The 144,179-nt window shown below is 41.1% G+C and overlaps 6 protein-coding genes across 18 annotated transcripts in view; 4 read left to right on the forward strand and 2 right to left on the reverse strand.

Moving 5' to 3' along the window:
• Window positions 1–2,032: 2,032 nt before the first annotated feature.
• Window positions 2,033–46,218, forward strand: cpe (carboxypeptidase E). Its single transcript, XM_088633316.1, has 9 exons — window positions 2,033–2,448; window positions 34,836–35,032; window positions 37,915–38,082; window positions 39,059–39,176; window positions 40,739–40,921; window positions 41,195–41,334; window positions 42,195–42,294; window positions 42,834–42,952; window positions 44,660–46,218. Exons 1-9 carry the CDS (start codon window positions 2,181–2,183, stop codon window positions 44,756–44,758), a joined length of 1,392 nt encoding a protein of 463 aa, XP_088489442.1. The 5' UTR covers window positions 2,033–2,180; the 3' UTR covers window positions 44,759–46,218.
• A 1,597-nt stretch (window positions 46,219–47,815) lies between these two features.
• Window positions 47,816–52,316, reverse strand: LOC148678349 (uncharacterized). The gene is made up of 3 exons (XM_088633317.1): window positions 52,213–52,316; window positions 50,353–50,490; window positions 47,816–49,458 (listed from the first exon to the last, which is right to left on the reverse strand). Exons 1-3 carry the CDS (start codon window positions 52,255–52,257, stop codon window positions 48,598–48,600), a joined length of 1,044 nt encoding a protein of 347 aa, XP_088489443.1. The 5' UTR covers window positions 52,258–52,316; the 3' UTR covers window positions 47,816–48,597.
• A 7,557-nt stretch (window positions 52,317–59,873) lies between these two features.
• LOC148678350 (uncharacterized) lies at window positions 59,874–76,459 on the forward strand. Of its 3 annotated transcripts, XR_015938709.1 has the most exons (4): window positions 60,508–60,593; window positions 65,267–65,418; window positions 67,488–67,640; window positions 68,132–68,655. XR_015938709.1 is itself a non-coding variant. In XM_088633318.1 (2 exons), the coding sequence occupies exons 1-2, from the start codon at window positions 60,242–60,244 to the stop codon at window positions 73,401–73,403; spliced, it is 2,202 nt and encodes a 733-aa protein (XP_088489444.1). In that variant the 5' UTR covers window positions 59,874–60,241; the 3' UTR covers window positions 73,404–76,459. The 3 variants fall into 3 exon arrangements, 1 of the variants encoding a protein (XP_088489444.1); XR_015938708.1 differs by having other exon boundaries at window positions 67,488–68,655; XM_088633318.1 differs by lacking the exons at window positions 65,267–65,418; window positions 67,488–67,640; window positions 68,132–68,655 and adding an exon at window positions 71,554–76,459 and having other exon boundaries at window positions 59,874–60,593.
• A 7,447-nt stretch (window positions 76,460–83,906) lies between these two features.
• On the reverse strand, window positions 83,907–89,758 carry LOC148678351 (uncharacterized). 2 transcript variants are annotated; one of them, XM_088633321.1, is made up of 3 exons: window positions 89,665–89,758; window positions 85,505–85,570; window positions 83,907–85,118 (listed from the first exon to the last, which is right to left on the reverse strand). In XM_088633321.1, the coding sequence occupies exon 3, from the start codon at window positions 85,016–85,018 to the stop codon at window positions 84,572–84,574; it is 447 nt and encodes a 148-aa protein (XP_088489447.1). In that variant the 5' UTR covers window positions 85,019–85,118; window positions 85,505–85,570; window positions 89,665–89,758; the 3' UTR covers window positions 83,907–84,571. The 2 variants fall into 2 exon arrangements, with proteins under 2 accessions (XP_088489447.1, XP_088489446.1); XM_088633320.1 differs by lacking the exon at window positions 89,665–89,758 and having other exon boundaries at window positions 85,505–85,639.
• A 4,424-nt stretch (window positions 89,759–94,182) lies between these two features.
• dcst1 (DC-STAMP domain containing 1) lies at window positions 94,183–113,946 on the forward strand. Of its 3 annotated transcripts, none has more exons than XM_088633322.1 (16): window positions 94,183–94,339; window positions 95,474–95,599; window positions 96,564–96,638; window positions 97,286–97,414; window positions 97,574–97,737; window positions 98,483–98,654; window positions 101,170–101,313; window positions 102,108–102,229; window positions 103,864–104,021; window positions 104,474–104,573; window positions 105,993–106,088; window positions 106,386–106,512; window positions 106,841–106,957; window positions 107,788–107,930; window positions 111,141–111,260; window positions 112,358–113,946. In XM_088633322.1, exons 1-16 carry the CDS (start codon window positions 94,288–94,290, stop codon window positions 112,592–112,594), a joined length of 2,082 nt encoding a protein of 693 aa, XP_088489448.1. In that variant the 5' UTR covers window positions 94,183–94,287; the 3' UTR covers window positions 112,595–113,946. The 3 variants fall into 3 exon arrangements, with proteins under 3 accessions (XP_088489448.1, XP_088489449.1, XP_088489450.1); XM_088633323.1 differs by having other exon boundaries at window positions 97,598–97,737; XM_088633324.1 differs by lacking the exon at window positions 112,358–113,946 and adding an exon at window positions 110,374–110,436 and having other exon boundaries at window positions 111,141–111,255.
• A 3,228-nt stretch (window positions 113,947–117,174) lies between these two features.
• Window positions 117,175–144,179, forward strand: part of adam15 (ADAM metallopeptidase domain 15) — a 48,653-nt gene continuing 21,648 nt past the window's right edge. For 4 of the 8 annotated variants that reach the window (XM_088633329.1, XM_088633332.1, XM_088633331.1 and 1 more), the window contains exons 1-9: window positions 117,176–118,046; window positions 127,680–127,774; window positions 137,443–137,519; window positions 139,521–139,599; window positions 139,710–139,786; window positions 141,017–141,185; window positions 142,672–142,737; window positions 143,374–143,445; window positions 143,694–143,863. In XM_088633329.1, the coding sequence (XP_088489455.1) occupies window positions 117,806–118,046; window positions 127,680–127,774; window positions 137,443–137,519; window positions 139,521–139,599; window positions 139,710–139,786; window positions 141,017–141,185; window positions 142,672–142,737; window positions 143,374–143,445; window positions 143,694–143,863 (1,046 nt within the window). In that variant the 5' untranslated portion in view covers window positions 117,176–117,805. Of the gene's footprint in view, window positions 118,047–127,679; window positions 127,775–137,442; window positions 137,520–139,520; window positions 139,600–139,709; window positions 139,787–141,016; window positions 141,186–142,671; window positions 142,738–143,373; window positions 143,446–143,693; window positions 143,864–144,179 lie in introns of all 8 variants that reach the window. The other 4 variants (XM_088633334.1, XM_088633335.1, XM_088633328.1 and 1 more) reach the window with 3 other exon arrangements.

Below are 144,179 nucleotides of genomic sequence, written 5' to 3' on the forward strand. Positions count from 1 at the left end.
CATAACTGTTGAATTTACATTTAAGATCTTTGGTGATGGTAAATGAGGAGTTTTTATTTGTCCACTAGGGGGATATTGGAGATATTACCATTTTGGTGAGAAATACACAAACCTGTTCAACAAGCATATGAGTAAGAATTACAATGAAGTTTTAGACGTTCAAAATTGGGCCATTTCGTATTAAGGTTCTCTTAGTCTATACAATAGCGTGCCATTTTTTGTGGGCTATTTATACATTCTGTACATCTATTTTTTGTTAAACAGTTATACTGTTTTCCATTTGTTTTTCTTTGTTTTCCTTATACATTTAAACTATGCTGAACTCTCCAAAATAATGAGGAAATTTGTTACATTTACTAGGGTTCACTCATATTTGAAATTTGGGCCATTTAAAACCAGCTGTTATGCAGTTCAACCTGTGAACTGTCCTAGTATGTAAAGCTGAGAGTATTTTTTATTTAGATTCGAAAAGCAGGACACACTTCCAGTCCACTAAACAATCCGATAAAAATTCATCTTTATGTTTTTATTAAATCATGCTTTTTATTTTCATCATTAATAACATGCCTGCAAATAAAGAACTGTTGATTTCACAATGCCTGTACTTTCTACAAGTAAGATCCAGTTTTATGCTTCTTGGCTAAAGTTATTTTTTCTGCTTTGGAGAATATAATAAATGTCAGGGAAATGTCTGGACACAGGCCCCATTTACGGTTATTAGGGGAAATTAGACATAGATGTAATCTAAAACAGCATCATAACTCCTTTTCGACATTAAGATGAGAGCCAGTATATCTTGGGGCTGTGAGAGGAAACCTGAGCTCCCTAAGGAAAGGCACAAACACAGGGAGAATATACAGACTCCACACAGATAGTACCTTAGGAATTGAACCCTGGGTCCCAGCACTGCAAGGCAGCAATGCTGCCCACTAGGGCAACATGCCACCCGACAGTCAACATAATTGAGATATTTCTTAGCGGTTTCTGCTGATATTTCACTCGTAAATATGTTCAGTTCGACCATTGCAGTTTAAAATAATGTTCAGTTTGACCATTGTAGTTTAAAATATTCATTAAAAATCATTTGTAATTCACAAAATGTATGTGAGATCATTGGAAAGGAGGACATACTTTTGATAGGCACTCTACAGTACGTCTGCAAAAAAACACTTGCTTATATCAAACCCAATCAACAGTAACAGCCAGAATACACACGTTTATTTTGTGCAGTGCTCTTCGTAACAAAATATCTCAAGGTGCTTTGCTTGAAACAAGGAAGGAAGAGCATGCACCAAAATTTGACAAGATTTTTCCAATTACAATTTTGAAAATAATTGCAGCATTTACAACTAATTTGATCAACTTGATAATTTCTCTGCAACAGTTTAAATGCTGCCGGTTTAAAGCATTAAAATAGGTACTAGGGCATTGCAGGACAGTAAAAAAAAAATGCAATTAACAATCCCGCCATAGGTAAGATGCTAAATTGTTGTAGCTAAAGCTTATTTTCAAGTTTCGCGAATATAAGGATGTGTGCAGGGAGGAAGAGATTTGAAAGTTTTATTGTTTCCACCATTTCGTGTGCACAGATACCGGAACATTCTTCCTTTTTTAATAAGCGGAGCTACGTTGAAAGTGTAAATAATGCCAGACATTTTATTCTGGATATGTTCTGGATATAGTGTAGGTACAGGAACCTTGAGAAACCCCCCTCTGCGTTCACGTGACGTGTTGGAATTTTAGCTTTATGTCTCTGGACCGTATTGAAGAGGATCTACTGTATGAGAGCTTGTGAGAATTGCTTTCAGTGCTAGTTCAATACTACACTGAAGAAAAGTAAGCGGTTTATCACACCGTGTATACTTTTTTTCTTTCAATACTTTATTCCTCTAAAATTCCAATCCATACGTGTATCACATACGCAGATTACTAATATATTGTACTCCACAGAGTACATCAGTATTAGTGATCTTCTATGAAGCTCAGCCACGCCTCTGAGGGCTGTCCCAACCTTCACACAGCCTATGCGTCCACACTCTGCGGAATGCTGCTGTAGTCTGTGGAGATCAGGTACGACTGCACATCCACCCTGGGCGGTGCTGAAATAGGAAGGCTTTGTGGATGCTAGGAAATAACTGAAACCTGTTAATAAATACGAAAGGCACGGTAATATAAAAGAAATGAAGTCGTATCTGTTATTGGCGGTATGCGGAACGCTGGTCGTTCTGGCATCCGGCGAAGAAAAGAGTGGAAATGTCGATAAAAGGTTTACTGAAAAAGAGGACATTTCTTTCGAGTATCACCGTTACGAGGAGCTGAGGAAATCGCTGGTGTCGGTCTGGTTGCAGTGCCAGTCCATTAGCAGGATCTACACCATCGGCCAAAGCTTTGAAGGGAGGGAGCTGCTGGTGTTAGAATTATCTGACAACCCAGGCATTCATGAGCCTGGTAAGAAAACCTTTCATTTTCTAATAGAAGGAATGACTGCTGACTGCGGGGAAACCTTTTGTGCAAAACGTCAATTACAACCCGCTAATGCCGATGAAGATTATAATAATAACTGAACCGTTATTTAATGTATTTATTATTATTATTGTATGATTACCAGTTTGAAAATTAGACTGTCAAGACAAATGTAGTCTCAGTGCTTTTTTGTGTATTTCTTTGTGATTATTGGTTAATAAGGTGGCACAGTATCTAGCTGAAAGAAAATTATACAGCTATAAAAATAAAATAGATACACTTTAAATACTGGCAGTAAAAGACACTTAAAACAGGTATTTTTCTAAAAATATTTAAAATATATTAAGTTTGTTCATTGTATGTTTTGTTTACTGATCGGGTAATTTAAATGCATGCATATCTTTCAAAAGGATTAAGTAAGACGTCAAGATACAACCATTTTGCGGACGCATTTTAACCAATCCTGATGTGTGTACAGTTCCCCTGGGTAAACTTGCTTGATGATGCGTTTCTGTCTCCTGTGGCCTTTAAAGAAAAGTCTTTTACTACCTGAAGGATTTCTGCAACGGGAGGTTACAAGGGAGAACAGGATTATCAAAGTGTGCTTCAGTACATTTGGCACAGTCTTATCGGAAAGCAATCTAGTTGATAACCCAATCAGTATAATTGAAACGATGTTTTTTTTTTATTTGCATAAGAGTGACAGTGTAAATTCATTGTATTTTAGATGTCATTTACGTTTCTTAGGGCCAGAGAAAATAAAGTTGTTTTTTTCATTGTTAATTTTTATTGTTCTATATTGGTCAGTTTTATAGTAGTTTATTGTAGTAATGCATTTATAATGGAACAATTAATAGGTTCATTCCATGCTGAAAAGAGAAGGAAGGAATCACAACGTTTCGTCTGTGGAGCCTTCCTCGGGATGTATTTATGATAATAACGCCACAAACATGACCAACTAAACGAAGGTTGTGGTAGCACAACATTTAGTTGTATTCTGTATTAATAGGAACTAAAAATACTCTACGCAGCAACTTTAATTGTGATTTTTTTTATAGTACTAAGTCTGAATGCAGCTTTATCACAGAATAATTGATCTGTCTTACGTCAGCTGTTTAAATACTGGTGAGGGTCTTCATTCGGTTTTCTTGGCAAGACTGGCTCTTTATTGTTGATGTCTCTATTACAACTGCTCTGTGAGAATATACAAGTTTTAGTTTCAATATCTTTCCCTGTTTGATTATGATTATGATTATGATATGATTCTCATAGGAGGTGAGAGCAGTGTAACTAATGAAATTATTGATATTTCGGCACAGATAATTTTACTTGAAATAATGTCTGATTAAATACCGCATGACCTGACTATTTAATAATAACTATAATATTTTTTATTTACTTAAAAAGTCTACCTCTAGCTATTCTATACTGTTCACTCTTAAATAGACTTCTAATAAGGAATAGTCATTCCTAATGTATTATGTTTATTCCTGAAAGATACATTATATTTACTAAATTGTATTTTTAAACTACTGTTATCCATTTTTATAGTTGACAGCCCTTAATTTACAGAACTTCAAATAATACATTTACACTATTATTCATAGTACAATATTTGCATGTTTTATTGGTTTCAAAAGCATATATATTTTGAGGTTGGTGTAATTGCTGATGTGTGTATTTCTGAGTACTTAATTAGCTGTGGTATATAAGATTTCTCAAATCTGTGTTTTGAAAGGATCTTAAGATAGCTCAATAGAAATGTAACTGGTTAGAATTATTTTGTCCCCAAGTGTGAAAAATGTATTTAAACACAATTTAATGAAAGAATAATAATAAACATCCTCGTTTAATTGTCGGCTGCAAATCAACTGCTTTTTACAGTTGATTTATATACCTTAATGCTTAAAGACCTAGAGCCAGTGGTAATATGGACCACTTAAGTATTCAATTGATTCAAATCAAAGGAAAAGTATATATGATAAACTGGAGGTTATCCAGAGGTCACAATCCTAGAGGTAATTTACAGAAATTGGGAATTATGTGCTGATTCAGGGTCCTTTAGGTTATCACATTCTAGACATACTGGAGCCTGTGTAGTACGTTAACTCGTTAACTATAACCCATTAAATAAGGCATTACAGTAGAACAGTCTTGGAGAAATGAACACAAGTAACAATATTTCATTGTTAGACAGGCAGAACAGGGGTCTTAACTGAGTGATGTCAGACAGGTGGATGAATGAGGCCCTTGTGACATTCCTGACATACACGTGAGGTCATAAGTAACATCATGGTTACTGTTTTCAAGTGACCATTCTTTCACCAATGGTTAAGCACCATTAATGACGCTGAAGTTACCAAATTGTGTGAAGCTAACGTTGGGAGCCAAGAGCATAGCCACAGTCTTGTCACAGCACATATTCAGAAATTCTGTTGCAATTATATCTTACTATAAGACAGTCACCTGCAGTGAGTTCAGAAAAGTTCAGAAATCACAATAACAGTGTTTGCTAGAAAACCTCAATTTAATTGGCATAGCATAGAAAGCAAAAGGTCCATGATGGGGAATAATCTGACCTCAGAGGTAGCATGTACTGTACAGTACGTGCCGAATAGTAAAGGCTCCAGCACAGACCCCCGTGGAACATCTTACACAAGTGGGAAATCATCAGATTTAAAACTGGTCAATTTTAAAGATTGAATGTTGGTAGCCAAATAGTAGCCAAAATAGCAAAGGGCTACCAGTGATACCAGTGATATTCCTTGTAAAAAAATAGAAAGTCTAAAGCTGTCTGTAAATCCTAAAGGAGAACAATCTTAAGTGACTCAGAGTTAGAAGCCACCAGATCATTAACTACGGTACGTTAATAAGAACTGTTTTAGTACCATGCCTGTTCAATACGTTTTGAGAGAAAATGCTAATTAGTAGCTGGGCATCAAAGCCGGAATTTTGTAAAACAAGGTGTAATAACAGTAGACTCCCAGATTTCGGGGACTTATTGATGATGATAATGATAAATGAACAAAGGGCAGAGAAGCTAGCTCTTAATAGTACGATACAAATAGCATTCACAATGCCAATAGGCGGTCTCATTTTAGAGGCCAGCATAGACACATACGCAATATTAATGCAGCAAAATGAGAGAAAAAGGTGTCATATTTGTAGTTGTCATGACTACTGGAGGTGAGGTTTAAGAAATAGTCATCAATATTATCTTTTGTTGTAAAGGAGGTTCATTTATTTGTTGTTGATGTTGTTCACAAGTCTACATGAATAGTTACCCTCCTCTTTCTTCACAAATGCACTAGACATTATTTTGCCTTCATACAGTGCACTTAATTTGTGCACAAGGGGAGAAAATGATTAAAGGAATTAAGATGAGTTTTAATAGGTGGTAAACAATCAATAATGTGTTTGTAAAGTATGTCATTGTACAGATACTGTCCATTGTAAATATATTGTTATAAAGAACATATTGCAACAGAGACTTATGAAATGTGCAAGGCACATATGTAATAATAGATTTAAAGTTTACAATTTTGTAGTTGAAAATTCAGAAATGGATTCTAAATATATTTTTCCTTAAATATCGGGGGGTTTAATATCTGACACCTCAATAGTAGTTAAAGTATTTCATTTTTCACATGATTACGTTTCCTGCTACTTCTTGTTAAAGATGTTAAATTATCCTGTCATTTAGGTCATAATACTGAAAGCACAATGTTCATTAGAAATGGTGGAGAGCAGCTGTTGTACTATACACTCTCATTGTGAAGCCCAGTCCATATTAGTATGCTTTCGTATTTACCATGTTTCGTAATTCAACCTATCAGTCTTTTCTCATGAGAGAGTACAGATAAACATACAGATAAACAGATGAACACTATAATAAATAGGTTAATTTTTATCCCTTCTGACTCATTCTGACAGAGCGTTCCTGTTGCTGCCACGTGGATTTCCACCGTGATGTGGACACTAGTTGCTTAGCAACTGGTACAGTAACTGACCTAGTGGTGGCAGATATGTGCAGTGACAGGCCTGTAAAGGTGTGTGCTGTTTACTAGCTTTGAAATTAAAGGTCCATCAAAAATAGATGTTGCTATGGAGACCGATAGGATTATCACAGTGAGCCATGTTCCGTGTGGGCTTGCTAACAGGCTCAGTTGTTTGCTTGAGTCGCATTAGTGTACTGCCTTCTGCCACGTTATTTGATGAGGCCATCTGCTAGTTCTAGTGTGGCAAAAACATTCGTCACTGACAATATCAGTCAGAATTTCAAATGTACATTGTACAATCGGAAATTAAGGTTTTTGAAATTGTGCGACGTAGCTGCTGTTCCTAAATTATTAATGACTCGGAATACAATTTCGGCTTTTAATGTGGCTCAAGCATTTGTCATGGCTCTTTTCTTCTCTGATTCTCACCCATATGACAAAATCCCACTGCGATATGATCTTTCTTTTGATATATTGTTAGAAAAGATAACGATTCTCATCACTTTATAGAAAGGTTTTCTATACAATGTGGAGTTTTTTTGGAGTTTTGGGTACGACTCTTTTTACAAAAGCAAATACACAAAAGGGAAGAATCGATAAGAATATTAAAAATATTATACAGCATATACTGTATATATAAAAATATTAAAGTTACCAGGAGAATATCAGTTGAATTTTGTAATGGACAGATAGTTGCTTACAAACATTAGAGTTGTGTTGTGCTATAACCTGGTTTGGTCAAAGGTCTTCTGGAAGCTTCCCATTGGAGACCTTTGGTCTAGTGAATGTTAAGCAGAAGTCCCATTTTCTCATTTGCCTCAGTAGATATGTTAAGAATTGTTTAGAGATTCATTTCTTGGCTGAAGAGGATTTCAAGGATGACAATTTTCAAGGGGTGGAATGTTACAATTTTCAAGAAAGGGGACAAATCCCACTGTGGAAATTACAGAGGATTTTCTCAGATGTCACTTACTTTTCACTTGCGAGTTTCCAACTCGCTCACGCCACTGTCCTGTATGGCCTATATATTAGACATTCGTGAGGCAGGTTACTTTTACGCTACCAATGGTGTGTTGTTGCAGTAGTAATCCAGCAAAATCTACAAAAGGAACCACAGGTCCAGACATTCGGTGTCTGGGCCTGGCTGAGGATCCAATGGTGCGGAGCTACCATCTGCCATCTGCCTCTAAGTCAGAATCAAAATGGCGTTACTGAACTGCTCCACGGAGAAGACTGACGAGTCTTTGAGTTTGTTCTTTACAGGAGAAAATCCTTCTCCTTTGACTTCTGGTATCGTCAGTAACTCCCGGGTTCCTTGAAAAATGATAGACTGTAATAGACAATTTAATCAGATTAAGAGCAGTGCTTGTGTGGAGGCTAGACATAAGCACACATCCCTGCAAATAGGTCACGGGGTCTCTTACAAATATTCAGATTTTTTAAAGAGGCAAAAACTAGCTCTTCAGGAAGATTTTGTAATATCTTGACTATAAGGTAATCGAAAACATTTAGCTTAAGAAAATATTTATTTAAAAGGACCTCATTAGGTAACTTGATTTGCTTGTTTATGATCATATCATGGCTAGGTAAACAGGTGATAAATTGAACATTTGCATTGTGTTAAATAACATCAAATTTAATACATCAAAAGAAGATTTAAAAGTAATTTTAAGTTTTACTAGTGTGCCAGTATTGTATTTTGAGGACATTTTCTCTTTCTGTAGCTGAGCAGTGGTACAGTATCAGTTCAAGATTCAATGCTTGCTGTATGTTTTTAAATCAGTCATTTTAAGTGTGTATTTCAAAGCTTGTCCCATCTTAATGTCTTCTTCAATTATAAATACAGTTAGCAGACTGAAAAATGGCAATAATGAATTCAGGAGCTGTGACATTTGAAACAGAATAAAGTATTGTTTAAGTGTGACATTTACAGAACTGAGAAAAGAACCCATTTACATTAACATACAGTACCAAGGGTTAACGACAAGTTATGTTGTTGAATATAATGTTTGGTATCGTTGGAGAAATTGGAATACTTAGATCATATCATGGTAGCATGCTGTCATAGGCCAGGCAGCTGGTTCACTATTACATTCAAGTTCATGGCTCTTAACTTTATGATATTCAAAACATTATCAGCACCTTGCTCAATGGATCTTTCAAAATGTCAGCAATAGAACACAAAGGAAAACAGACTGTTTCCAGTTATAATGCAGCAAACTATTTTTTCTGTTGATCACAGATCTTTTACTTTCAGTTAATAATAATAATAATAATAATAATAATAATAATAGTAATAATAATAATAATGAAAGTACAAATTATGCATGTTGATTACACAATGTTTTGAGTCCAAAAAACATCCTGGTTGTAATGTAACTTTAGTATTTTAAGATATTATTTCAGTTCCTGTCTTACAAACTGAAGGATGAACAAGGAGTGCAGTGCAACAATATTGCAGTGCTATTGTTTAGACAGTTTTACTGTTTTTTAACTTGTTCTTTTTGCTTTTGAATGTCTGGTGGTCTTGCTGCCAAGTTCAAGTTCTTCAAAGTTAATGCTGCTAACTTTTGTTCACATTAAGGGGACTTCTTAGTAATTCCAGTCAAAATAATCCTACTGTTAAACAACACATTTTTCATTATTCCCAACAACACTGTAGCTCTGCAAATAACAGTACCACACACAAGCAACCAAGAGCATTACTTGCCTGCATATGTCACCAGTATTCAAATAAAAGCACATAGATAATTTATCTTGAAAGAAAAACAATAATACATGTATTTCTATAACATGATATAACTGTGTGACTAACAAATGCCAAACATATTATAGCTCTTAAGCTGAAAGGTGCTACATCTTTTTGACTTCTGTATTGCTATAGAACAGTTAAGATTCATTCTTCACAGATGGAAATAAGACAGCATTGCCTCGCAATGCAGGGGCTCTTGGTTCAGTATTGGGGGCGTCTGTATGTTCTCCCTATGCTTCCTCCAGGTGCTCTGGTTTCCTCCTGCAGTACAAAAGACATACTGTACCTACAGGTTAATTGGCTTCTGGGATAACCGGCCCTAGTGTGAGTGTGTGTGTCTATGTGTGTGCCCATGATGGACTGTCCAGGGTGTATCCTGCCTTGCGTCCTTTGCTTGCTGGGATAGGCTCAAGCTCTCCTACAACTTTTTGGTATAATACCTGAAGGTTTCTGTCAAATGCTAATCTTAAATTAAAAAAAATATTAACTACATCTGATATGTACTGAATATTAGCCTATGTATTTTATATTCAATATTTTCATATCATATGACTGTGTAACATACTGGTGCAAAGTGGTTAAATTTGTTTTTTTTCTCACCTAACTTCCCCTTCCAAAAAACAAATAGTATATACTGTAGAGTCCCACAATATAAATAACCTTAGGCAGTATTTATTTATTTCAATAAAAGGATATATTTATATGTTTTATAAGATAAAATTGAAAAAAGGCATATCTAGGTGAGGCCTTCAAAGACTAATCTTTAAGGGACTTCAAAGGCTAAGTGCTAAAGCATTTTTAGGAGCCTTTTGTTAAAGAAAACAACATTTACACAGAGCAGTCCTTTTAGTTCAGGAATAGCTCCTTTCAGCTGCAAAATACAGTAAATTATTCTCTTAACAAAAGCTGTCTTCAGTAATCCAATTTTGAATTGTTATTCACAACGTTTGTGTTTCTAGAGATTGTCATGCTAGAAACCTTGTACTCGATTCCAAAGGATGTCAGGGTCTCGGTCGCATTGGTTGCCTTTTCAATTTAGCCTGAAACAATACTTCTTTATAAATACTTTTTCGTATTTGTTTATCTTTTATATTTGCGTTGTTTTAGTTTGGGTGTATGTGCCTGACCCCTGTTGCTTGCCAGCAACGGCTTTGATTCCCCTGAGTCTACCTGAGTTGTCGATCCAACATGCTAATGGTACAAAGGGTTTGTTTTGCTGATAAGTGGAGTATACTGTACCTAGCCTGTACTGTACTGTAGGTTTAAAATTCTGGATAAAATGTTTATTCAAATTGTGTCATTCTAATTTGTTATAGTGCATATATATATATAAAAAACTGTTGTTTGTTTACAGTCTTAATGGATTCAGGCATGTCTTTGGTTTGTGCTTACAATTTGTGCGTTTTACCAGACTTGGCTTGGAAAAGAATGTGTACTACAATAGTTTTAAAGCATGGCCTAAAGCATTGCAAACCATCATGGAGGAAGTGACTGAAATATAAATACCATAATGAAATGTTATACAGTTTTTGGCATTGAGAGTTTAGAGTACTATTACTGCAGTGACTGTTCTACATAATTTCTCCTTTAACGATGCCTAAATGTGCAAAATGATGTAATATTCTGAAGGACAAACAAGAGAAAAAAACAGTCCAGTAAGTCAATAGTAAGTCTAAATCTATATTAAATATTAAATTAAATATTAAATCTAGGATGAGAGTTATTGATTTGTTTGAAGCCAGACATTTTGTGATTTATGTGGTCTTGCATTCCAGTCATTATACAGACTTTGCTTCATTTTTTGTGAACACACACCCAATAAAACCACTATATCAGGCTATAGACACTGACATGGAGTTTTCTGACTTGCTTCGAATGGCTGAGACTTGTAGAGTATATACAGTAGTTTCACTAGCAACTATGAAGTAATGAAAAGCTGACAAAACTAAACAATATAAAAAAGCAGTTAAGAATTTACCGCAGGTAAGCTTTCCTGACTCATAAATAACTTTTATCATAGTATCTCACCCTAATAAAATAAAGACCTGACTGTGAACAAGCTTCACTTTGCAGGTGTGTTTTATAAGTATAATAAAAATCATGTTAAAATCACTGGCAGAACAAAGATGCAGATCTTGCCAAAAGTGGAGTTTTTTTACCTTTCACATGATTCTGTGGTGCCCAGTGAAGAAACCGCTACACATTTTGCTAAGGGTTCCATTTCTACAGCAGGAGAGTTTCTTGTAAAATTTTGGCTTCAGAGTCCCAGGGAAGAATTGGTTTGCATTGTAGCTCACATACAGTACTAACATTTTATTTAGTCATAACATTCTATGCACACTGCTCAGTATGGGTAGTCTGACTTTCAGCTTAACTATCTTGAGACATGATATTTGTAAGAGCTTAAGATTACAAATGAAAAGGAGGAAAATTTAACTCATCTACCTTCTTTGATTGCTAGTAGCTAATTGATGCAAAGATCTCTCAGACATATTTTGAAAGAAGCCAGGGTATCAGCTTTGACAACAAGGCTTGTTCCAGACTCCCACAACCCTTTTGATCTTGTCTTTTTCCTTTTGATACGTCACATTCTTATTTTAGAAACCAAATGTTGATACAGTATGATGTTGTGGGATTCTTGCTTATGTACCTGTAAATACAGGGAACAGAAAAATTAATTCTTTCTAAAGAAGGCACAGGTGGTATTTACCATGTAGTGATTTTCTGTAATTTAAGTAATTTACTGATATGTGTGTATTCTTTTAAGCAGCATTTATAAATCTTTATTCTTTTTTTAATACAATTAGCTTTTTTCAGGATATTTGCAGAAATATTATGAATGAAGGAGAGTCGCAATAGGGTGGCATGGTGGCGCAGTGGTGAGCAATAGCACCACCAAGTGCCCTGAGTTCAAACCGGTACTGGGGTGCTATCTGTGTGGAGTTTGCATGTTCTCCCAGAGTTTGCATGGGTTTCCTCTGGGTGGTCTGGTTTCCTCCCACAGTCTAAAGACATGCTGGTAGGTTAATTGGGATCTGGGAAAACTGGCCTGGTGTGCCCTGTGATACACTGGTGTCCCATCCAGGGTGCATTCTTTACTGAAATAGACTCTGGCCCCTCCTCACACCTGAAAGGAAGTGGTTAGAAAATGGATGGATAGTCATAACAGATCTTTTAAATATGAGCTAAGGACATCTTTTCTGATATACATTCTTTTTCATGTATTCTATGTGGCAAAGCACTACTAACCACTTCCTACTTCTTTATAAAGACTTTTTGGTTTGTTTTATCTGCTGTATTTGCTTTCTCTTCAGCTTTGTCATTTTGATTTTTAATTGTGATAAGTGATTTTTACATATCTTAAAGCACGGTGATTATTTTTAAAGGTAACTATATATTATAATGATAATTTATAATGCTTGAGTTGTTTGTTTTTAAAGCAATTACATTTAAAGTGTACGCAACATGAAGTTGATTAATGTTGTAATGTGTGGAGTGATTTGTGATTTCACACTGCTTTCAAGAAGATTTTGCTTTTTATGAGCAGGTGTGCCCCTATGAGCATTAGTGACAGCAGCTACAAATAAGTCTGACAGCTTCTGACAGAAAGGTAGAAACATTCTTGGCAGCAAGTGTCTATTGTTTTTTTTTTAATTCTGAGATGCCGCAATGAACAGTGCAGAAGCCTATTAGCGCCACAGATAAAAAAATATTGTGTTTAAATGAGGTAATATAGCATTGAAATGGGACACTGCTGAGATAATTGTTTCTGGTTTTGTCTTGCATTCCCATATTTAATAACATTCATGCCTGTGCAAACCAACACAGAAATACTGTCTGTCTCTTCTCCCTTCAAATGACATGTTTCCTGCTGTTTGCTGTATAATTCCAGAGCTGAAAGCTTTTGGGGTTTTTATGCTCATATATTCAACGATCAAACAACAGTAACAAAACACCAACTGTAAGTGTAAGATTGTTAAGTCTTTGTAAAAGTATTTTGTTCAAAATTTGAAGATCAGGCAACAACCAGTCTACCTGTTTCTGCAGTTTCACATCAAGAATTAAATATGTTTATACCCTGTAAAGTCGTGTCTTTTCTGATTTACACAAAAATGGGGAAAATGACATGTTTAACCCAGGGAAGCTGTACAAATGTTGTGCACACAAACACTATCAGCCTCAACTAGGGTATTTGTCCTGTAATTTTAAAGGTTGTTAGTGGCTCTGGTTAATAAGGCAGAAACATTTTGCCTGCCAGTTTGTTTTCTCCCTGATGAAATTTCCATCCTTTGTTGTTCTAAAGAGCGTGTTCACTTGTGTTCCTGAATGACGACAGTCATTTTCTGATGCTGCAGCTAAAGACAATTAGATGTTGTAGCTCAAGTACAGCATAGATGATACTGTAGATTCTACAGTTGATAGTTGATTAATTAAGATTTAGTAATGTATCTTCCACTACCTTATTTATTGTACAGTCCATTGTATTAAGTTGTTTCAAGGATACTTAAGGAATCTCTCAGTGGTTATTCAAAATTCACAAAACAAGCACCTCAATATCGAATGAAGATATAACCTAGAAGGGTACAATATGTTTACCTGTATATTAAATAAGTTAATAATATATATTTATTTAATTTAAGTTTATAAGTCTAGCAAGATAAATATAAATTAGGTCACATTAAATAATATTTCATTAAATATAGTGAAGGATATTTTTTACTTCATATTGCCTTACAGATAACATTGTGTCTCTGTACACAGTTAAAAATAATTTTATGTTAAACAAGAAGAGCAAATGAGAGGATACTAGATAGGACTGTGGAACACAGCCAGTCTGCAGTAAACCGTTTTTTCTGAAAATTATGTGATTGACTTTTCAGCATTAGTTATATAAAGAGCATTATTCTAGAGCCCATTTTCAAATAGTTTTCAAGTAATGGAAGATCAGGTCACTTCATCTTTTATCATTCATAGTGTAGATGCACTGAAAACTGTACAAGAAGCTATACAAATATAGATAGGCCTTTACAGATAAACTGCAAGATTACTCTGATTAATGTCGTACTATTAACATTTAATATGACTCCTATAAAAAGGCTTTTCCTTAATGTTATTGTAACCATCTTGGGACTTATTTTGTAGCTGGCTGGTAGCTATTTACATGCATTAACTAGGCAGTTGTACTTGAATAAAGGATATCTTTGTGTTATATTTTTCATCTGCAAATTGAGGGCTTTCTTTCATCTGAGCCTTTCTGTTTGGTGTTACGCCACCCATCTGTTCCACAGCAGTATTATAATGGCAGAAACGATTATCCCTGTCCCTTTAGTTAGAAGCCTGTCTGCCTCTCAGTCTCAGCACATAATTGAATCTAGAAGTTCTAATTGCCTCATAACATAGGATTAATGGTCTCTTAGCTAAATGCCGCAAACATTAATATTTGTGATCTTTCAGCTAAATATCCTGAAAGAGTAGTGTAGTTTTTCCATGGGAAAATGCATTCTGTTGGCTCTATCTGGAATTACAGTGATTTTTAAATCCTGTTTATCACTATATCCTACACTGTTTTGGTGATTTCAAACCCACTGATCTAATTTGTAGACCAGAGTATTGCTTCACAGAATTAGGGAAGGTTTTCATTTGATCTTGTGGAACAGGATGATTTCTGAAAAACTGGAAAAACCAGCAGCTCCAAACAACACACTGGGGATGACTGCAGTAAAATGCTGACAATGCATTATGTTCTAAGACATGCACAGCTCTGAAAATGGTGTGATGAAGATGAAGAGATGATCACCTGAGATGAAGGTCTAGCCATGACCTTCAATTGATTTTTAAAACCGAGCCTTCTCAGTCCTGGTTTTATGTCTTTCTTGGAAATATCATAAATATCTCCTGTCATAACTGGTATGATACACTGGTTATCACAGTATATACAACTATGGTACTGCCCTTGGATTCTCCTGTCATATCTAAGTGGCAAAGCGCTGGACCTCTTAACCCAGCTGAATTTGTCTTGAGCAGGACGAAGAACCCCTTTCACAATATCTAACAATTTCTAGAGAGAGTATGAAAACCTTCTCAAAATAGTCCATATAAAATAGATCTATATAAAATAAAAAAGACTGAAGTGCAGAAATGTTTGGTGAAACAAAATAATATTTGAACACTGAACATAAGCTCATTTGAGCTTCATAAGGAAGTTACAAATTTCACCTGATGCAAAGTCTGTCGTAGTTAACTACATACAGCATATGATGCAGCTGCAAGTCTGACTTGTATTTTTATGTACGTGGTTGATATTTTCAACCAAATGAGTTGGATGGGATGACTCGTTCACTGTTGGTTTGTAACCATTCTTATGCTTTTTCAGGTATCCTAATTCGGTGAATGCATCTGTGCAAGATAAGGCTGTTATTATCTTCTTTGTAACAAAGCAAAAACATTGTTCACAATCCTGACGCTTGGGCCTTTTGACTAGCAAATTAAAATTCCAGTGCATTTCCTGTAATGTCTGTCTAGGATCTAAACAGTGTCATCTAAAACTGTTATCTCCTTGCCAGCAGCCTCTGGCCAAGGGCTAAAAATGCATTCATATATGTTAACACTTTCATAATTATTTTTTACATCAGGGAACTTTATATTTAAACACTTTGCTGCTTTAATTGATAACAAGTATACATTTTTGCCTACTTACATTTCCCAGGGCGTTTTTTTTAAGGTTCAGATAATTTAGGGTGGAATACAAAATACCATTCTTAACTTTCAGAATGTTTTTCAGAGGATTGACTTTCCTGTGTTTGATTAGCTTTATTTTAAATAATATTCTATTGGGAAAGCATTAGAACTTTTGGCAGTCATATACTGAATACCATAATTTTTTTCTTAGCTCTATTAAAATTATATTTTACATTTAATCCTGTATGCATGTTTGCACACAAGCACTTAATACTTAAACCTCCTGATCTTAAATTTAGACTTAAATTTAAATTATACAATAAAAGACAAATATTTATATTACAAGCATTTGATTTTTATAAATTGTAATATATGCAATATATATGAAGATATGCAAAAAGCATATGAATATGAAATAAAACATTTCTTATTAATAGATAAAATGTAAAATATTTAGAGGATCTTTGTGTTTGATGTCTTCACTTTTTAAGTCTCCAAAAAAGAGCAATCTAATGTTATAAAACTATATTTAAAAGTCCCCCCCCCCCACATCTTTATAATTTTTTTCAGAAAGTGAGAATAGTTTGCTGCAGAGTAAGAAATGTTTGTCAACTACCATATTAGGTTTATGACCATGAGTAAAAGATTAGTTCTGGGTGGATGCAAAAGCAAAAATAAACAAATGTCCAGTAGTTGCTTGTGCTTAATTAAAGAAAGGTGTTAGCCAGGGATGTGGCTTGCACTTTCCTGGCTTTCTACAATGAATGCTGTCTGAAATGTTTCTGGACACGAGTCGTGTTATTTTAGCTGAGGACAGGGTGTTAAGAATGTTTTTCTGCCTCTGCAAGCTTGATTATAGTAACCCCATGTTATATACAGTATGTAGTCATTATGTTTCTGTGGCAGGACCTTGAGCTTGCTAATTGAAATAAAAATGCAATGGAAAGCATATTTTTAGTAGTACATTGCCTCATGTTGTAGTCCATTGCCTTCACACCACTTACTGTTTGCTACAAACTCCACGATCTGTTAGACCCACCTGATGGAGCAATGGTGTGTAATAGAGGCTGCATCCTCTCATTAATGGAAGAGTGCCCACTGAGGACTGCATTTGTATTACTGTATGCAGGTGGCAGGTGGGTTAAATTGACTGTAGTCTAAGCTTTACAGATAGAAGAATGATCTGCTTATTAAGGGTAAAACATTTCCACCCTTAAAAATGTTTGCCCTTTGTATTGTTTCATACAGTAAATTTAAAAGCTCTTCAGGTCAGATTCTTTTCCGACCATAGAAACAACTGAGGAAAAAATTATGTGCTACAAGATAAGATGTGGAGTTGCTCTTATGTTTGTAAACATCATGACCTTTTCACTTCCCGGTGTTCAAATTCATCATTTAGATTTTAACGCATGGAGTTTATGGATTGGAAAGAATAATATCAGATACATGTTCTCTGGTGATCTGAATTTTAATGACTGCACATTATTCTTAGTCACAGCAATTCAGCAAACAAATCCTGAAAAAATGACATTCATTGCATGTTCTTCAAAACAAGACAAATGAGAAGGTTTGTTATCAGGATCTTTTTAAATAACCTGGAACTGAGTAGTGCAGGAAAAACATAAACCTTAGCTCACCTAGAGCATTGACTGAATATAAAGAAACCCAGCAGCTACTCTGCTTACTAACATAAAAACAAACTTCTCTAACTCATAGTTCAGTCGAATACTTGTTTTTCCTGGCTCTTTTTTCTCTCTGGTGCCGTGCTTAATAGAGGATCCGTTTTCTTATTAAGACAGCAATTTGTGGAGCCCCAGAAACATCTGCTTCCTGGTTTAATTCCTCATCTGGCGAATCATCTTCGCCTGACTTGTCACGTGACCTAGGATGGCAGGTTCTACCCTATAGCCTTCTGGGAAATATAATTCAAACAACACCTTCAAATCATGAGAGGTTTTGTAGGACAGACCAGCATGCCTTCTCCATCCTTTCCTTGCTCTGAACCAGGGTGTCCTGGCAACTCCTCTTCTTCAGTCTTCATTATGGGTTTCTATAGCAACTCTGCAGCTGTATCATCTCCTGGCAAAATGATTCCAGGATTATGCCATGGTGGAAGTGTACAGTCTTCCCCATCTTGTCCTCCCTTGTTATGAGGTTGTTTTGCTTGTATTCTGGCCATGGAGGGAGCCTGTTTCCTGTTCGGGAGTCTTTGGTCATGATGCCAAAGGCATTTCATTTTCATTCGCAACAGGGTACTCTTGAAATGTCTTCTCTATCAACTCTCTGGCCAAGAATTCCAGTCTGCACTCTGCTCAAGTCCACACTCTGCCCATGCTCCTCCTCACACTCTCTTGTCACATAATCTTTTGGGTTTGGGGTCTCGTGTTCCTCCATGGTGAGGCTCCAGTCCTCAGGTATTTGACTATCTTGTGGTCTTATTCCATGCAATTTGGCCACAATGTGACACGCTCAACAGCAGCTTGTAGTTGTTCCTCCTCCCAGGCCCTCATGTGCATCTCCCAGACCACCTCCGCCATGGCTTAGAGGCAGTGGAGTTAGGCAAACTGATATTTATCTGAAAATTATCTGAAAATCCTCATTTGCCTGCAGGATCAGTTTTGCATAGCCCTGAGGAAGGTGTTTCCTGCCCTCTGTCTCCAACCAAAGTATCCTTGAATTTTTCATGTTTCTTATTTTGTTTTTGTTTTTTAAAAAAACACTGGGACTGTCTGCCATTATGGTGTGCTGTTCCTGAAACCTCCTGCCACATTGTCCATGCTGTCTGTTGATGGCAGAGTGGTGTGGTCATAGAATGTTTTAAAATAGGTGGATCCTGGGAAAACAGGCGCACACAACGAAGGTGAAGTGGTACAAACAATGTGATTTTTATTTTTATGACAGGGAAAAAAACAGAACAGAAAACAAACCTTTAACGTACCCAGAGGCTTCACTCCCTATCTATAAACAGATACCTGGGTAGTTATTCTGCTTCACAGTGTGAGGACAAACCTCTCCAACAGTTTATTTGTTCCCTCTAGCTTTTCTCTCTGGTGCAGCACATAACCGTCGATCTTCTTTCTAATTCAGATAGCAAATTAGGAGCTCCAGAAGCTGGCAGTTCCTGGATTTTAACCCATCACCTGATCAGTTGTCTTCCACTGATTGGTCACCTGATGCACGCTCAACTACTCAACAGCCTTCTGGAAAATTTATTTTATATAAGATTCACCATCTTGTCTGAATCTTCTGCCATCCTTTAGGAGTCTAGTCAAGAAAGCGTCCTTATACAGAAATTAGTTCTTAGAGTTGTTAGAAATAATATAACAATTATCAGTGTTCCTCAGACATCAGTAATCTTTTGCTCATCAAAAGAAGTTTAGATGTTCACTTGGTATTTCTCAGGTAAGACGTAAAGCTTGTAGAAAATTTCAAAATTCAATTTATCATTCTTCATTTCCCCCAAAATAGGACAGACTGTATGGCTGGCAAAATTTAGCTGGGCTGAATTGAAAGGTAACAAAATGTATGTAATAAGAGACTGATTTCTTGATAATGTTTGGATTATAAAAAAATTGTATTGTTTGCTTAAAGTGAATTATTATTATTAATGGTAGATACTGTTTGGTAACTCAGATAAATAAAGAAGATACAATCTATTTAGGTATTAACTGATTCAAGAAAAATTACATTGACATCAGGTAACATTTGCATATCAGTGAATGAGCTACAGTACAGTACAGTATATTCTGTTCTATACCAGAAACACTCACCTGACATGATAAAGGCAAAATTAAAAACTTTTGAGTAGTTGAGTAGTACTTGGTGAGTTACAGTTCAATGCTTAATGACTCTTTAGAAAATTCTATTATAATATTACAACCGTAAATTCACAGATACAAAAAGTAGTGTAAGCATGTACACTAATTGCCTTTAATTGTCAATGTAGTTATCCTTGAAAAGGGCCACCAAGCCCACTGGACTAAGCACGTTCTGACAGAGCATCATACCGAGTGGTAACAGCATGTGCAGCGCCCCCAGAATGTGCCTTGCTGTGGTCTGTGCAGTAATTAGCACATGGCTGAATGTGTAATGTGATCCTGGCACACAGGATCATGAGCCCCTGCTTACACACCTTTCAGCAAGATATTGTAGTGATGTCAGTCCAGAATATAAAAGAGATTATATCTGGAGAAGGGAATAGTCATTAATTCCAGGAAATGGAAAAATTTGTTTCTGTTTCACATGCAATCGCGAATCATTTTAGACTAAATGAACCATATCTGCGTACATTTTAATCAGGGCATATTTGTCTGTAATGTAGAGTACAGTGAACTTTATTTTCTGTGTTTGTGTCCTGGTAATCCTTTTAATAGACTAGCCAGTTATCTATTAAAAGGCTTTTTTTGAGTGAGCAAAACGAGTTATTCTTACTGTAAAATAACTACAAGAGCTCTGTGTAGCCTCACATTTCCAAGTTCCTGTGCTCAGTTTTAGCCTCAGACATCTGTCTGGGTGGAGTTTGCATATTGTCACGACCGCCAACCTGCCCAGACCAGCCCACAAGAGAGCTAACCAGTGCCAGCAGGGGGGCGATAATTACAAGCGCCGCCGCACGTGTTTACTCAGCACCACACACTCTACCGTGCATCAGGCAGCAGTATCGTAATTATTCAAACCCGCTTCTTGCTGCTCGGTATTGAGTCTATTCTTTTGAGAGCTCTACCTGGCGTTTATTCTGAACTTTGCATTCTTCTGGATACTGGACTCCCCTTTTGCCTCTCGACCTTGGACCTCGCCTTGCGATTCGGATTGTTTGCCTCTATTTGTACTTCCTGGATTTCGAACCACCTTTCTCCTTTTCGACCACAATCTCGCCTGACGTTCCACATTGTCCGCCTGCCTCGACACCTACTGTACCTACTCCTGCGTCTGCACAGGATCCACATATCTCTTCATTGGGGATTCCTTTCACATATTCTATCTGTGTTTGTGTGAGTCTTCATATGAATACTTACCAGTATCATGGGCTGTACAGTACGTATTACCAGCCTAGGTTATGGAAAATATGTAAAAATATACACATAAATACAAATACATTTGGATATAAGAAATATCCAAATTTGTTGTTAGTAATTATATTTGTTTTCCTGTAAGCATGAGTGTAATGTTTTTACTCACTAAAAGTTTAGTATTACAATGGCGCCTGATCTGTAATCATTGCTAAGTGGTTAATTGTGTTTAACCAAATATTATAAAAATCTAAATAAAACTAGAGATTTGGGATGTTTTGTAAAAAAGTAGCAACCTAGAAGGATCTCAATTGAGATTTATTCTGTTTTTTCATTTTATGACTTGCTATGTGATATTAGTGAATATTGAATATTGCTTATTTCAACAATGCTCTAAGAGTATCTGGCACCCTTCAAAATTTCAATCCATCCACCAATTCTAGTCACACACCAGTACTTCTGGCTTGATTGTTCTCTTGTAGAAGTCTGCAATCAAGACATGGAAGTTAAAAACTGAAGTTCTGGAGAGATAAGAATGACAAATCAATCACACACAGATGTACCTAATCACTATCATTACGTAAATTTGCTATATATATCGAACACAAACACCTCCCTTTGAATTAGTCTGAAACATCCCTCCTCCACCTGGCAGCTGTCCTTGGTTCACTCCTTTCTGAATGGGGTTCGAGCCTTCTCGTCCTGTGGCCAGGTGGGTTAAATCAAACCTCAATAGGTATCCCAAGCATTCACAAAGCATTCAGTTCACGGTTGTCGCTGTCCCTAGTGAATTATATTTGGTAGTGTCTTCTGATAGCTTGGTGTGTTGATCAAGATGGTGGCTTAGTCCCATCTCCTGTTCAGCTCATTTTTTTAAATATTGAAATTCAGTTTCGGCTTAGAGCAGTCTTCATGGCTACATCCTTACCATGAGTCCCAATAGCATGAAGATAGGGTGCATTAGCTATTGAAATGGGCACTTTGTCCTCCCAGATCAAGGCCAGGAAGCGGCTTCTACAAGCTGAAACTTCAGATGCTGTTCTTTCCTGTGACCTACTGTAGCTTTCTGATGCACTGCTTTGTTTGCTGAGGGATTTGATTTCAAGTTACCACACAGGCTCTCGGATATCTGATCTCTTTGCTGATATTGATGCTGTCTGAGCCCCTCTGGAAAGATTCCAGTCTCACCGTCAGTAGCTGGGGAAGAGATTCTTCTGACAGCAGAAAATAAGCATAAAAAAGCTCTGCTTATTGCCTGCTGTATCTCACAGGAGCCTCCTATCTACCTTTGCATGTTATAAGTCTGTCACTGGCTAATGATGACCCTATTAACATTTTAGGAACATATCAACCTAAATGGCTGCTCTTGTTAACCACTACTAAGTTAGTTGACGTTATGAGGTCACATACAGTACATCTATGACTTTTATGGTTTACAGAGGCCCTATGCAGCCATACTAGCTGCAACACTTCAACTAGGCATGCTGGAATGTTCTCTCCGGTTATTCTCAGACTATTCTCCTCACTATAGAGCAATAAAAAAATAAATCACTGGTGCAGAAATCAGTTTACCAGCTTGGAATCAGGAGTTTCCTGCTTTATGCAGCCAAGCTGAAGATCAGCCACGATAGCCAGCCGAGACTGTTTGACACTTGAAGTGGAAAGATTTGTCTCAGTGCTGCAGAAAAAAACAAACAATTTCAGCAGCCTGGTCTTGTTACTTTATTGTCAGGCACTGGAGCTGGATTTTTTTTTCTTCTGTCTGCTCTTTCCCTTGTGGATAATACTGCTTTTGGTGGGAGTTTTTTGGATTTCTTTGCATCAAATATGTTTTGATTCAGTGAAATGGAAAACATATGTGAGCTGTTGTGAAGCCAAGGAGGATAATATTCTTCTTTACTGTGCCTGTTGCTCTGGGTGATTTAGATTAGTATTTAGTTACGTACATTGCAACAGTGATGCTACAGAACTGTCTGTCACAAATAGTTTTTGTACTTGTGGGAGTGAATTAATATCTTGGTTCGAAACCATGGGAGATTGACTTATCTTTCTGTCAATAAGCATTGTTGTGAGTTGCTATTTCAGTCCCATTTGGGGAAGTAATTTTGTGTTTTGTCCATTACTTTTTAGATTGAATTTTTACTTAGTGATTGATCATCACTTTTATTATTTTCAACCTTCAATCCATTTTCAACAGCTTGCTCCAATTCAGGGCCACGAGGAAGCTGGAGCCTATCCTAGCAAGCAACAGGCGCAAGGAAGGGTACACCCTGGACAGGACGCCTGTCCATCACACACAGATACAAACATACCCACAACAGGGCCAGTTTTCCCAGAAGCCAGTTAACCTGCCAGCATGTCTTTGGACTGTGAGAGGAAACCGGAGCATCCAGAGGAAACCCACACAAACATGGGGAGAACATACACACTCTGCACAGACAGCACCCCAGGTCCAAAATTGAACCCAGGGCTCTCAGGCAGAGAGGCAACAAAGCTGACCACTGTGCCACTGTGCTGCCTTTATGTTATTGTGGATTGATTTAATACATTTTGTTCCATTTTTTTGGAATAATAACTGACAAACCTGCTTACTTCTTCTTCTGCAGGTTATTTTATGCTACTGTACATACGTTGAGACCCAAAGGAGTGGGATGTCCTTCACTGCCGTGTTTATACACCAGTGATAAGAAACGATTTTACAAACTTTTGTACTTTGTGGCATTTGATAGATCACACAACTCTTTAGTCTTTACTCTTTTTGATACATTTTTAAAATATCTTCTGAAGTTCAGAGCAGTTGGTGAAGAGAGTGCATTAGAGGAGTATGAATGCTGCTTAAAACATGCCCCCCCAAAATACAATAACAAAATTGTCATGTAGGGATTTGCAGACAGCCTTCATTATGTGAAGTACAGTACTGTATGACCACAACTTCTTCCAAGACCTTGCTAAAATACTGTAGTATTTGTAATTGCTGGAATGGGTCCATATAAAAATGGGAAAAAATAGAATTTGCTGAGCTGTCAGTTTCATGTTGCAGCACATCCACATTTAGAGAAAAATACTTCTGATTCCCGCACAGGTAATGCTTACCTGGACTTTCCCCACTCCCTGAAACAGGAGAACATCTGGTATCACCCCCAGTCGCACACTATCACAAATCAAAGGAACTACAGCTATAAATTCCTAACGGGATGTGACAACAGGAACAAGTTCAAAGGAAATCATTAAACTGGTTACGCACTGCCCGGGCTTTGAGCATGACCCGATCCTAATTAAGCCCTCCAGAGCCAAGACTTGTCCAGTGTCTTGCCACAGGGGACCCCCGGTTATTACAATGCAATATTGTCAGTAAATTGTATATATAAATGACTCTAAACTCTGATCCTAGGGGACCTTATATCTGCTGAGGTTCGTTCCAGCTGAATTAATTATCGCAGGTGCTAACAGAGGCCTTTAATTGAATTGGTTGCTTGTTTAGCCTTTTGTTCTGCACCCAGGCCTTGGTTTCAAAAATAGCACACTTCAGGCAACATACTGTTGCCAGCATTGTCACCATACCAAAACATTGATAGCTTATTATGTTATATCATATGAAGATGAATTCATCCACCAGAATAGCTAAATCTTTTTTTCTGCTTTAGAACACACATCTTCCGAAAATCTCTAAATTTCAAGTCTGTTGATGTTCATATACAGTATTTCACAATTGACACTATTAAGTTATTTATTATTCTTACCCACTCTATAAGACAAACTGTTTATACTAGTTGATAGGGAGGTAAATTTTACTGCCTCATAGGTTTGGGGTCGTGGGTTCAATACTGGACCTGGGATGCTGTGTGGATGAAGTTCTTGACATCAAATCAGAAGAACAGCTTATATAACCAGTGTTTTTTACATGTATTTGTATTACATTTTCCACCACCAAAAATACGTTATGCATAATATACATTACAGAAATGTCACACAATGTGTACTGTTGATACCAGGTCTTTTAATCCACCGTTTGTGACTTATATAAGGCATACACTCTTAATTTCATACAGTTTCTGTAATTCTATATTCTTAAATTTAATATCATGCTTGGGTTCTGTACTTTTTTCTCTTAGTTCAAGGAATTACTCATGTTGAACGCATGCTGAAAGTGAACTTTTTCTTGCTTGATTATGACACCTTTTATAAAGAGTTTTTTTAATAGATTTATAGTTCTGTGATTCATTCTAATGGTTAATAAATGCTGTATTCAGGGCTCTTGTGTGGATTTTGCATTTGATATGCGTGGATAATGTAAGCAACAGATTTCTCCTTTAGAACCAAAAATTCTGTGGAAGTCGAAGCGGAACAAATATGTACAATCCTGGAGAGTATTGTCAGATACATTGAATAGCAAATTTTAAAACCTGATCAGTGTTGGCATCGAATTCCTAATACACAAGACAAACTGTCTTCATACAAACATGCTGAACATCTATGTACTGTAGATTACATGAATTAAGTCTAAAATGAAATTACATTTTAGCTTCTGATTGAGGTGATCGAGATGATGATGCACACTGTAATCCTCAGCAGTTCTGAACAGATGTTTTAGATTTGTAGATTTGTATTCTTATTCTATTGAGATTCTTATCCTTAGCTGTTACACATTTGGTAAAGATCAAGTACTGTAATTCTTAAACTCCAGAAAATGCCTCAGCAGAGTCCTAAACTGGCTTAATGTTTATATCCTTATATGATCTTGCGGGAATTAAAAGAAATTTCCAAGGCAGTGTAGAAGGAAGGAATGTCATGGTTTAGGTGGCAGTGCTACCTGAACTCTGTTGACAGTGTGGCATAAAGAGCAACTATTCAGTCAGAGATGCTGCAGATTTGGCCTTGAAAACTGGCTCTTCTAATACAGATGAAATCAATCTGCTCCAGGTTCGTTTTTTCATAATGCTTTAGATCCTTAACACTGTTAAACTCAAGATGTTTTGGAGAGTCAAAGGTGATTTAAACATTTTAAAATATTTTTGCTGGTATGAAAATCATTATTATCTCCAAGCTCTTTGGAAGTAAAAAACTGCGTTTCATAAACTTAGATGTCCAGATCTCAAAGGCACATCTGTATTAAGCACAGTGATCATTTTATATAGTATTGTTCACCTTCAGACATTACCCTAATATAGTTCAGGTGGGTAGCTGCGTCAGCATGCGTAGGCTGCAAAGGAACAAGTAATAGGTTTATTCCATGCTGAAAAAAAGAAGAAAGAAAACACAACGTTTCGGCCGTGGAGCCTTCTTCAGGTGTCTTCCCACTTTCTTCAGGTGTCTTCCCACCTGAAGAAGGCTTCACGGCCGAAACGTTGTGTTTTTTCTCTCTTCTTTTTTTCAGCATGGAATAAACCTATTACTTGTTCCATTAACCTAATATCACAGCATTAGCTTTTTCCCCCAAACTAATTTACATCGATGCCAGTGGGAAACTGTAAGTTTTACATGTCTGCCAAAGGTTTCACAAAATTATTATTACATTATTAGAGCTTCAGTCGACCGTTCACATATTGGATCATACAATGTGACTCTGCTTGTCACATAATGCATGAGAAAAAACTGTTAATTCTTGTTCTCGCTGAATGATACTGCTGCTTTAAGATGTGAATAAAACATATTTATTCCATCCCTAATTCTAATGGCCTCTTTACACTTTTTTAATACCTCTATATCCAGAATTTTAAAAAAATACATCAACAAAACATAGGCAAATGTTTCTTACTCACCTTCTTCTTACTGTAATGTTAAATAAATGCTTAGATATGCACATTCTTATTTTGCATAAATAACATGGTCTTCAGCCTCGTACTGTATATTACAGTACCTCAATTGAAGCTGCGGCATTTTCGGATGGCATATGATTTAAGATACACTCTCAGAAACTGCTTGGATGTAGGTTCTGTGTCAACGTCTTCCTTTTATTTTATTTTTATCAGTGCGGAGCTGCAGAGATGTTTTTCCAGCTCATACAATTTTAATACTCTCATCACTTCTCTTTGTTCCGTAGTGTGTGCCTGACATTTTCCACCCACACAGTTCTCCAGAGATGCGTCATGCGTTTCCCAGAAGCTAGACCTTATAAGTAGGACGTCAGCCTCACTGCTGTGACAGTACAGTATTCGCGTCGCTAATGGAAGCACATCACAGAGTTAATGCTATCACACTGCGCAATCTGGATTACCTGCCGGGAGTGGGGGAGGGAAACAGTCCTGTGTTTTACCAGGTTTATTGTTTATCAGGGATTAAAGAATCTGAACAAAGCAGCTCAGGACATGTGGTACTCACTACCCTACACCAATTTTAACCTTTTTTTTTTTATTTGTAACAATAACAGTAAATGATTTTCTTAATATGGTACACGTAAATGATCTGTCTTTAAACTCAAACCAGACTACTTACAGTTATAGTCCTGCTATTGTGAAGGGTTATTGTGTGGAACAAGCGTTCTCATTATTTTGGTTCTGGCCATAGTTTTTGGCTTGACATATAGCATGTGTGTGTGTGACAGGTCAGCCACAGTAGGGTGACAACACCTCCCAGAGAAACCAGAAGTCACTAAGAGCCATAAAAAATGTGTGCTGAATTCCAAGTGAAAACTTATCCCACTTGAAAGGTTCGTGTGGAATTAACCGCACAGGTGCTTTAGGGATCAGCCTGTGTATTTTAACAGCTGCTCAGGGAGAGAACTGCAGCTTCAATACTCCAAAAGGTTCTGACGGTTCACTGAAATGCCTGATCCTGTCTTGCTTGGAAAACAAAGAGACAGCTTTAGGTAGAGTGCTAAAAAATTCCTCAGTCAGAAAAACCAACATACAATATACTCTTCTAATTCCCTGATCAGGATGTAAAAGTTGGACATGGTGAGAGTCTCTTTATGGTTTCTAAAAGACTGTATCCAGGGACATATGGGACATTTCCTTTGCCTACCTGCAGCCAAGTCCCAGCTTTGGCACAGGACACTAAGCTGCCCACACCACTACTGTCAAGAGCCTATGGGATAGGGGGTTGACTGTTAGTGTAGAGAGGATGGGTCCAAACTCTGTGTAAAACTAGAGTATTGCAAAATATGTAGTATGTATTCAATTGCAATGCACGCATTTCAAAAACGGGCATTACACATTGTAATGTCATGTAAGGAATAAAACTGAAAATAATTACCAAAACATTTTTCACTATTCAAACAACTAAAAGGGTATGGGACTTTCCAAAATTCCAATAAATTAATTACTGAATTGATCCTTTAATCTCTCGATTAACCCAGTTTCTGAAGATTGCCGAATTGATCATTTAGATTTAGTTGGAAGAAAGATTTGTGAAGGAAAGGGAATTTTATGGTTGGTTCAGATTCCCCCGATCTTAAGGTTAATTCACCAGTATTTATTGCTATTATATTTTTCTTCCTTTACAACTGAAAAACATTTGTATACTGTATAGTTGTATAGCGTTTTTCAAAAGATGCTAAATTGCTTCACATAGGAAAGGAATGCTGTTTATACAGCACTGCAATGCAGCACTCAGCCAGATGACATGGGACAGGCATTATGCATCAGCAGACCCAATACACACCTGATCAGAGTGAGACGTGAATTCAACCGTCTGATTTGAAGGGAACATTAGAGAGACCAGATTATGCAGTCCCATAGTGTAATTTATCCAAGACACCAACGTTAACACCACTACTCTTAGAAACATTGCAGTGGGATCTTTAATGGCCAGTAGTAGTTTTGCTAGTTTGTTTATTTATATTTGAAAGTCAGATGGGCTAGACATGGACTATTTAATAGCCCATGTATATATTACAAAGAGAAAGATTTATTTCAGAAAAGCAGAGGTGCAGTCAGAGATTCAATGTGTCTTATTTTATTGAAGAAGTTAGATTAAAATTAAATAAGTACACACAAGTCATTGTAAGACTACATTCACCGTTGCTTTGACTTGAAGCCATTTTTGTCATTTTTGTTATGGCATTGCATATAATATCTTTATGTTTCTCATTAGCATTTCTGAAACATGCAATAGCTTTAAATAGGCAGCTGTAAAATAAATATTCATAAATATTTTACATTAATGGATTCAGAAGGAAATGTGTTGCTTAACACATTGCAGATTTGTTTTAATTTACCCTTAAAATTACTTACAGGTGCTTGTAAATTCCTGCTTCAAAATAATTATGAACTGCTGCTTTGTACATGCTATAGAGCATTTTAATGTGCCAGTTGTAATCAGCTTTCAAAGCAACATGTGCCAATTTGAGTAATATATATATACACTATATATTTCTTTCCTCCATACCTGTATTTTATTAGACTCCAAAGTGTCCCAAGTGTTGCACCATCAATCATTTGTCAAGGTCCTTAGACACTCTGAGATTAACCAATTTCCTGCTGGCTAGACTTGTTTTTTTTGCCACCTAACATCTGCAGAGTGAGTTGATCACAATTTATTCTTGTGAAATTGAAATTCAAAGCATGAATGTGAGGTTAGCGTCTTACGGAATTAACATAAGACACACAGTGTGGCCTATCTAACATTATAGTTTAAAAGTAAGATAACTGAGACCTTAAAGTTATTCCCTGCATCAGAATTGAACGAGAAAATAAAGAAAATTGTATGTGTAGATAATAAGGGAAATGCCTTAGTTTGTAATGTGCTTTAGCCTTATTATAAACAAGCTTACTTTCAGTCTTGATAGTTTTACCTCTTACATACAGTATAGGAGGGGACCCACTCATCCAGCACTGAAGAGCAGCACCAACCTGGTTGACACATGGAAGCCATTATGCTCCAGCACCCCCAGTAAAATGCGGATCCAATGGAAAGCTGGCTTTTGCCAAATACATTAAAGGAGAACTTTAGGCAGGCTAGATAGTGGGGCAAGGACACTAAGGCTGATGTCCACTGTCACTAATAGCTAATCAATTTATTTTTATTTACAATAGAATCATCTTTTTTGCCTTTCTGTCAATAATAAGTATTAATATTTGTTGTGGAAAAAAATGAATGTTTTGCGAAATGTGCCAGAGAAATTATTATTTTTTAGAATTTCATAATGAAATTCCAATATGATTCCCTTCTCCCAGTTGCTAGTTACTAGTTGCTGTTTGCTGTCTGTATTGCCTAATCCAAATTCAGGAATGTGTAAATCATGTTGATCTGTTTATAGCAAATATACTGTGAAATATAAAGCAGAGTAATTATTGCCATATACAGTATACATACTGGGCTTATAGTGTAAGTGAAGCTCGCACATTCACATTGCAGTTAAAATGACAATTTGTAAATAACTACACTTTTGTGCTTTTCTCTGTTTTCAAAGAAAAATAGATAAAGCTGTGACCATGTACAAACTTTTATTTACTTTTTCACATTAATGCTGTGAGAGAAACGTTTACGACAAGAGCTTATCCTATGTGCAAAGAGCTGCTATATCATTGCAGTAATAGAGTACCCTTCAGAATTCAAAGATTTACAGGAATGTTTTGCATCTGCATCAATACAGGATTCTAGTTTGATGGACACTGAATGATAAGGTTAGATTCTCTGCTAGAATGTATTTTTTAGCATTTTGAGAGGACTATTTCAAGTCCACTACTTAACAGCAAAGAAAAATTCTATCAATAAGAAAATAGTATAATATTATGAATAATAATAGTATGGATAATATAATCCTCAAGAACAAAAAAACTGCAAAGGAGAATGTTATTAAGGATTTAGGTATTATGGTTGTAATTGGATTGCTTACAATTTGCATCATGTGCACTGTGTTTAATATCTAGGGAACTGGCTCCTTATGTATGTAAAAATGCACAAAGATGATTTTGGACAACTAATGTGCATATAATTAATATTCACAAGTCTGTTTATTTGAATAAATAAGCTTTTTAAAGCAGCAGTGAAAAGCAGATAAATACAAAGGTTTTCTTAATTAAAGTAGTAAGAAATTAAAGAAGTATAAAAACTCATCATTGTCAAAAATTGTCTTCCAATCATTTGTGGTTATATAGTGAAACGTAAACTGTACAGTGTCAACATTAAGACGTAGATAAAAAGATTTTAGACAGAAAAAGCCCGGGAGCATACAGTGTATTAGTTTTACTTAGGGAAAAAAGGTTAGATTTTGTCCATTTTTTATTTGCTCATCTGTCTTGTGCAGTGTACCAGCAGAATCCTTTCTGAGTCTTGGAGTCTTAGAGTCATAGTCTGCTATTTTGGTTTAGTGACCATGTGTGACCAAAAATCTAATGTTAATTTGAATGTATGGATATGCTCCTGTTAATGCATACACAGTATAGACTTGAAAGTCCATTACTTACTGTATATTCATTATTAATATGTAGTCACTTTTCCTGAGCTGCAGCCTAACCCAGAAACGTATGGTCTGAGATGGACTGAGAGCACATGACAGCTGTACAGGGACAAATAAATAACTTTGCACAACAGTATACTGTAGGCAAGAAATGTTGTCTTTTTTTGTCATAGATGTGTAAAATCCATGTGCATAGCCTTTGGTATTCCTGTATTGTAATGTAAATCTATATTCTGTTAATTCTCCTACCGTATGGCATTCATCAAACCTGCTACCGTTGAAAGAATTTCTGAAAACAAAATAAATCTCAAATATCCAAAGAAATTTTGCTGAGACTGAACATCTGTTGTTTTTTTGATAGAGGATAGAAATGTGTTAACATTTTTTTTTCAGATTCCTTGGGTAAATCGTTGTATCATTGTCTAAAAATTAAAAGAGAAATTGGAGCAGGTATCTCAAATTAAATGCCTTATGGTATAAAATAATCATCTGACATTATCACTGTAATATCAAAATATCTTTTAAATTACTTGAAACACAATATTGCTCCCAATCTCTATCCATCTGCATCACCTATATTGCTTAGGATACATTTTTAAAGTTCTGTGGTGCAAAGCTTACATTGTTCCAGTGAAGGTATACAGTAGGTTACAACTTTTGAGAAAAAGAGTAAAAAATCCATGGATACACTGTCTGGCAAGGAAATTAGATACTGGCCTAGAGTGGAGAGGTCCAATATTATACCATTAAACATGTCAAGATAACATTACATCCTGTTTGTAACCACTGATCAAGTTCACATAGAGCTGCCTGCTGTGGTCAGGCTAATGCATGTCCTCTGAAGCTCAGGAGGTTCACGGTAATCTGATATAAATTCTACATTCTGTAAATCAGTCACTTGCAATATAGGACAAATGGTCCTATGTTGTTTTTGCCTTAATATATACTGTCCCCATCGATGTACATAATGTAGTTTAGTTATCAATATATTGTATCTTCTGTCCTGCAGCTATTTTAGAGGAAAGCAACATCAGATAAACATGCTCCAAAATAAATAATAATCCTTAAACTTACTGTATATATACACTGTAAATGCCAGCAGCCATATCACCCTGCAACTCACAACTGGCAACTGTTACGGGAGCCGGGTGGGTCTCTCGTGGAGGGTGGTGAGACCCTATGTGAGGCGGGGAATCCGGAAACAGGACCACAGACAGCGTTCAGGGAAGACACACAGGGTTTACTGTGAAGGCAGTGAGGGGTTACAGTTCATGATCCGGTGTGCAGGGGAAAGCAGCCTTAGGCATCCAAGTCCAGCCAGGTCCAGGCGGGTAGTCGGGGGTAGTTCAAGATCCGAAGGGGCAGGTACTTCATCACAAACAGGATAAACACAGGATAAAATCCCCGGAAGAGGGGAAGCAGGACACAGGGACGTTGGCACGGAACAGAAATGGGATTGGGGACGCCGAGTCCCAGACACTGTGTTGAAAGGCGGGCTTCCAGGCGTCTGTATTCCAAGTGCTGAGCCCTGAAACACCCAAGGTGCAGCGTTTAAATATCAGCACGAAAACAAGACAAACCAGATAATAAAGTCCAAAGGCCAGCCAATTAGAGCGCTCACTAGGGGAGGGATACCGACCATGACAGCAACACACTGAAGCTCAGCAGGTGTGAGCCTGGTCAGTACCTGGATGGGAGACTCCTGGGAAAAACTAAGGTTGCTGCTGGAATAGGTGTTGGTGGGGCCAGCAGGGGGCGCTCACCCTGCGGCTCATGTGGGTCCTAATGCCACAGTATAGTGATGGCTACACTATACCGCAAACAGGCGCCGTCCTTCGGATGAGACGTAAATACGAGGTCCTGACTCTCTGTGGTCATTAAAAATCCCAGGGCGTTTCTCGAAAAGAGTAGGGGTGTAACCCTGGCGTCCTGGCAAAATTTCCCATTGGCCTTTACCAACCATGGCCTCCTAATAATCCCCATCTATGAATTGGCTTCATTACTCTGCTCTCCTCCCCACTGAGAGCTGGTGTGTGGTGAGCGTTCTGGCGCACTATGGCTGCCGTCGCATCATCCAGGTGGGGCTGCACACAGGTGGTGGTGGAGGGGAGTCCCCATTACCTGTAAAGCGCTTTGAGTGGAGTGTCCAGAAAAGCACTATATAAGTGTAAGGAATTATTATTATTATTATTATTATTATTATTATTATTATTATTATTATTATTATTATTATTATAAAGTGCTTTTCTGAACACTGCACTCAAAGCTCTTTACAGGTAATGGGGACTCTCCTTCACCACCACCAGTGTGCAGCCCCCATCTGGATGATGCGCCAGTCTGATCACCACACAACAGCTATCAGCATAGAGGAGAACAGAGTGATGAAGCCAATTCAGAGATGGGGATTATCAGGCCATGATAGGTAAAGACCAGGGGGAAATTTAACAGAGCTCTATCCCAATCTGTTAGAGCATATGATAATTGGATTTATTATGTATTATGAGTGCTTCAATACTTGATTCTTACCACTTTTAACAAATAAGATGAAGTACGATTAATTAGACAACCTCCTTCTATTGATCAATTTATTCATTTTCGATTCTGTAACCACAGGCAGTAAGGCAGATGAAATTTTATTTATCTCTTAGATGCCATGATATGCTGTGTGTCTCTGTGCGCTTGTTCTGCCCTGACCAGGTCATAAAAAGAGGGTCTGCGTCTGCTGTGGTTTATGATGGTTTTTCTACAAATGGTACAAATGGCATCTTGAAAACAACAGGAAGGCTTTTTTTATAATATACAGTATGTTAGTCATTGCAGTCCATCATCTGAAAACCAGGCACCTATAGACACCTATAATTTACCCTATTTGTTTTTCTGCAATTTTTCATGAAAAGTTGCTTCCAGCTGTGGCACTACAGCAGCCCCACTTTTATTTCTGTAAGTTGAAGATGTTTCTGTTTGTATTTACAGTCTCATTTACTGTACTTTGCAACAGATAACTGTCAATTCCAAAGGGAACATTGTGGTTAGCATTGTGATTCTGTTGTTTTCTGACTGATAAATGACCTGTTTTATGTAGCTTTTATTCTACTTTGTATCATTGCCAGATGTAATGTATATCTGCCTAATAATATAAAACGAGGGCCTCTGAGATCCCCCTTCTTTGACAGTACTTTTTTCGAGTATAGATTCAGTCCTAGAGATCTCAGACAGTAGTGGAACAAGTCTCCAGGATTCTCCAACTGCAGAGCCCGGCTGGCTAAGAGCTGTGGACATTGTTGGCCTTGCAGTGTACAGTACAGAGCACGATTACTCTTTGCCAGAGCACGGTTCTTTGTGAAGTGTATGCAGAGGGCAGTACTTTTAGAAAAGCTAGGCTGATAAAGAAGAAGTGACCACAGATGAGGTGACTTAACAAATAGATGGCTTCTCTTTTTTAAGCAATCGTTCCATGTTTGTGTGAGTACAATTTTGTACATTTAAATTAACTCTTAAAATAAAGTGTTCTGGTCATTTAAAGTTGATAGCATGTGAAATAAGATTACGTATAACAGAAGCAGGTGTAACATTGTGTGTGTTTTCCTGTTTTGCAGGTGAACCCGAGTTTAAATACATTGGGAACATGCATGGCAACGAGGCTGTGAGCCGGGAGCTGATCATCTTTCTTGCACGGTACCTTTGCAATGAGTACCAGAAAGGCAATGAAACCATCGTCGATCTGATCCACAACACACGCATTCATCTCATGCCCTCAATGAACCCAGATGGCTTTGAAAAGGCAGCCTCCCAGGTACTGATAATGCTCTGAACATTGGTATATTATTATTATTATTATTGTAATTATTGTTGTTGTTGCATGTTGGGAAAATTGTATCTGTATTCAGATTTCACTTGGTTTCAAGGGAAACTAGTTTCTAATCAAAACCTGAATTGTTTCGAAAAGTATTTACTCTGAGCCAGGACACTAAATATTTACCCTAATGGGCTGTATTCCAGCAATGTTTTGTTTCAGTTGTACTCAGAAGGAAATACACTGCTGTTTGTCTGTAGTAACAGCATGTTTGATAATAGAAATGTGTCGTCTCTCATTATTTTGACAGGGTGACATTTGGGAATTTTATTAAAAACAGAGAAATGCGTTGAAATTTAAACATCTTGTTTTATCCTGAATTACATGTGCCTGCTAGCGCTGATAAGTAACATTTACAGTAAATGCAGTAAATGTCTTTCAGTTAAGAAGATTAGGCTGCAGTGATATGGCCAGCAGCCATATCACTCTGCAGCTCACAACTGGCAGCAGGACACAGGCACGTTGGCACGGAACAGAAATGGGATTGGGGACGCAGAGTCCCGGACACTGTGTTGAAAGGCGGGCTTCCAGGCGTCCGTCTTCCAAGTGCTGAGCCCTGAAACACCCGAGGCGCAGCGTTTAAATATCAGCACGAAAACAAGACAAACCAGATAATAAAGTCCAAAGGCCAGCCAATTAGAGCGCTCACTAGGGGAGGGATACCGACCATGACAGAAACACACTGAAGCTCAGCAGGTGTGAGCCTGGTCAGTACCTGGATGGGAGACCTCCTGGGAGAAACTAAGGTTGCTGCTGGAATAGGTGTTGGTGGGGCCAGCAGTGGGCGCTCACCCTGCGGTCCATGTGGGTCCTAATGCCCTAGTATAGTGATGGGGACACTATACCACAAACAGGCGCCGTCCTTCGGATGAGACATAAATAAGAGGTCCTGACTCTCTGTGGTCATTAAAAATCCCAGGGCGTTTCTCGAAAAGAGTAGGGGTGTAACCCTGGCGTCCTGGCAAAATTTCCCATTGGCCTTTACCAACCATGGCCTCCTAATAATCCCCATCTATGAATTGGCTTCATTACTCTGCTGCTAGAAGCGGTGTTAGTGGGCCAGCAGGGGGCGCTCACCCTGCGGTCCATGTGGGTCCTAATGCCCCAGTATAGTGATGGGGACACTATACTGTAAAAGGGCACCGCCCTTCGGATGAGAAGGAAAACCAAGGTCCTGACTCTCTGTGGTCATTAAAAATCCCAAGGGGTTTCTCGAAAAGAGTAGGGGTGTAACCCCGGCGTCCTGGCCAAATTTCACAATGGTCCTTACCAATCATGTCCTAATAATCCCCATCTGTGAATTGGCTTCATTACTCTGCTCTCCTCCCCACTGATAGCTGATGTGTGGTGAGCGTTCTGGCGCACTATGGCTGCCGTCGCATCATCCAGGTGGGGCTGCACATTGGTGGTGGTGGAGTGGATCCCCATTACCTGTAAAGCGCTTTGAGTGGAGTTTTCAGAAAAGCACTATAAAAGTGTAAGCAATTATTATTATTATTATTATTATTATTATTATTATTTATTCAAAAATACACTGCCATGGTTTCACAGACACCTGAGACATTTCAAGGGATAATTCATCAATTTCACATGGCAAAATAAAATATTCTTCATACAAAATATGTAATTAAAATATTAATGGATTAAAATAAACATTAAACATATATTGGGTTAAATGCCTTTTTGCAAAAGATTAGGAGGTTTGGATGAAAACACTGTAAAGCATTTGAAATATTGAAATAGCCAGATAGTCCTCCTTTTTGTGGTTTGTCAGAGGTTTTGCAGATAATTTTCCTGAACCTGGTCCCAGTAGCAATCTGTTAGTTTTCTGCTTGGATTTGAAAGTAAAGTATTGGCTTTTAAAAAGAAAACCCTTACAAGAACCTTTAAAATTTGATGTCTAAAGTAAGCCACTTTATAATAGCTACCCCCTGATTCTGAATGAGAAAATCCTTAGTGACAGGAGTATCAGCTATCATGATTATCCCATCTTGTCTAATTTTTAAAAAAACACATGCTGAGTAGGAAAAACTGCGTAGCTGCCATTTAGTCATGACAGTAATGATACTTCGATGTGAACTCAAGGAGTTTTAAACAAAAGTTTTAAAGGAAGTAAAACCCTTGTGACCACGAACTTCTCATTCATTGTTTTTAGGAAAAAGGGATTATTATTCTATTCTTTCTAAGACGTTTATTCGGGTTTGGCTAAGTTTCCTCTTCTTCATATTTCACAGTTAATTCTGTATGGTCTGTGGTTGACTTTTTATTGCCTTTGAGGATTTTGAATGCTTTTTGAATTCTGAAACTCCCCTTGTTTTCTCTATTCAAGACTTAAAAGGTTCAGTTCTTCTTGCCTGCCGTCTGAAGATATCTCTTTCAACATGGGAATGTATCTTTTTCACTCTTCGATGAATTGGTTTTTTATCCAATAAAGCAATATTTTCTGTAATGTGATAAAGACATTTGTACACAGTGTTCTGAATAACATCTTACTAGAGCTTAGTTGCTGATATGGAAATACTCACTTGAAGCAATGTTCACTACTTTATGTGTTTTAGCAACATTAGCGTAATCATGTAGGCTGTTTGTGAGAACCCTGAACAGAACTATTCCTTCTGTAATATGAATTGAAAAGATTATAGAATATCACTTTCCCAATGTGAGGAAACATGACAAAAGTTAAAATATTGAGTCCTTTCAAGCACCACAGTTATTAACAGGCATACAATAAGGAAAGCTCAGCTAAAAAGTTAACAACTTGAAGCATGTTGAATCTGTGGTTTCTCGTGGAATTAATATTTTCCGTTAATTTCTTCATGCAGCCTGGTGATCTCAAGGACTGGCTTGTGGGTCGCAGCAATGCTCAAGGCATAGACCTCAACAGGAACTTCCCAGACCTGGACAGAATAGCGTACATCAATGAAAAGGAAGGAGGGCCAAATAATCACCTTTTGAAGAACATGAAGAAAGCTGTGGATCAGAATAACAAGGTATAAATGCAGAAGCGGTGGTCTAATAAAATAAAACTCAATTAATTCACTTTACTTACTCAATTAAGATTTAGTTTCTAAAATTACTTCATGTGAAATTTGTGAACTATTCATTTTCAAGGTTATGGTTCTTATAGACATTATTATCCTTCTTTTCAGTATTTATGCCTAAAATGAGCTGCTAAAATATTGGTAAGGATTGGTATCTAAGGTTTGCCTCTTTAAAATAAATGAAAACCTCAGATGTTGCTTTTTCAGTAAAAATTAATAATAATTAATATTATTCTATGAATATTTTGACTTGAAATTTGGAAAATCAAATACGTCACAGTGGATTAAAAGATCATTTTTTGACGTTAGATTAGATGAGTATTTAGTACTTATAGACATGAATACAGCAAACAAAAGGGATGGAACATCTCCAGTGAGGTTAACTACGACTTCATCAAGTCTTATCAGAGGTATAGTTAGAAAACCAGGAACACATCTCTGGAACCATACTGTCTTGAAACACAAACGTAAAACACCATCTAATCCATTTTAAACTTGCTCATGAACCATAAACAACACAATGCCTGTCCAGGGGTAGATTGCTCCCCAATCTTCCTTACCCTCACTGGTACTTGTCTACGTTTCTTCTATGATTGTCCTGTAGGAGAATGCTTTTGGGTGTATTTGACTAATAAGTTTTCAGATTTCACTGGTGTAACCGTGTCTTTAATCACTGTTTGGGTACTCTTGAGCACAAAAACAAATAAGAATTGGGATACCTTAAACCATTGCAGACCTTCACAGGAACATGCATATGAAGGCCATAAGATCGCAAGTTGTTGTTTTTTCTCTTTTGTCAGACCGTTTTTTTTTTTTGGTTCTTAAATTTGTTGTGTTTTGTTCTACAAGTAGCAGCATAAAGAAGTATGATGTATCTCTATATGGCAAACATACGGAGAACTGAAAGATGTTGTTTTTTCCACAGCTGGCCCCAGAGACCAAGGCTGTGATTCACTGGATCATGGACATCCCGTTCGTCCTTTCAGCTAATTTACACGGAGGAGACGTAGTGGCCAACTACCCGTATGATGAGACACGTAGTGGTGAGCTGGACTTGAAGTGCTTATTGTAACTTTGTGATTAACTCCTTGGAATAATGACGGAGCTGACTAAGGCTCGGGATTAAACATTCTGGTTCTTTTGTTCCCGTGATTTCAGCTCAGAATCTTGTAAGGCTACCACTTAAGAGGAGAATAAGCATTATCTTTAGGTTACACTGGAGTTCAATCAAAATGTTAAATATTTCAGAACCTACTTTGTTCAGCACCTTGAGTTCATGGGAATCCTGGTATTTTATACAAAATGTAAAAACAACATTGATGGACAGAATGTAGGATAGAAACATTTTAGTACTTCAGGCGGGTAGCTGCGTCAGCGTGTGTATTCTGCAAAGGAACAAGTAATAGTTTTATCCCATGCTGAAAAGAGAAGAAAGAAAACACAACGTTTCGGCTGTGGAGCCCTCTTCAAGTGTGACTTTCATCTCTTTTCAGCATGGAATAAAACTATTTCTTATTCCTTAGAAACATTATGTACTTGTATATACAGGTAGAAAGGAATGTGAAGCACCTTGTATTCGGCAGGGATTTTTTCCTTTGCACTGTTCTGCAAAAATCTTTGTTTAATTGGTTAACAGTTCATCCTCAATCAGAATGTAGGAAATACCAAACATCATTCTAGTGTAGATTAGTCTGGATTAGTGGAGAGAAAGATTATAATTGTTTTCCTTTTCAGTACTTGTACTCAGTTCTTTTTTTACTTGTGGATCTCAGAATGCATCAATCTCAAAGAAATTATTTCACAGAAGAAAAATAAAAATAAATAATTTCAGCAATTGCATACTTTTAAATCATGGCTCTACTGTATGTAGGTAAATGATCTGATTATCTCTTTTGGCCATTTCTTGAAAGAAAGCAGAATATCAGCTTCAACAACATTGCTGGGTGGCTTGTTCTAGATTGTGACAAACGCTTATGTAAAAGGTACCTTTTGTTATTGACTTTAAAAACGCTTACCTGTAGCTTTCCATCTATATCCTCTGGCACACGTTGATTGTGGATATTAGTAAATGCTTCTTTGTCCAAGACTAAAAAGATTCAGATCTTTAAGCGTGTCAATGTAGGATTCCTCTGAATCTGGTAATAGATTCAGATGTTTTTCTCTGGATAGATTCTAGAGCAGCAGTTTCTTTCTTCTGTGGTAACCATAAATGAACACAGAATCCTAAATGAAGTCTTGCTAGTATATTGTACAATCTTAACTTAATATCCCTTGATTCAAATCATACACATTTAACTATATACCCTAACACTGTTTGCTGACATAATTTTCATTGTTCTGTAAAACAATGTGAAACTGTGCAGTTACGATACATTTTCCTTTTTCATAGAACTGTTCCAGAATATTCAGTCGTGACTGGGCCATTCCGGCTGTCCATGTGGAATATATAGATTCTCGTTCCATCATAAAATCCAAATATATTGAGCACTGAGCAATGCGCAGTATACCGAATGCTGTTCAGTCGGAAAGGGAACGAGACAGGCACAGTGCTGCTGATTTTAGGAGTTCGTGATAAGCAGTTCTGTCCTTCTCTATGTGTTGACAGGCTCTGTTCATGAGTACAGCGCCAGCCCAGATGATGCCACATTCAAGAGTTTAGCCCGTGCCTACTCCAGCTACAACCCCCTCATGTCAGACCCGAACAGACCACCCTGCCGCAAGAACGATGATGACAGCAGCTTTGTCGACGGCATTACCAATGGAGCTGCTTGGTACAGCGTCCCAGGAGGTGCATGTTAATGCTTTTCTTCACAAAGACACATGGTCACCCTTCATTTGTGCCATCTACACGGGTTTAAATAAGACTTAAACAAGAGTTTTACATGGTGTGTAACCGTGTAACCTACAAAGCAGATAAAAAGTCTGGCTGCTTTCCACAAATTACGTCTGATCATTATTAGCCTTTCTTGTGCATAGACTTTAAACTATACATCTGTGGTCTGAACAGTGCTTTTCGGTGTAAATTTGGACAGAGCTAAAATAGTATTCTTTCACCGTTCAGGCATGCAGGACTTCAATTACCTGAGCAGCAACTGCTTCGAGATCACAGTAGAATTGAGCTGTGATAAATTTCCACCTGAGGACACCCTCAAGATGTACTGGGATCAGAATAAGAATTCTCTGGTTAACTACATTCAGCAGGTGTGTGGAGTACCTTTGCATATGAACCATTCAATGTAAGGAATGTTGTCTGCAAGTGTCTAACACACTAAAATTACATTACAAAATACAACAGTCTTATAATAAATGTTATTATACACATGTTATCATTTTAGAACAATTCACTTGTAAAACCATAGTATTACACATACAAATATACACAAGTTACCTCTAAACACCTTCAGTATATTTGATTAAGGCTTGTAGAAGATGGGAGCATTCCATTAAAAACAAGCAAGAAGAGTGTATAAAAGAGATAGACACCAAGATACAGTGGGTTTGAAATTTACAACTAGCAATTAACAAGATAGACACCAAGATACAGTGGGTTTGAAATTTATAACTAGCAATTAACGAGATAGACACCAAGATACAGTGGGTTTGAAATTTACAACTAGCAATTAACGAGATAGACACCAAGATACAGTGGGTTTGAAATTTACAACTAGCAATTAACTCTATACTGTATTTTGATTAAGTCTGGGCCCTAGACAGTACTTTGAGACAAGCGCTTTGAGAAGCCACCTTAAAAGGCTCTATATAAAATAAAGTTTATTTTTATATTATTACTTGATGCAGTGGCAGTAGATAATGTGGTTTTGAGCACCCTGCTTTTACAATGAGATTTGACCCGTTTACCTACTGTAGTTTAAAATTGGATAGTCCAGGATCAGTGAGAATTGGAGTCTTCTGTGGCCTTTGGTCCTCCTTTTCCTGTTCCACCATGTTATGTAATGTACTGTCAGGACAAGGTTTTCTTTGCATACTATCGAGATGTATGTTTTTAAAAATGTCCCACAGTTATGCAGTGTGTTTTTATTGACTGGCTTGTTTTTACATAGGCTCACTGTGGTGTGAAAGGGTTTGTGCGTGACCTGCAGGGGAACCCCATCTCTAATGCCTCAATATCTGTAGAAGGGATAAGCCATGACATCACCTCTGGTAACAACCCCACTACACTTATCATATATGTGTACAAAACGCTTTGCCTAGACATTGCTGTTTATCACAAAAAGGGTTATCTCATTTCTTAATGGAAATGTAAACCTTTAGTTTTTATCTTGACTTCTGTTATTTTCATCCTAATTTTGATTGTTGTTAAAATAACAAGGACAGTAGAAAACCTCCAGCCTCCAGTTTGTTTTAAATCTTGTCAAAATATCATGAGGCTGTATTATGGTGCCACCTAGTGGGCCACACTTTTAAAAACATCAATCCAATAAGAGTTTTTTTCACACAGTTTTTCTTCAGTGGCTATCCAATGTGCTTTTATATATGTAGTCATCAAATTGATATAATCTCTGCCATGCATTTATAGAGACACAGATACTGAACTTTGTATTTTATCCAACATTTATACAAATGGCAGCACGTAACGTCCAGTTCTTTCTCTTGATACAATGGCTCATTTTAAATACGTAGGTCACATTTTGCCTTCTTTTAAAACTAATTGTTTCCATGTGCTATATATATTTTTTCAGCAAAGGATGGTGATTACTGGCGTCTTCTTGCCCCTGGTAACTACAAAGTATCTGCCTCCGCCCCAGGCTACCTCACTGTGATTAAAAAGGTGGCTGTTCCTTATAGCCCAGCAACAAAGGTAAGCAGCGATGCTAAGATTTATACGGAAAATTATTTTTTTCTTTCTTCGAAAAGACAGGAACATTGCCTTTGTGGCCAGAGGCTTCATTAAAGACAAAAGGAAAGTGTAATAAGGAAGTGGTGTTCCTTTTTTATTGACTTTTATCCACTTTCTGTTCTGTCTGTCCCCAAGTATGAACTATATTGTAATAAATTTATGAAACTGTAAAACAAGAAACAGCATAATAATATGATGGTCTGGATGATGGTGGTGGACTAATATGATGGTGATACAGTAGGTGGCACTATTTCAGCTGGATCATAATTTCCATATGAACTCTACAGTACTCTGGTAATCCTCTCCTGGGAGGGGTAGCCCATGAGTGAAGTATAATTACTATTTCATTTTCTACTAAATTATTTTAATACACTGCATTGCTCAGTGTAGGTACGTAGATGAGTATTTTCTCACTCATTGAAGACATTTTGGGAAAAGTAAAATTTTATGAAACGTTTCATAGCAGAAAAGGTTAAAGGCTAAAACCACAGTACAGCATTGTCACCCAGCCCCCAGAATTCCTGATATATATTCCAGAAAAATATTAGGTAGCGTGACATTTATTAATTGTTCTGTCACAGACCAGCTCTTTTGAGTTAACAGCTGTGCCCCACATTTTTTAAACAGTTTGATCTGAGCAAAGTTTTATGTTAAATATCACCCTGATCGTACACCCTCGTCAGCAGGATATACAAACAGATTTTTATTTTAGCTTTGAATTTAAATACAAAGCATTTTACAGAGCACAAACTCATGTGCTGCACAGTGAATGTTGGAAGTATTGTGGAAGAGATATGGGAGGTGTTAACACTGCCAAAATATAGTGAAATTTCCTCGGTCTGGAATAGTCTCTTTTTTTTGTGGTAGACAAGAGGAAGCATAATTCAGTAGTGTTTACAATAAATAGAACATTGCAGATTACATTTTAATCTTTAATTTAATATTTACTTCAGTTTTGAAATACAGCACTAATATCTTGCACCAGTTGTCTTTCCTTTTGTACCTTGTGCTTTGCAACGAATGTATTGCTCAAATCCACTCTCTGCAATTAATGATCTGTATAAACGAGAAATAGACTGTGGAAAAGGATTTTCTGCTCCCAATATCCAATTCCTTACATGCTTGAATTTGTAAATATTTTTTGTAAAAATATGTAGCAGACAGCACTGGGGCGCAATGATTAGCATTTCTGCCTCGCATTGTTGGGGCTCTGGGTTCAGTTCCTGTGTGGAGTCTGTATGTTCTCCCCTTGTCTGTGTGGGATTTCCTCAAGGTGCTCTGGTTTCCTCCCACAGTCCAAAGACATGAAGGTTAATTGGCTTCTGGGAAAATGGCGTGAGTGTGTGTGTTTGTCTGTCTGTATGCCCTGCGATGGACTGGCGTCCCATCCGGGGTGTATCCTGCCTTACACCCATTGCTTGCATGGATAGGCTCCTTCTCCCCTTGGATCTTGTAATGGAAAAAACAATTAGAAAATGGATGGATGGAGAGTATACTTACTGAAACTATACTTTGTGTATTCCTCTTTTTATACAGTGTGTGTTCACTTATTTACAAATCTAAAAATAGTCCACTGAGAATGAAAGTTTTAGAGAATTCAGATAATTGAAAGTATTGCAAGGTCATAGAAGTTCCAAGAACCCATTGTTTCTCATCTTATCTTCGAAGGTGGATTTTGAGCTGGAATCTTTGATTGAGAGGAAGGAAGAGGAGAAAGAAGAATTGATGGATTGGTGGAAGATGATGTCAGAAACACTGAACTTTTGAACGGATATCATACTCTTGACATGTTGATGTAAAAGTGTTTAGCAAGTGTTTTAGTCACATTAAAATTAAATTTGTTTCTGTTTTTTAAACGTATAATGATACTGCAATGAGATATAATGGACTGCTTGGTTTTCCAGTGGCAAAATTTAATTCCTTTGCCATAGCACAGACCCTTACCCTAAAGTATACTGTACCTTGGTAAATGAACGATAGCCTTTTTGTCCTTTTACCATGATTTTTCATATCTATGCTTTACTACACTGAATACTAGGAAAAGTATAGTAATAGTGAAGGAATATTGAATCCATAGAAAAGCACAGAAAATGGTAAAACCACAGGAAACAAAAAAATTTATAAAATTGCTGAATTCCAAAAGTACAATTACCAAGGTAAATACTCATTAGGGATATTTCAGGGAATAATGCGAACAGTCCATACTGAAGAAAGGATTTATTATTATTTATTATTCCTGTGATGTGGTGTTCTTTATCATATATGTTAAGTACTTTGGTAATCATGAACCCAAACTAAACTCTGTGACCAAATAGTTGTACACTATGTCGTTAGAAATGTGAGTTAATTATTTAAATTCAGAGACTGATAACTATGGTCCAAACTATAAACCTGTAGGAACAATGTCTTTTAATGTATTTTAAAGTCATCTTCATGTTGCTTTATGACACGTGTCATGTATTTACACTATATAATAGTATAAGTTAAGTTCTATATTTTAATCTTCAGAAGAAGTGTAAATTAATTTGTTATGAAAAAATACTATTACCTACCTTGTATGAAGCAAGTGTCTTTTGTTTTCCTCCCAAAAGGGTTATATTAATGTTTGACATCACAACACATCTTACAGCACAACCTTGAGCTCTTATCCTACGTTTTAGAGTTTATGAAAGCACAACTGGTTAACCACACACTAGGTTAATAGTGCAAGATGTTATAAATGTGCTCCTTACTGATAAATTGTATGATTTTGTCTCTTAAAACATAAGTGTTCCACTTCTTCCAGCTGTGAGTATAACATCCATGGCATTTTACATCTGAAAACCTCATACAAAGGTCTCTAGCCATGTAGTTTATAAGTTTGTAAATAAAATATGCAATGGTGAACAGATTGTTTTATGTTGAAATAAGATACTACAAATTCTGAAAGAAAATTCAGAAAATGAAACCATTATTGTCAAATAACTGCATATTTCTGGCAACTTTATTTTGCAAATCTCTCTTTTACAGCTGCATAAATTATGATCCAAATTTTTTCCAAAATCTGCATTGAAATTAGGGGCTCCAGACTATAGAAATTAAACCAGAGTAAACCAATTGAATTGCATTCTCCAGCTTGTGAAGTTCTTCTAAATGCAAGGTTTTCAGAAACTGAAAGGATTGTAGTAAAAAATAATAAAATAATAATTTTTATTGATAACTGTACAATAAAGAGAATATACAAATAACATTGTCAGATCTATAGATTATGTTCAATTCTTGGAACCTTACCTAAACATAAAACCTTTTCTTCATATTTTGGTTTATGATAGAGATTTTATACAAGGATGTGCCAGTGTAAATGTAGAGAACAAAGGAAAATATTTTTTAATTTTTAATAGCACAGCAATGTCATGATTGGATATGTTAAAATTGCCAATAAACCTTTTTAAAATGATTTTTTTTGTAATACTTTCAGCCTAGTAAACACAAATTGGATATACAGTGTTTACTATACCTATTCCCTGGCTAACAACAGCCAAGCTCTTCTCTTTAGTTTGCGATTTTCTAAATAAACTGATAAGTAGAGAACCCCAATTAGAATAAGGTATGCTTATGGCATTTCAAAGTGCTTCCCCTTCGATGTAACTGATGACTTTGCATATAATTGTACCACCTTGTAATTTACATCATTTAGATCTTTGTAAACAACTGACTTGTTTTGATTGTGCATTGCTGACAGCCTGGTTACAAAAAGGTGGCCCCAGAATGTTGCCCACAGCTAACTTGCTTCAGAAACGGCTGTTATAATCCTTCAGTTTTTCATTTGTCAGCATTACTTTAGTTATTGGCATATACTGTATATGGCTTTTCATTCAAAAGGTGCTTCCAAATGCTGAAACTGCTTAACTGCCAAATGGATATTGTATTGTCTGCTACTAATATTGTAAAAGAGATCTCTTGGGAACAAAGAATTTAGCACAACCCAAGTGAATCCTTGTCTATAGAAGACAAGACAATGAAATGTGCTATTTGTAAGCCCAATGTTTAAACATATTGAAATAACTGACAAGTGGGTACAATTTAAACTTGGTACCGTATGTATCGTGCATTGAGTGGTACATAGTTGAGTTTTTAAGGTTGTTTTGGTCCTGTATAACCTGAGTTATACAAATCTTTAAATATCTGAATAAGCAGGGAAAGAGCCCATACGCTTAGTCCTTACATCTAGTCATTTTGTTCTAGAAATGTCATATTTACTGAATGTGGGGAACTTTTAAAATGATTGCTCAGAGGAAAAAAACAATGGTGGTGAGCATTTAAATGAGTAGCGTCAAAGAGGAACTTACACCAACTGAAAAAATATGAGTGTTCAAAAAGGGAACCGTACAGTATGTGCCAGTAAATGTGAGTGAAGATTTCAAATGTTACAGGTGCACATCGAAGCACATACACTTCACACTTCCATTCCACTGCATGTCTTTTCACTAACTGCTACGTATTTAAGTGCAGATTTTTCTTTAATGAAACCTTTAAGTCCATTTAAACTTTGTAATACATTTAAATCTCACATGCTTCTGTTACAGCTAACACCAAAGGAAGGTGTCACTGATAAAAAATAAATTGCTGTGCTTTGTTGTTTCTCAGTTCCCTGAGTAATAGTGGTGAAAATTGCATATTTTAACAACTTGTCTGGTGTAGAGAGCCACTGGCAGGTACAACATCTGGAATATACACCAAAGGCATTGATGTAGTTTGTCCTGTCCTTTTTCTTTAAATTAACTTACACTAGGTTGATCTAAGATAAAAAGATCAAATAAATGAGGAAACAAAAATACAAAGGAATTGTGTTTAGAGTTAAAGGTTTATTTATAAAAAAAAGTTCTTACAAAAATCAATGGCTGCTAAATTTGCAAATCAACAGAAGAACAATACTATTATTCATATTGTTCACATTAGCATTTGTAGATCAATAATATTGAACAGACCTCGAAGAAGGAGTCTGGTAAGGTCAGGCAGAGGGCATGTAATGACACGGCAGATTTCTATTCTAACAATGCCTTAAAACCCCATTTAGCCAGAAAGTACACACTGTTCTTATAACATTTAAATAATGTATCATCAGCAGCTGTGAAAGTAAAGTGGCATTCTGAAAGTGTTGCTGCCATTGGAAATGTGTGACACAGAAATGTAATGTGGATAAAACTTAGATAGCTGCACAGCTATCTCACACATTGGGAAGAAGATGGCAGAGGGCTGTGAAGCTTCAGAAAAATGTTGATGGTTTTTTCTAGTATATTAGCATGGATGAAGAGATTTAAAGACAATGTATCTTGGAAGAGCCTCTAAATGAACCAAGCTAACTGGAAAGCACTGATTCAAGTGTATTGGTTTGCACAGTACAGTATGTGATACTTTGCCATGTCTTCTAAAGTGTCTGCTTTGTAGAACTCAGTCAACTTTCAAGGATTTCATACTTCATGTTTGATTATACAATTTCCCCTAATATAATATACAGTTATATTATATATACTGTATATATTAAAATATATTATATACAGGACTGTATATAATATAATAATATAATGTTTTTACTTCTGTATTAACAAAAGTACAGGGTGTATGGGTCAAATGACAATAGAATCTTGCTTCACGGTCTTTTGTATCGTTTTTCGCTTTCTCTTCTGATGACACGACGATTGGGTTGGTGAGTGGCACTCTGCATTAGCATGCTCTGAGAAACTCTCAGAACAGCTTTCCTCTGGATTGATTGACTGTGAACCAATGACGGAGGCAACTCCCGAGTCCTTCGACACAGTTCTTGGGAGAGTGGTGCTCCTCTTCACTTCCTTTTCTTTGTCATCCAGCCTGTTTATTCCAAACCCCTCGGGGAAAGCTTTGGACACCTGGTATTTGCTGGAATCAGAGTAGAACCGAGAATGCTTGGCTCTTCTGATGGAAGAAGACATCGATCTGTTCAAACACTCACATGTACTGCTGCGATTGGAGCAGGTGCAGGGGAAGAAATAAGGGGCATCGTACACTCCGTCCCCATCCAAGCCACCCTTCTGGTCGAAGTCTTCAAGAGAAACTCTGCACGACTTCATATCCACGTAAGGAGACCACAACGCATCGTGTGAAGAAAGGTCAATGCCTGTCCAGGAATCATCTGTTTCCCCTTGCGAGACTACTGCAGGTCTGATGCTCTGTCCTTCGATTTGCGGCAGAGGGTCCTCGTAATCAGGAGGGGAGTAGTGCTTGAACATAGAGTCCGTGTGCTTAGTCTTGCGTCCGCTGGAGATCTGAGAAGATCGGAATGCCTGACTGATCGGAAGTGTGATGGAAGACTGCCTCGTAGGCGCCCTGCTGCTGGTGGCTTGGTCAGCTTTCTCAGGGAGCTTTTCGGAAATCACTTCTGCCACAGACTGTAGAGCTTTGTCATTCACATGTTCGTAGATGGTATCTTTTTCTGACAGCTTCTTCCATATCTTAAGAAACAAAAAGTTTAAGTTAACATTTCTCTAATACAGTACATTGCCCAATGCTCAATATACTGTAGATTACACTTTGGAACTACAGTAGCTTTGTGCGGATGACATGCAGTAACCAGTGCACTGCGCTCCTGAATGTTCTTAGTGTATTTGTTAGCATTAGCAGAATGAGATCATTAGCTCATTCTTTAATTTTTATTTTCTTGAATTTGAACGGTATGTACTGTAATTTGAGAGCTGAGTTGTGACATGCCCCAACAGGATCAATTACTGGTCATTCACGAGCTCCGAGCTCGCACACAGGTGCTCCAAAGACAGCAGATAACTCTGCCACACCAAAAGAGCAGGTCCTCTGCCACAGCAGCGTTATACACTGTTCAGGTTTCAGATGGGGCGACGACACTTCTCTGAGCTCCCCCACTCAGTGCCCCGAGTCCTGTTATACAATGGGTACATGTTGTCTTGGGTATTCTGTTACTATATGTCTTTTACCTGCCTGCTAAGCAAATTTCCTATCTGGGCCAAGAAAATGAAGCACTTTAGTTGTACGTAAGTACAGAAGTTTTTCTTTTGGTTTTACTGGGTAAAACAATACTCTATGGCATATTAACTCCAGTATGTTAATCGTCAAAAGCCATTGGATGATGTACTGTAGGAAGTATAAAAAATACTTTCAAAATATATCTACAGACTTCAATCAATGTCACATATTTGGTATAAATCAGCGGTACCTATCAGAAATTAAACAATAAATTATATGTAATAGTGTATGGAGTTATGTATTTGGAATTTAAGCTTTACTAAAATCAGCTTTCAGCCATTTAAGTTAATATTACGTATAAATTGGAAATATAAAACAAATATATTTCATGTACAAAATTGTAGACATACCTTTTTGAGTTTCATTAAAAGGATAAACACACCAATTATTATTGCAATGCAGAGAAGTAAAACACCAGCTAGCAATGTCAGCAAAATCACATTAATGGTAGCAACATTCAGATCTTGAGTCTGACCTTGCACAGGTACCTGAAACAGTACAAGAAAAAACACACTTAAATTGTTAGAAGCAGCCCAGGTGCATTTTTTTTGCTTCTTCAGTACGGTAATCTTTTCCAGACTGTCACGGTTATTTATTTAAATTGGGCAGCATGGTGATGCAGTTATTAGCATTGCTCCACTTACAGTAGAGGTGTTCTTACAGAGGTGACGGTTTGTGATGGTTTTACTTTAATTTACCTTGGTCTTCAGTACTTTGTTTTGGTTAACAACACTTCCTGTGTGTGTAGCTTTACAGACGTATGTGCACACCTATTACAAATATAGCTTTTGCCATTTTTTGCCTAGCTTTTGTTTTATATTCAATACAACACTTGGAAGGTCCCATTGTTATTTTGCATATAAAACGTATTGTATTTGCTTACACAAAGATCATAAGTCAATACATTTTTTTCCCTAACACGCTGTACAGTATATTCAAAAAGTAATTTGCATCCTTGGGTACATTTTCCTAAATCATTTTATAGTTAGAAATCAGGTAAATGTAATACATACAAACATTTAAACAAAGAGCTCTAAACAATTAGCTTTTTTGACTAGTAGTATACAACTAACTTTCAACTTTTTTTCAGAAACCAATGAAGTCATACAAAGGAAAAATAATTACATATTCAGAATTTTTTTTTCATTCTTTACTTTGTGTTTCAGTCTTGCTTTTAGTCTTATTCACAAAATAAAAAAATTACAAATACATCAATACATCAATGGAATGGCTCTAAGTGGACGTTCTTAAAGCATTTAAATGGCTTGGTTCCATGTACGGGAGATGTCTATATCAATTCACCTCTACCTTTGAAAACTTTAATGTGTTTTGGTTAGATTTAACTGTTTTTATGAGTGGTATACTGTATAACTGTAAAAACATAAAATTATTTTCAATCTTTATTAAATCAAAATATTGCTGTATCAGACTGTTCACAGATCACCTAAATATAGAATCTGGCATTTACGGTTGCCTTTGACCTGTTAAAAATTGATTTCAGACAAATAAAATAATTTCAGCAACATTACAGCATTTGTTCTCTTGCCTATTGTTGCTTTACAACTATAAGGCTTTTATTTTTAGCTATTATTTTTTAAATATTTTACCTGAAATTCATGTGCCATACAATGCCAATAATGCCATTTGGCAATGAATTAATGAACCTATGAAATGGTTCTGTAACTATAGCTACAGTAAGTAAAAATACCTTGAAAAGAAAAAAAGAGCAAATAAAGGATTTCCTGCTAATATACAGTAGCAGGAGAGATACAATGTACACCTGCCATGAGCCCAGGAGACACCAGTTATTCAAGCCACAAGCCAATTCAAGCAACAAATTAAATAACAATTTCACATACAGTACTGTATATAATAACCTATTAAAATAAAAATATAAGAATAAAATTAACATTACTATTTCAAATTGGTGAGACTATTTTTGTACAGTACTTGTTTAAATTAAAAACATTGATCTTGAACTAGTTCAGACACTTCACACACAGTTCTATTTACATTTTGTTATGTTTTCCTGTGAAGTCTGTAAATGCAAAAATCTTTCATTACATGCACTGTAGAAAGTCTCAAAGTAACACTAAAACTAAGCAAATGTGCTTTTTCTAGTCATATAATTAGCATTATTATAAGGTACACACTTTGTTATAAATAACTTGTCAGTTTTCTTTAAATTGACCAAAAAGTATAACTCTTACCTGTAGGTACATGCAAGTAAGGTATACAAGTATTGTTCTTCTCATTGTTTTGCAGGTTTGTAAAGAGACAGTCCTGTTCCAGATAATGACTACCCTGAAGTTCATTGGGGAAATTCATTTTTTATGTCTGTGAAAAGAGGAACTTATTTCTGGTAACTTTTTTTTGGAGCCTAACACCGATGTCATATTTTAAAGGTGCAGCCTTCAATGACAGGGAAAAATACTCAACACAGTTTTTGATGCCCACTGTCTGGTGTGAATGGAGCTGGCTTTAAAGAACACTATTAGGATTTTTCAACACTTCACAAAGATGGCAACACTGTAACAAGAGTTGACAGAAAATAAAAAGTCAGAATTCTCCTACAAGAAAAAACACTTCGTTTTTTTAATTGGCTATGGAATTGCAAGAATTCCAATAATGGAGTTTGTGATTTTAGTTGTTAGGGTTAAGCATTCTTTTTTGCAGTACAGTTGTGAGAAAGAGTTTGTGAACCCTTTTCAAATTATCTGGATTTCTGCATGAATGGGTCCTAAAATGTGATCTGATATTCAGCTAAGTCATATTAATAAATAAAGACAGTCTTATTTAAAAAACAACACACACAACATTTTACATTGTCATATCTTTATTGAACAAATGGTTTAAACAATCAATGTCATTGATGGAAAAAGTATGTGAATCTCTAGGATAGTGACATCTTGAAAAGAGGGTAACTGGAGTCAGGTATTCCAATCAATGAGTCAGGTGTTCCAATCAATTGGGGTGTGGGCTTGACCTGCACAATTTTGGTTACCTGCTCTTCACAACAGAATTCTGTTCAATTGCAATATGTTCCGATCACAACAGATTTCAGAGGACCTCAGAAGAAGAGTTGTTGAAGCTCATAAGACTGGAAAGGGTTACAAAAGGATTTCTAAAGACTTGACCCTCCCTCAGTCCACAGTCAGGCAGATACTGTAGTTTACAAATGGAAGAAATTTAGCACCATTGCTACTCTCCATAGCACTACTGGAACAATGTTCTGTGGACAGATGAGACAAAAGTTGAACTTTTTGGTAAATATATATAGCATTATGTTTGGAGAACACAAAACACATACTACGGTACCAACACCTAAACCTCATCCCAACTGTGAAGCATTGGGGTGGGAGTATAATGGTGTGGAGTCACTGCCTCACGACTGGGAGCTGGGCCCGCAGGGGTAGAGAAGGAAGAGGAAGACTCCCCTGACTCCCTGAGAGTCACTTTGCGAGGTGCTGCCTCATGACCAGGCTATGCCCTCGGGGGATAGAAAGGAGGAGATAACTCCTTGACTCGCTGAGAGTCGGATGAGAGGTGCTGCCTAGCGACTGGGAACGAATCCCAAAGGGGAAAGACAAAAAACCCCTGACTAGAGGAATCACTTTGAGGGGCGCTGCACGAGGGGTTGAGAATGAAGAGAAAGCTGCTCAAGAAGGATGGGAAAGGAGTCCCCTGACTCTCTGAGAGTCGCTTTGAGGCGCTGCCTGGCAACTCAGGAGACTGAGGAGACTCAGGAGAATTAGTAGGTAGCTGCTGGGAACAATGTGGCCGGGGGTCCACTCTGGCCCATGCTATGAGAACCTGCCCAGAAGTGGTCAAGGTGGAGCTGCCATCCTGAATTTGGGGAAGTGAGCTTCACTTACCCCCCCCCAGGGAACCTGGATGCAAAGGGAACATGAAAGAAAGAAGAAGAGGAGGGAGGAGGAGGGAATTCAAAACTCTAGACGTGTGTGTTATCGTGGTTTGGGTTTTAATAGGAAAGAGAAAATTGACTGATAGAAGGGGTGGAGCACTCCCTGGTTCTCCGCTCAAACCTTCACCTGTTGGTTTGGGATGGTTTTGCATTGGGCTGTTAGCTATGTTTTAGTCATTTGAAGAACTTTTAGAGTAAATTAGGACTTGACCCGAGCTTGGCAAAGAGTGACACTTAAAAAAACAACAACATTGTAATTCAATTTTTACAAATTCAATCTTCCATTCAAGTTGCACTTGAATTGGATTAAGTTCATCCAAATTCTTTCTTCGTTCATAAAGGAAAACCCATACTTTAAAAATAAATATAAATGTACATGTTACTGTGTGATTCAGGGAAGTTGTATACAGGCTTCCTCTGTTTCTGTTACCTGATTTTTGCCAGGCCTGACACGAAACAGTTCAAACTGCCTCATCATCTGTGCCATACCAGCTCTCACTAGTGAAGTGATGTAGTGCCTATACAATAGTTAAAGTCTTGTGAGAGAATGACTGTCAGTCATTCATGAATGCTAATGAAACTAAATGATGCCAAATACATTCAATCATTATCCAAGATCTGTAATTGTTCTTCTGAAAACATATCTACAGTAATAAGTTTTTTCTGCAGTTAACATTGTGGGAGGAAGCTGTTTGGAATTCTTTTCTTTTGTAAGTTATACTGAAACTTCCCATTTTAAAAACAATATGTTCCCCAGAAACTGCACTGCCTTTACTTTTGGAGAACAACACAGTGGTGACTGTTTCGGATTATCCAGACACGTCAATGCAATAACTTTGGGATCAGTTTCAAAATACTGTACACCTCAATTTAACTCAGTGTAAGAAAATATGAATATATTATAGTGTAACGTCAATGTCTGGTACCCTGTACATTCTTCCTAATTACATACATATCTACTGGTACATCACCTGACTGCACAAATGGAGTTTGTGTCCCCACATGGACAGCCCCCACCAACCCCAGTCACCCCTACTAATACTGGGAAGGGGTGATGTCTTCTCAGGAATCCTCACTCTGTCTCGTACAATAACTGTAGAAAGTATACGAGAGAAACCGTGAAAGGTGACATGGGGAGTGGACAGAGGAACTCCATTCTTTTAGAGGTGGTAGCATAATTGAAGGAGGTCAATTAATTACCAGCTTCAGGAGTGTGCCTGTTGTTGACAATGGTAAACTTGTTACACAGAATTATTGACATCACATGTGGCTTGCATTTCACATGTTGCTACAGCAACATTGCAGCCAGAAAATGAGCCATCCGCCTCATTCAGTGTGGCTGTGCTCCTCACCATACGGAAGGCTTTCTTCTTCAGTCTGGGATCATATAGCTCATTGTATCACTGGATCTGTATCCCAATTAATTTGTGAAAAGCAGAATGGGCATGTAGTACTTCAATATCACTGCAGAACTGGAAACTGTTTTAAACATTCAACAGAATCTTTAAATGTCACTGGAATGTTTCCTAGTCTGCACCATTTCATGGTATAGGCGGACACAACAAGTACAGATCATTAACAGAACAGTGCCAGATTCAATGACTTATTTCACGTGACTTTTGAGACTTTGTCAAAAACATTTTTTGCCAATGGTGTAATGGTCTGATAGTCAAAATGACAAACCTAAGACTTAACTCATTTTGCTTGAATTAATATGTAATACAAATCAAGGATCTAAGTACTTGTGTATGACTCCAGTATTATTTTTTCACTGGAAGCAGATAAAAGCAGCTTTGTGAATAGGTAGTAAGGGGTCTAGATTTCCAACCAGAGGATCACCATTTCAGTCCTGAGTGGGAAGATACTGTTGGATCTTTGAGGGAGGTGCTTCACCCTGATTGCTCCATTAAAATGCCCTGCTTTTGTCATTGTGAATGACAATTTATTCCCAATTTTCTTAAGAGTGTAAAAAATATTTACTGTACATAAAAAGCTCTTAATCTGGTACAAGCACAATATTTTAAAGTGTAAAAAAAAGCCAACACTGCACACATGCCAAGAGGCATTGAAATGTAACAAATGCTAATGATTCCAATACTCTTTTGCTGTATCTTTAACGACTCAGTGTATTTTGATACCGTGCAAAAAAGGAATTTTGACATTACATCTCCATAAAAATAGATTCTTATTATTTCAGTTTTGAAAGAAATAACATGCTTAACCATTTATGGCCCATATTGGTGAAGTAAAGTATGGAAGATAATATCATCCTTCGAAACAATTCTGCTAAGTATTTTCTTAAAACAGCCTTGTGCTATGACCTGAGTCATAAGATGCTCATAATTTTGAGACTGTGAGAGCAGTATGTCAAACAGCACTGCCAGAAGTAAAAAATGCCTGTGTCAGGTCTGTCATTTCTAGATTTCTAGTGATGACTAAATCTAAAGTGTGACCTTGTTTATGAGAGGGTACGTGTACGTGTGGAGGTACACCAAAACAGACTAAAGCCTTTGGAAACACCTTAGGAAAAGCAGAGTTACTTAGTCCCCATGAATATTAAGCACACCTACAGTAAGATCAGGACTTGATCCATTGAACGGCAGACCGGTGACAAGTTTGGAGATTTCAGTGATAAAATGTGCATTAGATTTCAGAGGACAATAAACAAGTAAGACAGTAACAGTCTGAGGAAACATAAAATGTTTGAAGGAGTTAATAGGAGGAGTAGGCAGTTAGGCACAGATCAAAGCTGGAGAGGCAGAAAATAGCCAAGCAATCACCGGAGGCTGTATTTAAACCTTCTCCTTAATAACAAGCATAGGCTGGAGACATTAATTCATTAAAACTACAGTAGCGTCCATCATTTAGCAACGTTACACTAATAAAGAGTTTGTCTAGGTTATTTTCAGAAATGAAATCATTAGGAAGCAGCGCCTCTCTGTGCATTTACCGGAGAGTTCTTTAAGGAGTCAGGAGCAGAGATAACATGGAGACCAGAATATTCTGTGAGAAGATTTTGGTCTGTTCAGGATTTCATGAACCTGACAAATATAATGTAGAGCACTGTCCATTTTAAAATGCCTCAGGTCATGAAGCTGATTGGGAGTACAGGTGGCCATTGTAAAAAAAAAAACTAAAGCTACAAATCTATGGAAAGAAAAAAAAAGACCTGACCAAATGCCACGGTGATCAGAATCCATGTAGGTCAGAAAATAGAGGGAAAAAAAGAACAGAGAAAAATGAAAAAATTTAGCAAAGGGGGAAGCGACAGACAATTTGTGCTTTTGTCCTCTCCATCGTCCACCAAAACACCTTTTATAAATAAAAACATACAGTATACAGTCTTCAAGTGGCCTAGTCAGAGCCCTGATCTCAATCCAAATCTATGGAATGACTTGATGAATTGTTGCAGCAATCTGAGTGTGAACAGTTCTGGAAGGAGGAATGGCAAACGCTGCCAAGTCTAGGTGCCGTGGTATGTGAGTACAGACCCATCCACACAGAATTATGGCTGTAATTCAAGCATAAGTGCTTCCACTAATGACCAATTTAGGGCTGTGAATGCTGACACCACACATTTTCAAGATTTTCATTGGTGATTACGTTTCAGAATGTTTGAGCACTTCTTTTTCACTTGGAGTAATGTGTGTTACTTTGGGAACGGTGTACATAATTTCTGTAATGGTAAAAAGCAGGGATAATAACATATTTGGAGAGTTGGAGAAAAGCTATGTTGAATAAAAAAATATATTGATTGCAGTCAGTAATTTCTAGTGAAATCTGATAATTACTGTAAGTTGAAATTTTCCCTGGAACATTAATAGACCATACCATTATAAAACCTGTATAGGTTGGCTCACCAGAACAGTAGTAGAGATGACTGAAAATTGACTTCTTAAATAATATGTTACACAACTTCACAAGATGAATACAGTAGCTGACAAGCTTTTTGGGTCATTATGGAAATTACTTAAATTTACACTATGAAGAGCCTCAGTTTCTCACAGTAAATAGCAAGCTTAAAGACGGAAAAAAATATAACTGTTGAGTACCTTACTAAAGATTTCAAAACAATTTGACTGAACGTTCTGCATTGTATATTGTCAGTTTGAGGAAAGGGTGAAGGAGAGCTTTGGAAAGAAATGGATGGAAGGTGAGGAGAACCGTTATCGGTTTAGTTTTTGAACACTCAGCAGGGGTTGGTTGTTATGGGTAAGAAGGTTGTAACAGTTTTTCCCGCAAACTATATTAACTCAGACCTGTAGACAGCAGTAATCAACTGCTAGCAGTAGCAGAATTTGTTTAAGTGAGGCAAAGTCGTCAAAGAAGAATTTGATATGAATTTAAGTCACCAGGAAATGATTGGTTTAACACTCAAATTCTACAGAACAACTGGGAGTTGGGAGGCATGGTGGGATTGCAGTCACACAGCCCTGGGGCCCTGGATACAGTTCCTGGGGTGCTATCTTTGTTTTTTTAAACTTTCTATTTGAAAGTGCTATCTGTGTGCAGTTTGTACCTTCTGTTTTCGTGTGGGTTCTTTCTGGGACCTCCGGTTTCCTGAAAAAAATGGCCCTGGTGTGATTATTCACGTGTTAGTAATATTTAGCTTTAGATCCATACTGTGGCGCCCTCGCCTGGCGTTGCGGCCGACGAGCGCCCGGCTGAAGTGCGCGGCGAAGGGCAGGATGGGAGGAGGAATCAAAGGGGGGCTGAGGGCTACTGGCCAGCGAGTGTTGTCCATCTGGTGCGCTTGCACATTGTTGAGGGCTGTTGGGTTGTCATGTACAGTAGTCATCCCCGGTTTACACCCTTTTATATCTGTACCCACTTAACCACCTTATACATTTGGGCCTGTACTCCAAGTGAGCCTAGTGTGTTATAACCTAATAACGCTCTTTTTGTCTCCAGCTGGCTTTTCTGCTGTGTCGGCAATAAGGAGCAGTTTCCATTCTAAAAAGAGCCTGAATTCCTGTCTGCATCCCCACCGACCCCGTCTCGCTACAGTACTGCCTGTACACTTGGTACGATGTTTTTATATAAAGCTTATGTTCCGTCACCTAATTTCAACTGATGAATATTCGTTAACCCGCGGTGTATTTAGTAGTACACGTATTTAATAATAGTACAAAGCTTTGCGGTATTGCCAAGTTAACCTTATTTAGTTTACTTTGAATGAGCGCCAATGAACGTGTTACAGTATATTCCTCGCACTGTCATTATTGTATTGGGACAGGCGAGATTACATCTATTTAGTAGCACAGAGCTTTGTGTACAGTAAATGGGGAGCGGTACTGCCTAAGTGTTCCTCAGTTTACTTCGCCCGTTTTGACTCGAGCCTGCTTAGCATGAATGAACACGATGAGCCACTACTTTTGTGCAGGGATAGACGAGATGACATTCAATTTCATCGAACTGCGAACGGAGAATGAAAAAATCTTGCGCTTGGCCACTGGACAAGAAACACCGGCAGAAGGCATGTTGACGCTGAGCTGTGTTAACAACCGAGAGCAGTCACGCCAGGGTGTCCCTTTGAATACTCGCGCACTTTAAGGCAACACTTGCGCTACATCACAGAAGTTGTAGGACATTTTAAAAAGACTATTTCTTAAGTATATACATCATATATACATTATAATTAGTGCATCATTATCATAATAATAATCATAATAAATAATCATTTAGCGCATTTAAATGTAGCTTCTAAAAATTGCTTTAGTTAAGAAAAAAAAGTAGAGGACATTACAGAATTAGTATAATTAAAAATAAAGGTTTTCAATGAATCTCCTTTTCCTGCTCTGCATTTGGAACAGCGACGTGTGACCGTGGAGGGCTGCGACTTTGTGGACTGCAGCGCAGACGGTACAGTACATCTCTGTCATAGGGGCTTGGCATCTTCGCAGATGTTGATCGACAGTGTCAAATCAGTGCACTCATAACGCTCTATAAAGCCGGAAAGCAATGAGAACACCAGTTTTCAATGCGTGTTGTGTTCCGGCTCCTCATTCCTTTCCGTTGTTTTTGTTAACTGCATGCTAACTGGGCACACTGTGGAGGGGGGGAGGTTATGGCAGTTCCTTGGCTCGCTAGTATGGCACCAGGTGTAAATTATTGCCAGGAAGGCTTCATCCCTGATATGAGCGGCAGCTGGCTGCCGTGCGGGAGGTGTGGCCTCTGTGGTCAGTTCCGGTGACGCAATGAGGAGGTTGTAGGGCATCATTGCATTGTTGTCGTCGTACTGGTCCCCTGAACAATACCGTTACTCCTGGTTTCCTCACGGATTAGCGCTGAGGTTCATCTTTGAGCAAGTCAGGATGTTGGGGCATCTCGCAGATTTTCAAACTCAACTCACAGCGGTCATGGAGGGTGTCATCAGAACGGCTGTGGGTGAAGTTTCAGATCTTCTTCAAAACAAGCGGTCAGATTTCGAGCTGGAGCACAGACTCCATTCCCTGACGGATATTCTAGTGAAATCATCGGTGTTTCAGATCACTGAACTCGTGCAAGACAGAGTTGCCCGTTTGCAGAGCGAAATAGGTCGGGTGAAGCAGGAAACCGAAACCCTGCGGCTGAGATTGAGGTCCAGGGAGAAGGAGTCGTGCGGGGGGCTGGGAGCCCCGGTCTGTCCCGAGATCACTGGAGGGGATCCCGGGGGAACAGAGGCTGGTAAGTAAGAAGAGCTGGCATCGTGTGGGTTAGATTTGAGTTGGCAAAATTGCTATATTCGACAACTCCCCTAGATCATATCGTCTTGCCTGAGCTTAATATCCCTCAGTATTGTTTTCTTAGTCAGCACAGGTGGACCCACTCCGGTTACATTGTTCCAGTTTAATAGGAAAGGACATTTCAACAGCAGATTCGCATTAAGGGTCTCTGTGTGTTTTATTGTCGTCTCATAATGCTTCAATACTAGAATTACGAAATGACCTTGGTTGTTAAAAAGCGGGGTAGCCGTTCCGTGTCCCCCGCCTTGACAGCCAGCGTGTGTCCCGGGGTTCGCGGTGAAGGTCAGGGAGAGACTGCAGGCGGGTCGGGTGAGTGCGGAGGCATCCAGGTACCGACACTGCAGAGGACAGAGGCTGCTGCTGCTCTACAGTACTGTGAACTTCAGTTGCTTTCTGCTCGGTTGTTATAGCTTTGTACTTCTGTTAAACTCTGTGACACTGTTTACGTAACATGCTACACAAAATTATAAACATACAGTATATTTCGCGTCCTGTTTTAGGAAAACATTTACCTACGGATCATTCGAACGGTAGTTTGCAGGACTTTTTATACTAAAAAGACTTGCCTTTGATGGAGCACACAGTACATAGCGACTATGGGTTATATAATTTGCATCAGATGTTTAATTATGAGGTATCTCTCAAACTTATTTCTTGTTTGTGGCAATTTTTTAAATATTTGCAGTTAAATAATGCAAGCGGATTCTAACTGTATTTCATTTATAAAGTATGCCGAAGATGAAGTTTTAATACGTTGGATACATTCATGTTCATTTAGTTCAAGGTAATAAAATATATATCCACTTTTTTTAAATTTCACACCAATCATTAAACTCGCAGATTACATCAAAAATTCATAGTTGGTCTAAGAAATTCTCATCCACCTTATTTCACTAAAGTCAAGATACCCCTTGGGGTCAAATGCAATAGCATCACCTCTGGTGAAATTAAAAATGCGATTTAGGTTAATTCTGAAACTGTTTTTAATCATCCTTGTGAGTCACCTACTGTAATTCACTAATAGGTTGTTGTAATACAGATAATCTATAGACAGTTTTAATGTATGTTATTCTATAAGAAATAGCCATGTGGCAATAGAATGCATCTAGAGAAGTAATGGAGATACAGTCTTTTGGCTTTAATGTGACTGTGCTGGCTAGTTATTTTTCTGTGTCTCATCTCTGGAGTCACCCTGGATTCTATTGTAGGTGGGTTCTGTGGGGTGGTGGCATACTTAGTGAGGTGGATTTGGACAGCTGAGGCAACTCTGTGATCTAATCAGTTGAACCAAACGCAAATGAGTAAAAATCTTGAGTTGTTGTTTTGTCTTTCCCTAGTGTGGAGCTGTCACTGTGGCCGTACTGTACTAAGAATACATTTGACCATTTCCAGCCCTCTGCTGTGCAGATAGGAGATAAGCAACAGTGCGCACAGAGCTTCTAGACGTCTTCATATTCAGCGCTGAAATATGAAACTGTGGTATGTGGAAGTGTTAGATAGGCTGTAAGGCTGAGCTAACTTCTGTGGGGAGTGTAGTCAAAGATAAGACCAGACTTCTTGAAGGAATTGAAAGTCCTGCTCTGATGAACGTGATGGGCAGTGCTTTGTTTGTTTACCATGTGGTGCCGGAAACCAATAAGATCGTATGAGGGACTGAAGTGTTATCTGAGTGCACAACCTTGATGCGTGCACAACGTGAATAGAATACATTTTCTGTTGATAACATGCTAAGAACGCAATGGGGTTTCTTTAGGCAGTGGGGCCTGCTCTTGTTTTTGAAGCATTTCCCCTCTGATGGGCCTGTTGTGGAGTCCATAGGGTTTCAGAATCTGATTGCGTGACTTCCCCACTAGCCTTTACTGCATACCCAACAGGACAGGACTCAGTGCAATTAACATGATGCAGAACCGATGCTACCCCCTAGACAGGGTAGAATGCTGTTGGGCCTGATGTTGTGGTGCAGGAGGATTCGCCACTGTCTAAGCAGTGGTGCTGTGTCTGCAGTGACCTTGCCAGCAAGTGTGATTGAATCCAGGTGTCATATCCAGTCCACTATCCCCTTCTGAAATGCGCCAATGTGTCATTATTTCAGGGACACGTCCTTTTTCTCATCCTCTGCTTGTAAAGTGATTTATATGCAGCACATGTGCATCTTTCGCCTGTAGCCTTTGTGTTCTCTCTTTTGGGTTCCCTTGTCTTGTGGAAAGAAAACCTAAACTTTCATGTGGTGCTGGTACGTTTTTTTTCTTCATGACTCCAATCCCTAGCAAAACATTTTAATACACAGAGAAACCAATATAATCGCACACAAACAACGGGCTCCTTTTTCTGTCATGATCAGTAAGCAAAGGCACAAACATGCAGAAGCTGCCACTATCCTTGGGTATCGTGGAAAGTTTTTGGAGTGCATGCACATTATGAAGAAGAAATGGTGAATTAGATACAACACCGGTGACGGAAGAGCTACATGTTTGATATACAGCACATGGGTAACCATGTTGACAAAAAAATCTATGCTTGTATTATGTTTTTATTAAGTTGTCATTTCAATTACATTGCATTATTTCATAAAATGTGTTTATGTATCATTAGTCAGATTTCAGTTGGCTGTGGTGGATATTTGGTCAGGTTGTTCCTTGTTGATGGTCTGCACTAGAGTGTCCCCCTTAGCTTTCATCACAATACTAGATGTAGCTAAATCAGACTGAGCATGTTCCACAACCTTTTCCTGATTGCCCTTTGCTTTTTATTTACATCTGGAGCAGAGGAGGTCATCGGGCCCGATACCCACACTTGAGCCAGTTCCGAGTCCAGCATTTTCTCTGGATTCAGGAACTTGCCTTTTGACTTTGTGCATCCAAGACTTATTTTTTCCCTGTCTTTAGCATTGGATGTTTGGTTTGAAAATTCAGGTTATTCATTAGACCAAATAGTGAGGTCAATAGTGAGCCAGGCTTTAAGCTAGCTTGCCATGGTGCAGTTGCAACTACACAACTTGTACAACTCACTCCTGCCTGTAGCTCGGAGCTTTCTTTGTTCCTGGTTTGATGTAATACTGTTTCAGATTCAATCAAGGCTGTTCTAGTAATTTTACTGAATCGAGACAATATTCTCCCTTTTGAAGTGTTTTTAATGCCTATCTGACATCTGTCACGCACTCGTCTTGCACCATGTCAGCAGTGCAGCAAAATAGGCTGCATGTCCTGTTCCCTTTCATTTTCTGCTTCAAGTCTATTTGAGAGGTATTTTTAGCTGCATCTTAAATTTTACATGCCCTGGAACTAGGACAGTCAAAATGTGAGCGGTTAAAATTAAGTAAAAATAATGGGTTTATTTCCAACATGAAGGGATGTATTTTTGAGATTTTGGCTGTTTAGAAAATCCCTAGAAAGCCTAAATTCCTATATGGTAATCAAAACTAAACATTTATTACTGTTAGCTTTAAATGTATCAAATGTAAGATAAAATAGTTGTATTTTTATATGCTGTACACCTTAGACATTATACAGGGGCACCAATGTACTGGTGTACATTTCCTTTGCCCATTTAAGAACATGAGAGGCAGCCTATTGATCCATCTAGCCTGCTTGGTAGTTAGTAGATTATAAACGGATCTCCCCCTGACATTACCCATAACTTTTTAAAATACATTTTAGCATTAACTCTGTACAGTACATTACGCCCTATTCCAAAAGTGTCACATGTTGTTCAATTATAAATGATGAATAAACATTTTTAAAGTGTTTTTTTTTAATCAGAACTTGCATGCTCAAACTGGAATCTTTTATGATGGAAAGAAGTTTTACAAAAACCACAAAGAAAACTGCAAAAATGAAGTGTGTTGATTGAAGATTCACCCACCAAGTTAGAACATGGTAGAAAATCCTTTGGTTGAAATTAAAGCATTGAGTCATTTTGAGTCCCTCCAGACAGCGCTCAATGAAATTGCCTTTTTTAAAAGTAAAAAGCTGAATTGCTCGCTAATAGTTGAACTCCATGGTGACGGGTTTTGGAGCCTGGGTCCTGTCAACAGTTAATGGGATCCCCTAAGAGGCAGCACAGATTTGGCTCCGCACTACCAAGGGAGGGGTGGGATTAGTTGTCTGGGGCTCTTCGTGACATTGCAACCCCTGCAGCCTCTGCTGTGTCCTATTCATTCCTAGTTCTCCATACATTACTTAGGATTCTTTTTGATTTTAATGTAGGAAGCGGCACTTTATATCTAGTGTTTTTGGCAGTCTTAAATGAATCGTGTTCTAGTGTTGCATCAAACAAAAGCCACCCTTTACAAATCCATGTTGGCTGTTTCTTAAAATACATTTGCTTTATAAATACTATTCTGATTAAGCTCTACGTATGTAGCAGAAAGTCTCATTACTAATTGAATTACATACCAAGAAAAAAAATATCTTTCTATTACCCAAAACTATCAACAATGCTAGTACAGCTTAGCTCGTGTGTGTTAAGCCTTATCAGTGAGTTTGAGATGAGGCTCTCTGATAGCAAGATGATCCGACTCCTAACACAAACCAGGATATCACAGATTGGATCAATCTGGACACCTCCAGTAATGGAGAGCTCAACACTCAGTACCTCTTTGTCTGCAACCTCAAGGGTGGGGGACTCGTATGGAGTGGGGACCTAGCTGAAGATCACCTGTCAGTCCGCTGAAGATGACCAACCAATGAGGAGCTGGAGGATTGGAGAAGAACATGACACCTGATGACATCGCAACCAGTCACCACTGTGATCATGGGACTAAAAAGGTATTGCGCAGCAAGGAACGCTTGCTCACTCTGTCTGCTCTTGAAACCTTACAACCTGATGAGCGCATCAATCACGTGACTGTGCCTACTGTAGCATCAAGAAACACCAGGCTGAGACAGTGAGTTCATCTGTAAACAGAAGGCTTTCTCTGCAACGATTGAAAGTTTCCGTCTAAGCAACAAAATACAGTTGTGCTTTTGTCAACAAGCATGAATATAATCATATGCACAAAAGTAGCAGCTTGACCATGAGCACTCCTCCAATTTACTGTTCTGATTTCTAATTGTTCCAGTAAAATCAACCATCGCATCACTATAGCTGTTTGTTCCATAACGTTACGAGTAACAGAAATGATACAGATTGGTCTGTTGTTTCCTGGTTTAATTCATTCTCCCATTCTAGGAGTTAGTGTAGGAGGAGAACCTACAATTTTTCACTCAGGATGCTATTTCCATTCTGTGTGTGAGTTGAAAGGGTTCCTAGTTTGGGGTCTATAAATAACATCCCTCCCTCAAGTTCAAATTATTCTCCGTAGAGTTCCGAAGATTATCCAAGTTTCTTCTGTGCCTTTACTGACAAAGCATCAGTGCTGACAAACTTTGTTTAAACAAAGAAGTTTAAATAGTGATGAAGAAATACTTCAACAATTTGCATCCTTTCTCTGCTGTACCAAGCATGACATTAGGGGATTTTAATCTCTTATTTCGGAGTCACGAGTTTTTATGTTGTATCTTCTAAACACAAAGACTTCAGTTTCCATAGATCCATCCTGAGATACAATGAATGTTTCAAGATATTTCATTAGATCTCAATGTATTAAAAAAAATTATAAAGTAGAAAAAACACGAGGGATTAAAAGAAAAGTAGTAGACTGCAATATTGGGGGGGGGGGGGGATCAAATTTTACAATTTCATCATTACTTGCTTTTATATAAATGATGAAAAAATCTCTTGAAATATTAGTTTATATACAGTTATATATAATGAAATCGGATATGTACAAAGCAAATGGCTATCACTGGAGATTTACATTTTCTTAACTCTTCAATAGCAGACTAGAAGGGGACATAATTCCAATATTATGAATGGTCAAAGACCTTGTAAAACTTGACCACAAAAACTTCTTCAGAATCAACATAGAAACAAATCCAGAGAGGACAAAGTGAAATTAAAGGCAGTTCTGCATTTAGAACTGAGAAGAACAGATACTTCTTTACAGAAAGGGTTGTCGGAGTATGGAGAAAGCGACCCAGCCTCGTTGTTGAAACCATTGTTTTTCTGAGAAATTACATAATGAGATAAGATCTTTAGCGTACTCACAGTGGCTAGAGAAAAGTTTAACACCTTTTCAAAAGTAAGAGTTTATGGCCTAAAAGTCTAAAGTCAAGATCCATTGAATCAGAACTTGCCGTATTTTACCTGTATTTACCCATTGTAACACAATCACCAAGTGAAAAACAAATGCTCAAACATTCTAAAAAGTAATTACAAATAAAAACCTTGAAAAATAGGTTGGATATTTAAACATGTACTGTGACACACCCAGGTAGTAAAGTGCTGTAACCTGTGATATTTTAAAGATGCGGGTCTAGGTAAATGCACACAAACGTAGCCTTAAGGCCCATGTCCAGTCATTTAATTCACCCTCAGCTGAGATCGTACACTGGAGGATTTGCCTGCCATCTCCTCCATCCCTATACCTGGAATGTATAGGGTATTTGTGTGCAAGGGTCTTCTAAGGGACAAGGGGTTGTGATTTTAAAACTAGTAGGAACTTTGTGGAAACATTTTATGTGCCTCCATCACGTTTTGGGTAGTGCTTTATCATGCAGCATAACAATGACCCAAAACATATGGACAAGTCCAACAAAGTAGGTCATCAGTAGAAAAGGATGGCAGATCTTTGACTTGTCTTGTCCATTTCCACATTTGAATCAATCCAGCTTCATTTTACTAATTTTACAGCTTCACTCCTAACACAAACCAGGATATCACAGATTGGATCAATCTGGACACCTCCAGTAATGGAGAGCTCAACACTCAGTACCTCTTTGTCTGCAACCTCAAGGGTGGGGGACTTGTATGGAGTGGGGACCTAGCTGAAGATCACCTGGCAGTCCGCTGAAGATGACCAACCAATGAGGAGCTGGAGGATTGGAGAAGAACATGACACTTGATGACATCGCAACCAGTCACCAGCTGTGATCATGGGACTAAAAAGGTATTGCGCAGCAAGGAACGCTTGCTCACTCTGTCTGCTCTTGAAAACCTTACAACCTGATGAGCGCATCAATCACGTGACTGCACCTACTGTAGCATCAAGAACTCAGAGAGTCTACATTATCCCCAAGGGCCAATGTGGATGGAGCAAAGTTTCTCAAATGATTATGGTGAACGCAGTGAGTCACATATCTCATGCAGTTATTGCCTCAAGAGGATGTGCACCAAATACTCAATTTTACGTTGAATATATACCAATATGTACAGTAAGTTGAAATTACTGGGATGGAAAATGTTTTTTGTTGTTGTAATTTGATCAAATATATGCATAGGTACCCAAAAATAAAACCTACTGTTATGGCTGTTGAGATGTCATAAGTCAACATTTGCAGTTCTCTAGACCTAAAAAGCAAGGAGTAGAAACCAAGGGGTTTACTGAACTATGGGTGGTATAAAGACAGTAATGAACTAGAGTAATTTATTATGTTTAAGGGGATTTTCTGGGAAGAGTACATGTTCAACACCCAGGAAGACACAAGATAAAGAAGAGACAAGAGGAAGACACAACCCCGCAAGGCGTGTGGACCTTGTTGTGATCAATGTGAAAGACCACTGTTTAAAAGAAAGTATTTAAATCTTGTTTAAAAGAGCTAACTGTTCTTTATTTTGGGAAACTCCAATCATGTGTTTGATTTCCTTTATGAGGAATCCACAGGTTAAAGATGTTCTGTCAAGGTTAGTCATGCATTTTTAAAGTGGGGAGATTCCCATTCAATTTGAGGCATCATTTGATAGGAAAGGAGACTTAGCTCTGTCATGTTTTATTTATGATGCAGGTTTCTCTCTATTTTTATTTTGGCCTGTTAGGTATTATATAGACTGTCCGCATTAGACTGCTAACCCAGTACGTTTTAGTGGATGTCAGAAAGTAGGCCACAAAGATCCTTTGTAAGTATTATGTTTTATCTATGTAACATTGTGCTATCTAGTTATCATTAATAAATATGTTTATCCTAGTTTGCCTCCATTTCATTTCTCTTTCACCAGAGTTGTGCCAGAGAATGGCTATAGGTTACAGGTGCCTAAAAATTGTACAAACCACGTGGGTGTATTCATGGCATATTTTTTATATAACTAACAATTGGGGGTTATAATTATTCATCAACATTTTATAACCACTTACTCCTGGTGATGGTCGCTGTGGTAACAGTCTGAGCAGGGCAGACCAGACCTCCTTTTCCCCAGCATCATCTCCAGCTCCTCCTGGGGGATTCCCAGGTGCTCTCAAGCCCAAAAGATAATCCCTTCACCATGTCCTGGGTCTGACCGGGGCTCTCTTCAATGTGGGCCATGCCCAACACATGATACTATCAGGTTTCGTGTCGACTCCAAAATGTTTATGTCACCCATTAGACTGAACTGTCTATGGAAGAGAGTTCGTAACCTAAGAGTGATTGGATGAGTTAGTTGCAAGAGTTGTGCATGAGAGATGAGACTATGGAAGGCCTGAAGGTGGAAAGAGTTTATTCCAAGCCTCAGGAATGTTGAATATATCATTAAAGAAGCCAAAATGTACTCCAACTCAGTGTGTAGAGCAACTATACTTGTTTTGTTGTAGTCCAGTACTATGTCTGTGCTGGGTAAAATCTTTTTGTAATGTTTAGCTATTTTAGAGATACATTTGTTTTGTCAGTTAAATGCAGAGTTTGATTAAAACTGAGTGCTTGCCTGAACTTAGTGCACACCAGAGGGAGGAGTTATTTCAAAGACCCTGTATAAGTTAAGCCTGCGCTAAGCTCCAGTAGAAGGACAGTCTATGCCTTTGCTGGAATAAATCAATCTAATGGTTTTTTGGCTGCTTTATGCTGTTGTCCCCTTTTCACTGGCTGTCTCTAAAAGTTTTTTCAACAGGAGAAGCTGGTTGAAGAAATATATAAACTTTATTTAAAAAATAGAAAGTGTATAAACTAGCATTCCTGGACTGTGCTTTTTCCCATTAACCTAACCATTGTGTTATTCACACTGCATAAAGAATTACAGGCCCTTGGGTATGCTATAACAGGTTTTTTTTAAAATATAAAAATAAACAATTCAGAACACTCTAGTCTCTCCTCTAAGACTCTTCTTAGTCCTCTCTGAGACTTCCAGAAGCACTCTTCCATAATTCTCAAATGCAAAACTTACAGTTTATTTGTCAATTACTTCCTACTCCCAGTTGAATGTGTATTGCAAAGGATCTGCTCTATATCTCCAAACAGCAAACTGGCCAACACAGAAAGCCTCTGCTTCCTGGTTTTTAAACAATTGTCTGGTCAGGTGACTGAGAGTGGCAGCTCATTCCCCCAGAGGTTTCTGGGGAATTTGATCTAGACAGGGCTGCATTCTCACAAAAGGTAAAAGTAAATTCTTTCTCACTCCAATTTAAAATACCTGGTAACACACAAGTTGTAGTTAGGAAGGGGCACTGACCAGTCATATAACCCAGTTCCCTTGTTTTCCAAAATGGAACTTAAAAGGCTAGCAAATAATTATTTACAATCCTAACAAATGAACAAACTATTATTTACAAAGACAGAGTTCCTAAGCTCAAGCCTGCTTAAATCTGTCCTCAATCAGCCCCTCAATTACTGCACACTAACAGAAACCCAGTAACATACTGTAGATAGGTAATGTTATTTACAGTGTCTTTACAGAAAAATGACCTTCCATAGGACAGTATACTCTCTTAAACTGCTGCGAAAGCTTGAGAACTATTTTTCATACCCGTACTGCCTGGCAGGTACTGAAAGGAAATAATCATTCCTCAGATATAAAAGATTGAGGTCCTTGCCTTTGAATGTAATTCTGGTCACTTTCAAGTTCAGAAATATCCAATGCCATCTACAAAGAGCCAGCCAAAATGCTATGGATTTGATGACAGGGCTTCTTTTGTTTTTTAGAATGAAAAAAGACCGATCTAGCAGTTAATTGAGGCTAATCCTACTTTTGATATATTAAGCAGGTCTTCAGAACCAGTCGTTCACCAATTAGCTCAATTGATTTGTTACTTTGTTTGGGCATCTTCAAAATTGTGCCTGCCCTCTTTGGAGCAAAGATCCAGCATATGTAGCTAGGGATGGCTGGCACAGTTTTCCCTGTTTGTATCTTAACACAACTGACCTCTTAACTCATCCCAAGCTCAGGACTGCCTTACCAACAAATCCCCTAGTCTTGTTGGTAGGTACAGTAGATGCAGAGGATATTCTTCACAATCCCCAAACCTGACACAGTGCTCTATAAACTGCATAGATCTCCAGACAGTGGTGCCAATAAGCAGGTAGTCTAAGCAAGTCATCTGTGTGTCCTCATTGTTGACTGCCCTGAAATAGCTAAATGATACTGAATGTAAAATTTATATTTTTTATTCCTTTTTGGTAATAATTGGTGTAATAATTACATAATAGGATATCAATACCATATACAGTGTACTGGACAGTCATTGTTACATTTTGTCCCTTTCTCTCTTATATAAGATAAGATCACTTTATTAGCCATATACAATTTCTTGCATTAGGAATTTGTCTTTTCACATACCTCAGCTTGCTCTCCATGAGACAAACAGACAGGGAGAGAGAGAGAGAGAAGCTTGGGGTCAAAGCACAGGGTTATCCATTGTACAGCACCCCTGGAGCAGCTGGGGTTAAGGGCCTTGCTCAGGGGCCCAACAGAGTAGGATTCCTCTGCCAGCCACGAGATTTGAACTGGCAGCCTTCCAGCTACAGGCGCAGATCCTTAGCCATAGAGCCACTGCTCTGCCCAAGCGCTCTTATGAGTTGGGGTGTGGGGGGAGGGGGATATGAACTTTTGTTTAAGAACTTTTCTGTTTAGTTATTTCTTTGCAGCTATTAATACTTTTCTTTTGCTCTTTTCTTTAGGAGCAGTAGAGAATGGTGCTGTCTTTTGCACTTTGAAGAGGCGTAAGAAACTGCAACACTCTGAAGAGAAATGGAGTTCCAGTGTGAGACAGGAGATGAAGCTCAGTGCTCCAGCATGTGAAGAGAAACTCTCTGAACATAGGAGTCTACAAAGTGTGAAGAAGCTCAATGGACTGGAATCTGTCCTCACAACAGAGCCAGGGCCTGGGTGTATTTCAGTCAAATCTCGAGAATGGCATCAGAATACAGAAAGGTTCAATAACTTAGAAAATTACAACATCACAGAAGATCTAGATGAACTAGAGTCTGTAAATGCACAAGGACTCAAAAAAGAGGAACTGAATGAACTTTACGACGTTGATATTATAGAACCCAACATTGAGTCACCATTGTTTCATCCTGAAGAGCAGCTCCCAGAGCCAAACTGCATTAACGTTAAAGAGGAGGGTGCTTGTGATCTGCATGAGCCCTCTGTTGATTCTCTGTGCGTGAAATCAGAAGCTGACGAATTTGATTGTGTTTATGTTAAGGAGGAGACTGAGTCTGACACTGCCCACAATGAACAGGAAGTAGCAGAGTCACATCATACCCTGCAGGCAGAGTATAAAGAGGACATGCGAAAAGATGAACAGCAGCGATGCCAGAGGACCCATCAGGAGTTAATCATTTTAAGGCCATGTTCAGTGAGAGTGGAAAGACTGCCATTAGAGCACAGACAGCAGGATTATGGACACCCCACCAGAATAAGTCCACTCTCTTTGAATGAGAACACAACAAAATTCAGTGGAGACCACAGTGGTGACTTTCACACACAGTTTGGACAGAGTGATATTCACTCACTCAGTATTACAGCACACCAGCACACCCAGACAGGGGAAACACTGCATTCCTACTCTCAGTGTGAGAAAAATTTTAATCAGTCATCTGTGCTCACAGTGCGTGAACATGTTAATACAGAAGAGAAACCATTTAGTTGCAGTGAGTGTGGAAAGAGTTTTAATTTGTTAAATTACTTGAAAAAGCACCTGCGTGTTCACACAGGAGAAAGACCATTCAATTGTAGTCAGTGTGGGAAGAATTTTAGCCGTTTAAGTGCATTAAAAGACCACCAGCGTGTTCACACAGGAGACCGACCATTTAACTGTAATCAGTGTGGGAAAAGTTTTAGTCACTTAAACAACTTAAAAAAACACCAGCGCATCCACACAGGAGAGAGACCCTTCACCTGCAGTCATTGTGGAAAGAGTTTTAGTCAATCAAGCCAACTGAAAACACACCAGCGCATTCACACAGGAGAGAAACCATTCAGCTGCAATCAGTGTGGAAAGAGTTTTAATTGGTTGAGTTACCTGAAAAAGCATCAGCGTATCCACACAGGGGAGAGGCCATTTACCTGTAGTCAGTGTGGGAAGAGTTTTAGCCGGTTTAGCATCTTAAAAAAACACCAGTACATTCACACAGGAGAGAGACCATTCAGTTGCAGTGAGTGTGAAAAGAGTTTTAGTCACCCATGTGAGCTAAAAATACACCAGCGCATTCACACAGGAGAGAGGCCATTCAGCTGCAAACAGTGTGGAAAGAGTTTTCGCCAGATAAGCGCCTTAAAATATCATGAGCCCATTCACACAGGAGAGAGACCTTTCAGCTGCAGTCAGTGTGGAAAGAGTTTTAGTCACCTAAACAACTTAAAAAAGCATCAGCGTATTCATACAGGGGTGAGACCATTCAGTTGCAGTCAGTGTGGGAAGAGTTTTAATTGGTCAAGCAACTTAAAATGCCACCAACGCATTCACACTGGAGAGACACCATTCAATCCAAACTATACAGAGAACACAGAATCCCCACATTAATTCCATGTCACAATTTTTTCAAACATTCCTAAATCCACTTTATATAGAGTTTGAAAGTCTATAACATAGTGTGCCACTGTCATTAGACTGAGAGTTTGTAAGAGTTTCAACTGTAAAGCTTTTGAAATCATAGTTACCCCAAGATTAATTTCCTGTGCTTTTACTTTATTAATAATGTGCAATGTTTTTTGCCTATTATGATTTTTCTTTGTTTCCTGAACATATTAATGGCATTTATGTTATATTCAACTCCATTACTGTTAACTCCATTTTAGTGATCCCTTTGATATCAACATTACCTACCTAATATTATCTAGTAGGTTTCACTATATGTAATTTTATTCCAAACAAGTTTGAAATTATAGTATGCATTTCAGAATTGAGTTTATTGAATGTTTCTTGTTTTAATGTATACTGTATATTTAAACTAATTCACAAAGTTCACAAGGTCCTATGTAGATTAGTTCATTTCCATTATAGGAACAGTTTAATATTGTTTTTAAAATAGACAATTTTATGGTTGAAGTGGATCTGAATTATAAAGTACTTTATTGTGGAATACAAACTCCATGAATGTACACTGAGCATCAACAGAATCAGGACTTGATAGCCTAAAATACCCTTTTATGGCAGATACACTGTCATTTTATGGAATAGACATACCCTGGGCAAATTCATTATACTCATTAACATTTGTCATCAGTGCAGCAGTTAACAGCGGGGTCTGCTGTGAAAATCATAAGCTAGTAGCTTGTAGCCATCATTGAAAGAAATACCACTGTACATTTGCAAATCAGCTTTGCACCAGGTTATAGATGCCTTGTTGTGGGAACCGATCAAGCATGTGTCTGTTCACCTGTCCCTGAGACATTCATGCCACACTCAGCTCTGCTTATGCCACAATTGTTCAGTCAGGAAGTAGAGCATCCATTGTTACATCTGGGCCTCCCAGTGCTCACAGCTCCACATGCAGAGTCAAACTCTCAGTGCCAGGAGAACTAGATCGGGGATTTGTGCTGTGTAGTGGAATTATGCAATAGCTATATAATCCTGAAGAGGCCATTACTTGGACCTTTTCATTATTCTTGGCATATTGTTGTAGCTCTATCCACTTTCTCTTACAACTAGAATTAGGGCTTATGTAGCACTAAAATGGAGAAAATCCCTTGGTTATATCACAATATGTTATGAATAATCCATTAATCCATTCTGAATAAATAACATTTAGCCAATATCCGGAATCCATATTCTCTGTTTTCTCAAATGCATTTGTGTACACCAAGTTTCTTTTAATGCTCAGTATGTACTTATGTATTAATCATGTTGTAGAGGGTCTCTGTTTTTGGTTTCGTGTTGTGATGACATGAGGGTCATAGTCCTCATGGGATGGTACTTTCACCAAACCATGGTGATTCAAGGCGCACGCCCTTAATGACGTGTCTCTTCTAAGACCAGGCCAGGCGTGCGTTGTCAGCATGGTCTCCCAGGTATCTCTCCGACGGAGGTGCCTGGTGCAATCAAGACATCTGCAAGGACGGGAGGCAAGGACCTGTCCTAATGTCTGTCTCAGCTCTCAAAGCCCTGAGTCAGCACAGCCACCAGGAGTGGTCCCAGTCAAAGCCCAGAAACAAAGATCCTCAGGGAGACCAGGCTAACAGGGGAATGCTCTCCTGACAGAGAGGACTGGCCCAGGAAGGAACAGTGTCTCTGCTGAGACACGGAGAGGAGACTGGAAAAACTGGGAGAACAGGACAGAGCAGAACCCAAACAGCCTGAGAAGCTGTGGAAGGAAGCTGCCCCGAAGAAAAGACAGAAGGGCAACAAGAACAACACAGGGAACAGAAAAAGGTGAAAAGGGACAGGGCATACAGGGAACAGACCTGGGCTGTGGGCAAGGAGGTGAGGTAACTGCACAGACAGAGCATCTGTACAGTCCAGCTCACAAGGTTGCAGTGATCAGGGACAGAGTCTGAGTAGATTACAGACGTCTGGAGCAGAGTGCGTGCAGGCTGCCATGATCTGGGGCAGCGTGCGAGCAGGCTGCTGCCAAGATCCGGGGCAGGGGGCGAGCAGACAGGTATATTCTGAAGCAGGGTGAGATCAGACAACAGTAATCTTGAGTAGACTAGGTGCAGACGAGTATATTCTGGAGCAGGGTGAAAGCAGATTGCAGTAATCTGAGCAGACTGCGATTAGACTGCCTCAGCAGCAAGAAGGGATCTCTACTCTGGCAAGACAGCCCGTCGCAGATTTGAGCAGCCTCAGTTACAGAGCAGGATCCCATGACTTTGGAGGAGTATCCTGGCACTGAGAACCACAGGCAGGAATGCAGACGGGCTTGGGGATCCAGAGTGAGACGAACACCTGGAGAGGCTGCTGAAGCTACTACTGCAAGGGAAAAACAAGTGCAGATGCGGAACGGGACAGGAGTGAAAAGATAATGACGGAGCCCCATTGATGCGGGGCTCTGGCTTTAAACAGATAGTTACAGAGAAAATGCAGATCACCTGTAGTAAATCTGAATTATGCAGTGAGGCCTGGAAAACTGTAAGCCCTCATGAAAATGAGATGGTTTCCAGGGCAACAGCTAGGTGAAAGATGCTGTGCAGGACGTGATTGTGACGCAACATTATTTAGTTTTTAGTTGATGTCTTTTTTTATTAATGAATTAAAGGATACCATTTTACTTTATCAGTGAGTATCAGGGTGTGTCTGGGATTGAGGACCCACCTACTGTATTTAATTTGCGTGACTTGAGGTGACCATGCCCTTGTGGCATCACAGTCTGTACCATAGATGGCATTTCAAAGGGAACTTTTATTTGAAGTATTTTTAACATATTTTCATGTTTTCATCTTTGCAATTGTCATTCATTCTGGTGATCTTGTTAGCATTTCAGTTTCTAACACATTTTTTGTTTTAGTTTTTAGTCCACCCCAATTAATAGACATCTGATGGTGTCAGAGGTATTTATGGAACTGTTCATGTTTTGTGTAGGTATATAGTTATTGTGTTTGAATTTATTTTTATATTAAACTCCTAAGTTTTAAACAGTACCACTGTTCTTGCTCTCCTTTAGAAGTGTAGGTGTGTGCGTATTTAGATATTTAACAATATTGCACTGGTCAAAATGTTTGTAAAAGCATTCTGCTTCTAAGTACTGTTTATCCAATTGTATTGCATATTAATTGGATAAAGTATGAGTAGTATAACATTGTCTGTGCTTTTTAATCAGTTGCATGATATTTAAAACTGACCTCCCTCTCAGAACACAGCTGGTGACAATTCTGCACTGTACCAAAGCCCATGAAATTAATATTAATACTTCAGAAGAGAGAAGTCTGCTGGGTTTCTTACAAACTGTTTATGTGCACAAAATCCCTGAAAACCCTTGCAGTGCGTAAATTTAACTTAAGACTTTATGGTAAAATACAGTTAATTCACCAGAGTATATCCCCAGAAAATCCCCCTTGGTCAACTGAGTTTACCTGTCTGTAAGCTCACCTGCAGCTAGGAGAACATCTAAAATGAAACCCAATGTTCCCACATGCTTTATTTAGATCGTGAGTTTTGCATGAATTGAATTGCAAATATTATAGATTTTATGTCCCCATCATGCTATAACATTATTTATGTTGTGACAGAACTGCAGGAAAAAAGTTACAGTTCCATCTAAACCCATCTAAGCCCTCATCAAAGTTCAAAAAGATAATAGTTTTCTAGGAGGCTCTGCATGAGGAACTGGAACAAGAAAAACCGTGCATGGGAATTCTAGTGACACATGCTTTATGGGGTAGGGACAATATAAAAGTGTAGCTCTAAAAGGGGAAATGCAATGAAATTTTTATATGTTGGGGTTAGAAAGAATTGGCATTGATGAGTGCATTTCAAACAACAATGAAAGTAAAATGTACTCAGTAATGTGTAAAACCTCCAATTTACATCACAAAATGGACTAAACTTTCATTTTTAAGAATGAAACTGAACTGGTGACATGATGTTGTAAACAAACAGGCCTGTGAATACATCTCTTTTAATCCAATAGAAATATTGCTCTCAATTTCGAGACAGTTTTACATGACATTACTACTTGTTAACTCTGCAGGCAGATCACGTTGGCACATTTTTGCAGTGAAACATCTGCTGCACAACCTGTACTTATTTACTCGTACATCACATTACATTTGTCATTATGGTGACTAGTGAGCAGGAAGGGCCAATTCATGTTGCAATTCTTGCAAACTCTTGCTCTCGCCCTGGTGGCGAGACCAGGAGTTTGTGACACAAAGTTCACGATTCTTGCTTCGTTCAGAATTTGTAAATTTGTAAACATTTACAATACTGTTAATTTATTTTGTTACAGAGGTTTAAAACTAGTCTGAGGCATTGGAACTGTAGTTCCCCTTTACTGAATTCCAATCAGTGATAGAAAGGAATGTCATTAAGAAACTTGTCCCTTAAGGCTCCCTTGTCCTTACTAAAGGAGACACGTTGCCAAAATCACTACCTTGGTAAGGGCAAACATGCCACAATATTTATTTTCAATCAATAATTTGTTTATTATGTTACACGCAGAATAAAGTAATATAATAGGAACAAACTGGAGTTTCAAACTGAATAACAATTCAAAAATAAACCACTTAATTTGATCCTGATTTCTTATCCATATTTCTATATTACCATCTCATCATCTCGTAAGATGTGTCTCGTACATGACACATCACTTACAAATTCTTCACCTAGATTGTATACAGTATATCTGAGCCTCTCTGGGCATCGGATTTTGACATGTTCCCCAAACCTAAAGGTATGAGGGGGAAAAAATCCAGACCGTTGATCATAGCTCTTGCAGTTAAATGAGATTCAATAATACTTCGTGACAACTTTTGATATGACCGAATCAGTTTTGCATAAAATTACCGTGTGGTGCACCACGCCACCCAGCCCCATAGAGTTATTGAAAAAGAAAATTCAGATAAGACTACAAAACCTCCCGTACTAAACCTGACTTGGGCCCCCAAAATTCAGCGCTGAGCTCAAAAATGGGCAAAGTAGTGTGTGAATGTTAACCCTAACCCTACCTGGGGTGTAAACTGAGCATTTCGCGATCTGTAAATGAGCCTCTCTGGACATCGGATTTTGATATGTTCCCCAAAACTAAAGGTATGAGGGGTTAACAATCAAGACCGCTGATCAAAGCTCTTGCAATGAAATGAGATTCAATAATGCTTGGTGACAACTCATGATCCGACCAGCTCAGTTTCGGGATAAAACTACCGCGTGGTGCATCGCGCCACCCAGGACCCAGAGAGTTTCTGAAAAATTTTTTAGAAAAGACTACAAAACCACCCGTCCTTAACTTGACTTGGGCCCGAAAACCCAGCGCTGATCTTAAAAATTGTCCAATTAGTATGTGAATGCTGACCCTAACCCTACCTGGGGTGTCAACTGAGCATTTCCACAATCGGATTTTGACATGTTCCCCATACTAAAAGGTACTGTATATAAAAAGGGATCAATCAATGTTCCTGGAAGAAACGTATTGTTATAAATGGATAATAATTTTTAAACACTGATAAATCAAGATAATTGGAGAGAATATGAGGAAGATTTACAGCACTATGTATGTCAACTGGAAGTTCTGTCACAGCGAAAGGCACGCAGACAGATTTCTTTGCTTAGTCTCCATATTAGATTAGCTGAAAAACACTTGAAGGATTTTTTGGAAATCTCTGGGTGATGGACAGAGACCTCTAACCCATTATGTTGGGTACCACACTGAAAAGAACCATGCTGCACGGTATCATTATGGAGTTGCAGAATGAGCACGGCTTTTCTTGTTTGGGCTTCTTATCAGAGAGGCCCCTTTTAGCTGCATTTCTAGCATCTTACACAGAGGCCTAAGCTGCTTTGTCAAAGATTATTACAAATCTTTAATATCACTTACTTATTTACTGTAATTATATGTCTTATTGCTACATATAGAAGCCCCTGAAAGTTTATTATGTCTCTGGGAAACACAGAGAACAACAAACAGGCCTGAGTGAACCCTATGGGTTCCCAATACGTCTTGACTCTTACCCCTTCCCCTGTCACTGCCTCCTATTTGTCCTCAAGACCACAGCTTTGGGGTCACACACTATTTTGGGGTGCTGTATGGAACCCTTCCTCGTTCCTCACTGCCAGCAGCCATACTGTATCACTCTGCAACTCACAACTGACAACCCACTGAAGCTAAGCAGGTGTGAGCCTGGTCAGTACCTGGATGGGAGACCTCCTGGGAAAAACTAAGGTTGCTGCTGGAAGAGGTGTTAGTGGGGCCAGCAGGGGGCGCTCACCCTGCGGTCCATGTGGGTCGTAATGCCCCAGTATAGGGGGGCACTATACTGTAAACAGGCGCCGTCCTTCAGATGAGACGCAAAACCGAGGTCCTGACTCTCTGTGGTCATTAAAAATCCCAGGGCGTTTCTCGAAAAGAGTAGGGGTGTAATTGGTGTCCTGGCCAAATTTCCCATTGGCCCTTACCAATCTTGGCCTCCTAATAATCCCCATCTATGAATTGGCTTCATTACTGTGCTCTCCTCCCCACTGATCGCTGATGTGTGGTGAGCGTTCTGGCGCACTATGGCTGCCGTCTCATCATCCAGGTGGGACTGCACATTGGTGGTGGTGGAGGGGAGTCCCCATTACCTGTAAAGCGCTTTGAGTGGAGTGTCCAGAGAAGCGCTATATAATTGTAAGCAATTATTATTATTATTATTATTATTATTCCTGCTGTGACAGTGGGAAGGGATTTCCCCCTGTTCACCACTAGAGGGCCCCTAACACCACCAAGGCAGCCCTAAACTGTTCTCTCTCTCCTAACTATGCGTGAGAATGTACAGTATATCAGCACCACTTGGGTTCCTAATTCTAATAATTAGAAACCCTATATTACATTCTTATGCAATTCCCTATGTTCATCCAAGAACCAAGCCATCGGCTGCAAAGCTATGAAAAACTCTATTTCAAACATTGCTGCTCGTCCTAGCTTCCGGAAGTGAATGACTACACACCAGCTCTCCACCTCATCTCGATGTATCAACCCTCCAGCCCGTGAAAAGGCAGCTCCGAAAACCCACACTGTTACACTGCAGTCGTAGCAGATAGACCAGCTCAGGGTGTCCACGTTCAGTTCATCAAGCCTGATTCTGCTATTAGCTGTGCGTCTCTGTATTCTCATTACTCTCTGCCCTCTGTCTCAATCACCCATTCCAGTCAGCACTGCCAGCTCCTGTTCTTCTTCCAGGTCAGTGCAGTTAAACCCAGGCTGCTCTTTCTAGAGTACTGCTGCATCTTCTATAGACCACAGGAGTCCAGTCTTGATCAATTTAGAGTTTGTTGGCACTGCTACCATCTCGTCACTGATTTATTTTCCATCTCCTGGCTCACACATTCCACTCTACGCAACACATTGGCAAAAGGTGTTTCTCCAAAACCTTGCATTTCTGATCTGAATATACTGTACAGTATATCTCTTTTGGGGGGGCTTTTGTCACTTCCTCAACCAGGCAAGTTAAGGAGAAACGTAAAATTGATACTGTAAGTCTGCTAGCAATTCCCATTTGCGTTTCACCTTTACTAGAAATTTCACTGAATTACTGAAATTGAGATGTTAAGCAGAAAGAGGTCAAATTGTAATATTTCTTGCCAACTCTTGTACACAAATATGTTTTCTCCTGAACACCTTGTTCTCACATCTTTCCTTGCACCCATCTTCACTCCTCCTGCTGAGGTTTGGACAGATTTGACCTCATGGTCAATGCCATTTGATTCTCATTTTCTGTTGTTTTTTTATGTGTGTATTTTTTGTAGTATTTACATGGGCTAAATCATTTTAGGGAAGCTTTAATTCCCTCCCATATTGCTCTTCATATTATTTTAACTTTACTTTTAGTAAATAGGGTGCTTTCTGAGAAATTACAAAAGGAAAGTGAAAGTCTTAAGGGGAATTGTGGACCCCTGATTTAAACCACCCACATGGAGAAAAACACTGGATCAAAACAGTCTTCTGCGAAGCAGATAATTTCCAAATAGGAGCTCTCGTATAACTTCTGGCAAATATATTATTAATATATTATTAATGGAATAAAACTGGACAGCACAATGTAGGCATTTAGCATTGCTCCCTCACGGCAATGGGGTCCTGGTTCAATTGCTGAGGTGCTCTCTCTGTGTGAAGTTTGCATGCTCTCCCAGTGTTTGGGGGTGTCTCTCTAGATGCTCCACAGTTCAAAGAAATACTGGTTAATTGGCTTCTGGCAACATTGGCCCTGGTGTGAGTGTGTGTGTCTGTGTGTGCAAGGGTGTATTCTGCCTTGTGACTTTTGCTTGTCCTGTATGTGAAAAGCATAGGTCATATTTATATAATTGTACATAAAGGAATTGCACATATAACGTACTGGGTGGCGCAGTTGTACAGTGGTTATCATTGCTGCCTCTCAATGCTGAGGCCCTAGGTTGAATTCCAGGACCTGGAGTGCTGTCTGCGTGGAATTTATATTTGTTTTCCTGTGTTCGCGAGGGAATATACCAGATGCTCCTTTTCTTCCCACAGTTCAAAGACATAGTGGTAGGTCAACTGGCTTCTGGTATGTTTTACCCTGGTGTGAGTGTGTGCACTACGATGGACTAGCATCTCATCCATAGCAGATTCCACCTTGCATTCACTGCTTGCTGAAGTAGGCTTTCCTGCAGCCCTGAATTGGATAAAGCAATTAGAAAATGGATAGATGCATGGATGTCATGTAGTTCTGGAACCAAGATTCTGGAACATCCCCTTTACCAGACATCTTCTTGCCAAGATTATTTTCCATTCCATGAGCAGCAGTCCTGTCACACATCATTGTGACATGACCTCTGATAAGACCTTTCCTTCTATTCAGATTCATTTCCATCATTGGCAGTATTATTAATATTGTTCATTTCTTGGATTTGTGATTTGATTGTATTTGTGCTCTACAGGGTTTTTCTGGTCTCCTGCCTGTTCCACCATTTTGTGTCGGGTTGCAGACCCTGACTCACCTCTGGTATAAATAGGGTCTGACCTGCCTATTCAGAGGCGTTTGGCGTTTGGGGTGGAGCTCAGGTTCAGTGTTTAGCTCAGTGTTTAACTAACTGATGCTGTCAGTTAGTCTTGTCTTAGTCTGTGTTGAATTTATTCTTGCCTGTGTACTATTGCACAACTTTATGGTAGGCCACACCTGAAGAAGGCTTCACAGCTGTAACGTTGTGTTTTCTCTCTTCTCTTTTCAGCATGGAATAAACCTATTACTTGTTCCTTTGCAGACTACGCATGCTGACGCAGCTACCCACCTGAACTTTATGGTAGGCTGACCTCTGTATAACTGTTAGTAGGGACTTCCCTGTAGGAACTGCAATTTATTATTGTTGTATTAGTTTTTCCTTTTGCAAATATATTGTATATATATTGTGTATATATATATAAATATACTTGAAGAAATAGTTCAAATACAGTCTATTTACTTCATTTGGTATAAAATTTCACAAATCAGCTTTAACAACACATCTAGACAGCTTGTTCCATATTCCCACAAACGTTTAAGTAAAGTGCTGCATGTTCTGACTTTTAAATGAACTTCCGTATAGTTACCAGTTGTGCCCTGGTTCATGTTTCACTGCTCATTCTGAAGATCTCCACAGGGTTGACTTGGTGCCTTTGAAAATTTGATTACATGTCAGTTCACCACATAATCTTCTCTGCTCGTGACTAAAAAATCATTTTACCAGCTTGTCAAGGTAGAGCACTCAATTAATCTCCAGAATGTATCTGGTTGCTTTTTTGGGACTGTTTACACAACAGCAGTATCTTTTCCAATAAAAACATCCGGAACTGTATATATCCTTTTTTAATAGGACCCAAAGCTGTGGTTAAATGAAATACAAATGATGTTTTTGAATATTAAGCGTGTTGAAGAAGTCATTGCCTCTGTGAAGATTTCAAATGGACTGGGTCTGCTTTAGGGCTGTTTTACATCACACGGTCCAGGTGTTCTAGTAAGAGCTGAGAGGTGGATTGCTTCCAGGAAGAAGCTCAAGTCTGGTCACAAATGGTCTTTCCAGCAGGATAACAACCCTAAACACTCCTCCGCATCTACTTCCAAAGGGAAAACATGGTATATAACCAACTCTTCGAACTGGCCATTAGAATCCAGACCTCAATCTAATAGAGCGTTGTGGTCTAAACTAAGAAAAATCTACGAGTGCTGTGTGTGATATGAAGGAGATGCAGATGTTCTGTAGGAGGAATGGTTGATAATGTCTACAGAGAAGTCCTGAAAGTCTTAAAAGGCCACAGCTTATTAGAGTAATTTCTGTCACCCAAGCCAGTGACAGATCATTGATATACTGGTGCCTGGGAGTATGAAAAAGTATGAAAAACTTATTTAAAAAAAATATTTTGAAGATACTGGTTCAATAAAAGTACAATAATGCTAGATTCAGTATTTTTTTAAGATTTTTAATTTACAAATGCAACAAGCATTGAAAGCATTGAAAGTACAAATTAATACATTTGCTCTAAATTAATTTTCCGTTACATCAACATTGTATCATCCTAAAACAATGCAAATTTGGTTTGATGCATAATATACTAATAGTAAACCTTGCTCACAACATGAAATGTAGAAGACATGACTACAACACCAAAAATGCTATTGTAAAAAATGCTGCTCTGAACATTGAAGCCAAACTGACTGAAATAGAGACATTTTTCAGGGTTGCAACAGAGTTTGAGTTTGAAGGTGAACCCTACCTTAAAACTAGTTTACTGTTTGCAAGCAACGTACTGTTCCAAGCAACAAGTCCTGCTACTGATTCTGTTTCAGTAATGTGTGGGCTGAATATAAAGAACATGTACATTGCAAAATTTTGACATGAAAAAAAAAGGACTGACATGGTTCAATAATATGGCTTTAATATTCATTTATATATTTCACATAACAGTGTCTTATTCTAGCTATTTTAAGGTCCATACACTTCTTTTTGAGGCATCAATTTAGATTCAACATCACTAATAATCAAACATTAGAGACATGGATTTTTTTCATGAGGCAAGAGACAAGAGGATCTTTTTAGAGATAGTAAGCATCACATTGAGCACAAGAAGTTCACATGACTGTGCATGAAACCTCAGTTCCCAACACTGATAAACTGGGGTTTGGACCCATTTTAAAGCCAGTGCCCAGAAGTTTCACCTCCACTCCGTCTACTCCCACCGATGCTCCTGTGTCAACTCCCAGGCCGGCCTTCACTTCCAGAGGACCTGCAGACGCTGATGCGCTTCCCACTTCAGCTCTGGCCACTGCTGAGGCTTTCAGAGGACTGGCCTGTACTCCTGCTGTGGCATTGGGACCCTTGGCCTCAGCTTCAAAAACACTGAATTCTGCTTTAGCATGACCAACCCCAGCTTCCGCAAAAGCTCCTGCCGTAGGAATGCCTCTGCTGCCACTAGCATATGTCCCTGATTCAGCATATGTCCCTTTAGCTGATGCATCTCCCCCCCTATCAAAAGTATTGATCATCTTTCCAATAGGGTCAGAATTGCGTGATGTCATGGTGATCCCTGGGTTCTTTAAAGACTTTCAGGTGCAGTTTGGTGAAGTCCTCCAGTCACTTTTGCACTGGGACTTGGCACACTGATGTAAGGTTACAGCTCTGAAACAAAAAATGTGCTGATCATGTTCCAGGTTTTTCACATCCTCACCCTCTTTACCTTACTTATACTGAAGCACATTGAGTCTAAGGCTCTCACTGGTGCATTTAACATCCTTAATAAGAATTGTTGGTAAGTTTCAATACTCCATACTTACAGCCCTGAGTTCAGTCTCAAAACAATATTTTTCAATTAATTTGCAGCTTCTAAACTATTTGCTAATCCTCTTGTATGGTTTGTAAACTATCTTACCAGAATCTAGATTGTTGATCTACAGTATATTACTGTAGGACACTTTGGACTGAAACGTAAAGCCTCACACCACCACCACCACCACAATAATAATAATAATAATAATAATAATAATAATAATAATAATAATAATTACCTTTGCCTGGATGAGCACTGTTGAAAATTTTGTTTTTTGTTTTGATTTTGGAAAAATCCAGCCACTCTTTAAAAAATATGCCTGTGATGTTACTTACTGTGACTGATATAAATACAATGCTGTTTCATTTTCATTTTCAACAGTTTCATTTTCATGTAGAATTTCCCAGAAAACACCTCATTACCCAGAAAGTAATTTGAGATAGCGCCTGCGGTTGGGTGGCCGTTTAGTATTATTGTACTACAGATAAGTCTGTAAAGAAAAAAAAAACACTATTAAGAGGAGACAGTTACTTTTAGTGCTTTTTTTGCCCTGCGTTTATTTAAACTGATAGCACAACTTACAGTAGTATTACACACAAAATAAAATGACACATCTTATTTATAACTGAAACAAATTTAGCACACACAAATGAGAATTAAACTTTACCAGCTGTGCTGCTACATGCTGTATAGACAAACTTTACAAACAGTCCATTCATAGACAATATTAAACTCAGGCATTGCATATAACAGTTTATATATAAGTTGATTAAAAGTCTAATGAGCTCCTTATGTATTGCAAGGGATTATTGTTATTTACAGGAAATCAGGGGTGAATCAGTGGAGATGGTAGATAAATACATACATTTACAGACTGTTCTAGACTGCAAGAAATTTTGAGTCACAAATCAATTCTGTTTTCAGAAAAGGGCAACAGCATCTATTTTAAGGAAGCATAAACATTTCAAAAGTTGATAATTCATTGATGATCATGATTTATTGGTCTACTTTATTGGTCTGCTGGTTTGGGAATCAGAGGACTAAGAACAAACTTTGTCAGAAAGTCACCAGTGATGATCTGTTGACCTTATCAAACATCTATCAGTGACAAGTCTTAAATAAAACAAATCCTAGAGGACCCTTCACACTCTTTCTTTGATGAACTCCAATTACTCCTCATATTTTCCAATCTACAAACAAACAGGTTTAAGTTCTTGTTTTTATTTGTGGCTATAACCTTGCCTAACAATAATTTTTTTCATTTGCATGTATGTATTGTTGTATTGTGGGCTTTATTTCTATTCTCTCCTGATGTAAATCAATAATAATAATAATAATAATAATAATAATAATAATAATAATAATAATAAACAACCTGGAGAGATATAAGAGTTTCTGGATATAAATCTTCCTCTGTTTTTTTTTATTCTTGTGTTTTTTTATTCCTGCAAGTGATAAAGACTTTCACTTTCCTTTTGTCATTTCTCAGAAAGTCCTCTCTTTACTAGAACCAGAAATTAAAATAAAATGGGGGAGGGTCGAGTAAGGCTTCCCAAAAACATACAATTTAACACATACAAATAAATACTATAATAAACACAGACATGAAAATACAAGTTAGAAAAGTCGGTCCAGAAATGCGAATACTGATTGCACACTGTATGCTGCAGAGTGGAGCAAATGCAAACTGCTGGTGACGCCGGAGACAGAAATGAGTTCACATACAGTACCAACTCTAAATTGATCAAGACTGGACTCCTGTGGTCTATAGAAGATGCAGCAGTACTCTAGAAAGAGCAGCCTGGGTTTAACTGCACTGACCTGGAAGAAGAACAGGAGCTGGCAGTGCTGACTGAATGGGTGACTGAGACAGAGGGCAGAGAGTAATGAGAATACAGAGACGCACAGCTAATAGCAGAATCAGGCTTAATGAACTGAACGTGGACACCCTGAGCTGGTCCATCAGCTACAACTGCAGGAATGACGAAGGGTCCCATGTGGAACCCCAAAATACAGAAGCTGTGGTCTTGAGGAGTCTGCTGCACTTGTGAGTCAGTGACAGGGAGGAGGGGGAAGACACAAGAAACCTTCAGAGGCTTCTATACAGTATATTTGCTGAGGATTGGATTACACTTGTAAAGAGCAGAATGTTATTTTAGATTTGTTCTGGCTGTATATTATAAGGGGCACTCAAGGGTGTAAAAAACAGTTTCTAATTGTTTCAGTAAAAACACTGTTTTCTGGAATTCAGTGATGAAAAATACGACCTTGCTGTTTTCAATGGTATTTGAATTTTAAGTAAGTCATTTTTATACATTTTGTTCCTTTTTAATCAAGGGTATTACTTCTGAGTACACTATATACTGTATGTGTTTCATACTAACCATGACACCTTCTAAACAGTTGTAAGTTTTACAATTGATTTTTATTGGTGGTTCACATACTGTATAAAAACATATTTGACAGAGTAAATACAATGGCTATCAAAAGCATTCACCACCCCTGAGACCTTTTTACATTTTATTGTGTTATGAAATCACAATATATTTAACTGGAAGTTTTTTACATTGATTGACAGAAAACATACTCTATAAAGTGTAAAAATTCTACAGATCCTCCAAAATTAATTATAAATATAAAACAGAAAATAACTGATTGCATAAGTATTCACCCCCTTGGAGTCAATATTTGGTAGAGACACATTTGGCAGAACTCACAGCCATGATTCTTCTTGGAGAGGTTTCTACCAGCTTTGTACATTTGGACACTGCAATTTTTGCCCATTCTTCTCTGCAAAAGTGCTCAAACTCTCTCAGGTTGGATGGGAAAAGTTGGTGAACAGCAATTTTCAACTGCTGCCACAGCTTCTTGATTAGATTGAGACCAGGGCTTTCACTTGGTTAATCCAGAACACTGACCTTTTCTTTTTAAACCACTCCAGTGTGGCTTTAGCTTTATGTTTTGGGTCACTGTCCTGCTGGTAAATGAGTCCCATGTCTCTTGCAGACTCTGTCCTTTGCTGCATCCGTTTTTCCTTCTGTCTTCACAAGTATTCCTGGGCCTGATGCAGAAAAGCTTCCCTATAGGATGCTTCACCTTAAGGATGGTGTTCTCAGGATGATGTTCACTGTTAAGCTTTCACCAAACATAATGCTTACCATTGAGGCCAAAATGATCAATTTTGGTCTCATTAGACCATAGAATCGTCTTCAATTTGGTCTCAGAGTCTCCCACCTGCATTCTGGAAAAGTATAGTTGTGATTTGATGTGAATTTCTTGTCACTCTCTCATGAAGCCCAAATTTGAGAAGCACCCAGGCAATCCTCATATGCACAGTTTCTCCCATCTCAGCCATGAAGACTGTAATTCCTTTAGAGTTGTTACACGCTTCTTGGCAGCCTACCTGACAAGTGCTCTTCTTGCCTGGATACTGAGTTATTGAGGACACCCTGTTCTTCACAGTTTCACAGTTGTGCCATATTTGCTACATTTCTTTATGATGGACTTCACTGTGCTTTAGGAGACATGTAATGCCTTGAAATTTTCTTATATCCTTCCCCTAACTGGTGCTTTTCAATAATCCTATCCTAGATTTACTTTGAAAGTTTCTTTGTGATGATTCTTCATGATGTAGTTTTTGTTGGAAGCTGTCAACTGTGGGACCTCCCAGAGGTAGGTATATTTATCATGAACTCTTGTGAAACACTTTAATTGCACACAGACGGACTCATTCAACAAATTATGGGACTTCTAAAGGTATTTATTTGCACCAGAGCCCATTTAGGTGTGATATAGTAAAAGTGATATACTTATACAATCACTTATTTTCTGTACTATATTTATAATTCATGTATGGGGATTTGTAGATTTTTGTTTTCAAAGTGGGTGCTGCACACTGGTGGTGGTGGAGGGGAGTCCCCATTACCTGTAAAGTGCTTTGATTGGAGTGTCCAGAAAAGTGCCACAGTATATAATTGTAAGGAATAATTATAAATTATTATTATAATTTGGCATTATAGAGTGTTTTCTGTTAATCAATGGGAAAAAAATCCCAAAGACATACATTGTACTCTATATTGTAACATAGTAAAATTTTAAAAACTCCATTAAATGATTTCATATATCCATTATAACTAGGGATGCACCGATATGGAATTTCTGGGCAGTAAACGATAACCAATAATTAACAACTTGTTTAGGCCTATACAGACAACAGATAATTTTACTTCTTTGCATTTTAAAACAAGTTCACACTATAATCCACATTTGGAGTGTAATGAGGGTAAGAAAGCTAAAACTCAGTAAAGTTTAGCATAGTCATCGGACTAACGTCTGATTAGTTGACAGAATCCTCGATCCTCCACAATCGAAAAGGCTTGGTCATCAAGTGCCATAAACCCCATGATTTTGTCTGTGATTGCTTTTAGCCTTCAGACTGTCCTTGGCAAATGTTCTGCAATTTTTCAAATGCCTGTTGGATAGGCAGTGCTGCACTTGCTAATGTTTTTGTGTTCTTGCTAATGCTAGCTGCCTCGTGTTCCTTAAATAAATAATTGGAATGATGAGTTTTCAAATGACTAATTAGATTAGTGGAACTGAAACTCTTTTGTTTCCTCCTCGCTGTACTTCGGCTGAACATTTGTTGCAAATTGCAATTCTGTTGTCCTCTGCTGAAATGGTGAAAAAGTTCCACACCGCTGACATTTTCACTCTGCGGCAACTGTACTGTGCCCACTCTAGAGCAGCAGTGCGCACACATTAAACAAAAACTAGTTGTGCAAACAAAAATAGGGCGCCGCATTATCGGTTATAATTATCGTCTGTAATTCCAATATCGGAACGGCAATAAAAATTACATTTTCCTATTTATTGGAGAATAATATATAAGCCTCCGATACATCGTGCACCCCCAATTAAAACATCAAGCATATTGACATACTGAAAAGAGATACAATAAGATGTTTTATAAAAGGTCAGAGGCTACAGCCCCTAGGGCTATAAAGTAATGTTTTATTTGATCAAAAGTATAGGTTATATGGCTACCAAATCATGCTACAAATCCACTTTGGACCATAATTCCCATAGATTCTTCTTCTTCTATCATTATTCCCGAGTCTATGACTTTCTATAGCAGAGGTACAGTATGTTACAGAATATGCACAGAAGTGTATATTCAACATAGTTGAACTAACCATAATCAGTTCATTCATGGTGTAGCGGAGCTAGTTCGGATACGGTGACGTCGGCACCCTCACTGCGCATAGCAGGGACCTCAGCTGCCTGGGCTGAGGGAGGTCTTCTTAAGCTCATGCGGCTGGTTCCCTGTTGCATTATGTTGGAGACCCGGGTTCGCGCCCCAGGTGCTGCAGGACGGAACGGGTGGCGGAGAGCACGAGCCCGCGCGGAACCGCGACGATCACAATTAGACCTTTTTCACTGTATTCTGACAGGTAAACATGGTCATAAATAAAACAAATTGCTTTATTTGGAAAACGAATTGCTGGTAAATGTTCACTGTAGGCATTAGAGTTCAAAGGTTCCTGTTCCTGCCTTGGGTAGTACGGCCAGGAATGTTTGCTCATGAAGGTCAAGACTCCTAAAGTTTTGCATAATTTTAAAATAGATTATGAAGTTTTCTGGTGGAACATTATGCATTTGAAATTTAAAAAATCTAGCCACTGTCCAACAGCTCCATAAAATTAGTGTTGTGGGGAAACCAGAGTATTCACCAGAGTGTTGGCAAGCAATGGGCGCACGGCGGGATACACCCCGAACTTGACGCCAGTGCATCACATATCACAGACACACACACTCTTACACCAGGGCTGATTTTCCCACATTCCAATTAACCCACCAGCATGTCTTTGGATTGTGCGAGGAAACCAGAGCACCCAGAGGAAATCCATTGGAACACAGGACGAACATACAAACTCCACGCAAACAACATTTAACACTTAACAATCCCTAATTCCGTGACAATGCAGAGCGTCTGCCACTGTTTCACCAGTCTTAGTTCCTGGGGCACCAGTAGCATTGCTAGTTTCCATGCAAACAGAAACCTCACTGCTCTTTCTAAAGATCACCTTGTAGTTGGAATCAAGGGCATCTTCTGGAAATGTAACTTCTTCTCAGCTACACCTGAATGCTATTGTGAGATTGAACCTGCTTTTCCTTGAACTAATATACCTAAAAGAGTAAAGGATCTGTGTATTCATCAATTTGTAATTGCCCAAAATCAGACACCACAGATATGGCCTGAATACTTTTTCGAAAGCACTGCATTTGTCTGAATCTGGTTCTAGAAAAAATACCAAACTAAACTGGATGATGAAATGAGAGTGTGTCTTTGAGACATTGTACCGATGGTAGGTGATTTACAGCAGTAGACAGATGCAGTAAACCAGAAAGCTATGCTGATTTTTTCAGACTCTGTTTCTTGCAATTTAAGCGTTTATGTTCTTTATAACTTGGGTAAGCCAAACTCCCTAGACTGTTTTATTAATAGACCTTGTGTTTCTTAAGAGAAAATTGAACACAGGGTGGGCAGCACATTGACCCAGTGATGCCTTACTGCGCTGGGGCCACGAGTTCAATTCCCTGGCTGATATCTGCATGGAGATGGTATGTTACCCCTGCATTCATCTGGGTTTCCTCTGTACACAGACTTGCTAGTAGATTCATTGACTTTTGTAAGACCAGCCCTTGGTGTGAGTATCCATGTCTGTATAGGCCCTGTGATGGACCGGTGTCCTGTCCAGAGTGTACTTGTTTTGCACTTGTTGCTTCCTGGGATTAGCTCCAGCTCCTCTGTGACCTTGTATTGGATAAAGCAGGTAGAAAATGGATGGATAAATACAGGTTATTGCTAAAAGCCATATATATTTGTCAGTGACAAAATCTGTGGGGGCTATTTGGTATACTCAGCCAGCAAAGTTAGCCTTTTATTTTTGTATACAAATAGATTTTTCTATTGGGGAAAAACTAGATCATTGTTTAAAAAATGTTAAAATGTAACCTTGAGCTTGAAATTTAAAGTACCGGTTTGAGCACCGGTACTTGAAACACACACTGCCCTCTAGTGGAACTTGAATGTAACAGCTCTTATTTATCTTTCAGTTTAACTACGTATGCCCGCTTATTTTAAAAACTTCTACCTTTTAAAATAAAATAACTATTTAATAATAATTGTTATAATAAAAACACTTTATATAGCAAATACAAGATTGTTTAACACTGTAATATCCAAAGTATAATTTACACTTTACCATAAAAACAACAAAGACTTCACTGAAATTCAATATGACTATGAAATACAGAAAATTGACATGATTCATTATTTTCTTTCAAAGCTGGGGATTATTAGAAAGTGTTAAATTAGAAAGGGTGTTGGTAAAAAATCTTATAATTTTGTCAGATTTCTATTTACATTAACTTTTACGATTCAGTTTATAAATCTATCCTCATTGGAGAAAAACACCATCTTTGCTAATAGGAGCTATTGCACCTTTATGGTTAATGTGATTATGAAGAGTGATCGCACTGAAAGAGAGTGCACACAACCATATGTAAATAAATACAATACTACACACTGAGGTAAGGATGAAATAGTTACTGTATATAGTTATTAGGCTGTGCTGTAAACAAACACTGGGCATCCTAATTAAAACACAAATTCCATTTAGATCCCACCTCATTGTTCATCTGAATCCATTCAGGCACTTTTAATTGCTACAGACAGTATTAACATACAGAACAGCCATTTACAAAGGACTGAATGTATATGATGTGGCAGCCAGCAGCAGTGAGGACCGTTGTTCCAGACACTAGAGATCGTTAAGGTCCCTGTTGGTCAATAGGTTCCCCTGAGTTGAGTTAATGAGTTGATTAATTAGTTAATTGGTGAAAGGCTGAGAGACATTTTTACACGTGGTTATTATAGATTTAGTTTCTATAAAAAGGGACTCAGTGGTAGTTGGTGTTGGGTTAGTTTAGTTTTTGTTCAGTATAATCCTAGTATTTTGCTGAATGAAGCCTCTTGCACAGTAGCTTGGCTATTCATTGTGATTTCCATGTGCCTAGGCTTTAGGAACCACCTGCTGAGAGAGAGTTCCGTCACATGACATTATATGTAAATGATAATTTAATATACATTCTTGTTTTCAACTTAGTATTTTTGACTGTCTCATCAGTCCTTTGCATGGTTGGGGAGTGTCAAAATCCACATATGGGTGATGCACTAATTATTAGGGTTGTATTCTGTACAACAGGGCACAATGATGCACAAGCCCTTTGAATCTAGACAGTGTAGAATCCAGCCATGATGGGGACCCAGTCTGTTTTCATAGTGGAGTCCAGCACTGGCTAGGAGAGGGGGTCATGAGTGAATTGTGGTAGCGCTGTGGCCATCACCCATGAGTAAGTTCACATTTGCAGGGACTGTAGTCCACTACACTTGCTGGAATCAGAAAGCATACTGTTCCCAGTGAAGAACATGAAGATCCTATAGAACCAAAGACAGCAGATAGAACCTGGTCTGGAATTCAACTTGGGGTCCCAGCAGTGTAGCAATGATGCTAATTACTGCACCACCATGCCACCTACCTTTAAACAAACACATGTAAATATAAATGCAGGACACTTTTTCTGATCACTATATATTGGGCATGTTTTTTTACAGAACTGTAAAGACCCTCTTGTTTCCTGATGGATTGTTCATGTTACCTTAGTGTAATATGCATTATCATTGGCGTAAGTACAGTACGTCCTTGGTACGCGCAGAGCTGAGGAGGTCACGCTTAAATTTAGTTCCTCGCTGGGGCCACTGTATTTTTTTCCTTTGCGCTGGGTGTTCCACTGGGCTATTGCGCGACAACATGACATTTCTTGAGCTGTGATGTCACAATGCCCACGTGTCGTCACAAGGCGGTAGAATGTCCGGTGACAGAATGCTCAGAGCAGGACTGAAAGTGGACGGTCGCTTCGCGTCTGGACATACAGTACAGGCGACATGCTGCCTCAGACATGGACACTCAACAAGAGACGGTCAGAAAGAAAAAGAAAACGCCGCACACGAGTGAGTTAAATAAAATTAGGTTAATTATAATAAATTAATCGGTGAGGAACAAGCTAACTGTATTCTATATTCATATTAAAAATAAATGCAGTAAGACTCGCGGTTATCAATGCACATACATGGAATGTTAGTCACGACTCCACTCTGCAGAGGACAGATGTATTTACTACTGTAACCCCTACTACTGCTGAGGCAGGTTATAGTTTCTGGCGAGAATCTCTCACTGAAAACAAGTGACTGAGATCATTCAATTGCAATTTGACCTCGAAGCCAGTGATACATTGGATGAGAGAGGTCATGTTTTAATTACCGCAATTTCCGCAGTTTTGCATACTGCATACTTGCTCCGACACCATTCCTCTAGGGACAGTACTGCGATCTACCCGCAGAAATCTGTTCGGAATCTGCACAGCCGGGCGCAGCTTTGGAAACGTACTGTGGCAATGAGGAAGAAAAAGCAGGTGATGAATAAGCTGGTTGAACGTTTTGCGCATCACCAACACAGTACAAACCAAACACAACCACCGTCGGGGTAGTTTAACCTCACAAGGAAGTTCAAAAAGTGCAACATACGGTACATATTAAGGACATCCCAAATACAGTACGTGCAATTAATTTAAAAGCGTACGTAAATATAGGACTACGTGTGTTTGAAACGTCAGGGGACTATAAATAAAACGGGTCATTGATTAAACTGTATACTGTAAGTCAATAGAATGATTCTAGTCAGATTTAATTTGACTGGAAATCTTACATCCAGTGGTATTTCTGTGCTTACGTTACCTTGGCTGATATGAAACTTGACATATATGAACATTGATACTTCAGAATTCATACTTTAAACGGCAGGCTGATCTATGTTTTTAACCGGCCTTTTAAAGAGGCGTGATCGCATATTGTGTCTCTGCCAGACCGAAAATGCAATGAGTATTCAGCTTAATTTACTTGGGCACTTATTTAGTATGTCGGATTTTTGGAGCTTTATGATAATCCACTTCAGTTTGTTTACATTCCCTCCAGTGGTTAAAATATTTTTTAAAAAGTGGTGGCTGACCCTTCCCGCGGCCGCACTGCTGGGGGCTCCTGTGCAGTAATATTCCCTCTGTGCCTGACACGCCCCCTGTTCTCCCCCAGCTGTGCAGAAAGTGTGTGAGCGAGTTCTCCCAGCCTTCGCTACCCCAGTCCTCTTCAGCGGCCCCCAAGAGTTTCGCGTCGCCAAGCTTTTCCTGGGATCGTGCTTCGGCGCCATCTGCGGTGCAGGTGAGAGAGATCCTGGCACAGTCATATGCTGTCATGCCCGAAGTATACACACAGTACCCGCCTCCAGCTGCCACGCCTTGAACTAGGTGAGCAGAGGAAGTGCTCTATCCTTGGAGCTCTCTGATTGGCTGGCCAACGAGAGAAAGCAGTGGCACACGCCTCCTCCTGGTAGCTCAGTCCAGCCAATCAAAGAGCTAGAGTTCACCTGTACTCGATAGAGTGCCAGGCTGCTGGTGGATCAGGAGTTTCACCCGACTTCATGGTGATTGCACAGTACCAGTCTGTTTAATTGATTCTTTGTTCAAGCTAATCATTTGTGTGTTTTGCACTGTTAAGGCCTTTCCAGCAATGTTGGCCAGGTCAGGTCAGTCAAATCAATCAAAACAATGAGGAAATCACAGCAGAGTAATATAGTACTGAAGATTCATACCTTTTAATGAGGAACAGAGTTGTTTTGATACTGTAACGCAAAGGGGGCTCAGGCGGGCGCCCTTGCCGCATCTGGTCGGCCCCATCCCGACTGGAGGCTCGAACCCGGGACTTCCGCGTCTCTCTGCAGCGACATAGCCCCGTGAGCTAAAGAGAGATCTCTCCACAGCCCAGTAGCTGTGGTCCTGCTATCACAGGGAAGGGCGGTGACGTCACCCGCTCTGGTACGCCGGCTCTTACACACACTGCTTGTCGGCCGTAAGCGTTACAATACTTTATGTTTCCCAGACTTGAGATATAGTTAGAAACGCAAACACTGCTCCTGTGTAGTCCTCAGATAACAAGAGGTTTTTTAGATTATGGTTTCTGTGACAGAAAAACAGCATCCTCTGTCTCTCTCAGACCTTTCTGTTCCACATCCATTACTGGGATCACTCAGAGTGACAGGCAGAGATTCACTCTGTCTGCTTCTTAGGACAGCATTATTGCTTCTCTGTCTCTCTTAGGATTTTATTAATGTCTCTGCATGTTTCAGTGTTGTACTTTGGTCTCCTTCACAAAATCCCCATACATGAAGAGCACAGAATCCCTGTTTTCTGCACTTTGATTGGTGAGTTGACCTGTTTTTTTATTGAAATGAAAAAATGCATGTAGAGCAGTGTTTTGTGCCTTTTTTCTGTTTCCTTTCTGTCACCTGTGCTCTATTTCCCTCTCTGTCTACTGTGAGATATCGTGCTCTTCTGTCACTGAATCTGTGTCCCATGAGTTACAATTATGCCTGTGCTGTCTGCGGTGTTTTTATCAATGATCTGCTGTAGATGTGTGCAGTCTACCCTGTAATCTGTATTCCGTCTGTAGGTCTGTGTGCTCTGTGCTGTAATCTGTATTCCGATGGTGGGTCTGTGTGTTCTGTGCTGTAATCTGTGTTCTGTCTGTAGGTCTGTGTGTTCTGTGCTGTAATCTGTATTCTGTCTGTAGGTCTGTGTGCTCTGTGCTGTAATCTGCATTCTGTCTGTAGGTCTGTGTGCTCTGTGCTGTAATCTGTATTCCAATGGTGGGTCTGTGTGCTCTGTGCTGTAATCTGTGTTCTGTTTGTAGGTCTGTGTGTTCTGTGCTGTAATCTGCATTCTGTCTGTAGGTCTGTGTGCTCTGTGCTGTAATCTGTATTCCGATGGTGGGTCTGTGTGCTCTGTGCTGTAATCTGTGTTCTGTCTCAGGTCCGTGTGCTTTGGGTTGAGATCACTACTCTGTCTGCAGGTCTGTGTAGTCTGGGGTGTGCGCTGTCATCCTATGTCCGCTGCTCCTTCCTGCTGATTGTTCCCAGCACACTTGGGTCTCGGGGGCGGTCCTACTTGATGGTATTCCTCCTGGCAGGTCTCTTCCATGGTAAACAAATACTTTCATAATACATATATACAGTACGATAAGCTTTTATTTTGGTTTCTCATTTCCAGACATCTTTAACCCTTTAACTAAAGTAGTGCCTCTTATTTTGTAAACCTAAATACATCATCTTATGTTGTGAAGGTTTTCTTTTAACTGCAGGTGTTGTTTTGTGCTGTTGGACAGGACCCATCTCCAACATCCATCACAATGTGCAGGACATCGCCCTCTCTCTGGGATGCAACATGGAGCTGCAGATGAACCACAGCAGGGTGATGTGGAGGGTGCTGATGGAGCCCTTCAAGAAGGTGGTGCAGGACATTGCAGTGAGTGGAAGAAGCCCATTGAGTGTTTGAGAGTGGACTGACAGTGAGAATGCAGACAGGGGTACAGTAAGACCAAGGAAAGAGACAGAGCAATACAATAAAAACAATTACTTATGCTTAGATGGTACTCTTCTGGACACTCCACTCAAAGCTCTTTGCAGGTAATGGGAACTCCCTTCCTCCACCACCGGTGTGCAGCCCCACCTTGATGATGCGCCAGGCCTCTCACCACACATCAGCTATCAGTGGAGAGGAGAATAGAGTAATGAAGCCAACTCATAGATGGGGATTATTAGGAAGCAGTGACTGGTAAAGGCCAGGGGGAAATTTGGCCAGGCCAAACACCCATACTCAAGAAGTGTCCTGGAATTTTTAATGACCACAGAGAGTCTGGACCTTGATTTTCCATTTCATCTGAAGGATGGCACTTTTTATACAGTATAGTGTCCACGTCACTATATTGTAGTATTAGGACCCACATTGACCACAGAGTGAGTGCACCCTACTGTCCTCACTAAAACCTCTTCCAGCAGCAAATTTACTTTTTCCCATGAGGTCTCCCATCCAGCTACTGGCCAGGCTCACACCTGCTGAGCTTCTGTGGGTTGCCAGTTGTGAGGGTGATATAGCTGCTGGCTATAAAACAAGGTAGAGACAGTGAGAGGTTTGTTTCAGTTTAGCTGGCGATTGTTGTGTTTGTTGTGCCTTGTGTTATCGTGGTGTGTCCTCTCTCTCCTGACCTCAGGGGCAAAAGGACAAGTTTGAGCAGGAAGCCCAGGCGGTGCGAAGGAGGTTCCAGGAAGTGAGGGAGCAGGTGCTGGGGGAGTATGGGTACAGTGCTCTGCACCGGGAGCCCACTCGCAGGGGCCACAGCACCCAGGACATGTTTGCTGCCAAGACCATGCTGCGCTGTGACTGTGAGTATAGGACCCAGGCTTAAAGTAGGAGGAAACAACAAGGAGAGGGAGAGTGCGAGAGAGTTCAGCAACAAATATTGCTGGTGCACAAAGCCAGTGAGCATGTAGACACCTCTGTTAGTTGGTCTGCTTGAGAAGGCTGTGTCTGTACCCCTGGCGAGCGGAGGCGATGGGTCAGTACAAACCATGGCATCATTCACAAAGCAGCTGGAGTGGATCCCGAGATCAATGTGTTACTAACAGTCGAGCAGGAGAGACGAATTGCATGTTTTACTGCTGTGTCTTAAAGGGTTGATAAGACTATAGACTGTGAACAGGGCTGGACCCTGCCTGCAGCTCTTCCCACCCTGCTCCACTGAGTGAATAATGGTCTCTGTCTCTCTTTCTCTGTTTCATTGTGGTGGAGAAGGGTGTCTCTCTCTTTCTAATATTCACGAGTGTTTCCAATGTATATGGCAGTGTCACCATCCTCTAGTGTGAACACAGCAGATGTCGGAAGCCCATCACAGCTGGGCTAGGGGCAGCACTAAGAGACCTTCAAGGAAAACCAGAATCCCCAGGATGTGGGTGTAAGGGGTATTAGAGGGCCAGACGGTGGACCTGTCTGGACCTGAATATTCCAAAAACCAGGCCCAGTATGGTGAACAGGGCCACTGTGCTTCAGGAGGTGCCATCCTTTAGATTAATAATATGACTGAGACACTGACTAGTTGGTCATTAAAGGGCTCTGTTTGTAAGAGTAAGGGTGTCCACCCTGATGTCCTGGATAAATTATACTGTAGGTTGTACAGTCTGGCTTTCCCCTTAACTCAACTGGTAAAGCAGTTTCTCACTCCTCCCCATGATCAGTTGTTTAGCGGGACTGTTGGCAAAGAAATAACTGATTTACCACTGGCTGAGGCTGCAGTTCAGTGGTAAATCAATTGGAACATTTCCTTGTTATGCCATGGCTGCACACCAGGCACAGCCACGGGTGAGATTGGTCTGAATCCAAGCGCAAGAGACGGGGGGTTCCGGAGCAGCCTGACAAGACCCGACTGTAAGGGGATCAAGTACTCTGGAGCAATTGAGGGAAACTGAAGGAAATATAGCAAGGGAAAATAAGAAAATACAGGCCCAGCAGTCCGGGAGTAAACCAGCCTATTGCACCTCAGGCAACCGAGGCTGGCTTAGCACAGCACCAGCCCTGAGCGAGCTGTCACCATAGTCCGCTGGTCGGGGAGTGGGAGAACAGTCTCCAGGATCTGTTCAATCTCTTCACCTTAGGAGCAAACCCTCCTGGGGCCCCACCGTGGTCCCAGAGAGAGAGGCCATGCGGACCTGGTGGACAGCCCGCCAGACTCACCCGGGGTGTGAAGGCGGACTGGCGGACTGAAGCACAGAAAAGAAAAGTGCAGGATACGAATGAGCCACCCTCTCCCCCAGCTTTGCCACGTCTAGTAGGCTGCCCAGCACAGAAGGGTTCGGCCATATTGCAACAGGATGGTCAGGAGACTCCAGTCTGGCGGTCTGGTCAGAGGGCACCAGGTGGTCTCCTCCTGATACCAGGCCAGGCATGTACTGTTGGGGCCTGGGCAGGATAGGATGAAACCAGACTCCCTGGTGCGTGATGGACTTCCAGACAGAGACATCTGCTGAGGATCCATCCTTGACTTAGTCCCGTCTCCTGGTCCTTTCTCTACTCCCGGAAGCCTCCAGACAGAGCTCCCAGATGGGGAATGAAATCCCAAAACAAGGAAGGTTCTGCTTCTACCCTGGATGTTGGCACAGAAAAGAAGAAAGAGAAAAGAGAGAAGGAACAAGTGTAGGGCGAAGAATGGGACAAGAGCAGTGTGCAGGATGAAGAGTAAGACTAGGCACCTGTCAGGTGAATGCTGGCACTGCAGAGCTGAAGTTCAGGACACCAGATTGGAGTTCAGGACAAAGATTAGACAAGCAGCGCTGCGGGACAAGGACTAGAGAAACAGCACAGGCTGCATCGGCGGTGTAGACGCCGTGGATAGAGCAGGCTGCTTCAGCTGTGTATTAGGAAGGAGCCACTCTAGGAGAAGAGCGTGGCTCTGGACGAAGGCGGCTCCCCCAGAAGAGAGCTGAAATAAGGGCCGCTGAGGAGAGGTCCAGAATTCCAGGGCAAACCAGACTGCCAAGATACAAGGCGCTGATGAAGAAGCCTGCAGAAACTGGACAGAAGAGAGTGTGGACTGAAGGAAGGGCAGTGCTTCTGGAGGGAGAAGATGAATGACAAAGCACGGCTGTAGAAGCACTTCTGGAATTTGAGGGAATTGAGTAATAGAATAATTGGTGAAAACTGAGTTACAGCGGTAAGCCATGGGAAACCATGAGCCCTCGTCAAAATGCTTCTTTTTCCCAGGGCAACCATAGGCCAGGAGATGGCACAGGACGCCAGGTATAGATTTCTGGCATATAAAATGCTCTAGGATCCTTTGGGTTTAAAAGCACTAGAGCAATTGATTTCTCTAATTATGAATTAAATAGCAGCTGCTCTCTCTGTCAGCTGTGGTGGAGGAGGGGATCTCTCGCTGTTGGCTCTGGTTCCACGGGAAGTGGGAGGAGTGTATGCGCACCATCGCTGTCCCGCTGCTCAACCACCTGCTGTGTCTGCCTATGACCTTCAGCTTCCTGTGTGACATCATGAGAGGTAACCCTGCTGCTGGTTCTCTGTTCGCTGGGGTGCGGTTTACTTCAGCCTTGCTGCGTGGCCTGTGATCTTTAATATGGTCTCCATTTGACCCACACCTACATTTTGTGTTATCTTCAGCTGGCCTGGAATGGATTTTCCTGTTATAATGCACACAGGGTTGCTCAATAGCTCTAGAAGGTGTCAGCTATAAGGCAACTGCCAAAGAGCATTTATAGGTAGCTCAGCCAGCAAAGCCAATCCTTCGAAGCACAGGTTTATCCTCTTAGTGCAGCCATCAGCAGTTCCAGTCTGAGGTACAGTAAGCTTAGCTCACAGTGAGCAACATTTCTTAAATATGGCAACACAACATTGGGTGAGCTCTGGCAGAGTTGAGTGTTGGGTTAGGGTTGGATGTTTATCGTCATAATTTGTAAAATCTAATTTTTCCAAGCAACAGCACCCCCCTGTGGTTGACCAGATGCCTGTTGGCTTGCAGTGCTGCCAATGAGAACGTTAGGTCTCCCTCCAGTGCCTTTACTATGCTGTGATTTCTGTGCTCACAGTGTGAAAGGAAGCATGGCTTGACATTGCATTGGATAAGGCTGAAGAGTGGGATGTACAAGTGGGCTGGGTTGGTCAAAAATGTTTTTTTTCAGGCTGACCTATCAAAAGTAAGAAATCATTTGTGCTTACAAATTCTAGTAGAACAGACTGCCTGGTTTGTCTGAATGAGTGTAACTGCTCTGGACCCAGTGGGCTACCTTGGTGAAAACACTGCACAGAAACTTACTGTGATCGTGGTGTGTCTACAGTCATGACCCCCTGGTGCAGAGAGAGGATCCCAGTGGAGGGTAACTTCGGGCAGACGTACGACAAGCTGAACGCCTCCATCGAGAGCCTGGGAGACGGCTTCAGCACCACTGTAGTCTTCAGGGTAGGCCTGTCTGTCCTCCCTTGCCCTGAGGTGGGGTCAAAGGCTTGTCTCGGGACTGCCTGTGGGAGGGCTGTCCTGTTTGATTGTTCATTGAATGCTCACTCATTCCAGCTGGTGATAGTAAATCTGTTCCAATACATGTATGGTCTCTCAGTCTACAAATTTCCTTAATATCTGACACTCAACAGTTCTTTAATTGAACTGTTTTCTATATTAGTTGGTTTCCAGTCTAAAAACAAGGCAAAAGTCCAAGGCAAGGCGATCCATCCGAGACAGACGATTAAGATCCAGAACCGGGTCGGGACCGGCAGGGGGCACGGGAACAGGAACAGGAACAAGAAACGGAATCTAAAACCATAACGGAGCCAGGCCCCAGGCCCGCATGATGCAGCAACCAATGCAGAGCCCCAATTAGCGTCAGCGTCTGGCTTTAAAGGGGGAACTGAAAAGGGGCTGGAACAGGGAACAGGTGCAGGAGATGAAACTAACAAAGAAGGGCTGGAGCACCCTTAAGAGGAGGGGTTGCGCTCATCACACCCTTTACATGATTACAAGACATAACCAATAACCCCGAGAGCATGCCCACACCATAAAACATTAAACATAACCTATACCCATAACATATCATACAGTTCTATACCCATCTGGGTCTAAGCCCCTACCATGAAACCAAGACCAAAGGTGTATACCCATCAGTCTGAAACCAAACACCACCGGGTGTTCTCCTGTTGTAACCCAGATATTTACAATATGTGTAATCCCCTCTTGGGGAAACTCTCAAGCACCTAATCCAGGGTGTGCTCCCAGGCTGCCACCTCACCGAACAGTGTCCAGTGCTTGCACATGGTAATATGTAGATGTGGATGTGAGCAGAACATTGTAACCACCGCTTGTGAAGATGATCACTAAATTAAGAAGAGGGATGACCAACCAACCAATTGATTTCCACATGATAAATTAATCTCAGAAGCAGATACAATGAATTCTGTCTCTAACTGTGTATCTATGGGGGTCCGCTGCCACTGTGGAGGGACAAATAAATTGAATGTGCATTAGAAGCAAGAGAACTACAACATGAACTTGAAGAAAAGAACGTAAGCAGTGTAATGTGTTGATGTGCTTCTTTCTGACTAAGGTTAGCTCCACTTTTCTGAACAGAATAGTGTTCCTCACTCCTCATCCTGGAGAGCACTTAAGGCTCTATAAAGACCTTAAATGCCTCATGGTAACAATTAAGGTCAATTCATTCACTGAGAGTTCAGATAAAGGATATGTAAAACCATAAGTTCCTGTGGCTCTGCAGGACAGAGCGATGAGAGGCACTGATTTACAGTGTAATTCTGTGGATTTCATAGTGATAGAGAGATATCACTGAAATCCAAATGTGATAGCTGAGCAGAATGGTCTCCTCTCATATGCGGGCTCTTATGTTTGCTATCCTGTGCTCTCTCCACACTGTTCAAGTCCCCCATTATCTTTTCCCCCAGTGTATGAATGATCAGAGGTGGGCTGGAGTCAGCTGCTTAACTCTGTGGTGTGACCACACAGGCTGGACAAAGAGTGACAATGTCCCATATGAGATCACAGGCTGCTGTAATGGGTCTCCCTCTCTCTTGCCGTTTCTCTCTCTGCAGAAGACCGAGCAGCAGACTCTGCTAGGGACAGCTTTCTCCCAGGCCCAGATCAGAGAGGAGCTCCGACAGACCTTCCTGGAGAAGAAGCTTGTGATGGAGCAGCTGGTGGACTTCATCCAACTGCTACTGTCCTGCACCTTTGTCTTCATCCTCCTCTCGTAAGTCTCATGCTGCCTGAAACCTGTTGTGTTATGCAGCCCTGTCAAATGGTCCTGACTACGCAGATCAATAGTCTCTCCCTGAGAGACTCTTCTCTGATTAGAAAGTGGGCGGTGAGGACCAGAGTTGAGAGGCACTGCAACACTGAGGAAATACTCCACTTAATCTAAATAGAGAACCGTATATTACAAGCAGGTGAATAAAATATGGAAAACAGGAATTACAATGTGTGGTCAGGGTCTGGAACAAGCTTCCCAGTTATGTTGTTGAAGATAAATCTCTGTGATCCTTCTTGAAACAATGCAATGAAACTCTGTGGTAAATTAACTACTATCAATCAAGTGATCAATAAGGACGTCTTGTTCTCCTATGTTCATATTGTCTAATGTATAGGGCCATGACTTGTCCACCCTCTCTCTTCTTCTTTCTGTCTCTCCCTGGCTTGGCGAAGGGCGTATGGATACACCAGGAACTACCTCCGAGACGTTCGCTTTGACAACGTCTACGTCACCACCTACTTCCGGCAGATTGACGCTCGCAGAAGGCAACTGGTATGACATGAGTTACAGTTGCTATGACACAGGATTTACTGGAGCTCTGGGGCACAACTGTTCCTCACCGAATAAGTCAGGTGGTAGCGGGAGGAGGACTAGTAGACAGACGCGAATCAGGAATAAATCTGAAGTATGTCAAAGAGTGACAAAACAAGGCAAAGCCAGTTCTTTAGGGCCAGATGGTATTTTCATTTTAATTAGCATCTCTTTAAGATTTAATACATAGCAGGCAACTTCTTATCCAAAGATACTGCATATCATGTCATATACAGCACTAATTACTAGCTCAACTGTAAGTTAGGCAAAGTCTACATTTTCTACAGCTGTGCTAATCAGGTTTTATTTAGTTGCTCGTTTCATTTGATTGTTAATCTTAACAGAACAGCATGGTGCAGTAGTTAGTATTGCTGCCCAACTGCTTATAAATATTCACATGAAAGGAGAAATAGGTCATTATTAGTTAAATGGTTAAGAGTTGGATATGCACATTCTCACATGGGTGTTAAGTCTGTTTGGTACAGAAAGAGTCTGCATGATGCTACTGATGTTGGGTGTCTTCTGAAACTGCTTTTTCCATTTTATGGCTGAAACTGTATTAAAAAAGACCTCTTGGAATGTACTTATTTTTGTTATTATGAGTTTTATAAGTGTAGATCTGGGCAGCACAGCAGTGCAGCGTTTAGCACTGCTGCCTCACAGTACTGGGGCCCTGGGTTCAATTCCAGACCTGGGGTGCTGTCTGTGTGGAGTATGTGCTTCAGTTGCCTCCCACAGTCCAAAGACATACCGGGAGGATAATTGGCTTCTGGGAAAACTGACCCTGGTACGAGTGTGTGTGTATCTGTGTCTTTGTGGGCTCTGTGATGGACTGGCGTCCCGTCCAGGGTCGCTTGCTGGGATGGACTCCAGCTTCCCTGCACCCCTGAATTGGAAGAAACAGTCAGAATTGGTGGGTGCGGTGGCTCTGTGGCTAAGCATTTGCGTCTGTAGCTGGAAGGTTGCAGGTTCGAATCCTGTGGCCGGCAGAAAAATCCTACTCTGTTGGGCCCCTAAGCAAGGCCCTTAACCCCAGCTGCTCCAGGGGCGCTGTATAAATGGCTGACCCTGTGCTCTGACCCCCAGCTTCTCTCTCTGTCTGTGTGTCTCAAGGAGAGCAAGTTGGGGTATGTGAAAAGACAAATTCCTAATCCAAGAAATTGTATATGGCTAATAAAGATCTTATCTCTTATCAAGTGCATTAATACAGGGAAGGTTTTCCACCCCTCAACTTTCCTTTAGGAAACCTCTCTCTTTTTAACTGTGTGTTACTTCACTGTACTGGTTTATTTGCTAAGGAAAGTCTGCTGCAGCTGCGGCTCTCTCGGTGCTCAGTATCAAGCAGCACTGAGCGCTGAAGAGCAGTCTCTGTTGCTCCAGGGAAAACGACACCTGCTGCCACTGAAGAAGGCGGAGAAGCCTGACTTCATCTTCCCCTGGAGCCCCTGCGCGCACTCCAGCGAACTCCGGATTCTCGTACGTCCGTTCTCTTTCCTTTCTGCTGCGATCAGATGGCTGCTGCAGGGGTTCAGCTCTCTGTCACACATCACCCAGCTCTTCCTAGTGGACAGCAGAGGGCGCCAGAGCCTCTCACATGCAGCATCACTGGCCACATGCATCCTTCACATTTTTAAAATTAGCTGGATCTCTCTTTTAATTACAGACTGTTCATATTAAGTTTCTTTTTGTGTCATTAAGTCCGGCTGCTGCCCTTTATCGTCCTCTTTCCTCTATGCTTATGTGCATGCTTATCTTGGCTGTTCTCATCTATAGGTGCTGGGCCTGCTGCAGGTCATCCCTCTGTGCCTCTTCATAGGAATCTTGCTGGCCGTCGACTGGCTCCTCTACCGGATATTTACCATCATCCGCTCCCACTCCTACACTGAATACTCCTTCACCAGTGAGTCCACACCGTCCCTCTTGGACTGAGCCATCCTTCATCAGTGAGTCATCTCTGTCACTTTCTCGCTGAGCATGCCTTCACCAGTGAGTCCATGCAGTTAGTTCTAGATCATGAGTGTTTCATCACTGTCACACCTAGACTGGACAGACCACACCTTAACCAGTGTGTCCATACTGTCACTCTCCACGCTGAGTGTCAGAATTAGTGATGCAAGGTGGCTCGTTCCAAGGCTGGGCAGTTTGTGTCGGGCATTCTCTTGGATCCCTGTGTGAAGATGAGCCTCCCTTTCTCCCTTCTCCACGTCATGCTTGTGATGTCTCGTCAGGTTCCCACCACATTGAGATCACCATAGGGGGCCAGTCCATGATGGCCACTCTGCTGCGGAAAACCATCGGGGCCTTCAACATCTCCTCCAGCATGGACATGAGGACCAGCAACACGCGTATGTGCCCTGACTCACTAGACTGAGTGCTATTGCAGCAGTGTTGGCGAGTGTCCTTCCGTTCCACTGGGTTTCATGAGCATGGTGTTGTTGTGTTGAAGCTCAGACTTGGGCGATAACAATCTCATTGTTCTGCAATCAAAGGTCGATTAATCAACCCCACTCACACGGTCTTCTCTTCTCTGATCATTGCTGTGCCAGAGACCCCTGTGCTTGTTGCCATTCCAACACAATACCCAGTCTTTTCATTGCTCTAATAGGTCACTTAACTAGTTCTTTTGTTCCATTGATTTCAGACTTTCAGGTCTTACACAGCTAAGAATATCAAGATGATGGTGAGATGTTATGCGTGAGATCTGAAATACTGTAGGAGCTACAAACAATTCCAAGGGTGTGATTAAAGTCATGATGCAATTTGTCTTAAATGAGAGAGAATACAGAGGCTTTCTGCTTTGCTTTTGATAACTGACAATTACAAATGAAGGAAAAGCAGTAAATCTGTACTTTATTTGTAGTTTATTGTCCCAGTTGGGAAATTCGCTTTGCAGCCAGATAGAGACATACATAACGCATTTGACACAACATGGATCAATTTTCCAACAAATCTATGAATCCTTCAAATAAAAAACAAGTCGGAAGCTTTATCTTATCCCCACTATCCAAAAAAATGAAAAATTGAGGTGTCAGTGTGTGAAATAGACAAAACACATTCTGTAAATAAAGTACATACATTATGAAGATAAATATATAACAATTACTTGTGTACACTGAGCAGGTTAATAGCCATGGGAATAAAGATGACTCGTTCTACCTGTGCTCTTCGCTTGTAGACTGTCTGCCCCAACCTCGCGCCCTGAGCCAGTCAGCGTACTTGTGGAGTACCCTGCCCCTCCTGCTGATGGTGCTGCTGTGCTGGGTGCAGATTTACAGTAACCGGCTGCGGAGAGTCATCGCTGCCTTCTTCTTCCCCAAGGTCAGTGTTGTGCGCTCCCTAGCGTGCCAGACACCAGCTGCTGGTCACCGTGATGTCACATTAAACCACCTACTGCAACAATAAGACAGGAAAAACCTCCATAACATACTGACCCATGACCTCAAACAGAAACTCAAAAGAAGCTCTATTGCTATCAATTGCTATTTATCAAAATCTTACAGCTTTTAGATTAACCCCTGACGTTGTTTTTACTCAGTGTAAATTCTATACATGTACGTGTTATTACACACAGTGATGATGGCTGGGCATTCCAAAGGTGCAGGACACGTGGAAGAGATGGAGATGAAGCATTATGCTTTAAAAAAAACTTTCCGCTATACTGTAGCAATGTAACCTACAGGGATCTCTTTCAGAATGTTTTTTTAACTGAATTACAAATGCAGGTCAATATAATGAAATGAGAAATGTATGTATAAAGGAGGAAGACATTTTCAAGGGAGGGTTTGACTTTAACCATGTAATTATAGATCAGAAAACCTTACTGAGTTTCCAGGCAAGGCTGCAAAACAAGAGTAATTAGAATTGAAACCAGGGATCATCTGCAGGGCTGCAAGATTCCAAGGGATTAGTGAACCAGTAATTCAGTTACCTTAAATGCATTGACAATATCAACTCAGTGCACTCAATGGAAGCTGAAAAGTGTTGGAAAATACATCTGAAACAGAACAGGAGGGACATTTTCATGCAAAGGGTATAGAACAAGCTACCCTTGCAACTAATACCTTATGTTCTTTTAGGAAATGGCTAGATGAGTTTCTATGATCAATTAGTTACTAAAAACCAAGTGATCTACTGTAGATGGGCTGATGAACCTCGACGGTTTCATAAATATTTTGTCTTTAATAATTTAGCTGTGAGTAAGAAGGTGCTTTTGTATGTAATCTGGAAATACAAGGTCATTCACTGAGTGTTTGCTGGCATCTTTCTTCATGGCAGTCTGTCTCCATGTGCTTGGTTTTGATTTCACAGTTGGCTGATGGGCCGAGTCTAACAAGCATGGGTTGGAGTTAGACATTTCAGGTGGCAATGTCTACGATGGCTGTAGCCACTTTGTTCTGGCTGCAGCCACCAGTTTGGAACAGAACCGAATGCCCCAGAGGCACAGTTCAACTTTAACACGTTTACTGCATCTGTAACGAGTCTCATCTGGCACTAACCCTGGCACGAAAGGTGACATCACCCTCTTGGAACCTGGTTAGTGTTGAATTCTTCCACAATCAGGATCCTGTCTTTTTTGTGGAGTATAATCCTCCTGTTTTTAAGGATTAACTGTGTGTGGCCCTTAAACCAGAGATGCCCATTAATGGCCAGGACCCAATCCCAGTGGAAGCAGAACGACATGCAGCAACTGCATCACGCAGGTGCTGTGGCCCAGATTACAAGCTTCTGCCAAAAAGTCCCTGAGTACTCTGAGGAGGAGTTTGATGTAGGAGAAGAGAGCAGAGCTCATCTGGCATTGAGCCCTTCATAGAAAGTGATGTCACCCCCCTACCCTCCCCGGATTATGGGTCGCATTAGAACAAAATAGGAAAAGTGACAAGAAGAGCAGACCATTGAGCCTGTCTAGCTGCTTCATGAAGGAGCCCAGAGTTTAGGCTTCAACATTTTGGCTGGGAAACCTATTCCAGACACCCACATTTGTTTATGCTTGATCTGTTTTCCTCTTAGTCATTGTTTTAAACTGAAAACAATCCCCTAAGAGCGGCAAAAATAATTCCCGCTCTCAGATCTTCTTTGAACTCAGCGCTTTTTGCTCTGTACCCAAGAATTCCATTTGCACTTTTATTGCTTCCCCACATTGTCTTGATAAGGATATAGAAGACGCTACACAAACACCCACTTCCTACAGCTTCCAGTTACCCCTGCAACGTGTGGAGTGTGCGTTCCCACTCCCAGTGGGGACTGCTCACACTCCTCAACGTCAGATTTCGTTGGCCAAGCAGCGGCCCCCTCCATGAGTTTCTCCAAATCCCCCCGCAATTCCCTGGCCTGTGTTTCTACCACTCCCTCTATTGTTGCATCATCTGCAAGACTAACTAGCTGGAATTCTTCCAGGTTTTTTTTAGTGTAGTGTTCGGATTGCTTTCTGGGGATCAGCACTCATCCAGCCCCAAAGAGTTCTGCGCTGCGCAGCACAAATCTTACACCTATTAATCCCATAAGAAGACATTTTCCCCCCACATTGCCCAACCCAGCACAGCTGAGCAAGGTCCGATTATTCTAATCACATTAGAGATGTTGTATTGTGCTAATGTTTGTAACCCCCATGTGCCCACGGGGTTGGCAGAATGCTTGAAGGAACATTGAAGTAAAGCTGTCCCTGAGAATTAATGCCTTGCATTCATTTATGTCATGATTCAGTGTCTTGTCTGAAATGTGGGTTATTTCCGACACCTGCTGAGCATATTTTTAAAACTTGCAGGCAGCTATATCACCCTGCAACTGACAACTGGCAGCCCACTGAAGCTCAGCAGGTATGAGCCTGGTCAGTACCTGGATGTAAGGTTGCTGCTGGAAGCAGTGTTAGTGGGGACAGCAGGGGGCGCTCACCCTGCCATCTGTGTGGATCCTAATGCCCCAGTGTAGTGATGGGGACGCTATACTGTAAAAAATGTGTTGTCCTTCAGATGAGACGTTAAACTGAGGTCCTGACTCTCTGTGGTCATTAAAAATCCCAGGGTGTTTCTCGAAAAGAGTAGGGGTGTATCCCCAATGTCCTGGCCAAATTTACCATTGGCCTTTACCAACCATGGCCTCCTAATAATCCCCGTCTGTGAATTGGCTTCATCACTGTTCTCCTCCCTACTGAGAACTGATGTGTGGTGAGGATTCTGGCGCGTTATGGCTGCTGTCACATCCCCCAGGTGGGGCTGCACGTTGGTGGTGGTGGAGGGGAATCCCCAATACCTGTAAATTGCTTGGAGTGAAGTGTCCAGAAAAGTGCTATATAAGAGTAAGGAATTATTATTATTTATAATAATAATAATAATAATATCATCAGCATCCAGGTGGGGCTGATCATTGGTGGTGATGGAGGGGATCCCCATTACCTGTAAAGCACTTTGAGTGGAGTGTCCAGAAAGGCGCTATACTGTATAAGTGTGAGGATTATTTATTAACGTCTGCCTTTGCATATCTGGTTGAAAGGGTGAGGAAGTGTCTCTCGTGTCTGTCTCTCTCCGACTGCAGCGGGAGAAGCAGCGCGTGCTCTTCCTGTACAACGAGCAGCTGCGCAGGCGGATGTCCTACGTGCAAACGCAGCGCCAGAGGCTGATCAGACAGGCGAGGGCCGGCCAGGCCGCGGGCAGGGTGAGTGCCCGATCCTTCCTGGGTGCAGGCCAGAGCAGGGGCCACAGCGCTCATTCCAGCTAGACACATGAATCCCTTCTCCCTGGATTTTCACTGCAGAACAGATCCTGGCAATCCTGGTCCCTCGGGGCTCCAGTTTCTAGTCTACCTGAGTGTACTTGTACGTGAAGCCTTATGTGGATTAAAAGTCTTCCCGGTTTTGAACTGTTTACAGCTCTCTATAAAGTGTCAGATTACTTTTAAAATTGTATAGGCAACTTGAAATCAACACGTGTTTCATACTTGAAGATAAAAAAAGCAAATTCTTAGTTAAATCAAAGTGTTGATTGATCAAAAAACAGAAGATAAAGGGGAGTGTTTGGAAAGCCCTATTATCAGTGTGTTGTGCTGAAGCAGTGGTGCCTAGTCTTGTTCTGGAGATCCTAAGCACTGCAGGGTTCTCAGATCAATCAGATTCCTCCTGGAAAAACACAAATGTCTGAATGGGTAATGAGTTTATTTAACATCTAGAAAGCACTGATGAGTACAGGAGTCCCCAAAACCCCACTGTGGCTGTTGAGGGGCAGCCAGTCAGGAAACTCGCAGTTCTCTCTATCTTTTGGAAGGATCATTTTAGGAACCACTAATTCTGTCTCTAAGGAGTCACAAGCAGTTCCCAGTTCTTTCTCTCTGGATGATCAGTCAGGCCAGTGATGTCAAAACTCTGGATTCAAGATTCTGGATTATTTTCCTGCTTTTTATTCCCCAAGTCTTTAACAACTGAGGCTGCATAGAGAGCTAGGAAATCTGCTGGACTGTTCATCTTAATGTCTACCACTCTGGTTAAAACGTCTTACCAGCTGGACTGTGGTCCCTGAGGTCCAGAGATGAGGACCCTACTTTACTTCTACTGAACAGAAGTGGGTCACTGTAGAACTATGACCAGTCCCTCAGCAAACTGGGCAAGCAGTTTGGACTGACAGTGATTGAACATGTCAGGGAGGTGGGGGGTTCTGGGACAGAGGTGCAGTGTATCAGCGTGTGCGAGTATGGAGCAGTAATAGTAACAATTGTGTCATTTCTTTCCCTTGTTTCCTCCATCTCCCCTCTCTCTCCAGGTGAGCGCGGTGCTGTCCTCTCTGTGCAGCAGGCTGGGGTGTCAGCGCAGGTGGTGCTGTGTGTGTGGGGAGCCGCAGAGAGAGGGAGGTGTGGTGTGTCCTCTCCAGAGCTGCGGTGCTGTCTACTGCCTCCAGTGCTGGAGGGACCTGGGGCAGTTCTGTTTTGCCTGCACAGCCCTGTCCCAGCACACGTCCGGAGAGAGCAACAGTGATGCAGAGACCAGATATGCAGAGTAGACAGACATAAACACAGTGACATACTCACACACTGACCTACACTCCTGTCCCAGCACACCTTCAGAGTCAGTAACAGTGACACAGAGTACATACTCATATACACGTAGACAAACTGTATACACACCCACTGGCACACACCTCTGGAGAGAGTCACATGACACAGACACCAGATACTCATACACACATAGACAACGTGACATACACTACACACACACAATGACATGCACCTCTGGAGAGAGTCACATGACACAGACACCAGATACTCATACACACATAGACAAAGTGACATACACTACACACACACAATGACATGCACCTCTGGAGAGAGTCACATGACACAGACACCAGATACTCATACACACATAGACAACGTGACATACTGTACACACACACAATGACATGCACCTCTGGAGAGAGTGACAGTGATAGACACCAGATACCCAGAATAAACAAAGGCCTCATTGGCACTGCAGATATTCTAGGTCTGTTTAAAATGACCAGATAATAACCCATGGGGAGTATCCAGTGATGGTGGTGATGGAGAACTGAACTTTAGTTAATTGACCTAATTAAGGCTGAACGGGGTCACATCCAAAGGTTTTCACCTGTCAACATTTTAAATAGACCTATGTACTCAAGAGTTCAGTGCCCCAGCTAGATAAGGACCATGATATTTCTTTACAGTTAAAAGGCCTGGGGCTCCCAGTAAAACAGTGATTTAGCCCTTAAGTACAGACCGTTTGGACTGGTTTTGCATACCACACACAAATCCTGGATTTGCATAGCTAAATTAAGATTAGATTACAATGTTACAATCGTGGCAATCCATGATTAGCGTAATCAAGGTTTGTGCAACTACTGCAATACTACTTAAAGGACTGGGGCTGTCCAGGAACAATGTAATTAATTAAATCAATTAGCGACTCAATTGGCCCAATTTCCTTTTCTTTAATCCTTGACAATTTGGAATTTCTAATACCAGCAACCCCGGTATTCGATGTATTTGATCTCCAGGTCAAACTGTAGCAGACCCTTGCAGTAACACATGACAGAGAGAGCCAAACGTGATCACACACAGCGACTAGCATTAGCACACACACCGACACGAGTCAGCGTGAAACGAGCACCCTGACTGACAAATGCACACTGGGACAGATGTTTTAAACACACCCAGAGGAACGTACAGTACACTCAGAACTGGAACACACACAGAGAAACAGAAAGGACAGAAACACGCAAAAAGAAAACACAAGGATTTGTGATACACAAGCACTAGCAGAGAGTCAGGAACACAGACAGGATTTCCTTGAGACTTCAAAGATTTATATATATTAAAGACATGTTGGACTCCACTGCTGTGTCCTGTCTTCTAACACAGATTGGATCTCGTACAATGTGTTGTCCACAGGGCTGTAGTCTGAGACTACCGTTATTAGTGTGGTATGTGCCTGTGCGGTAGCAATGCTTGTGTAGAATTAGGGTTTTGTGAGAGTGGTGTAAGTATTTCTGTAGTGTTTTGTGTGGCACTGGTGTAGTACAAAAATACATCCAGATTTTATGATTGAAGATGAAGACATTTGTTTTTTGTGTATTATTTTTCAAATAAGTTTTATTTACTATCACAACTTAGTGAGGACTAGGTGAAGGTCAAATATAAATATATTAAACCAGAAAGTCTTAAGGGGGTGTATACATTTTCACCACACTGTATGTATTGAGGAGAGGTATGTGCAGTTGTATGAATATTTGTCTGGTGTGTGTGCATGGAAGTGATACGAGTATTTGTGTAGTGTGTTTTGTATGGTGTTTGTTTTAGTTCCCTTCAATTGTATTGAATCCTTGAGTCCTTTTTGTAACAATGAGTAAGAAGGGCTGCTTCCTTACTGCAGACTGTTGCTTTAAGTACAAGCATGTTCCATGCAAATCTGATGAAACGTCTGTCTGGAAAAGGCAGAGTTCATTACACAGACTTATCTGACTTTTAAAAGTCAGATTTCACAGTGGAAAATTTGACTTTACTTATTGAAATTGTCACAATTGTGCATGGGAATTACAGACGTAACATATTATAGCGTGAGGTTGCCAAAACAGACTCCAGGACACCTTTATAAGGAGAACTGAACTTTAGTGGCCTTAACTATTTCCACGGGGGTTAAGCCTAAGTTAAAAGGAGGACCTGACTACAGGCCTGAGCTACTCCACATCCTGAAGAACGTCCTGCCACTCCCTCCTCCACTCTCTGCTTCAGGCCCCCCAGGGAGGGCGAGGCCCTGGGGCTGCAGGGGAAGCGTCCGGTTCCTCCTGTACACACCGATCTAACAGCTCAGGGCTTAGGCACTCCAGCCCCAGGGTGTCTTCCTGCCAAACGCCCAGTGGGGAACGTATGGCACCAACTGCTGGCACCAAACTTTCTGGAAGGCTTCTTCCTGTGTGAGCTCTGCTGAGTGAGGCAGAGGATGGTCCACTTCCCCGGTGTTAATCTGACCAGCAAGCAGTAGTAACCAGAAAAGCCTGGAGCAATGCATCTCTCTGGTCTATGACATCCCCTCACTGCCTGAGCGTGCCAGCGATATAGGATTATCTATTGTATATAAACTGTACATCTATCTCCATATTTATATCTATATCTATTAGCTATATAATATATATAAACATGATCAGATTATATTTTCCTGTGTAACACTGTTGTAATCATCTGTCTCAGGGTCCTACAGTGGGTGTCTTGACTGTACTGTGCAGTGCAGACGATTACTGTGACTCTTGAATGACTCACTGCACTGGAGCTCCAGCTCCAAGGTCTAGCAGCTTGTCACTGATACACAGATGCCTTCGTTTCACTCATCAGCTGCAGCTGTGGAGCTCCAGTAGACATTTGGAGAATGCACTAGGGTTGTCTGGTAGTTCTGAAACTGACAGAGAAATGTGACTGCTACCCATCCCCTGGACTTGACGAAGAGCCAGATCGCCTGCGACTTGCAGGAGACATTAAAGCTCTTCACAGGAGCACAGTTCGCTTGGGACTTTGCGGTCATGGACACTTTGGTGGATCAGATGCTCCATCACAAGGTACTGCGGGGCTGTGGGACTTTGGCCCAGCCTTTTTGAACGATGTGGTGATCTACAGTACTGCCTAGGGACGGCATGTACAGCAAGTGACCATCACGATGCCTGTTCTTTCTGTAATCTAAGACAAACACTCGAATGCCTCAATCAGTATTTTTTCCAGTTGTTTTGCAATAAAAAGGAGTGTATTTTTTGACACATTCTTGAACTATCCTCAAGGGATTTTAAAGGAAGCCTTTATCACTCCAGGTACTGACATTCTTCAGTTCCTAAAGTGAAGTACTGCAGACTTCATAATACAGTACTTACAAGATCTTACACAGGTTCAGAGGCATTGCATCTGAAACAAGGATACCCACATCTGTTCTGTTCCTATGCAATATTAACTTATGTTGATGTATACAGGGTGTCACAGTGACTCAGTAGTTAGCATTGCTGCCTCCCAGCACTGGGCCCTGGGTTCAATTCCTGACCTGGGTTCCTACTGTACTTGTGTGGAGTTTGCATGTTCATGTGGGTTTCCTCCTGGTACTCCAGTTTCCTCTCACGCTCCAAAAAATATTGGTAGGTCAACTGGATTCCTGGGTCCTGGCGTGTCTCTGTCTGTGTGTGTCCCTTCCACGGTCTATCCTGCCTTGAGCCAGTTACTTGCCAAGATAGGCTCCAGATGCCAGCCACCCTGTATTGGAAGAAGTGGTTAGAAAATGGACGGCTGATGTACTGTATCTATTTGGACGTTTATCGGTAGTTTCTCCATATCAATTTAAGACAAAGCTTTTTTACACCTTGATTACCCCTAATCTCACTCTCTCTGCTTCCCCATCTGAATGATAACCAGTTTAGCGAAATTTGACAGCCCAGTGTTGCAACTCAAATAAATCGAGAATACATTTCCATTATTTAACTATCGTACTGTACCTGTTAAATACTCACAAAAGGTACAGTACTTCTTCCCATTTACACACAAAATCAAAACCTCTCTCCCATTGAACACTACTGAAACAATCAATTCCGATTCATTAGGGGCTCAAATTGTTTCCGTTCAACATAAAATAAGAAAAAAATAAGAAACTGTGAATTTCGGTAATTTTAATATGTGGAGTTTTTCCTCGCATACCCGGGTCTTCTCTTATTTATTCAAATATTACCACCGTTTTCTTTACAATCCACAATAGAGCGGTCCATTAAGTACCGCTGAAGTGTAGATCCTCGAATTACAAACTGAGCTAAATCAAATCCCTAGAGATGAGACGAGACAATAGCTGATCGCTGTATCGGATTATACAAGGAAGCACGTGTTAACCCCTTCGGCACATTAAAGCGAATTTTAATTATAAAGAAAGGTTCTGACTGTGATTGCAGAGCTAAACATGACAGTTTAGAGGCAATGAAAGCAACTCTTGCGCCTGTACAAACTGAACTTGGCCGGAGTCAGCCGTGCGCTTCCAGCCGGCCAGCACTACTCCGGGTCATGAACGGTTAATTTGTCGGAGGAAGTCCCTCCTCACGGGTTTCTACGGAGGAGCTGGATTACACCATCGCAATAAACCAGCGAGAAGCCAGCCTTTCCCATCACACCCGGGTTGCGCAGAGATCATAGAGTTCACCCAGGATTGAAGGATAAAACTCCGGGACTGTAATAACCCAGCGCGAAGAGACACTTTCAAAGGAAACGGCCCGGCATACGGTACCAGACCCTGAACAACAGACTGCAGGGGCTGCCGACTTTTTTGCGGTTTCCTGCTGGCGAGCAGAGCAGAGTAGAGGTACTGTACCTGTGCAGCACCTGCCTCTCTCTTCTCTCGCAGCGACTTCACTCCCGAACATTCCTCGGCTTATGTACTCACGCCTCCCAGGCATTTCGGTATCGGTTCGTTGGAGATTCCTCCGTTTGGTTTGAACGATATACAGTACGCACCAAGGATAATGCTTAGCCATGGAAAGGCACCAAGCTGATAACCCGCCTTCGGGCTCGGCGACGTGAAGGCGGTCCGGTCCTGCTGCTCTCTCTCTCTGCACGCTTGATATTCCGGGGGGGCGGACTGGACTGCAGGCGCGCCGCGGCTGTTTTGCTCTGGGAGTGTGGCCAGAGCAGACACCGGCTCTCGGGGATGCGTGTAGTCCCATTAATATATCACCGTTACGAATATGAGCTGCTGTCGGTGTGTGGTGGCATTTTTAGCGAGCTCCTGGCTCTGTCTGCTCCTGCTGGATGGAGCCGTACTGATCAGTGGCGCGCTTCCCCGGTCGGGGACGGTCCGGAGTCCCAGCGGGTCGGGACTGGAGCGGCACCCGGGCTTAGGGATCACCGGAGGGACTGAAAGAAACGACACACAGATCGGAGTACCGGACAACGCAGCTGCCCGACTTCCCCACTCCACAGAGCCCGGTAATTGCACTTTTATACGGATTTATTTTAGAGGTTCATTCAAGTTCAGGTTTACATTAGCTGTTGGGGACTTCGAACCTTTATTATTTTTGCTCAGCAATCATCGGAATGCCTGTTAAATGTATCTTCAGATCTCTCCTTGTACTGTATTCTTTGGGTGTTAAAAATAAATTGCGTTTAAGTCGTTTAACTTTTAAACTTTCAGTCTGTAGTTTTTTTGCAGATGGTGCTTCAGTTTAGAGGACAGTAGACCTGTTTTTAAGGCTCTCATGTTTTGCGATTGTTTCTGGGGAAATGTGACAGACGAGAGAGAAAAGGATGTCAGTGCACTGGGAGAGCTGTAGAAACACGTGGTAGTATTCAGAAGGTACGCTTTCGAGTTGCACCCAACACTATTCGCTGCGTAGCTCCTAATACTTGATAGGTGAGTCATTATTTGAACCGCTTTGCGGTTATTTCCACAATGTGTTCCTGGACATACAGTACATACTGGTACTGTTGTTCATGTGTTGTGAACGGACAAGAAGAGGCGTCACTTTCTCAGTGTGTTTGATAATGAAAGCTAGACCCGATTATACTCTAGATTACAGTCTCAAAAAGCCCCATTGCGCAGTTGCTTGTACAAATTAAATAATGCAGTTCGATTTTTAATGATGTACAAACTAGTAAGCAATTATTTACTATCAACGTGAAGGAGTAATTTAATATTTGATTTAGCAGAAATACCAAAAGTGATTTTTTGACGTGCTGTGCCCATTGACGGTTTAGTTATGTTGGACGTGAAGTTCCGGCTGAAATTTTAGTCTTTGCCGTTGAAAAAAACCTTAAAAACGTTTTTAATTAGAGGAATTGTCACAACAGGTTTCTACGAACTTACAGGCCAGGCTGTGGGTCAGGAGACCCCCTGTGTGAGAGAGTATAGTGTTACAGTAATTAACAGTCTGAGATATAAAACTAAAAAATATCAGTGCTTGGCATTGATATAATGAGTTCAGTTTGTTAAAAGGTGCTCTAAACTGTACAGGTCAGCTCATCAAAGGAGATGAGTCTCGTCATCTTTGTTTCTTCTAAGCAGTATTACTGTATCGGAACAAGTAAAAGGTTTATTCCATGCTGAAAAGAGAAGAAAGGAAACACGATGTTGCTGCTGTGGAGCCTTCTTTGGGTGTTCGAGTATTACTGTATTACTAAGAAGAGAGCGTATGCTCTGTATTGCACAGGCTCATTTGGAACAGAGGTGACTGGGGTGTGTGTGCTGTGGTGCTCTGATTTCACCATCTCCCTTAGTTCAGTTATTGTGCCCAATCCTTACCTGCCCATCTTCAAGTCTCTTGTTTCCCAGCGGTGTCTAGTCTCAGAGACTTTGATATTTTTAGACTTTTAGTTATAGGGAAGCATTTTGTGTGTGTGTGTTTATGATAAAGCAGGATTTTCACTTATTTGAATGTTAAGATTTAAGTGGTTGCAAACGAGGAGGCCAGTTGGCCCATCCAGCCTGTTCCTGTTTGGATGTTTATATCTGGTGGTTCCAAGGATCACGTGCAGCTGTTTCTTGAAAGACGCCATGTTGTCAGCTTCAGCAACATGGCTACTCTAGGTACTCCCACCACCCTTTGTGTAAAGAAGTGTCCGCTGAATGTTGTTGGCCTTTACTGATTTGTTGGTGATTCCTGTTAGACAATGGTGAAAGAGATCATTTAAGATGCTGGATAAGGGTGAGGTGGTTTTGCTTATTCTGCAGATTTGCAGGCTTGAACACTGTCCCCTATTCCATATCGTTCACTAGATTAGACCATCTTGGGACAGTTTCACAGATTTGATTCACAACGGATTAGGGATAATCAGGCTGTGAAAAGCCACCACCTTAGATTGAAATGGAGAAACTGTACCAATAAACATACTAGTTTTCAGCATAAGGTAATATTGCATAGGAAACAGAAGTGGGTATCCTTGTCTGCAGCACTGTTAGGAACTGAAGAGTGCATTACCTGGACTCATAAAGGCTTTCTTTTACAGTTTTACACAAAGTGTTTGTCATGCATTACAGAACTAATACATTAATACTGTTCGCAGGCAGTACTCTGGGTCAAAACAGCATTCCAATAAGGTCGAGCCAAAGTCTCACAGCTCTGGGGCACCTAAAGTTCAAAATAATAGAGTGTCTGGTTTGGGCATGACAGCAAAGTCCACAGGGAACTGTATTCCTGTGCAGAATGTATTTTGCAGGTCAGAGGTGCTCCAGCTGTTCTTCAGTTCCAGGTGTTGGATAGCAGTCAAATTTCTCTATCATTACAAGATCTATGAGGCAATTCTGTGCGCTTTACAGGAAATTACTGCTCCGATTCTAAAGCTGCAGCTGATGAGAGAAATGAAGGCATCTGAGTATCAGTGTATCAGTGACAAGCTGGTAGATGCTGAGACCACAGCTCCAGTGCAGTGAATCACAGTGATGGTCTGTCAGGACACACACTGTAGGACTGTGAGGTGGTGGATTACAACAGTGAAGGAAATTTGAGTGGAACAGCAGAGCTGAAGAGTGAAACAGCCTCTGTTTCTGTCAACAAAACTGGGGTGTAACCTGTGGCCTTCATGCAGTCCCAGACGGAACAAATGAGTTCAGTCATTTTGTTTGAAAGATACCAACGGGTCTGCTGTCTGCAGTGCACAGCTTTTCATAGGAGTCTGACCTTCAGAGGTTTACTATGAGCTGGGGTTTACTAGCCCAGTGCGTAGGAGAGGGTCTTCCAAGTGGAAGGAGGTCAAGGAAAGAGGAAAGAGGAATCGGTATAGAGGTGGCCCACAAATCTTACATCAAGGCATCCAAGTGACATCTTTTAAAAGGCTCCAAAAATTCACAAACTGAATTTGGGTTCACAGACTGGGGGGATCTTCAGACATGTTAGTCAGGGAAAGACTGGCCTTCCTCTCAAACTGCTGTGACATTTGTTCACAGGCCTTCATTTTTGTGTTACAGCTGCTAGAATCCCAGTTATATCGCACTTACAGAGCGCCTAGAGTGCCTAGAGTGTATATTGTAGGGTCTAGGTACAAAGAGGCTCGGTTGTTCAGTAGCTGCATGTCTCTTCCTGTGCTGTGGAGGTCTGCTCTTGTACAGCTCTGTGAGTATGTGACAGAGTGGGGCATTCTTACCCCATAGGAGCTTTCCTGGTTCATTTGTTTTCTCTAGGCCTCCAGGCTTTCTGCACTTAAATAGGGCCCCAAGCAGAACTGAAGGTCTTTTTACGAGCCGCAGATTGCACCACCCTGGACTGACAGTAAGCCCTCCGTTGCACATGGAGCCGCGTCAACAAAAGAGCAAGTGTTTCTCCTCCGATTAAGGCTAAAGCACCTTATACAGAAACGTGCGGTCGCTCGCCTGCTGGCCCTTAATCCCATCTGCAGCTCCTGGCTCCCTGGCAGGGCAGCGGCCTCCACCGGGGGTTTATCTTAAGGAACTTAGGTTTGTTTAAAGCCGTCCTTTTCCCTGAGGTGCGACGCTTTCTTGGCTGAAGCTGACGGGCCTCTGGGGGGCATCCAAAAAAAGAAGCACCAAAACCCCTGGAAGCTGACATGCGCCTCGCGGTCGGGGCTCGATTTAGGTCATCCCTGAGGCTCCTGCTGTTGGAAGAGCTTCAGTACACGAGCCACTGAAATCTGGATGTAATGAAGCCTATTTATTTGCTTTGAATAGACCTCCGTTAGGTCTGTTTTTCCACCATGTAAGGCTTCTAGGTGAAGGAAAGGAACTGTGGCAAAGGAACAAGTAAAGGCTCAGTCCATGCCAAACAATAGAAAGGTGAAACAGGAATTTTTGCTTTCTTCGGGGGTGTGGAAGAGAAAGGAAGATGGTGACAGTACAAAGGACAGAGTGGGTGAGAATGGGCACACGGCCCTGCTGAGCCAAGAGCTGTGGCCAGAGGAGAGTCCCCTCGCCAGCTGGTCCTGCAGCTCACTGGCAGCAGCCAGCCCCGGGACAGCACAACAAATACAACACAAATCACAACACAAGCCAAACAACACTACCTCACACACACAACACAGTGAAATGCTACAGGACTCTAAACAAAATCAATACACACTAGCTGAGTATATGACCAGGGAAAGAGACAGCAAAGAGAAACAGACTCTGACAGACCTGGCTGCCCAGAGAGGAAAGGCTCAGTGACCACAGCCTGGACATAGAAACTGGACACAGACAGACTTGGCTGCCCAGAGAGGACAGGCTCAGTGACCACAGCCTGGCCATAGAAACTGGACACAGACAGACCTGGCTGCCCAGAGAGGACAGGCTCAGTGACCACAGCCTGGCCATAGAAACTGGACACAGACAGACCTGGCTGCCCAGAGAGGACAGACTCAATGACTGCAGCCTGGCCATAGAAACTGGACACAGACAGACCTGGCTGCCCAGAGAGGACAGGCTGTGCTCCCACTGCCAACAGGGAGAAGCAGACAGAGATGCACTTTCTACTGCACTGTGACAGATACTCTGGGATTAGAGAAACATTCTTCTCTAAAATAACAAATCTTATCCTAGAATCCCCACTCCTGGCAGAATAAGAACTGTTTCTAATCCTACTGGAGGAGGAAACTCAACAGAGCTGCAGCCCAGTAGGTGATCTCCTGTCATGGCCTGAGGGACATTGAGACTGTCTCTCAGTAATGCTCCATTTGTTTGGGTGAAGATTTATGATGATGTGTCTATATTGTAAATGTCTGTAATAATGTCTGTTGTGATAATTGTATCTGTTTTGGCAACACTGTAATTCATCGATCGGTCATGCCAATAAAGCTCTCTGAATCTGAATTTCTATCCACGGGAAGGGGGATCGGGGGGGAGAGGTATGAAATGCTCCCATCTGTAAAGGAATTGAGAGGTTTCTAAAGAAATTAGTCTGTTGTTAAGAAAAGGGGGAAGGTGTGGTCCAAGTTTCAGGATAATCTTGGCTTCAGAAGTTCCTCTTGAAAAAGAACCCTGAAATCTCTGTAAAAGGACACGTCGTTTCTCCTCGCTGTTTTTCAGAACGAAATGAACCTTTACTTGTCCCTGCGCAGCCAGCGTACACTGATGCAGCTCCCTGCTCGAACACTCGAGCCGCTGTCCCAGCCTGCTGGCAGTGGGGAGGGAGGTGTCTGGCTTCAGGCCTGGGCTCACCTGTGGAGAGGTTTAGTGTAAGAAGGTCTTCCCAGGGTTTCACAGATAATTAGAAAGTTGAAAAAACAGAAGGTTATTCTGCCAGTCTAGCTCATGTGGTAGGTTGCAGGTAATGAGGATCACATTTGACCCCTTCTGGGAGTAAACCAATGTATTTGCTTGTGGATATTAATACACTTGCCCTTAACATTGTCATCTAATTCAGGCTTCACTTATTTGGAAGTCTGTTGTGTTGAGTGTAATAGATTTGAGGATTTAGAATACGTGAAATACACGATTCGTATATTACTTTAGTCAAAAGTCAAAACGGTACTATAGTCTTTTTTTAATTAATATTAAAACATTTTTTCCACAAAAACTAAGTAGCATATATTGATAGTGTATAGGAAATGGCTAACAGCTTTTAAGAAAACCTTATTTTAGGTTTTTACATCTATCCATCATCTTATCCAACCATTCTCTAGCCACTTTAACCTATACAGTGTTGCTGGGGAGCTCTCTTGACAAGACAGGTGGGGTACACCTTAGAAAGGACGCCGGTCCATCGCGGGGCACACAGATACTCGCGCACGTACACCAGGGCCAGTTTTCCCAGAAGCCAAGTCCTCTGCCAGCATGTCTCTGGACTGTGGGAGGAAACCAGAGCACCCTGTGGAAACTCACATGAACATGGAGAGACCATGCAAACTCCACACAGACAGGACCCCAGGAATTAAACCCAGGGCTCCAACACTGTGAAGCAGCAGTGCTCACCACTGTACCGCCACATTTTCTATTCCAGTTGCTGAGAAATGTTTTCCTGTATATACAAAGACAATACAATTCAAAAGCAAATTCAAGTTTGATACTTAATTATAACTGATGGGTTGTGATTGATCAGTAGGGCAAAATCAACATTTCTTTCCTTTCTGTTTTTCTGGAGTTCTCCCATTTCAGGGACCATCAGTAGTCTGCCACGATTGTGATGTCCCTTGGGATCCTTTTCCGTGATCCTGAAATCCTGGTGGAATCTTTCCCCTTTAAATAGTCCTCATGTGAGAGAAGAAAATGATCTTTTAGGCTCTTGTTGCAGCCCAGGTGTTCAATTTTGCTGAACACTCCACTGATAATGTCCCTGTAGTTGGGATCTTTGTTTTCCCGGAAAACTGCTCATCCTGTGTCAGCAAAAGATTTGCCACCTTTGACTTTTTTCATAGCTGAGTGTTACTACAAATGAATTTGAAGCTGCTTCGCCACTGTGCTGTATCTCTTGTCCTTATCTAATGCTTTGACTAGTATCCAGTCCAGCTTTGTATGCAGTTGTGGTATCAAAACCTTGTTAGGCCTAATCAGATTTTCATGGATGATGTTAATTGAATCTGGTGTAATTGTGTTCCTGGGTGGCCTTATCTCCTTTTCCCGGTTTTGCTTTCTCCTTGACTGTCCTTTTTGAACACGAAGCCAAGAACTATTTTCATGTACAGAGCATTGCAGTTGTAAATCCAGGCAGCGTTCCTTGATAATGCAACTTATAGCAAAATTACTTAAAAAGCGTAGTTAATAGACAAAAGGAGTATTGTATTAAGCTTGGTATGTTCCCAACTTGCAGTTCAGACACGTATATATGCATATAACGTACCTATAACCCATAACGAACAATACATAGAAATAGATAAGACAAGTACTGTATATTGAGGGCTGCAGTAGTTTGCATTGCTGCCTTGCAGTTCTGGGTCCCTGGGTTCAGTTCTGCTGTCTGTGTGGAGTTTGTGTGTTCTCTTCTCCCACAGTCCAAAGACCTGCTGGTAGGTTTATAAGCTTCTGGGAAACTCGGCCCTGATGTGTGTGCCCTATGATAATAATAATAATAATAATAATAATAATAATAAAAAACTTCATTTTATATCGCGCCTTTAAAGTGGCTTTACAGAATGACAACAACAATAAATAAAAAGAATACACAAGATAAAACACAATTACAATATACAGAGGAGACCGTGGATGGTGGTAGTAAGTAAAGGCTTTTCTAAAGAAGAAGGTTTTGAGTCTGGATTTGAAGGAGTTTAGAGAAGGTGACTGTCTGATATCCTTGGGCAGAGAGTTCCAGAGCTTGGGGGCATAACAGGAGAAGGCCCTGTCACTCACACAATGTAGATGGGCTTGGGGGACAGTTAGGAGACCAGAATTAGAAGAGCGAAGGTTGCGAGGTGGGGAGTAGGACGCTAATAGTTCAGACAGGTACTGTGGTGCCCTGCCATGCAGAGCCTTATAGGTGAGCATGAGGATTTTAAAGTCTACATGGAATTTGACTGGAAGCCAGTGCAAAGACTCCAGGATAGGAGTAATGTGATCATTTGCACTAGACCTGGTCAGGATTCTGGCTGCTGAATTTTGGACATGATGGACTGGTGTCCTGTCCGGGTTGTGCCTTGCTTTGAGCCAGTTGCTTGCTGGGATAGGCTCTCTCTCCCCCATGACTGTGGTTAGAAAATGGATGGATGGATGAATGGATGGATGGATAGTAAGTTAAATGTGGATAGTGAAACAGGGCCTGCTCCCCATTCCTCTTGAGTTTTATCAGGTCTGCTCTCACAGCGAGACTCACATTAACGCGTTGCCTGTTGCGAAGAGCACTTCCCTTTGCACCAGCGCTTGATTAAAGGATGGCACTATGTTACTAGGTTTTGGTATACATATACGGCATACATTGGAATCCCTGCAATGTAAAATGAATTTCAGTTTATTTAATAGACCATGTGCTGTGTAAGTAAATGATGAATATCAAGGCAACTGATAATGGCGATCCTCGATCAGCTGGACTGCTGACCAAACCCCATGCACAAAACGTACAAATTGCTGCCCACTGATGTCAGACCCTGTGTCCAACCATTTCCAAAATAAACTCCAAATTCTTGTATGTTTCTGTCATAAACACTGAATTTTCAACAGGCGGAGAAGTCTTATTTGTTGCCATAGTGAAAACATGTTTTTGAGAAATAAAACCATTCCAGTCAGCTCCCTGGTTGAGGTGCAGCTCCCAAGTACAGTATGTACTGTATCACTTCCTGAATGTCATTGCAGTAGACAAGTGTGTTGTGTGTGGAACAAAATCACTGAAATTGCCTTTCCTAATGTCTGTGCTATGAAAGTGTTTTGGGAACAAGTGGACCTTTTGCTTGGAGTCTAAATCCCAGAACATGTATCAGGAGTCTTTTGACAAATGCAGATCTGTAACTGAATCACAGCTCACTGTGTGTGACATTTGCGATTCAGAAAGCGTTTCATCTGTGTGTGTAGTGATCTGTATCGTCTTCAGCTTCATGTGATGACGGAGTCACAGAGACCACACAAATACATAAATACTCTCCAGACTCCTGAGTGCCATATATATAATCCTGGTCAAGACAATGTGAGTCATAAAAATTTCTCCCAGCCATTGCTTGGAAGAAGCTAGGGTATCAACTTCAACAACATGGTTGAACAAACTGGTTGCATAAGAAGTGGTAGGGGATAAAGTTGCTTCTGGACAGTAATTTTCTAAACAGTGTCCAGTTATAGTGGTAGCAGGCACTGTGCAGTCATTGCTTGCAGTGTTAGATTGTCCAAAAGGACTGTGGTCATTTGGGATCCAGTGTCAGAGTAAATGCCACATGACTTGGAGAAGAGAGTTACTTCAGAGGTAATCTAGGTGTGTCAAAGCAAGGGGGTGAGTACTTATGCATTCAATTAATTTCAGTTTTTTTAAATATGGATTTTTTTTCACTTTGACATTATAGAGTACTTTGTCTTGATGAGTGGCAAAAATTCTCAGTTAAATACTGTACATCATGGCTCCATGCTGTAACACAATAAAATGTGAAAAAGTCCAAGGGGGGTGTAGACTTTCTATAGGCACTGTATAACTAGTATCGTGACTGAATTCCAATTTACAGTTCCACTGAATTCCACTGTGCAGTCCGGCCTTCCTAATTCGATCTTTATTCAGTTGAAGTGATTTCTCCCTTTGCCTCACCTGCTCAGTGGTGTGTAGCTGGTTCCAAATAGCTGCTGCGTGTCATTTAGGTGCTGCTGTAGAGTGGAGGTTGAAGAGGGTCTGCTACAGTACATGCAGAACGCTTTGGGATCCTTTGGGGTGCAAAATGCAGCTTAAGTACAGCAGTTCTTAATTGCTTATATTATTAGGTGGGACATTGCTTCTGTCCTGGGTTTGATTTCTGCCTGCGGTGCCTTCTGTGTGGAGCCTACATGTTCTCCCCTATCGTCATGTGTGATTTCTGTTAGTGCTCTAGCTTCCTCTCACCTTCAGAGCGGAGACAGGTGGGTTATTTGGGGTCTTTAAGCTGTGTGTATGTGCCCTGTGTAAGGGCCCAGCATCACCACAGCCCTTGTAAGGAGTAATCAGTTTGCCGTTGACTGTGAGCATCATCGTCAGGGTAAGTGCGGTATAATCTGATCAGCAGGATTGACCAGTGAACTCTGTCTGCTTCTGTTCTCCCCAGGTGAGGAGAGGGAGAGGAGATATGCACAGCCAGAGAGGACCACGCCCTTTGTCATTGTGGATGGAAACAGACTAAGTCTGAAAGAGGCTTTAAAGGTGAGAGGGAGCACAGAATGTCAGTCTGTTCTTTTATTGGACACCACAAGCACTGCACTCACTAAGGTCAAAAACTTCGGCTTGACACTTGAGCCCAACACTGTGACATTGAGCTGCTGAGCACACTTGAGCCCAGCACAGTGACACTGAGCTACTGAGCACACTGCGGCCAGGACTGTGACACTGAGGTACTGAGCACACTGCGGCCCAGCACTGTGACACTGAGGTACTGAGCACACTGCGGCCCAGCACTGTGACACTGAGCTACTGAGCACACTGCGGCCCAGCACTGTGACACTGAGCTACTGAGCACACTGATGCCCAGCACTGTGACACTGAGGCACTGAGCACACTGCTGCCCAGTACTGTGACACTGAGGTACTGAGCACACTGCTGCCCAGCACTGTGACACTGAGGTACTGAGCACACTGGTGCCCAGCACTGTGACACTGAGGTACTGAGCACACTGGTGCCCAGCACTGTGACACTGAGGTACTGAGCACACTGCGGCCCAGCACTGTGACACTGAGGTACTGAGCACACTGCGGCCCAGCACTGTGACACTGAGGTACTGAGCACACTGCGGCCCAGCACTGTGACACTGAGCACACTGCGGCTTACCTTGTCATCTCTGCGTCTGGCCTGTGTGTTGAGTGGAGGAGGTGCGGTCCAGCTGTCACTATGTACTGTATTAACACACATCCGTATTGCTGGGCTTTTGATCTGCCCTGTCCTGTTTTTCTTTGTTTGAGAAACACTTCACATGCAAAAAACAGGAACAGATATCAAGACGGAAGATTACCAAAAAATATGGGGATACAGAATGGAAAGAAGAGGAAGAGGGTTTCTGCAAATTACCATGCGGTCATTGTGGCTGTAGCAGATTGCTACCGATGAGCTGACCTCTCCTGGCTGAGATTTAAAGTCAAACTGGATACCTGCCCGGCTCTTTGTGTGCACGTGATAATAGAGGGGAGAGTGAATGAGGGGAATTCTTCAGGAAATGACTTTACGTCTCCTTTCAGCTGCATAGGAAGTGTTCATCCCCTCCAACATGGCCCCTCCTTGCCCTTGTCAGGATACTGCTTTTCTTGCAGGAAGCCACAAAAAAAATCTGAAATCTGATTTCCTCTTTTTTTTAAGTTCCGCAAAAGGAAGCTTGATCACACAGTCCCTCTTTCCCTGCTCTCCTGCTGTACTCAGCAAATTGGAAATGCTTAGGCAGTCCTTCAGATTCTGGGAGTGTTAAATCACTGAGCTTTCAATTCGAGATCCAACAGGACTTTGTGTTTTTGTAATGAAAATATAATATAGTATCACCACCTTGTAGGCTTATCTTGTTAGAGCTCAGATGCTAAGACAGGCAGGGCCTGATCGGCACTCAGATGGGACATTTTCACAGGAAACCAGGCTGTTGCTGTGAATAGTCTTGGGGGACCAGTAGGTGACGCTCTTAATTTTCAAACCAATGTCCCCCAGCATGGTAAGCAGGGACACTGTGCTGTATGCAGTGCTGTCCTGCAGATGAGATATTAAACTGAGACACTGACTGCTGGGTCCTTAAAGATCAAATGCATCGTTTGTAGGAGTAGGGGGTCCTGGCTAAATTACATTCTAGACTCTACAGTCTAGCCTCCCTGCATTTCACTCATAATTCTGTTGGTGAAGCACTTTCTCACATTTCCTCCTGATCTGCTGTGCAGTTGGGCTGTTGGTACAGGATGGCTACTGGGCATCTGCCTTGTGGGTGCTGCTCTTCAGTGGCAGATGATCCACTTCTCTTACATGTGAAGTACTAGATCCTCTATTTGTTCATAAACTAGTCAGGTTTGCAGACAATGCCAAAATAAGGGGATAATTGCAAGCAGAAAGCAAGAATGATAGTTCTGAATAAAAATGTGAAATGTGCAGCTTGAAGAAGCTACATAAGGAAAAGAGGTGTTTATGTTGGCACTTCATGTACATCTTCTAGACAAAGTGGGGAAGCAAAGAGAAGACAAACAGAATATTAGAGTATATAGTTAAAAAAGAGGAGATTTAACATCTAGGGATGTTGAATGTACTAGTAAGAAAAAGAGGCAATATTGTATTTCGGGATGGAGCACAGAAAACATCTCTTTACACAAAGAGGTGCAGGTAATTGGAATAGGCTTTCCAGTCAGGTGCTTGTTGTCTAAAGTCTGGGCTGCCTTATATATTAATGTATTAAACGCGTAAGATGGCCAATTGACCACCTCTCATTTGCAGCCTTTCCCATGCTCTTAAAGTATAGAGCATGCTTAAAGACTGCTTACTTACAGGACAGTGAAATATTTCTACAGGATCCCACCTCCCGCTTTCAATCACAGGAATATAACGAGCTCACAGGTAGAACCCGGTGTAACCCTGACTCGACATGCACATGTGCTGTAGCCCTGAGCAGGGTGAGGCAGTGGCTGTGAGCTACACAGTGTTTTGAAAAAGAAAAGGAAAGGTGGGGAGACTTGACTAGGTGTGGCTGCAGATTTTTGATCTCCTATTCATCCAGCAACTGAACACACCTCAAGGTGAAGAGTGGGCGACTTCCTTCAGCTCTTCCTTTCCAGCTGATTCTGTTGATAAGTGCCGAGCCAAACTGAGCCTGGCTTTAAAGAGCAGCATGCCTGGCTGCAGGCTGTGGGCTGTGGGTTCAGTAAGTCACTGTAGACAAAACACTGCTGCAGACATAGAGACCAGTACAGTATGACACCGAGGACATGGCACTGCCAGAGACATGGAGACCAGTACAGTATGATACTGAGGACATGGCACTGCCAGAGACATAGAGACTAGTACAGTATGATACTGAGGACATGGCACTGCCAGAGACATAGAGACTAGTACAGTATGACACTGAGGACATGGCACTGCCAGAGACATAGAGACCAGTATGTCACTGTAGACAAAACACTGCCACAGACATAGAGACCAGTATGTCACTGTAGACAAAACACTGCCTCAGACATAGAGACCAGTATGTCACCGAGGACACAGCACTGCCTAAGACATAGAGACCACTGTGTCGCCGAGGAGACGGCACTGCCTCAGACACAGAGACCACCGTGTCACTGAGGACACAGCACTGCCTCAGACACAGAGACCACCGTGTCACTGAGGACACAGCACTGCCTCAGACACAGAGACCACCGTGTCACTGAGGATACAGCACTGCCTCAGACATAGAGACCAGTATGTCACGGCCTCAAACAAAAAATCTAATATACTGTGCACTGTGTCACCCAGGACACAGAACACTGCTTCAGACAGAGACTAATATGCACTGTGTCACCCAGGACACAGCCTCTGCTTTATGTCAGTCTTGCGGCTGATCACTGAGTCGGTTCAGGAGTCACACTTTATTTTTCCAGCTCCCATCTAGGGAAGAAGTGCAGTTAGATGTCAGTCTGTCTGTGCAGCGAACGAGAGAGCAGTCTTTTTTCTTTGTCCATTGTTCTGCTTGCAATGTCCAGTGAGCTTGACAAGTTTCCAGGGCTGCCCTTGACGGAGAGACTGTCTCAAGCTCAGAGGCAGAGAGAGAGAAGATCCAGTACGCGCCTGACAGGGAATCTGCCTTGAGCTGGATTACTGAGCAGATCGGTTCTAATCTCATTGCTCTGACCTTTTGACTCAATGGTTCTGTGTGCTGTGCGGCAGCTCAGGGGGGCACCTCTGTTCTGGGGAGCAGGGTGGAGGGGGGCGCCCTCTGTTCTGGGGAGCAGGGTGGAGGGGGGCGCCCTCTGTTCTGGGGAGCAGGGTGGAGGGGGTGCCCTCTGTTCTGGGGAGCAGGGTGGAGGGGAGGCGCCCTCTGTTCTGGGGAGCAGGGTGGAGGGGGTGTTCTCTGTGCTGGGGAGCAGGGTGGAGGGGGGTGCCCTCTGTTCTGGGGAGCAGGGTGGAGGGGGTGTTCTCTGTGCTGGGGAGCAGGGTGGAGGGGGTGCCCTCTGTTCTGGGGAGCAGGGTGGAGGGGGTGTTCTCTGTGGTGGGGAGCAGGGTGGAGGGGGGTGCCCTCTGTTCTGGGGAGCAGGGTGGAGGGGGCGCCCTCTGTTCTGGAGAGCAGGGTGGAGGGGGTGTTCTCTGTGGTGGGGAGCAGGGTGGAGGGGGGTGCCCTCTGTTCTGGGGAGCAGGGTGGAGGGGGGCGCCCCTTTGCCTTGGGATGTGGTGGGGTCAAGAGGTCAAAGAGAGGGGAGAGGAGGATTTTGCCTGTGGAATGAATAATAAGCCTGGGTGATGTCCTGCTCGTGTGAATCAGCTCTAAGTCATTGAAGCCGACTTGATTTTGATCCCTATTCAACCTTTGCACGGTCGTTCTCACTACAATGTTCTACAGTTTAAATGTTTCCCTACACATCCTGCAAGGTTTGTTTTATCCATTATCGGCTGAGGCACAGTGAGAGGGTCCAGTGCACCTTCTGAGTAAAGCAGCTACACCCCAGATACTGTCCACCATTTTCTAGCTGCTTAATCCAGTACAGGCTCACAGTGTGAACTCCAAATGGACTCTCAGGAACTGCAGAACTGTAATCATCTTCCACAGCTGCAAACATAACCAGTGCTCCTGGCTCACATCTGAAAGAATGCCAGTTTTTTAATTAGACAGTGAATCGTCTTCACAGTCCTTGAGCATTCACACAACCCAGCAAGTACCAGTTGGGAGGTTTTGGGGAATTAAGGCCTGCTCAGTCTTTCCCGGCTGCAGGTACAGGAATGTCGGCATGTTCCCTCATTTGAAGTGAACGTGTGGGGCTGGAATAGCTGAGCCCTGTTTCCATTTTGTGCAATATCACCCAGCCGGAGAGTGGACAGTGATCAGTCAGGAGGGGCACAACTCTCACCCTTAGTCGATGAGGTCACCTCTGTTTTCGGGCCCTTGGTCCCGGGCCTGGCGGTCCTGTTCTGAACAGCTGTGTCCCGAAGGCTGGCTTCCTGACACACAGCCTCCTGTCGCCATCTCTGGGACCACAAGACCCCCGACCTGAGCTCTTGGGCAGGGAAAGACCAGAAACAACAGGCGCTGTTTCAGTGTGTGTGCTGTTTTGTTGATAAAATGCTGAAACAAAATGCACACGAATAAAATACTCCATTGTTTGTGTAGATAGGTACAGTAACATTACGATTCCAAATGTCAAAACTTCTTTACTAAGTGAAATTGCTTGTCTGTTTTGTCATTTCAATTGGAAGTAGCCTGCAGCTGCTAAAACCTGGAGTGAATCAGACATCTGACAATATTGTAAAACTGTGAAATCAATGCTCAAGGTTTTACAGTGCTGTCAGTAGGACTTCCAGCAGACCACAGTCTGATCTGTTAGTTTATCTAGTATAACAGTAATTTTGGAGTTCCCCTTTCAGGCAGCACTGCTCAAACTGGAAAGGCCTGGACACAGTGTAGGAGAGAGAGGGAGCAGAAAAAGAGAAGAGAGAACATTCTCTAATGCGATCTCTGGCTATGCGAGGAGGGTGAAGGAAATGTGATCCCACCCCTCTCCCCCTTCCCCTCCCAGCAGCTCCTCTCCATGCAGTCGTCACACAGTGAAGTCACCCTGCAGTGAGCCGGGACATTACCTCACACAGCGAGGAGGGAGGGGTGAGCTGGGAGAGCAGCCAGCGACTGGGCGTTATCCCACATTAACACTGCATTCAGCCTCTGATTCAGATAAGCCTGTTTCTTCAATGGCTTCAGCTGTTCTCTGAAAACAATGGAGCCAAAGAATGTTTTAACTCCTGCTGTACTGGCAGTGCATGGGCATCCCGTCTGGATTGAGCCATATGTCTGCAAAGAGTCTGGGAACAATATGTGCTGTATTGTTTAAGGTCCTTGTTACACCAGGAGGACAACTGTTCCAGTGGTTAATGTCCAGTCTTGTTAGACCGCGAGGGCAGCTGGTCCAGTATTTAAGGTCTGGTCTTATTACACCAGGAGTAGAATTGGTCCAGTGGGTTAAGACATAGGACTGTTACACTAGGAGTACAGCTGGTCCAGTAGTTAAGATACAGGACTGTTACACCAGGAGGACAGCTGGTCCAGTGGTTAAGATACAGGACTGTTACACCAGGAGGACAGATGGTCCAGTGGCTAAGGTCCAGTCTTGTTAGACCAGGAGGACAGCTAGTTCGGTGGCTAACGTCCAGTTTTGTTAGACCAGGAAGACAGCTGGTCCAGTGGTTAATGTCCACTCTTGTTAGACCAGGAGAACAGCTGGCCCAGTGGCTAAGATACAGGACTGTTATATTAGGAGGTTAAGGAGGTTGGTGGTTAAGGTCAGTATTATATATTCTTAAATGTATATCCTTTTATATAAAGTGAACACTCCACTCAAAGCACTTTTTCAGGTAACAGGGATCCCCTCCACAAGCACCAATGTGTACCCCCACCTGGATGATGCGCCAGAACGCTCACCACACATCAGCTAATAGTGGAGAGGAGAACAGAGTGATGAAGCCAGTTCAGAGATGGGGATTATTAGGAGGTCATGATTGGTAAAAGCCAATGAGAAATTTGGCCAGGACACCAGGGTTATACCCCTACTTGTTTTGAAACATAAAACCGAGGTCCTGATTAAAAATCCCAGGTTGTTTCTCAAAAAGAGTAGGGGTGCTACCCCGGCTTCACGGCCAAATTTCCCCTTGGCCTTTACCAGTCATGGCCTCCTAATAATCCCCATCTCTGAACTGGCTTCATCACCGGTGGGCGTTCTGGTGCACTGTGGCTGCCGTCGCATCATCCAGGTGGGGCTGCACGCAGGTGGTGGAGGAGGGGAGTCAACATTACCTGTAAAGCGCTTTGAGTGGCGTGTCCAGAAAAGCGCTATATAAGTGTGAGGAATTATTGTTATTAATTTTGGCCTCAGTCTCCTTTTGGAGCTGGTTCTGCTGGTAGAAAGCTGGCCTGAGCACTTAGTGTGCTCTCCACCTGGACAGGCCGAGCAGGAGCAGGCTGGGAGCAGGGGCCGTGCGCCCGCCGGCGAGAGAAAAAGCCAGGAAGAGGGCCGGGGAGGGGTGGGCGGAACCGGGCCTGGCAGGAGGGAGGCCGAGTTCCTGGAGCTCCTTCCTGTCGCGCAGCTGCTGACAGAGCCGCGCTGGACGCAGGTCGTGGCCCGCAGGCAGCTCTTCCGGGCTGTTCTCTCAGCGAGGTCTCTAGTGGTGAAGACGGGCACGTTGCCCTCCTGTGCCAGGCACGTGGCCCTCATTTCCCCCGCTGGCATGAGCGGACCAGGGCATGCAGGACATGCCGAAAAACAGCCTCTAGTCATAGCTGAAATGGAAGGGGGTATGACATACAGTAGCTTTTCTTACGATGTTTCTTTTTAAGTCTAGGGAGAAGAGTGACCAACAGTAAATAACTACTACTGCCAGTAAATTACTATGTGCAGCTAATGCTTAATACTGAACAAACAGCTTAGCAGTGTTACATATTTGATTGGATGAAGTGACTACAGTGACTTCTGTTTGTACAGAAAACCATGCACACTGTCTTTAATACCCCATCCTAGTTTAGTGTGTCCCTGGGGATAAACTGAGGATAAAACCAGTCCCCTTTGCTACCCACAGAGTTTCTTCTCAGTTTTATTGTTTTTTTTTATGAATCTCCTTGCCTTTCAAGGCCAGATCAATGCGGCAGAGAGCTTCAGCCCAGGTAATCGGGTTTTCTAAGAAGGTGAAGAGGAGGCTGTCTCTGTGGAAAGAGCAGCGAGTGCTGGAATAGTGAGAGTCAGCTGGCGGAAGCACGGACCTGGCTCTGAATTTACTGTACGGCGGCCCGGCAGAGGTTTCAGTTCTTCAGGTTTAATGTGTTCCCTGTAAGTGTTTATTGCTGCTGATGATGTAGTGTGGAATTTAAATGAAGGTTCTTCACTTCTCCTTCCCCTTTACAGCAACCTCCGTGGGCAGGAACAACATTCAGTCATGATCGGAAGAACGCGCATACCGTATAACCCAAGCTGGGAGAAAAATGTGTCTCTGATGGCGACATCACATTTTCTGCCTATGTGCAGTTTTAGATTCTTCTATGCTGACCAATGGGAGCTGAGTCTGTTCTCCGCACACTCAGGATTCAGGCTCTGCTCTGTCATGTTATCAATGCTAATTGAGTCAGCTGTCCATGGCTGCTGACTTTGGTGTAAAGAGATGGTTCCATTCTTAATGTTAAACATAAGGGGTGATTCATATTCACATATTTCATAGCTGACTGCACTTAGGACACCATAACGTCAAAATAAATGCTCCTTGTAACATTTATGTAAAGTGTAAATGAACAAGTGACATGGATCATGTTGGCAATACGAACAGCACACTTACTGTAGACTGGATTTTTCTTCAGCTGTTTCTTCACAGCCACCTTGAGTATTTTTTGAAGGAAGTTTGAAAAAGGTTTCCCACTGAGGGCAAAAATCTAGAACTTAGTTTTCCAAGGTGCTATTATTAGATTTTCACAATCTAAAATATTTATAATGATTATAAAGACTGTAAATGAGGACAGTGGGTCTAGTGTGCAGGTTAGTGCAGTGTGCTGTGTTAAAGTCAGCTGGTGAAGCATCAGAGGGATTATAATGACCAGTACTGTTGGGTTTTAGACTGTTTTATAAATGTAAGAAATTGGGGATCTTTAGGGAGAAAAGGACAGTCCCTTTTACAGTTAGCTCTATATTTGGTGTTTTCCAGTCTCTCCAATTTCTCAGTCTTTGTATCAAAAATCTTCATCCAGTCAACATGTACAATAGCAGCAGGAGTGACACCATGATGTCACATCAGCTAGACTTCAGTTGTACAATTTATTTCTAGGGCTAAAAGACAAAATGTGAAGGGAGGATGGTGCATTTAGAAATTGTTGCACATTAACCTTTTGGTCACAAAAATAGTAATTCCCGTACCAAATATATGGAAAAGGCTAGTCTGTGTAGGATAAAGACCTTCCCACTCCGTACGTACGTATGTTATGATTCACGTGGGGAGCTGCAAAGCAGCAAGCAGAGGTTAATTTCACTCTGAAAAGTAAAAAAAAAAATGAAAAGCTGAGTGAGTTCACCTTCAGAAGGCTCAAAAGCCAAAACTTTTTGTTTTACATTTCAGCCTGGAATTAACCTGTAAAATGATAACACAAATTATTTTAATAGAATAAGTTATATTTTTATGATGTTCTAAAAAAGAAATTGAATCCAGACTCCTTTGCATGTTTTTTTGTTGAAATTTAAATATTTAACTCTGAAGGACTGTAACAATATGCACTGGTAGACAGCATTTTCCTAGACTGATTGAAAGTCTATCTGTCAAAGATAGTGAGGGCAATTTTCATTCATCACTGGGAAGCCTGTTGAACTTCCCGTATCCAGTTCTGCTTGGTTTTGCACTACAAAGCTTAATGGTCCGATGCTTAAACATTCAGTTATGCTCTGACTCTCTCTGTTCCCCTGTTGGTTTACTGTGTGTCTCTCCTTGTGAAGATGGTGACGTACAGTAGTTCCCAGGCTGCTGGGCTGAGGAGATGGCGGAGAGAGCCAGCAGTGGAAACCACTCTTATCCAGGCTAGGTCCAGACTGTCGGTACACATGCCAATGTTGTGCACGAGTCACGAGTAGGACTTCCTACCCAGGTGCCTCCTGGGAGGAGCCCTGCCCAGAATCGGGTGTCGCTAACTTGGGGATCCCCCCCTCTCTCTGCAGAACGGCCACCCCGAGCGTCTGGAGTGCGGGCTGGAGGTGGGGGGCAGCCCGGTCCTGCTGGAGCTGGAGAAGAACCGGTAAGAACGGCACTGCCCCTGGGACAGCTGGGAAGGTCTGACTGAACCCGGATCTCCGAGAGAGAGGAGAGGGCAGGAGGGGGAGGAAAACCGGAGCAGAGTGGAACTGAGAGAGAAGTGGAGAGGGCGGACAGAAAGATGGAGAAGCAGTTTGAAGGGAGCAGGAGAAGGATGTCTAAATATGAAATAGTAGATGAACATAAGAGCAGTTTGAAGACGTGGGGGGGGGGGGCAGTCAGCCAGTCTTGCTTATTTGGTAGTTAAGTAGCCTAGTGAATCTAAAAAATTATCCAGCCTTTTCTTTAATGTGCGTTAATGAGTTTGGGCCTCAGCCACCTGGCTGGTGAACCTGTTCTAGACACCCACTACTCTTTCTGTAAAGAAATGTTTCCTGTTCTCTGTCCTAAGTGAATTCCCCTTAGGTTTCCAGTTTTGACCAGACCCCTTGCAATTTTGTAAACCCGGATTAAATCTCTTGGTCTCCTCTCTCCCTACCTGAACAGATCGATCCCATTCAACATGTTCCATCCAGTTTGTTCCCTGCCTGGAGCCCATTGTTTACCAGGATAGGCTGAGGCTCCCCCACAACCCTAAATTGGAAGAGGCGGTTAGATCATGGACAGACGTCTTCTGTATCCTAGCAGAACCACCTCTGTGATGTGCAGAGGTTATGTCCCTACTTTTGATGTGGACCACTGTCCACCCATCAGTGTTAGATTTCTTTTCTCAACACATCTGAGTTCTGTTTTTACATGCAGAGATCTAGAGATAGATTAGATATTGGTTCTGAGACGCTCAATCTACAGTATGATAACTGTTCCACACTCTTTGCAGTGTTGCTTGTCCTGTGATATTGTGACACCATTGCTCTTTGTTGGCGATGTTTCAGAGACTCCAGCTGCATGATAAGAATTCATCAAATGCAGAAGTTCCTCTTTCTTTTCTTCTATCCCCAGTGCAGTTGGAACATCAATATGGGCCCTTACAGTAATTTCCTGTTGCTTTATTGGTCATTTTCCCTTGGGATTCTCTCTTTGACTCTGTTTCCAGCGTATCTCCTTGGCAGATTTGCAGCAGACATACAGTAAACTGGATCCCTGTGGTAGACCTGCTTACATCTGCTTTCTAACACTGTTTCTTTTAAGATGACAAGTGCTTTCCTATTCAAGATCCAGTTCTCGGTCCACGTGCATACATTCCCTTGCCTTGATATGGAGAATTCTTTATCCTGGACCAGATGTCCAGGATAAATTTGCCAAGGAGATACACTCCAGCAGCAGCCATATCACTCTGCAACTCACAACTGGCAACCCACTGAAGCTCAGCAGGTGTGAGCCTGGTCAGTACCTGGATGGGAGACCTCCTGGGAAAAAGTTTGCTGCTGGATAAGTTTGCTGCTGGAAGAGGTGTTAGTGGGCCCAGCAGGGGGCGCTCACCCTGTGGTCCATGTGGGTCCTAATGCCCCAGCATAGTGACGGGGACACTATACTGTAAACAGGCGCCGTCCTTCGGATGAGACGTAAAACCGAGGTCCTGACTCTCTGTGGTCATTAAAAATCCCAGGGCATTTCTCGAAAAGAGTAGGGGTGTAACCCCGGTGTCCTGGACAAATTTCCCATTGGCCCTTACCAATCATGGCCTCCTGATAATCCCCATCTATGAATTGGCTTCATTACTCTGCTCTCCTCCCCACTGATAGCTGATGTGTGGTGAGCGTTCTGGCGCACTATGGCTGCCGTCGCATCATCCAGGTGGGGCTGCACATTGGTGGTGGTGGAGGGGAGTCCCCATTACCTGTAAAGCGCTTTGAGTGGAGTGTCCAGAAAAGTGCTATATAAGTGTAAGCAGTTCTTATTATTATTATAGATGTGAAAAGCTTTCTGGATATGTATGTTATATTATTTTAGGGTTACCAGCTGTACTTGTAGTGTGTTCTTTTTAAATCCATGCTAGCTGTGTCTTAAAATGACACTGCTTTGATGCTCTGTCTTCTTCCTCCAGGGATCTTCTTCCCAGCAGGCCCAATATCTTCTTCTACCTGCCCAATGGGACTGGAGTGTCAGAGGAGGAGAGCTTTGTGGTCAGTGTCCGTGATTCATCATATTATACCTCCGTTATGCAGAGGTCAGGAGAAGGGAACTGGGAAGCTGAGACATGGCTCGGTTCTCACTGAACACTCTCTCCCCCCAGACTCACTGCTATTACCACGGCTCAGTCAGGAACTTTCCCCAGTCTCGCCTTGCACTCAGCACCTGCAGTGGACTGAGGTGAGTCAGCTGCTCCAGTATTTCACCGATCCAGTCCTCGGTCTGTCCCTCAGGCCATCGTTTCCAATTATTTTAATTAAGTACTTTGTTACACACATCACTCAGTTGGTATTGTATGTTGTTTGAATTCAGTTTTATATTGTGGATTTGAAATGTGTTTCTCTGCTGTTGCACATTCCACTGGCTGGGCTCTGCTGACACTTGGCAGAATGAAAGGCTCTCAGTTTGTGCTCACTGTCTGCAAAAGGCTTTTCTGGTCTGGGGTTGCTGCACAGCCCAGTCAGTGGTCTCCAGTCTTCTTCTAGAGAGATGTGACTCAGCAGGCCTTGTAAAGTGTGCTGGGTCATGATCTCTGTAAGCTGTGGATCAAGATCTGTACTCTTTGATCAGCTGTAAGCTCACCCACACTCAGGCCTGTTGGCTGATCAAACTTCATTCCTGCAATTCTCGGTAATGCTTCATTGATGGTGCTTGCTGGTCTCTCAACTAGCAAAGACAGTGGGTTCAAGACAAGTTGACCTCTGTGATCCACATGGTACAGTTTGGGCCCAGATCATGTTAATGGCTAGCCATGAGCAGGTCTCCTTAAGCAGCAGCTCGTAGGGTGAAAGTTGGGAGTAGGTTCGACTCCCAGCTGTGGATGAGTCTTGGGAGACTTCAGACTGACATTAGCGAAGGATGCGTTGCTCCTCCAGTTGGTGCTGACCGTCCTGCCAGTCTCTGGAGCCTGTGTGTTGAAAGATGAGTCTCCTCCTCCCTCATGCTGTACTGGAGTTGTCAATATGAGCTAAAATGTAAAGGAAGGGCAATTTCCAGTTTGGAGGGTATACATTTAAAAGTACCAAAAATAAAACCATGTACTGTATGTGACTGCTCAGAGTGATGATGTACCCAGGAAACACGAACTTTAGAAAGTGGTGATTTAATGGAGGCTTGACAGCACTGTTGGACTGAGGCTCAGTAGGACCTCCTCTTTTAATCACAAGCAGCCATTATCCTGAGGAGAAAGATCAGACTGACCTCTCCCAGCTTTAACTGGACTGTCTCCACCCTGCTTGCTGCCAAGGTGATCATCACGCAGGATGGTGGCGGTCTTGCTTGATTCTGCGCCTCGAGTTGTGGAGTGTGATCCCTGTTTGGAGGAAGGTGCTTTGTGGTAGTTCTCGCTATAATCCGGGTTTTCCTCCAGGCCGTATCAGAGCAGATCTAACCTCTTTCTCTCTCCCCCAGAGGGGTGATCATCCTGAGCGCCAACCAGAGTTACACGGTGGAGCCCGAGAAGCAGGAGAAAGGAATCCACGTCCTGTACCCCACTCAGGAGCTGAAGGCTCCTAGCGGAGGATGCGGGGTCACCCACTCCCCCGTGACCCCCACAGAACCCTGGCCTCACCTGCACAGGGTAAGGTTAGGGAGTGTGGAGAGAGGGATGTCTGGATTGGATCCTTGCGTCCGATGGGGTTTCTAATTTAATTCCACTAAAGCCCAGGGAGCTCGTGTGTCAGCAGTCTCGTTACAGCCTTGGAATCACTATAATGAAATGGTGCCCTTTTAATCGATAGTCTTGCCAGCTGTAGACTGTACGTCCTGAGTAAGAGCTAATGGCACTGCTGATGTGTGAGATGGGGACCCAGATCCAGTGTCTTTGGGAACTGGGAGGCAGATTTTATACCCAGCTCCCTCCTGTGTTGATGGTACAGAGTGGATCAGAAAGATCTGTTTCTGCTGGTTTTGACCACATAAATCAACTCAAGTCAAAATCAAGTTTTTTTATTACTTAGGATTTAATCCATTTTGATATTTTATAAAAAACAAACACCAGGGCATATAGAAGTTTTTTGTTGTTGTTGTTGCTGTGTTTAGAACACATCAAATAGTTAAAATAAAAAAATAATAAAACAGTAGTGCTGTTATTGCTGTGTTTTGGACCTTGTACGCCCCACACAGGATACAATTGTGCACGAAGTCCAGAGTCCATTGTTCCACAATTCCATAAGGAGCGGGGGTGTAGTGAGAAAATGGGACAATCCCCTTGTATTTGGGAGAATACTGGAATGGGAGTCCCCTATTTTTATAAGACCGAGCTCTGTGCTTACAGCCGGACAGGAGAAGCTTCACTCTGTTCTGTAATTTGCTGTGGCTGTCTGTGCTGTTCATGGTATGAGAAGCCTGAGACATCTGCATTGCTCAGAATGTCACCCCTGTTCAAGATCGGCTGCTGTGTGTGACACCATGACCTTCTGAGTAAAAAAGTGAGAAAGGAGGGACAGGAGAGCAGAATTACAGGCTCATTGGGGTTTGTTGTCATTAATTGGTTGATAGGTGTGTGGACTGATCACAGAGGGGTGTAGAGAGCAGGAGAGAGAGTGTGGCAGCAGTTTATATCACATTATACTTAATTTATGTAAAACCTAAAGTTAAATAACATCCATTCATCCCTCCATTTTCTAATTCACTTTATCCAGTACAGTGTTGTATGAGAACAGAAGCCTATCCCAGCAAGCAATGGGCACAAGGCAGGGTACACTCTGGATGGGACACTAGTCCATCACAGGGCACACACTGACACAGATATACTGTACACACACCCACACCAGAGCCAGTTTTCCAGAAACCAATTAACCTGCCAGCATACCTTTGGTCTGTGGAAAGAAACTCACGTGAACATGGGGAGAACATACTTGTACACACTCAGACAGCCCCAGGAATTGAACCCAGGGCCACTGCACTGTGAGGCAACAATGCTGACTACTACACTACTGTGTCACCCTGTGTCTAGTGTAAGCTGGAGAGAGGACATGATGAGTGTTAGAATATGATGCTGTAAGGGTGAGCTCCAGCTCTGTTTTCCTGTCCTGAGCTGCCGTGTCTCTGTCTTTTCTGTCCAGCTGAAGAGAGACATCCTGACGGAGACCAAGTACATTGAGCTGGTGCTGGTAGTGGATCACAGGGAGGTGAGACATAGCTTAAATTACCCTCCCACACACAACTCACACCTTGTGCTCGATTCTGGTTTTCATCCAGCGATCCTGACACTGCAGTAAAGGCACAAAGACCCCCATCTTTGCGCAGCTTACTTGCTCAGAAGATAATTTTATGTGCCATGGTAGTACAAGCCAGACTGAGATACAACTCAGTTCCTTTAGGAAGGGTGTCCCAGCTGAGCACAGGTCATGAGAAGAATAGAAAAACATCCTGCTGGGACATTTTCTCCATACTGTAGATCTAAGATCCCCGACTCTCACCCTGCCATTTCTGTTACAGCTTGTTTAAGACACCCCTACCTGCACCTGCTCTTAAATTTCTGCTGACTACTGTAGCTCCTAATCTTTAGAAGGACCTCAGTGTGAATCATGGAGCGCTTTTGCCCCCTGGTGGCACAGGTTGGAACTGGCTTTGAATGTGTTCACAGTTTTGTGGCTGCACCACTCGATAGGAGAAGGTTTGTATCTGAAACACATTTCACAGTTAGAGACTGGGGTCTGTGACAGGGAGAGAGCTCTGGCTCCTGCTTCCTCTGCTGGGCAAGGAGTCATTCTTGGTGGGGAAGGAAAACAAAACAGAACACAGCCTTTCCATTGTTCCCACAGTACCTAGCCTATGAGAAGGACAACAAGACCATCATCAATCGCATGCTGGACCTGGCCAATCAAGTGGACTGGGTGAGGCTGAGAGACTTATTCAATTCCTTCAGTACAGACTCATGTATATGTCTATTTTTTCTAGCGCTACCTTGACAATACCTTCTTAGTTTACACGATGCATACCAGTACAGACGATCTGTTTTCTGGAGCAGACCTGCGATACACATAGTGTGTGGAAAAACAAGATCTCCGTTGTCCCGCTGCTCTGCCTGCAGCTGTATCTGGAACTGCAGCCCCTCCACTGAACCCCCTTTCCCCCCGTCCAGTTCTACCGGCCCCTGAACGTCCGAGTGGCTCTGCTGGGCCTGGAGATCTGGAGCGACAAAGACAAGATCCTGATCGACAAGAGCCCCACTGACACCCTGAACCGCTTCCTGGAGTGGAGGACACGACAGCTGCTGCCCCGCCTGCATCACGACAACGCTCAGCTCATCATGTGAGGGGGGGGCTCGGGGGTCTCTCTCTCAGGGGGGCTCTTGGTGTGTAATGGGTACACACTAATGGGTGTATACAGCGATGTATACACAGCAATGGGTATACACAGCAATGGGTATACAGCGATGGGTACACACTAATGGATATATACCAATTGGTATACACCAATGGGTGTTTACTGGGATTGTGGCTGTATACATTGGGAATATAGCACTGACTAGAATAGAACAGGTTTCTTCTTGGCCTAAACGTGGAATATCTGCTCCTGGAGTGCAGGCTTGGCTCAAAAGTATAGATCACACAATCAGAGGCTTGCG

This window comes from Lepisosteus platostomus, chromosome 1 (genome assembly GCF_059453375.1).
Source record: "Lepisosteus platostomus isolate fLepPlt1 chromosome 1, fLepPlt1.hap1, whole genome shotgun sequence".
NCBI classification, from domain to species: Eukaryota; Metazoa; Chordata; class Actinopteri; order Semionotiformes; family Lepisosteidae; genus Lepisosteus; species Lepisosteus platostomus.

Coding starts and splice junctions, on each gene's coding strand:
- LOC148678350 (XM_088633318.1), top strand. CDS start 60,242: ATGTTGGGGCATCTCGCAGATTTTCAAACTCAACTCACAGCGGTCATG. Junction 60,594..71,553: donor TCCCGGGGGAACAGAGGCTG/GTAAGTAAGAAG, acceptor TCTTTTCTTTAG/GAGCAGTAGAGAATGGTGCT.
- LOC148678349 (XM_088633317.1), bottom strand. CDS start 52,257: ATGAGAAGAACAATACTTGTATACCTTACTTGCATGTACCTACAG. Junction 50,491..52,212: donor TTACTTGCATGTACCTACAG/GTAAGAGTTATA, acceptor GTACTGTTTCAG/GTACCTGTGCAAGGTCAGAC. Junction 49,459..50,352: donor TTTTAATGAAACTCAAAAAG/GTATGTCTACAA, acceptor TTGTTTCTTAAG/ATATGGAAGAAGCTGTCAGA.
- cpe (XM_088633316.1), top strand. CDS start 2,181: ATGAAGTCGTATCTGTTATTGGCGGTATGCGGAACGCTGGTCGTTCTG. Junction 38,083..39,058: donor CTGTGGATCAGAATAACAAG/GTATAAATGCAG, acceptor TTTTTTCCACAG/CTGGCCCCAGAGACCAAGGC. Junction 40,922..41,194: donor TTGGTACAGCGTCCCAGGAG/GTGCATGTTAAT, acceptor TTCACCGTTCAG/GCATGCAGGACTTCAATTAC.
- LOC148678351 (XM_088633321.1), bottom strand. CDS start 85,018: ATGACATCACGCAATTCTGACCCTATTGGAAAGATGATCAATACTTTT.
- dcst1 (XM_088633322.1), top strand. CDS start 94,288: ATGGACACTCAACAAGAGACGGTCAGAAAGAAAAAGAAAACGCCGCAC. Junction 96,639..97,285: donor TGTTTTCTGCACTTTGATTG/GTGAGTTGACCT, acceptor CTCTGTCTGCAG/GTCTGTGTAGTCTGGGGTGT. Junction 104,574..105,992: donor ACGCTCGCAGAAGGCAACTG/GTATGACATGAG, acceptor CTGTTGCTCCAG/GGAAAACGACACCTGCTGCC.